Consider the following 136,518-nt stretch of genomic DNA (forward strand, 5'->3'; position numbering starts at 1 on the left):
TTTGTTTTTCCTTGTCACCCCGACAGGGGTGGGGATGGGTGTCCCCCACCTCCAGGAAGTCCTCCCGGTTCTCGGGGGGCACACTGGCTCGTCTCCTCTGTCCTCCAGGAGTCTGGTCTTCGGGGCCGCCCCGGAGGGTCCCAGCTCCAGTCCCAGAGTGAGCCAGGAGAGTCAGGCCCTCGTGACAGGCGTCTGTGCCAGCCCACATTGCCCACATCCCTGCCCCTGCGCCCGTCTCAGGGTCCCGTGGTCTTCACCGCAGATCAGATGGGCACAGCCCCAGCTGCCCAGCTCAGAGCAGGCACTTCCTAACCGTGTGGCCAGGGCCTGATGACAGAGCCGATTAGGGGCCCTGGGAAGGGGCTGGACTTGTCTGCACCCGGCCCCGGCTCCCGGCCCAGCTCCAAATCACAGACCAGGTGGGAGGGTCCCTCTGAGACCCTCTAGGTCAGTGAACCCTTTAGGTGTGGGGAAACTGAGGCATGAGAGGATTTGCCTGATGATCTGGCAGGATGAGGCTTCTCGGGGCACAGACTTGTGTCTCCTGCCAGCTCTTGGTTCAAAAGGCATGTTTGTCATCTGTCCTGATGAATGAGGACAGTGACACCAGCTGTGTGCTGGGGCCTTTGCTGAAGCCATCACGGCCACACGCCAGATGGTGAGCCTCGGGAAGGGGTGACCTGCCCATCAGCCTGGTTGGGGTGGGCGGCAAGGTCAGGCCCAGGAGGCCTGATGTCACCCAGTGCAGGGGCAGGTCTGGAGACACCCAGGTACCACCCCCAGGTCCCCCCAGGCATGACTTTGGGGCCGTCACCTGTGCTGGCTCCACCAGTGGGGACCCCTCTCCCCACCCGGAACCCCTCTCCCCACCCGGAACCCCTCACGTGGCTCCCCGCAGAGCCCTCAGCTTCCCTGGACACCTGGGTCTGTCGAGAGAGAACCTGGACACCAGCCTTGGAGCCCCCTGATGTCTCTGTGACACCGTGCCGCTTCTGCACCCATTTGACCCAAGAGCAAAGTGAGGCGCAGGGAGGGGTGTCCTGGCTCTAGGTGCCTCCCTCCCCTGGCCCTGGGGATACCCTCCCGGCCCGCTGGGGTCTCCTGTCGCCCGGCGGACACAGTGGCCCTCTGGGAAGGGCCCTACCAGCACAGTGGGAGGGCTGGACCCCCCCACAGCTCCCTCTGCCCCTAGTACCCCCACCCCCTGCACCTCTCTGTCCCTCACCCTCTGCCAGCTGCAAGAGTCAGGTGGGGCTGTAGAAGGAACCTGGTGGACCATTCCAGAATCTCACCGCTAAGGACAGAGACTTTAGATTAAATGCATGTGTTTGTGTCTGACAACCGGAAGGAGAGAGGTGAATGTTGATCTAGAAAGCTCCTTCTGGCCCAGAGAGCCCAGAAGACTCCCCGAAGGACGGTGGTGATGTCATTCTCTGTGTGTTCGGGCACATGGCTGTGTCTGAACAGCCAGGAGACCACAGACTTTCGAAGGCAAAGGTTAGCGCTGTCTACCTCATAGAAAGACCCGGAAACGAGTAAACAGTCTGCGACTAGAATTGCTCAGTTGGGAGAGGACAGGAGCAGTCTGCTCGAGTGACTGTGTTCCCGGCGCGGCCGCGGGGCAGGGCCCGCCGGGGGAGGGGGGAGGGGGGGCAGGGGGCAGGGGGGCTGAGGATGACAGGAACGGCCGGGGGCCCAGGGAGCCATCTCCGTGGGGGCGTCTGTGCTGAGCAGCGTCTGAACGGCAAGGCCGCTCCACCTAGAAGCCAGTCTGCGTGCTGGCGTGAGCGGTGACGGGGGGGGGGGGGGGGGCCGCCCAGGTGCCCAGAGGGAAGACGGGACGGGTCGCAACTGGAACACCCAGCAGTGGGGCCCTCGGACCCTGTCCGGTGTTGCAGGTGGACCGCCGTTCCGCCCCCTGTGCCGAGGCCGAGGGCTCCAGTCGCCCAAGGGACCCCTCTCGTCACAACTCACGGAGATGCGAATTAAAACCTTAACGAGGTGCCACCCCCGACTAGCACGGTGGTCTGCGGGGTGGGGTCGGCCAGCCACTCTCCCCGTTGCTGCGGGTGGGAGGTGGCCCACGTGGCCTGTCCAGTTCGGGCGTGCACACAGGAAGGGCCACAGCCGCCCGGCCCTCAGACCCCGGATGGGGACACCCCACGCCCCCCGTAGCAGCCTGAACAGCAAGGGTGAGCGTGGCCGTGAGAGGTGAGGGCGTGCAGGGAAACGCGAGGTTCGGGGGGTGTCTCACGGGGGGAGGAGGGGACGGGGGTGCGGGACGTCCCCTCAACCTCCACCTCAACCCCATCTCAGTGCCTGGAGGTCCCCAGAAATGTCTTTTCAACGGTCCTGGTTGCTTTCTCTGTCCCCAAGTGCGTGATGTCACTCACCAAAGAGACAAGCGAGTGAGCTGAGAAGCGGCCCTGGGTACAAGGGCCTGGGCAGGGCACGGTGGTTGGGGGCTGGCCCGGTCGTGCCCTGTGCCCCCTTCCCTCTCCCTCAGTGACCCCCCCACAACCGGAGCCACGGCAACAACCACATGTATTCTGCAGGCACCGTAAGAGGATTAGCGCCCATGGCCTGCTCCCCGGGCAGGGCGTGGGGACGGAGCAGCGATCGGGGGCAGCAGAGGGCTGGCAGCTCCGGGGACGGCTCAGGGCTCTTCGGGGACATACCGGTGGACTCAGTCCAGGTAGTGGGTGACCCGGGTGTAGATGCCTGGCCAGTCGGCCTGAGCCCAGCCGTCGCCCCAGCTGACCACGCCCGCCTGCAGCTGGGTGCCCCTCACCTTGCAGACCGGGGGGTCCTCCAGAGTCACCCTGCGTGGGGGGGGGGGGGGGGAGGGTCAGCGGTGGCCCGTGAGGCAGGGCGTGTGGGGGCGGCAGGGGGTCACAGGGGGGCAGGGAGGCCACACCTTCTTCTTAACCCGGAAGTTATTTTTATGACCAGTGTAGTACGCGCCCCCTGGAAACTCTTGGCGGATATTGACGTGCTAAGATAAAAAACAGAAAAAACCAAGAAATCTGTCCTCTTTCCTCCTTCCCTCATCCCACCCAGGGGTTGTCACTGTCCGTTGTTGGGGTGATGAGTTCTAGAACTTTCTGAGGCCTGGGTAGGCCTCGGGCCAGATGAGGTGTGGACGGAGGCGCGTCTCGCAAGGAAAGGCTCCAAGGGGCCAGGGTGAGGGTGGAAAGACGGGACTAGGCTCCTTCACGCCCAGAGCTGCAGATCAGAGATGAAGCGCACCTCGGGCGGGGCAGGGGTGGGGGGTTCCCGTGTGCCTGGAAATCAAACCCACACAGCCGAGACCAGGAAAGGTCAGGGCCAAGGGCAGCCAGAGCTGAGTCAGCAGCTAGTGTGGGCGTGGGGGCAAGGAGGAGGGGTCCCCCTGCAGAGGCCACCACGTGGGTCCACGTGACCCATGTCCCCTGGGCAACCAGAGACCCCAGCAGGCTGGGAGGGCATCCCCGGGGCCAGAGAAGGAAGGCACCTAGGGACAGGACCCCCCTCCCTGTGCCTCAGTTTGCTCTCCTGTCAAATAGGGGGCAGAAACGGCACCGTGTCCAGAGACATTGGGGGGGGGGGGCACAGATGGCTCTCAGAGTTTCTGTCTCAAGCCGGGGCCGGGTGCAGACAAGCCCAGCCCCCTCCCAGGGCCCCTAATCGGCTCCGTCATCAGGCCCTGGCCACACGGCGGACGGTTAGGAAGCGCCTGCTCTGAGCTGGGCAGCTGGGGGCTGTGCCCATCTGATCTGCGGTGAAGACCACGGGACCCCGAGCGGGCACGGAGGCAGGGACGTGGGCGGCGTGGGCTGGGACAGACGCCTGTCACGAGGGCCTGACTGTCTCCTGGCTCACTCTGGGCCTCGAGCTGGGACCCTCCGGGAGGGCCCCGAAGACCCGACTCCTGGAGGACAGAGGAGACGAGCCAGTGTGCCCCCCGGGAACCGGAGAGGGCTTCCCGGAGGTGGGGGACACCCATCCCCACCCCTGTCCGGGTGACGAGGAAAAACGAACGTGGGTTTACAGACAGGCCACCCGGAGCCGCCCTGGTCCTGCTGTGGCCTGTGCGGCCCAGAGCCGGCCACTTAGTCCAGGGGGCAGCATCCACGGGGCACAAATGGTGGGGACAGCCATAGCTACAGGTGCCCAGAAGGAGCAGGTGGGGCCTGCCACGGAGCCTGCCCCTCAGCTCCTCCCTCCTCCCGCCTGCACAGCAGGTGAATGGGCCCTCCCTGCCCCACCCTGGCCCGGCACATGGGCTCAGGGCACCCCCTAACCCTGCAGCGCACACACATCATGGCCCTGGCCCCGGGGAGGCTGTGAGCCCCCGAGAGATTGGGGTGAAGCAAGGAGTGGCTGAGCCTGAGGCCCTTCACTGTGTGTCCTCTGCCCACTGGGGTCAGTGTCAGAGAGCTTAGGTTGGACTGTGGCCCCAGACCGGGTGTTGTCCCCCTGGGTCACAGCACATAAGCTCTGTCCTCAGCCAGGAGGAGCCTCCCGCCACACAGACTACCCTGGAGGCGGCCGTGGCCGGGGGGACCACGGTGGGGTCCTGCTTTGCCGTGTGGCAGGAAGGGCCTGGACCTGGCCCCGGGGCTGGTCTGCACTACCCTCAGCCACCAGCGTGGCCACAGCTGTCACCCACAAGACTCTGGAGCCATCCCAAGTCCTATCCTGTCCCGGCCCGTCCATACCCGCTCTCATGCTGGGAAGGAGCCCTGGGAGGCCAGCGGGGCACTGGGGAGGTGAAAGGTCAGGGCCAGAGTCTTCGGGGCAGGAAGAGGACCGAGTGGGCAGGCGGCACAGCCTCAGCAACTTGCCCCCCAGCACCCAGCCCTGCTGGGAGCCCTGGCAAAAACTGGCCAAGTTTCCCCAGAGTGTGAATGCCCACGTGTGAACTTGGTTCCCCTCTCGTGAGCCTGGCTCTTTCTTCCAGAACCAGAGGGGGGCCGGGCCAAGCCTCCGTGGAGACTCCAAGGCTGGCCCGGGAGCATCACCCAGCCCCACTCTCGGTGAGGCAACGGGCCCGCCGCGCTCCTGGCAACGGTGTGGGTCCCGAAGGCGATAACCCAACGCGTTTCTTAAATAAGTTAATGTTTATTCCCCTTTGCTTTGCCCCCCACCCCCTTCCCCCTTCCCCCTTCCATTCAGCAGCCAAATTTCCTGTATCAGATTATTGCGACGTTTAACCTGAATTTGTCAAAGAAACGTCCGCGAACCGCAGGGGCTTTGCTGCAACCTCCCAGCCCGGGCGGGGCCGCCAGCAGAGACGGCGGTTTATTGCACGGACCCCACTGCCTCCATCGCCCCAACACAGATGCTGGGCAGCGGGCCCAGGAGCGGAGGCGGACAGAGGGGGACGAGGAGGGGGGACAAACAGGTGAGGACTCAGACCGTGAGCGACAGTGAAGCGTGGCCGTGGTGGCCTCGGGGACCGAGCTGCCGCCAACCGGAGCACAGGTGGCCCCGAGCACGTGTTCCCTAGAAAAGTAAGTGGGTGTGAGGAGGGGGCTCTGCCGGGCAGCCTCCGACTTCCTCTTTTCGGTCGTTTTCTGGTCTTTGTCCCGGGGATGCAGCGGTCGCGAGGGGACCGCTGACCAGGCCTCAGACCGCCTTGGCGGAGCTGGGAAAACCCAAACCCGAGCGCACCGGCCGGAGGCTCCCAGGCCGATGGCTACCCCCTGTTCTGCTTCGTCCAGACCCGGCGTCTGCCTCCCTCTCCCTGGGCGGACGGCCTCCTGGGCTCCTCTGCCTCGGCAGGGCCCGAGCTGGGGTCCACGCACAGCCCTGCCCGGGGCCACCACCCTGCCGGGTGCACCCCAACCCCAGTGCTAAAACCTGTGTGGCACCGTGCCCTCCGCTACACGGGCTTGTCTACGTGGTCACCCGGGATGGGGGTGGCCGGGGGGGACCCCGCTTTCTTTGGGGGGCTCTGGAGAACTTTGAGGTGCAGCCCCCGTCCCTTCTCTGGGGGGTCGCTGGAGAGCACGGGAGGCTCTGTTTTGTGGGGTTCAGGAGGCACTGTGGCCCCCGAAAGGGAAGCTCTGGGTTCAGGGGCCACGCTGTGGCCGCTGTCCGCAAACAGGTCTCCGCCAGGGCCCCCCACGTCCAGCGGCTCAAAGGCGAAGCTGGGGACGGTCAGGTGCTCTGCGCGGCAGGCCACCTGTGCGCGCCGCTCCCCCTTGGCGGCCGCGTCCGCCCCCGCCCCCTCCACGGGCTCCAGGGAGTCCCTGTGTGGCGTGGCCTCACAGGACGGGGTTCGCCGTCTCAGAGTGCCACTGCCCTCTGCCGCCGGGGGCCGCGCGGTGCCCTCGTCCTCTGCGGGGGGGTCTACGGAGATGCAGGGGGGGCTCATCTTCTTCTTCCTGCGGGCCCCTGAGGGGGGCTCTGCCTCCGGGACCCGGGCCTTCACCTCCCGGACCTCTGAGCGGCCGTCCCCTCCTCCCTGCTCCGCCGAAGGCCGCCTCTGCTCATCCGCCTGGCCTGGCTGCCCCCGGAAGCCCTGGGCGTCGATGCCGCAGAACCCGTGCAGGTCCGGCTCACCGCCCGCTCCCGGGGCATCGGGGGAGGCCGAGGGGCTCTGCGCCGAGCTGGTGATGTGGCTGACCTCCTCGTCAGCAGGGTCCGGGGCCTCGGCCTCCTCCCCTCCTGGGGCCGGCGGCCTACCGGAGACGCAGCGCTGCCCAAAAGTGTGCTTGCGGGCACGGATGCTGGCGGGCCTCGGGGAACGGGGTGGGGACCGTACGGAGGCCCCCAGGGACACCTGCCTCACGGGGGTCTTCCCGCCAGGCTCCGCCCAGCCTGGGCCACCATCCCTGGGGCCGGCCATCTGCCCTTCCAGGGAGCTGGTGCGCACGGCCTCCTGCAAAGATACAGGGTCAAGTGACCGAGGAGGCCGGGCAGGACCCAGGCAGCAGCCAGGGGCGCGGGAACCCCCACCCCACCCGCAGAGTAGGACCGAGACTCCCCAGGGCGAGCGGACACGCCGTCCCCCCGCCCCACCTATGCCGAACGCACTGCTCGTGCTGGGGGCACAGCGAGGACAGAGGACTAAGGACCTGAACTCCCGTAGGCAGAGCCTGCTGTGGCCCGGGAGGCCCCGCTGGGCACAGAGCCCCCACCCTGCACAGCGCCAGCAGGGCCCGGAAGCCCAAGCACAGGGCACGTGGCAGAGAGAGGATCTGAGGTCGCGGCAGGTGGAGAGTGCTCTCAGGGTATGGGCGAGGCTCAGGGGTGCTGCGCTGCACGGGACTGAGACTAGTGCCCGAGGAGACGCGGTTCCTGGGCCCTGTACGTCATCCCAGACTGCAGGGACGTGCCCCCCTCCCCTGGTGTCCCCGCTACTCATCTTTCAAACGGGAGGGAACCATGGTGGGGCCCCCAGGCCTGGGCCGCGGGACTCGGAGGGCTTCTCCTACCTGTCTGCGGAGCAGTCGGCTGAGGCTGGGGGAGCGGGTTGCGCCCCGAGGGGACAGGGCACCGAGGGTGTCACTGTCCCTGGCTGGGGACGGTGCGGCCGAAGAGACCCGGAGGGAGGTGCAGGGCTCTGTGGGCAGGGAGTGTGCAGAGGTGGACAGACCCGGGGCAGGCCCTGGGGCAGGAAGGTGAGAACGCTGCAGCCTCGGCCACCTGGCAGAGGCCCGGCCGCCCCGTCCCACCGGCCGCCTCCAGGGGCCTTACCTGAGCAGGTTTCCGCATCCGCTTCCGGCAGCGGGCGAGGGTGTGGGGCGGAGGCGGGCGCCACGGGCCGGAACATGTAGCTGTCGTTGGGCAGGGACAGCATCCGGGACACAGACACCTTGCGCGCGACCAGGAGGCCGGGGGCGGCCGGGCTCTGTGGGGCCGCGGGCCTGGGGCGGGCGGGGGGGCCTCGCGCCACCTCCAGCTCCAGCTCGGCGTCGAGCTCGGCATCCTCGCGGGCCTCCTTGTTGCTCTCCTCCAAGTGCTTCATGAGCACGGCCACCACCACGTTGACCAGCACGAACTGTGCCACCAGCACGAAGGTGACGAAGTAGACGGGGGAGATGGCTGGCAGGTACGTGAGGCAGTGCTTGTCCTCGCGGGCGCACTCCCGCAGCGTGTCCTGCGGAGGCAGAGCAGGCGACTGCAGGGCGCCCCGCCCCCCGCCCCCTCCCCCCCATCCCCTGGGCGCCTCACCCCCCACAACGGCTCAGGTGCTACCTTCATGATCCCGTTCCAGTTGTCCCCCGTGGACACGCGGAACAGCGTGAGGAAAGCCATGCCGAAGTTGGAGAAGGTGGCATGCCGGCTCAGGCCCTCGCAGGGGTTGTCGTCACTGCACTCTGCCGGGGAGACCCTCGTTCGGTCAGCCCGAGGGCTCTGCAGGGTGGTGTATACCCTGGGCCCCGAGGCCACACAGGGCCACGCCGGACCCAACCGAGAGCCCTGCCCTCCCCCAGGGAGCAGATCGCGCTCTCTTGGGGAAAAGGACCCGCGCAGCTCGGGGGCCCCGGCAGGTGGGTGCTGGCCTCTGTGGGGGCCGTGTCCTTTCAAGGCCGGGGGAGGGGAACAGGGCTGCCTGGAGCCCCACCCTGACATGTGAGACTTTCCAGGTGGACACGGTCCGCGGGTACACAGGCCAAGCCCTCCGTGGCAGCCGGTTCTGGCTGAGCCCCAGCAGAGGGCACCCCTGCTCCCCAGGCTTGCCTCTCAGGTCAGCATGCCCTCGGGGCGCAGGGCCAGGACGGACACGGCGGCCTTGTCGCAGGGCACAGGAAGCACCCCGAATAGGGGGCTGGGGTCTGGGGCACCAGCTGCCGAGTCCCAGGATCCCCTCTGGGCAGACCCTGAGCTGTGACGGCCACCTCCGCCGCCTTATAGACAAGTCCACGCTGGCGGCTGCCGGAAGCCACTAAGCACTCAGTGACATCGGGTGTTTTTGAGGAGATCCCAAGGGACTGGGCTGTCCTGGAAAGTCCCCACCTGCTCCCTGGCCACGCCAGAGCCTCGGGCCTGGGGGGTGGAAAGAATCCCCGGTGACCATTAAAAAGGACACGGGGCAGCGTTTGTATCCCGGGGACCACAAGAAGCGGGGAGGCGGGTGCATGTGCCTGCGAGTGCGTATCTGCACGCGCACACTTCCTCACGCTCACGTATGGCCCCGTCCTCCTGGCTAGGCGTGAACACGTGTGTATCCGTGCACGTCCGTGTGTGCATGCGTGTCAGGGGTCTGGCACCACACTCCTGCGAATGTGCGGATGCCCCTGTGTGAGGCCGATGCACGGGCGGGTCTTGGGCAGCGAGGGCTGATGGGGGCGGCGGCTGGGTGAGGACACAGATGGGGCAGGAGGCGGGTGGCCGGTGTCTGCCGGGCGGGCACCCGGGGACCGCATGCGCGTGGGCGAGGCTGCGCACACTCACCGAGCCTCCCAAACAGCTCCACCCCCAGGGCAGCATAGATAAAAAACAGGAGCATGAAAAGTAGGCCGAGGTTCCCTACCTACACGAAGAGAGAAGCAGAGTGAGGTCAGGGGCAGCCTCAGCCCCCACCCGCTGGGCTCTCGGCGCCCCACCTCGCCGCCCTCACCCACACTCCTGGCCAGGCTCCCGAGGCTGCCTTCGAGCCCTGTTCTCCACCCGTCCCTTCAGGCCCTGGAGCTCTGTGGCCCCCGGGGGCCCCTCTGCCAGCACCCCCACCTTGGTCCCTCCTCGGTTCAGTTCCTCACACCCACCCTGCACCCCAGGCCCCACCGCCCCCTGCTCCTCTGCTCCTCAGAGCCCCAGGCCACCTCCAGCCTCAGGGACCCCACTGGGGACTAGCTATGCAGACCTAGGGCGTCCTGCCCCCTGCCCAGCCCTGGCACATGCCGCATTCGGCAGGGCGCCCTGGCGTCCTGTGACCCGTGCCGCTCCTTCTCTAGCACCCATCCCCCTGACTCCTCCACCCCTTCCCCCCATCACTCCTGCTGGCACGGGCCTCAGGGGCCGCAGAGGGGACAGGAGGGGGCTGGCCGAAGGTGGGAGGGGGGGTGTGGTGTGCAGATGGCTGGAGAGGAGGGGCTGTGGGGGTGAGTGAGCGGCTGGATAGGAACGTGCTGGGCTAGCAGACGGACAGCTGGCTGGGAAAGCTGGACATGGACAGAAGGCCACAGGGGTGCACGGACAAATAGCTGGTGGGAGGGCTGGAGATGGACAGAAGGACACAGGGGTGGACGGACAGCTGGTGGGAGAGCTGATGTATGGAAAGAAGGACACAGGAGTGAACGGACAGATAGCTGGTGGGAGGGCTAGAGATGGACAGAAGGGACACAGGGGTGGACGGACAGGTAGCTGGTGGGAGGCCTGCAAATGGACAGAAGGACACAGGTGGAGAGATGGCGGGTGGGAGAGTTGGATGTATGGACAGAAGGACATGTGTGGATGGACAGACGGACGGCTGGTGGAGAGTTGGATGTATGGAGAGAAAGACACGGATGGACAGACAGATGGATGCCTGGTGGAGAGTTGGACGTACGGACAGAAGGACACAGGGGTGGACGGACGCCCTGGGTGCAGTCCTCTGAACTCAGACAAGTCCTTCTGGTCCACATCCTCTGCCCACTGCATCCAGAATCGGACTGGGGGAGGTGCCCCCTGGTCTCCAGTCTTTCCCAGAGGAACCGAGGCCCAGAGAGACACAGCCCTCCTCTCTGCCAGCACAGCAGAGGCGTTCCCTGCACACGTGGGGCGGTTACCGTGGCTTTTGCAAGACCGATGACCGTGTCAGCGAATGAATCGCATCGAGTGAGGCCCCCCCCCCCCCCCCCCCGCGTCTCGTGGTCTTGGGGGCGGCTGTCATGCCCACCTCGGGGCCGTGAAGCGGACCCGGGCCCCGGGTCGAGGAGCTGCTGACCTACCTGGGGCAGGGCTTGAACCACCGTGTCCAGCAGGGCCCGCATGCCTGTGGCCATCTTGAGCAGTTTCAGCACTAGGGCCAGGAGCCGAGCATCAGTGGGGGGCGTGGGGCCTGGGCCAGTCTGACCCTCCCCTGCTGCCGGAGACCCCGGGCCCACCCCCATCCCTTACGCTCCCCGGCCCCCAGACCGAGCCCAGGGGGACGCCGCAGGGCGAGCCGAGGAAGGACGCTGGGCCCGGGCCGCGGAGGCCACGGGCAGGGGTCCCCGGGAGGGACAGGCGGGCGGCCTACCGCGGGCGATACGGAGCACACGCATGATGCGGATGATGGTGGGGTTGATGGGCAGGGCCGCGTTCATCTCGATCTCCTCCAGCGTGATGCCCATGATGGACAGCAGCACTATGGCCAGGTCCAGCTGGTTCCACCTGGGGCAGGAGGCGGGCGGGCTCAGGGCCTCCTTCCGGCGCCCCGGCTGCATCCCGCACCGCTACGCGGCAGGACCGCGTCGTCGGGCCTCGGGCCGGGACCACGGGGCGCAGGGCTGTGGCTCTCACCCGCCCGTGCCCCAAGGGTCCTCCAGGCTCCGGGGCCCGCCCCACACACCTGTCCTTGAAGAACCTCCGGAACCCAAAAGCCACCAGCTTCAGCACGGCCTCAAAGACAAAGACGATGGTGAACACATAGTTGCAGTACTTCAGGGCCTCATCCAGGGACTGTGAAGAGAGCGTCAGGCTGCAGGGCCCGCCCGAGGTGCCTGTGTGCCAGCCCCACCCCCCTCCGCCCCAGCAGAGCCTCGTCTCTCGGGCCTGGCCAACAAACCCTTGTGTGCAGGGCAGCGCCTGGTCTGGCGGCGTGGACAGCCTCTGGGCCGAGGGCACCGGTCCCTCCCAAGCCCAGACCCCTGGCCCAGCCTCAAGTGGACCCCTACCCACATCCCAGGACGTGGCCATGCCACACCCGGCGTGGCTTCAAGGAAAGCCACGTAGGTTCAGGGTGGGAGGCTCTGTTGTTCTCGTCCCTTCCTCTGCGGGAGAAAGACGGCTGTCCTTTCTTTGATGAAATGGGGACGCACACCAGATCAGGGCGAAATAAAAAGCCGACTGCCTTCCCCCTGCCCGTCCCCTGCCCAGCTGATGCCTGAGCAGCTGGATGTTCCCACAGACAGCACTACTGGGGGGAGGGCCCTCCTCATTTGCAGATGGCACCATGGAGGTAGACGGGGAGGGCCCCCCAGGGCACACGGCCCAGGGAGGTTCAACCAGTTCTAAAAAAAGGAAAACAAGGACGCTTTGCTCAAACCATAGCTTCACGTACCCCACCGACCCCAGCGAGGGCTTGGGAAAGTCTGCAGACGTGGGACCCCCGCCCCTGGCTCTGACCAGGTCCACCCCGCTGAGCGTCAGACCCCACCAACGGCCCTCCCAGGGCTTGCGTCCTCGCCACTGGTCCTGCGGACGGCGGTGGGGGGCGGGGGGAGCGGGAGTCCCCGGGCACTGAGCCCCACCTTGGGCTGGTTGTAGTGTTCCATGGACATGGTGATGACATTGACACCGATGATGAAGGTGATGAAGAGGTCAAGGTAGTGGCTGGTGCACAGCGAGTGGATGGACCGGCGGGTGGGCGAGTAGTCCGCATAGTAGGGCCGGCGCTGGGCCTCTGCAGGGAGAGGGTGCCGTGAGCTGGGGCAGGGGGCTGCCTGCGCCCCGCGGCACCAAGATGGCCCCGTTCGTCTGCTCGGAAGCTGCGGTGTGCAAGCTGCTGGGGAAGGGCCTTGGGCTCAGACACGGGGGTTTGCACGAGCCTTGGGGGAGAGTTTCTCCCCAGAAAGGGGGCACCATTTGGGGCAAGAAGTGGCTCCCTGCGCGTCCGGCTCCTGCTGCCGGCTGGAACCACGGGAGGGGAGGGCTGGGGGACTGGGTCTCAGGAGCATGTCGCCCATCTGATCAGGGGGCCCCAACCCCAGGGCAGGGCCTAGGAGTGGGCCTGGCAGCCGAGACCCCACCTGGGCCCTGCCCTGGGGCCCCGCTCAGTCCCCACCCTGCCGGGGGCTCCCAAGCTGGGCTTCGTCGTCGGCCCTCCTGGGCTGACAAACACCAGTGCAAACGCCCTGACGAGGAAGCCTGAGTAGACAAGGGCCTTCCCGGTCGGCAGGGTCAGTCCATCCCCGACCCCAGCCGCCACAGGGCAGGCTGGCCTACCCCCTGCGCTCTCTCTCTCTCTCTCGTTCCGGGCATGAGCTGGCCCCGGTCGCCAGGCCCAGAGTCCCTCCCTCCTCGTCCTCCAAGGGGCCAGTGGCCACCGCCTGCTGTCTGAGCTCTGCCGGACCTCTGGTCCATCTGAGGTTGATGGCCACGACCTGGGGCGGGGGTCATGCGTCCTCCAACGGTTCTGCCTGCACTAAATGCTGCCTGCAGTCACCCCGTTAGAGCTTACTGGTGTCGGCTGAGCACCAAGTGAAGCACAGCTGCCCCCACCGCACACAGACACACTCCTGGGCCACAGCACCCTGCACAGGCATGGCCAGGGTGGCAAGAGCTATGGCGGCCCGAGCCAGATGGCCCAGGGCCTGGGAGAGCAGGGGCTGCTGGGAGCCGACCCCTCCCCGGGACCCTCATGCTCCCCGGGCTGGCGTGCAGTCACTAGAGAGCTTGGCTCAGCTCACAAAGCCAAAGATGCAAACAGCCGGGCGGGGCAGGCCAGTGCCGGGGACGGGGAGCGGCCACAGATTGGCAGGTGCCCCAGGACGCAGCAGAGCTCCAGCCATGCAGGCAGCCAGGTGGAGGGACGAGCCCGAGCTTGGAGACCGCGACACGGACGCCAGGCAGGTGAGCCAGCGGATCTTCCCTCCCGCCGATGCCTGGAGCCCACCCCCCAGCCATCCTGGGCCCAGCCCGCAATGGACCCCAGCAGGCCCGGCACCAGCCTGCAATGTCCACCCGTTCCCATGGCAGCAACAGAGCAACGGAGCCCAGGCCAGCCCGTAGCCCCGTGCACTGGCTGGCCGAAGCGGGGGGCGCTAAGACATGCAGGGCGGGGGGCAGATACCTGGGCTGGGGAAGGTGCCTGGAAAGACAAGGAGATGGTCTGAGCTGGCCTCGGGGGGTGGGGCATGGACACTCCACACGGGGCGGGGCAGGTGGGGACACTCAGCAGGCCCCCTCCTGCAAGAAGCCCTCCTTGCTCCCCAGCTGGCCGGGACTCCCCTAAGACCCTGTCTGACTGACGGCTTCGCTCGCTCTTCCCTCGGGAAACGGACCTGCCCCTGTGGCGACGGGCGCTGGAAACCGGGGGTCTCGTTCGTGTCCTGTGCCCCTTGGGAGAAGACCCCTGCGCCACCTGTCCCCGGCGCCCTCCCCTGTCCTGGCCCCTCCTTTGGGGGGGGGGGGGCCCGGCCCCCACGCAGGCCCAGGACGAGGCGGGGCACTCCGGTCCCACCGCGGAGAAGCTGCTGGGGCCCGCGTGGAAGGGAGACCCGGCCGGAGCCGTTCTGCAGTCCCACGGGCACGGGGCTCCCGCGGGTGGAAGGGGCCCACCCACTGCCACCCGGAGCGCCTTACTCCTGCGTTTCCTCTGCAGGCGCCGCTGCCGCTTCTCCTCGCGCCGCCGCGCCTCCTCGGCCTCCTGGTGCTGCCGGCACTTGTGGAAGTTCTCCACCACGACGCCCACGAACATGTTGAGCACGAAGAAGCTGACGATGAGCAGAAAGGAGATGAAGTACAGCAGCATCCACGGGTTGTGGTTGGGCACCGGCTGCGGCACACAAGTGACACGTGGGTCCCCGTCCTCCAGAGGGCACCTGCCCCCGGGACGGCCCACGCACGGCAGGATCCGCGACGGGGCTGCCTGGGAGAGCTCTGGCCCCACACGGCCGCGAGCTCCGAGGCCAAAGGCAGCCTCTTGGGGTCATGTTGCCCGAGACGACCCAGAAGACACGGAGAAGTGGGTCCCGGGAGGCCGGGGCTGCCCCCCCGCCCCCCGCACCTGCTGATCTATGCCCACGGCGTCCAGCCCGTCATACATAATGTTCACCCAGCCGTCCTTGGAGGAGAGCACGAACAGGGACATCAGCGCCTGCGGGGCCGGAGCCAAGGGTGGTCACCACAGCCCTGCCTTCACCCCGAGACACCCGAGGGACCACACGACCCCCCGCTGATGGTCTCCGGCGCACAGACAGACCTGACCGTGACTGCCGTCCGGGGTTTCCGTTTTTCCCAGGAGGAGGAGGGCAGCCTGCACCCGCTGCCTGCACCCCATCCCTGCCCTGCCCATCCCCCACCAGAGCCCCGCCCCGCCCACCTGGCCTAGGTTGTCGAAGTTGTACTTTCGCCGGACCCAGCGGTAGCGCGCCGCCCGGCACTCGGCCTTGGTGGAGATGTTCCTGGTATCGGCGCCTTCGCAGTAATAAAACTTCCCCTTGAAGAGCTGACCAGGGCGTCGGGGTCATGCGGAGGGCCCCGCCCTCCTGGCTCCCAAGGCGGCCGGGACTTCCCTGAGACCCTGACTCTGAAGGCTTTGCCTGCTCTTCCCACCGGGTCGGAACTCACGGGGGCGGACCCACGAGTCCACCAGACCCGCCCCGCCCAGCCCTCCCAGGGCTGCCGGGCTGCTGCTGACCACAGACCACTATCCCACAGCCGGGACACCCACGGGCAAGCAGGGTGCGCACCTGCACCCCCAGGATGCCGAAGATGATGAAGAAGGCACAGCAGATGAGGACGATGTTCCCGATGGGCCTGAGTGACGATATCAGAGTCTCCACCACCAGCTTCAGGCCTGGAGCACGGCTGATGACCCTGGACGCAGAGCAGGGGCCCATCCTTGAACCCAGCCCCCAACCCCCATCCCCCATGCCCCCCCTCCTTCCCGCTTCCCTGACTCCAGGACCCGCCCCTCCACAACCCCACCCCCACCCGGCAAAGGCCCCGCCCCTTCCCCCACTCCTCCTCTCCCTGCCTCCTCCTGGACTCCAGGCCCCACCCCTCCCTGGCTCGGCCGAGGCCCCGCCCACCTCAGAGGCCGCAGCGTCCTTAGCAGGCGCAGCACTCGCAGGATGCCCAGGATCTTGGCGCCACCGGCGGAGGCCATGGCTACCACGATGTCGACCAGGGACACCAGGACCAGCAGCCCGTCCAGCACGTTCCAGCTGCTCTGCAGGTAGGCGTGATCGCCGGAGACCAGGCCCAGGGCCACGACCTGGGAGGCGCAGAGGAGGAGCCCAGGTGGGGGGCACATTCAATTGGGGGCTGGGACAAGTACAGAAACTGCACACTGCTGGGCCCGCTGGTACCTTCACCATCATCTCAGCCACAAAAATCGCCGTGAAGATGTAGTTGGAGACGCTGAGGAAGACACGCTCCTGCAAGGACAGGCTGGTGAGAGGGGCCGGCGGCACTCAGCCGTGCCCCCCCCCCCCCCCCCCCCCCGGGCCAGAAGGGCGCCTCACGGTGCTGCTGGGGTCGATGTCAGGCCTTTCCAGGGCGATGGTGATGCAGTTGAGGAAGATGAACACCAGGACGACGTGATCGAACATCTTGTGAGCGATGATCTTCTGGCAGGAGACCCGGAACCTGGGCGGTTGGGCACGTGAGGCAGCGTGACCCGCTCCAGGGACAGCGTGGCTGCTACAGCCCCAGAGAAAACAGCTCCGGGCGCAAGAGACCCCGAGGCCCAGGGACGCTCACTGCGTGGAGGGAGCACAGGAACCCAGGGGGCGGAGTCAGCCCCTCGCCGCGTGCCCCTCACCTGTTCTGCGGGGAGAAGAGGTACAGGGCCCAGGGCTCCCGGCTCCGACACCACGCGGGCTTGTAGGGCTCCAGCACCTTGCGCAGGCGCAGGCAGCAGCTCTGGGGGCAGAGGACGCAGGTCCTCAGGGCCCCTCCCAGCCTGCCCCCGCCCCCCACCGCGGGCCCTCCCACACTCAGGGCCCGCCTCCTCCTCGGGCCCAGCCCCATCCTTCTGTCTCCGGGGTCCCAGCAGTTCCAGCCTGGTCCTCCCCACCCACTGACAGAGACCCCCGCTGGGAGTCCAGGGGACCCCTCCCCCAGCTGGCCCCCATCCTGCAGAACCACCCTGAAAAAGGGCCTCACTGAGAAGGTGGCCCTGCCCTCTGCATCTGAGGAGCTGCCTGCCAGGAGCTGACCTGCTCAGGGCTCGGAACCAGCCCTCAGGTGGGCGCAGGGTCGAGCCCGGGGCCAATCTGCTCCAGGGCTCCGGGCGCATGAGCTGAGGCCGTGTCCCGGGACGGCATCAAGGGCTGCTCAGCCTGTCCTGCTCTCCCCACCCACTTGTCTTGGGGCACCAGGAGACCCCACGAGTGACGTGCCCTGGGTCCCCGCCTCAGACTCTGCTTTGGAGAACAAACCCAAACGGGAGGGAGGTGTGGAGGACGGCCCCGCTCACATTCTCCACGTCGTCGTCATACTCGGCCAAGTCCTCCTTGTGGCTATCGATGCGCAGGAAGAACTCACCGGGCAGGGCGAGCACCTGCCCGTTGCAGTCGTGGAACTTGCTGGGCAGCAGCGCGGCTGGCCGCGGGGGCCGCAGGTCCAGCGTGCTGCGGTGGTCCAGGGACTCGGCACGGCGCAGCGGGACGGTGCGCGTCCCCGGCGAGGCCCCCGCCCCCGGCCTGCCATCCTCCGCCTCCTCGTCCGTGCTCCCCTTGCCCTCCCCGGACAGCAGCGACTCCCGCTCCCCACACTGGCTCCGGCGCTTGAGGCTGGGTGCGCGGCCCAGGCTGTTCCAGCTGGAGCGCCGGCTGCTCCAGGCGCTGTTGGGGCCCCAGTGGGCACAGGGCGAGCTTCGGAGGCTGGACTGTGTGTGTGTGGGGGGGGGGGGGTGAGGAGTGAGCAGGGCCAGCCCCCCGCCGAGACATCCCAGGCCCTGGGCACCTGGCCACAGGGGCTTTTCCTGACCAGCTGCATTACTACTAACGCTGTAGGCGGCATCTGTCTGTGGATCACCTCCTGTAACGCGCACACAACCCTACCAGCGAGCAGACTGCGTTTTCAGTGGTCTGCCTGTGGCACAAAGCCGGTCAACGAAGAGCCTGAGACAGCCAGTGAGTGTTGGGAGTGCTGAGTTGGGCTGGGGCTGGGGCTGGGGCTGGGACTGAGGCTGGGGCTGGGACTGAGTTCGGGCTGAGTTGGGGCTGGAGCTTGGGCCGAGCTGGGCTGAGGCTGGGGCTGGGGCTGAGGCCGGGGCTTGTGCCAGGGCCCGGTTGGGGCTGAGGCTGGGTTGGGGCTGGGATGGGGCTGGGTTGGGGTTGGGGCTGAGGCTGGGGCTGAATTGGGGCTGAGCTGGGGCTGGAGCTTGGGCTGACCCGGGCTGAGGCTGGGGTCGGGCTGGGGCCAGGGCCGGGGCTGGGTTGGGATTGGGACTGGGCAACTTTGACCGTTCTGGCCTGGAGAGCAGGTAGGGGTGCTTATCAACAAGCCTGGCACCAGCACTGGGCCAGACATCCTCAGACACTGGTAGAGCTGCCGGGTGGGCCCCCAAATCAGCTCCTAACTGGCCACCGTTGGACGTGTACAACTGTTGAGCGGCTGTCTCAGAAGAGACAGGGGTTTTGCCTCTGCCTCCTCGCCCTCTCCGCTGTTACTCACTTCTACCTCCCGGGGCCAGCACGACGCTGCCTGTCCCCCTCCCTCGGTCCCCAGCATCCAGGCTGGATGAATCAGGCCGCTATGCTGCTGCTCGGCTGAGTGCTTCTCGGTGATGGCCACACTATGTCCCATCTTCCTGCTCTGCACTTTCCTGCGTGTACACGCCCCGCCCACCCCTGGCTTCCCCTGGCGGCTAGCTTCTCCCACTCTGCCCCCCCTACCCGCCCCTCCCCTGCCTTCTGGAAGCAGGGTGGACTGTGTCTGCTGGGGCGGCGTTTCCTGGGTTTGCATGGGGAGCCCCCGCCCAGCTTCTATCACGTGTCCCCCCTACCCCCCGGCTTCTAGCGTGTGTCCCCTCCTTGCTGTCCCTTTCCTTTGCCCTCCCGAGGTATGTCCCGTGCTCTACCGGCGTTTATCTTTCACTTCGGTCGGGAAGATGAACTGCCGGGGAGGAAGGGATCGCCACGCGCTCCCGCGTGTGCTCCGCTCCCGCTCCGTCTGCAAGAGCTGCCGCTCTGGCTCCACGTACGGGAAAACGGAGCGCCTGTCTCCTCCGCTCGGGGATGGGGACCCACGGGGTGGGACTGTGGCGCGTGCAGGACCCACACGCATACTGGGAAAGGCCCCAAGGACCCACGTAGGTGAAGCCTGGAGCCGGGGCAGGGGAGGGTCCCTACCAGTGACTTCTGGTCGCCCAGCTGGGGGTCCACAGAGCCGCTGCTGCCGCGCCTCGACTCCAGGAGGCCGGGGGCCGGGTCCAGGTGTGGGGAGCTCTTGGGGGTGGGCATGGGCGTGGCCGCTGTGCGCATGATGAGGGGAGGGGGCAGGCTGCCTCGGCCCTCCAGGTGCCCGTTGGGGGTCACTGCCAGTGGGTACATCTTCACCTCTGCAGACAGGAGGCGGGGATTTGCACCCGCAGAGCTTCCAGGAAGCGAACGTGCCCCCTAGAACTTGCCCACGGGAGCCCGTGCTAGGCCAGGATGGGGTGAATGGCACCCCCTCGACCCCCATGGTGCAAACGCTCACCCGTCGCCCGGGCGTCTGGGAACTTGTCAAAGTCCTCCTCCAAGTGGGCGGATGTCTTGTCCTCGTCCGTGTCGGACCTGTTGGCATCACCCTGTGCCCGCAGACAGAAGACACACGTGAGGCTCCCCTGGGACAGGACCCATCTGCGTCAAACACCCCCACGCAGGCCTCCTCCCTGGGCTAGGCTGGCGTGGAGTTGGGCGTAGCCGGGAGGGCTCGGCCCGAGATTACTGCCAAGGGCAGGTATGGTGGCAAAACGACGCTCGCTCTCCATGTCTGTCTGGTGGGATGCCCGCCCCTCACCTCTGCCTGAAAGCCCTCCACCAGGATGGCCACCAGGAGGTTGAAGAGTACATAGTTGCCGAAGGTCATCAGTGCCACAAAGTAGAGGGCCGCCCAGGAGGAGGTGGAGGCCATGCCGTTGTAGAGGACAACGTTCCAGTCCTCCTGGGTGAGGATCTGCCGAGAGGAGCCGGGTGGGGCTGGAGATGCCAGGGAGCCCTGGGGGGCGGCTTCACCGCACTGGCCTCAGACAGACCAAGGCACATGCTGGGGCTGCCCCGAGCAGGGTGGGGGGGGTTCTCCCGGGGACCGCCATTCCCGTCAGGGGATGCCTGCCTCCCCCCGGCTGTACCTGGAACACGGTGACGATGGCCCACAGCAGGGAATCAAAGTTCTTCCTGTCGGGGACCGTGTCTCCGGTGTCTGTTGTCAGGCTGAACTTGCACCCGAAGAGGTGCATGCCCAGGATGCTAAGGGCAGGACAGGATGGCAGGGAGGCGGGCAGCAGGTGAGCAGGTGCAGCGCCACGTGGCCATCCCTGCCCCCAGGGGTTGCCCTTCCACGCCTTCCCCATTGGCCCAGTCCCCAGCTTCCTGCTTTACAGGGGCCTCCCTGCCGGTGCCCATGGCCTAGCCACCTCCATCCTACAGGTGGGAAGACGGAGACCGGGGTGGGAGAAACCGGGGCCTGTCTCGCTCAGCCTGCCTGGGCCGTTCTCTGCCCCAGCCCATCCTCGAGGCTTGACCCCACGCCAGGCTGGCACACAGTGGGTGCTCAGCACACAGCAGGTGAAGGCTGCCCCCACTCCTTCCCTGATTTCCTTGGGGCACAGATCCTCATCCATCCATCTGGGGGTCCTGCCCATCCCCCCACCCGGCTGCGAGCCTGCAGAGCGGAGCCCACGCTGGGGTCCCACAGGTCCTGCCAGCACACGGAAGGCCAGCCAATGAAGTTTGAACAGAGAACCAGTGACGGAGCCTCCGCAAACAGGGGGCAGAGCGGTGGGCGGAGCGGTGGGCGGGCCGTGCCCGGCACAGCGTCCTGCGCTCCAGGTCCCGACCACGCAGCCCCTCGGTGGGGGGAGGACGGCTCCCCGGCAGCCGGCCCACCTGAAGATGAAAATGAAGAGCATGAGCAGCATGCAGAAGGTGGCCACGTTGTCCATGGTCTTCATGAGCACCACCAGCTGGCGCCGCAGCGCGGGCATGAAGCGCACCAGCTTGAGCACCCGCAGCAGCCGGAAGGTCCGCAGCACCGACAGGCCGCCGTCCGCCTGCCCGACGATCTCCCAGACGCTGCGGGCCGGGCCGCGGGTCAGGAGTGGCCCGCGTTGGGACCACGCCCCCGCCACGCCTCCCCAGCGCCACGCCCCCCCCCACCCCCGCCATGCCCCCGGCCCCTACTCTTCCCAAAGCAGGAATGCCAGCCCGGGAGCCTCAGTGGCTGAGGAGAAGTTAAGCTGTGTCAAGGCCACTAGAGCCCCGCGGGAGGGGGGGGGGGGTGCGGGGGGAGGTGCGATTCGCCATCTAAATAGCTGCTGTCGCTGGTGGCTGCCGGCCCCCAGCAGCTGCCAGAACTTGGGCTCTGATCTGGTCAGAAACTTCTCCATCCGGGGCCCTTTCCCCATCCCGTGCCTCTCACAGCGAGCTCTGCCTACCTCCGTCTGCTCCCACTCAACCCTGTCCCCGCCAGGGGGGACCCCCTTGACTCCCGAAGGCCCTGCTTCCTCCTGGGGGAGACAGGTATCCCCAGATCCTCCCAGTCCTTCCCATGTTGACGCCATGCAGCAGAATATCCCAGAGGAAAGCTGGCCTCCCTTGCAGGCACGGAGCCCTGAATGGACTCCAGCCAGGAGGCGGAAGGGCCGCCGAGGGTCTACGCTGTCCCCACAGGCAACGGCTCCACCACATTCTGGAAACATTCTGAAACGTGGTGGACCGCGTGCAGCTGGCAGCGCCAGTAGGAAGGGACCTGGTCCCAGGGAGGGGACCCCGCCCTGCCCACGATGTGTGACTCTGCGGCCTGCCAGAAACACTGCCAGCAAGCCCTCTCCCTCCGACGGGGGCTCTGCTCTCGGGGTGGGGCGGGGCGGGGCGGGGCGGGGGTGCGGTCCCGGGCCCCGTGGCCCAGGCGGGAGACAGGGGACCACCTGATGACCACGATGATGCCGTCGAAGATGTTGTAGGGGTTCCGGATGTAGCCCAGCGGGCCGCAGGCCAGCAGCTTCAGCAGCATCTCCAGGGCGAACACACTGGTGAACACGATGTTGCTGATCTCCAGGGCGTTGGTCAGCTCGTCAGGCTGCGGGCAGTGGGGAGGCCGTCACGCCCCACCCACGGCTCCCACCCCTCCGAGGCAGGAAGGCTCCCTGCCCCCAGGAATCTGAGCGCGGGCTCAACTACACTGATGCAGCGGCTTGGAAGCAACCTCACTGGCTGCCATCCGGAGGAGGAAGCGGATCCCAGCCTGCCTGGCCCTCCCACCCTGACCGTCTCTGGCTCCCCTAGGCCCTGCCAGCATGTCTGAGACCGGAGCAAATGGAGGCTGCGGGAACGTGGGGGCACCAGCTCCAGGGTAGGCGTGGGGGACCTGCCTTGCATCTGCTTCCCTGGCGTCTGGGGGCCTTGCATACCCCTTCTTGCTGGCAGGAGGTTCCAGAGGTCTTCTTACTGGGGACCTGCTGACTTACCTGTGTGTGTGCCTGAGCTAATGTATATGTTCCCACGCATGTGAGCACGCCTGTGCACGCACGACACGTGTCTATACCCGTGTTCCCATCTGCACGGGTAGGTCTTACACATGTCCACGTGCACTCACGTAACCACACACACCGGCGTGTGCACGTGTCCACGTGTGCAGAGGCTCTTCCTTACCAAGGAGTCCCCTGAAGTCTGTTCACGTCCCTGTCCTTGGCTCTCACCCTCCCGAAAAGAGCCTCCCCACACGGGGCCTGCAGAAAGCCACCACTGCTCGGATTTTCCCTAAATCCTCCAGAACGAGAAAAGCCATGTAAACCCCTGGAAAAGCCCGAAGGATGGGACACGAGGAACTCCATTTGGTCACCCCGAGTGAACCAGCCTGGTCCCTAGAGAGGATGCCTTCTCCCTGCCAGACCCGGTTGCTGCCCTTCCTGCAGAGGCCCCGGTCCAGGGCGGGGGGTGAGGAGGTCTTCCACGGCTGCTCGGGGGCCAGACAACCCCACCACGGGCTCCCGAGAGCCATTCTACACTTTGGGCTCCCGTGGCCACGACGAGCATCCCAGCGGGCCTGGCTCACGGAAGGGGGGCCCTGATCTGCAGGAGCTGAGCCCATCCTCAGAAGAGCCACCAGGTGGCCTGGGGAACGCCCTTGGCCTCTACTAGGTCTGTGGTGCTCTCCGCGGACCCCAGATGGGTAGAAGCTCCACACGGGAGGCACGGCGCGTGTCCGTGCTCACTCGATGAGGACCCAGTCCCAGAGAGGGACAGGAGCGTTGTCAAGCGACTGAGCAGCCACCGTCCCTGGCCCCGCCCCCACCCTCAGGTGGGCCCACGGCCACCTGCCTGCTCGTGGTACTCGACGCCCATGCTCAGCGTGTTGGTGAGGATGGCCACCATGATGCCGCGGTTGAAGTACTTGCTGTCCACGATCCGGCGCAGTTTGCCACCGAAGGCGGCCCAGACGCGGCCCGGCCCGCCCTGGTCGCCCGGGGCCGCCAGCCGCCGCGCCCGCTGCCGCGCGCTGCCCTGGCCTGGCGCGTCCGCCGCCGCGGGGGGCCGCATGGGGTCACGGCGGTCCCCGTGCCGCACGTCCTGCGTGAACTCGTAGACCCCGTTGCCTTCCGAGCCCCCGCTCTCGGAGTCGCTGAGCTCGAAGTCAGGGTCCTCCGGCGCGCTGGCACAGTACGGGCAGCTCTTCAGTTCACAGGTCAGCGTGCCCGCCTGGGGGCTGGGCAGGGGGCAGGGCACGCTCAGGCCCGACAGGCGGCTGGGGGCCCGGCCCAGTCCTGCGGGGGGGAAGGACGCGGGCGGGGTCAGGCTGCCGGGCCGCCCCTGCGGCGGAGGCCTCCGCGGGGTGAACGGCGCACGCGCGCACACCCGGGTGCACGCACGCGCACCCCGCGCTCACTCCGCCCACACCCAAGGGTAGGGGCTCGAAGGAGCAGAGCGGCCGATCGGCCCCACAGCCACGCCACCCACGCAAACAGAACGCGAGCCACGGTCTCGGACTTCGCGAGGCGTAATTCATCGCAGCGTCCCGAGTCACTGCTATCTGAAAACCTCCGTCACCCTGACACAGAAGAGTCACAACAGTCGCCGAGGAGCCGTGACACCGCTCTCCTGTGCTGAGTCTCTGGGACCCAGGGCGGGCTTCACCCCGACTTCACCCTGCAGCTTCAACCGCAGCTCACACTCCCGGGAGGCACCCGGCGGCCCTGCCCTGCCTGCTCCGGATGCGCCGTGGCCCGCACCCTGCACGCACCCCCTGGGAAGGCCCTGCAGTCTGCAGGGGACCTGGTGTCCCTCCACCTGCCTATCCGAGGTGGGTGCCGCGGAGCTCCAGTGGGGAGGGACTGTGAGTGTGTCGGGGGACATCCCCGGGCCCTCGGGGGCTCCGTGATCTCTCCCTCCCTCCCCCTGCCCCAGCACCCCCACCTAGAAGGGGACCAGATGCTCTTCCAAAGTGGTCAGCCCTACCTAGACATGGGCAGGTGGTCCTTCCTGGGGCCGGGGGGGGGGGGGGCCGGCAAAAGGACACAGGCTTGAGGTTTGACGGGTTCTGTCAGCCTCAAATTCTCACATCCTCGTGGGCAAATGCTGGTGTGGCACTTGCACTGAGGCTACGTGGGGCTCGCTATAGACCAGGTGCTGTCCCCCTGCCACCGGTCGTGTCACGGCCCAAGGGGCCCGGGGCCTCCCCGGGGAGCACACGGGCAGGGCAGATGTGAGAGTCCCGCCTCCTCTTGGCTCACCGGGCCCAGGTCCCACCTCCTCTCCACAGGCCGGGCCCGGGGTGCTTACCGTGCTCCCCGACCAGATGCTGGATCTTCTCATAGGGATCAGGGCCCCTCAGGCTCAGGGGGCTGTGCTCTCCGGCGCCCGGAGGCCCGCCGGCCCGCTTCCCCTTGGGCCCGAGGCCGGTGCCGCCTCTGTTGCCGCCCACCGAGGAGGGCAGGATGGTGGGGTAGTTCATGGCCCCCAGCCCCGTGGCCAGCTTGAGGCCGGCGGCGGCCGTGGCCGCGGTGTGCGCCACCCGGGCCCTCTCCTGTGGCCCCTCCACGTGGCAGTCCGCGTGGTACACGCTGTGCACTGACTCGGCATCGGGGGGCCCGCGGCCCGGCGAGGGCGGCGACGGCAGCGCTCCGGCCCGCACCAGCCTGGTGTCCTCGGGGCCGGGCCGGCGCGGGCTGCCGTGGCTGAAATGGTAGTGGTGGTGGTGGTGGTGGTGGTGGTGGTAGACCAGGTGGTGGACGGAGGCCGCGTGCCTGCCCGCGCGCCGCGGCCGGCGCCCGGGACCCTGGCCGTGCAGGGCGCCGCCGGGGTCCACCTTCTTGCGCCAACGGCTCTGCCAGCGGGCGTACAGGCGCAGGCCGCGCCTCTTGACCTTGCGGCAGACGTGGCCCACGTACTTGAGCAGCTCCTCGTAGCAGCTGCCGGGCTCTGAGAAGCTGGCCAGCGTGCTGTCGTTGGACAGGTAGCGTGCGCGCTGCTCCCGCATGAGCTGGTTCTCCCGCTGCTTGGTCTCCGAGAACTGCGTGGCGATCACCACCAGGCACAGGTTGATCATGAAGAAGGAGCCCACCTGCAGCAGGCGGGCGGGGGTGAGCCTCCTGTGGCCCGGCCGCTGACCCAGGCTGTGGGGGAGGGGGTCACGGGCTGTCGGGGTCGGGCGGGGCACCCCTACGACAGAGACCGAGCCCCGGGGGGAGACACCGGAGAGCCACCGCACGGTGGCCGAGGACCCAGCTGTGAGTGAGGCTGGTGGGAGCGCCCCAGGATGGGTGGGGTCCTTGCTGATGCGACGCCGAGCCCCAGCACCCACCGCGGGCTGCACGGACCCTTGCCTCCACATCTGCGTGTGGAGGACACGGCGGCTGGCGGGGTGGGAGAGACCCCCCCCCCTTCCCATCACCTGCACGGCTCGCCCCCTTCCCCACTTGCTCTGTTCCCGACGAGACCCTCTCGACCGTGGCCACCGCCCGCCTCTCCAGGGCGGACCTTTCCAAACCCCTCAGCTTCACTCCCTCCGTGGCAGGGTCACCACGTGATGCTCTCCTCTGCTCACACTTGTGGTCAGAAACGAGGCAGGGCGTCTGCCTGTCTCTGTGCACAGCAGGGTCTTCACAGACCCTGCCTCGGACACCACGATGTCTGGAGGCCCATCTCCACCGTAGGGAGCTGTGCCTGGTGGGGCACCTACGCTCCAGAGAGCCGTGCCTTTGGGGCAACCTGTTCTGCGGAGAGCTGTGTCTGTGGGCTCGTGAACATCGTGGAGGGCCGTGACCCCAAGACACGGTCCGGAGTCTTCTGCAGCTTCCAGACGGGACCTGGCCGTGAGAGGGCCTGACGAGGCCCCCCGGAGGTGGGCTTTCTCCTCCGACCACCTCCCACCGGGAGCTCAGCGGAAGCCCCCTGGCCCTAGCACGGGCAGCCCTGGGTCTCTTTTGCTCTGGCCCGCCCTGCGGCTCGCCTAGTGCAGGGTCCCCGAGGGAGTCAGCGGAGGCTCGGATGGCGCAGCCTGGGGACGTGGCGACGTCCACCGAGAGGGGAGTTGAGGGGTCTGCGGTCAGCTGTCACGACGCAAGGGCACCTCCGCCCACTAGCGCTGGCGGCCACGGACATCCCGCCCAGCCCCCGGTACTCGCCCCGTCGCCCGCACTCACGATGATGAGCAAAATGAAGTAGATGAAGTTGTAGAAAGAGTGGGCGTCCATGACGTAGTACATGATGTCCACCCAGCCCTCCAGCGTGATCACCTGGGGGGGCAGGCGGCTGCACACACGGAAGGCCCCGGGAGGGTGGCAGGGGCCTCCTCGCCTGCGTCCCCTCGGGGCCCACCGTGGGGCCGGGAGGGCAAGTGAACCGACCCCCCCGGGGCCCCCCCACGCTCGGTGCACCCCCTCGATGGGGAAACCGAGGCCCAGGCCCTCGGCCGCAGAGCCGGGACCCACCTGGAAGATGGCGATCCAGGCGTAGCCGATGTTGTCGAAGTTGATGGCGCCGTTGTGGGGGTTGGAGCCGCCTGAGCGGCATACGTTGTAGTACTGGTTCCAGTTGATGCAGGCGTTGCGGCCCGCGCCAGCCACGCCCTCGGCCTGCGGCTGCCCGTAGGCCTCCCAGCCCAGCGTGCACTCCACGCGCAGCTCACGGCGGCTGGGGATGTGCGAACACTTCTGCATGCCGTTGTCCCGGCGCGAGGAGCATATAAAGGGATTCTCCTCGCCCTCCTCTGTCTGGTAATACGGCCGCAGGAAGGTGAGGTTGTTGTTCCTGCGGGCGGGCGGGCGGGCGGGAGGCGCAGAGGCAGAGAGGGAGACACAGAGAGATGCGGAGAGATGGAGAGAGAGAAGCCAAGATACGCAGGAACACACGCAGAGACAGACACAGAGACGGAAGGACACAGAAGCAAGAAAACAATGAAAGACAGAATTGGGAAACACGAAGGCAGTGAAAGAAGACAGGCGGACGGAAACAGTGAAACACAAGCGGATTAGCAGGAAAAAACCACACCTAAAAACAAAGAAACCAGAACCCCAACCAGAAACAGTCTAGAAAGGGCAAGTCCCTAGAGCTTAAGGCTGGAGAGAAAGAAGCCTTCTGGGGGTGGAGCGTTGGGTGCTAAACTGGAAGCAGACTGGGGGCGGAGCACTATCCTAGGCTGGGGGAAGGAGCCTGCTGGGGGCGGAGCATCTGGGGCCGGGCTGGAAGGGGAGGAGCCTGCTGGGGGCAGAACATTGTCCTGGGCTGGGGGCAGAACGTCAGGTTCTGGGCTGGAGAGGGAGACGCCACCTGGGGGTGGAGCATCAGGGGGGGCCGGGCCACGGGGGGAGGAGCCTGCTGGGGCGGAGTCTTATCCTGGGCTGGGGGCGGGGCATTGTCCTGGGCTGGGGGAGGAGCCTTCTGGGGATGGAGCATCAGGTGCCAGGCAGGCGGGGGAGGAACCTGCTGGGGGCGGAGCATCTGGGGCTGCGCTGGAAGGGGAGGAGCCTGCTGGGGCAGAGCACTGTCCTGGGCTGGGGAGGGGCCTGCTGGGGGCGGAGCACTTGGGGCTGGGCTGGAAGGGGAGGAGCCTGCTGGGGGTGCACAACCCACAAGAGCCCTTAGGGCCACCCACCTGGCAAAGGTGCTATCCAGAAAGCAGCGGTTGCGAAGCAGACCAGCCCAGAGCTGTACGCCCACGATCCCGAAGATGAAGAAGACAAAGAAACAGAGCAGAAGGACGTTCCCGAGCATGGGCAGTGTGTCCAGCAGCAGCGTGACCAGGATCCGCATGCCTGCAGGTGGCAAAGAAACAAGTCAGCAGGGCGGTGCTCTCCTGGGGGTCCTTTAGGCGCCCACCCCTCCTGTGGGCCCTGCACCCTCCAGCTGTTCATACATGGGTATCAGCGACTCGGGGTGGGGGGAACTTGCACTGTGTCCCTACACATTCAGCGGGCGAGGCACAAGGACCCCCGTGGATCAGACCTACATAAAGGACAGTAGGGCTGTGGGCCTAGGTCTCGAGGCTGATGGGTTCCCCCCACTCCTCCTGAATGACTGCCAGAGCCCCAGGGGCCCCAGCAGCTCAGGCTTTGGGCTGCCTCCAGCCCTCAGGAGCCTGGGGTCTTGCAATGGGGACAGGGCTGGGAGCATTTCTTTCCGTGCTCTGCGGGAACCATGCAGAAATGGGCCCTGCACTGGAGGGAGGTAGGGGGGCCGCACGGACACCCAGGGCACGTGGTGGTTTTTCCAGAGAGAGTTTTGAGGTCCTTGTTGCCTGGGTGCTGTGAGAGGGTAAGTTAATTAATCCAGTCACCCAAGCCCCGTGTGCCCTCTACTCACTTGCACCTGTCCCCTCCCAGACCTGAACAAGGGTAAGACAAGCAAGGGCCAAGGCTCAGGCAGCAAACAGCACCCTCGGCCAGGGGGTGGGGGAGGGGGCAGGTGCCGAGGCCTCGGAGCAGCGCCTGTGAAGTGGCAAATGGCAGAACGGGCACCTGGGGTCACAGGGGGTGAACCATAGCCAGGAATGGCATGGAAGTTTTGGAAGTGGCAGGGAGGAAGATTTTTTTAATTTTTTTTTTTTTTAACATTTATTTACTTTTGAAAGACAGAGAGAGACAGAGCACAAGCAGGGGAGGGGCAGAGAGAGAAGGAGACACAGAACCTGAAGCAGGCTCCACGCTCCGAGCCACCAGCACAGACCCCGACGCGGGGCTCCAACTCGCGGACCGCACGATCATGACCTGAGCCGAAGTCGGCCACTCAACCGACTGAGCCACCCAGGGGCCCCAACAGGGAGGAAGATTTGTGGGACACGCAGCCAGACATGAACTGGCTCAAAGGGCCACAGATGTGATCCAGGGATCAGAGTGGACCCCAGGAAGCCAGTGAGATGCAACTCCGCCTAGGGGAGGTGTGCAGTTTGGGACAGGGAAATGTCCCCAGAGGGAGGCCAGGCTGCTGGGAGCAATTCTGGACACTGCAGACATTTAGCCTGAAAAGTGAGTTCTGCAGAAATGGGCCATGTTGTGGCTTCCCTGCTCTCAAAGGTGGACCCAGGTGAGCAGACTGTGTGGTGGATGCCAGGCACCGAGCTGAGAGCCACCACACCAGCTCCCCTCACGCTCACAGCCACCTGGGGGGGGGGGGGGTGGGTACCACTAGTGTCCTGCTGTTACAGTTGGGAAAACCGAGGCTCAGGGAGGTCAGTACCTTTCCCAGGCTCACACAGCACCTGAGCCCCACCTGAACCCTGAGGACAAAGCCAGCTGGGTAGGCGGGAAAAAGACCCAGGGGTCCCCCAGCACAGCACAACTCCGTGACACCTGCCCTCTGGTGGAGCTGACGGGCCCGTGGCAGGGGGGGTACTGGTCCCTGGGGGGGGGGGGGGGGGCACACCCTTCGGGGGGCTGTGGGACAGGCCTGGGTGCCGAGGCCGCCAGGACTCAGGCCTCCCCGCTGGAGAGGTTGTGTGCACACGGTGTGCGCAGACCCGTGCACACACACGTACACACACGCCTTACGTGGTACCGCGGGCACTGCCCTCCTGCCCAGGAAGAGGAACGGCTGAGTTCAGACGCGACACCGGAAAAGACTCAAACCATTCCCCCGCATGGGCAGGTGACCTGTGTAAGGGCGGGCCGCTTTCCAAACAAGCACCCACGTGACTTCCCGGAAGCTTCTCTACACTGTCCTGAAGCACCAGATGCCTCTGGCAGAGACAGGACCAGAGAGTCAGTGGCATGCGCCAGATGACGAAGCCACCAGGGCCTGCACAGCCCCCAGTGTGACCCAAATGTCGTGCACAGGAGAAGCCCGAGGCCCAGAGCATCCGGTCACCCCGCCGCACTGTGGGGAGCCAGGACCCCACACTGCCTGCCTGTCACACCCCAACATGGTCCAGGATGGCTCTGTTCTCCCCAAAAGGGGCAAATCCTCCAGGGCCCTCCTCCCCCAGGACGAGGGTCTGTGCTGGGGCCAGAGAGTCCAGAAGCAGGCGGTGTGCCCTAAGGGACCCTTGAGAGCTGTCAGTAAGGCCGGTAGGACACCCAGTCCTGTCCCACGGAGGGGTCACTTACTGGGCACACGGTTGATGGCGCGGAGGGGCCGCAACACACGCACCGTCCGGATGGCGGAGAGGCTCACGTTGTGTCCGTCCAGGGAGTACTCCATCATGCTGGTGGAGGGGCAGTGGGACACAGAGGCTCAGGGGGTGCCCACAGCCCCGGGGACAGAGGTGAGCACAGCCCTTCTCCAGGGCACCCGCCAGCTGAGGCCAGGAGGCCCAGGGCAGGTGACCACACGTTGGGGGCCCGGTCCCTGAGCTGTACCCCGAGCCTCCCTGGGTCACCACTGGGGGGCCCTTTACCGCTCACTCCATCTGCCTGTCCTGCCACCCCCACTGCCAGCACAGGGAGCCCCAGGACGGCGTCCCGCTCCCTGGCAGAGGCTCCCCACCCTCAGCCTCCTCCCAGATTAGGCTTTGCCGGGGGCCCTGCAGAGGGCACCGCCCATCCCCCTTCCTGGAGGGCCCCAGGAGCTCCCAGCCAGGCTCGGTCAGGCACTGGCGCCACCGCGGGGCAGCCCTAGCTTTGGGGGCCAGGGGGTCCGTACCCCGCCATGACGATGAAGAAATCCAGCCTGTTCCACGTGTCGCCCAGGTAGCACTTCTGCCCGAACAGCCCCAGGGCGACCATCTTGATGATCATCTCCACCGCAAAGAAGGCGAAGATGAAGTCGTCGAAGGCCTGGCGGGAGGCGGGGCCTGAGACGCGGGGCCTGGGAGGCGGGGCCTGCACGCCCGCACCCAGGGGCTGCCCCCGCACACCCGCACCCGGGGATGCCCACCACGGGCCCACCTCCAGGATGCTGCAGCGCTCCGACTGGCACTCGACGTCCTCGCAGGGCCGGAACATTCCCAGGGTCACGCAGTTGAGCATGATGACCAGCATGCTGACGTGCTCGAACCACGTGCGGCAGGCGGTCGAGTTAAGGGTGGACGCTGGAGGCGGAGACGGCCGCGGGGCAGCAGGGCGGGGGGCGGGGGCACCCCTACGGCCGCCACGGTGCCTACAGGCACGTCACGTGCCGAGCCCTCAACAGCCCCCGCGCCCGCCCCGTCGGCCAGGCCTCAAGGGGCAGAGCCCTGGCGCTGGCCACCGCGCGCAGTGACCGCTGCATCCCCGCGTGGGCCACTGCTGCCACCCCCGCGCTGCGGATGACGGCTGCGGCCCCTCTGCCAGGCTCTCCCCCCCCCCCCAGCTCGGGTGTTCCAGAGTGAGGCCACACACTCGGTGCCCAGCCGGGGCACCAACACATGCTGCGGACGCACACGAACCATGAGGGGAACTCCACGCTAAACCCCACGTGATGCCAGCAGGCGCGGGGTGCCCTGACCACAGCAGCTGGGATGACGGACGCGGGCTTTAGCTCAGCTCAGCGACTGTGCGTGGAGGACCCGCAGCCCTCCTGTGAGCCTGGATGGATGGGGGCCAGGGAGGCCACCCCAAGGGGCCTGCAGCGACCGGCCACCTCCAAGAGTGTCCTGCTGGCAGGAGGGCGTCCAGGTGGCGTGGGGGCCTCGGGAGCTGGGTCAGCAGCCACCCCCAGGTACTCTGCACCTCGGCCACCCAGACCGACGAGAACTCCCGGGCATTCTCAGAGCAGCCACCAGGTGGCGCTGGGGCCCCACGCAGGCTGCACAGTGGCCTGGCCCACCGTAGCCGTCTCTGCGAAGGGGTGCATCCCTACACCCAGCCCAGCTGGATCCCCAGGAACTCAGGGAGCCCTGTGTGAGGCATGGGGAGAGAGCCAGGCAGCACAGGGGACGGGGGCTCCACACAAACCCTGTGGACGCACGCACGCACGCAGTCCTCGTGGCCCGGAGGGCTTGGCGGTACTCTGTGCACCACCCCACCCCATGTCATCCCCACGGCACGAATCCCTGGACCCACCTCTGAGGTGGGCTTTCTGTGGGGCTGCCTGAGCTGGAGAACAAAGGGAGGAGAGCAATGGCCTAGGTGCCCAGAACCTGGGGCATGGTGGGGATAAGGCCTGGGGAGCTGAACGGGGTCAAGAGACACGGGGCATGAAGGAGACTCTTCTGCAGGGGCTGGAAGCAGCCCGTGCCCTTGTCTCCCCCAGCCTCCTGGGCAGGGGCAGAGCCAGCAGGGCACAGTGCAGGGGCAAGAGCGGGTCAGGGCCAGCAGGGCACAGTCCGGCACGGTGCCAGGCCACCAGGGTAATTATGTTCCCGCCGAGAGCGCCATAATTACAGTTAATGGGTTCAGCAGTAACAAGTGTTTCTGCTGTGGTCTGGCTGCAGAAAAACAGAAATCAGCTTCCTGCTAAGGCGGCACCCTGGCCCCCAGGCCCCATGATGGGTTGTCCGGGAAGGACAGGCTGACACCCTGGGGAGTTGGGGGGGGGGGGGGGTTCAGACAGCTGGGCTAACGGCAGCACCAAATAGCCAGGGTGCACCTACTATGCATAAGCCTGGATCCATCTGGGGATCTTGGGGACCCCCTGCACAGGTTGGGTCCCATGCTGTCACAGCGTGCTGAGGCTGCACATGGGTGCTGGTCCTCTCCACCCCTCAGGCACCACTCTGCTGGCCTCCCGACCTCTCTGTCCCTCCACTGCTGCAGTAATAGCTCTGTGGAGAGCTCACGCATGGATAGGACGCACGTGTGTGTGTGTGTCATGGGGACAGGGCTGTGGTCAGTGACACAGAATGGCTCAGCAGACCGGCCTGCAGGGAGACAAAGCCCCACATCCCCAACAGGCACGGCAGGTTGCTCCCGGTAGGTGACAGTGGGATGGTGTGAGGGAGTGCATCCCACCCCACCCCTCCTCCCTGACCCAGGTAGACCCTGGGTCTTGCAGGTGCACGCCCCACCCCCACCTGGCAGGGAGGCAGCATACACGAGCCTGGGGCCCCCAATGTGCGTGTGCAGCCACCCGTGCAGGTGTGGGGACTGTCTGCCTCTTTGGAACCGGGAACCCCCTCTCTCTGTCCCAGCACCCCAAGCTCTCCCAGGCTGGGCTGCCTCCCCAACCTGGGAATCCTGCTTCTCCAGCCTGCTTGCCTGACTTCTCCCAGGCTTGCACCAGTGCTCACTCAAGATCCCCCTGGAGACCCCCCTGTAGGAACATCCAAACCAGGGAAGGTGTCCTCAATGAGGTGATGAATGTGCATGGTGGCCCTGCACCTGTCCCAGAACAAACCCACCGGCTACCCCCAAGCCCCTAATCAGCACTGCCACAGCCACTCCCACCAAGCTGTGGTGTGGCCCCTGTTCTGGACCCTGGGGCACAGGGCCAGGCAGGGAATGAAGGGGTAGGTACAGGCATCTCCTGGCCTGGGGGATTCTTGCAGGGTACCTGATCTAGACCCCGGAGCTGGTGTCAGGCAAAGCGGAGGACATCTACCCTCAACAGTGGGCAGGAGGCAGACTATTCAGTCCAGGAGCTGGGAAGGGCCCTCACTCCCCAGGAGGAGACACAAACCAGGCCCCCAGGAACTTGAAAAGACAGCTCTCCTGGGGGCCCCTGAGCTGGGGTCCTACCTCCCCTGTTCTTCCCAAACTGCTGGCAAGCCATGCCCGCCCACCCACTTCAGGTTCCTCCTGACGGTGCTGCTCCTGTGGGCCTTGGCCCGCCTGCCCCACCCATGAGGCATGTCCTGGGGCTCAAGACCCCTCGGGCAGGAGTCTGGGTACCCATCCTGGAGGGCATGAACACAGGTTCATCCAAGAAGTGGGACACTATCGGTGTGTGTGTGTGTGTGTGTGTGTGCGTGTGCGCGCGCGTGCGTGTGTGGCTGGGATAACCACACCGGTCAGCATGGCTCCAGCACCTGGAAAGTTCTCCATCCATCACTGAGATCGCTCGCCCTTGTGGGGCTACTATGCTAGTGATACAGCCTCTATAGCCTCTGCCTCTCTCCCCCACAACCCCACACACACACATGGGAGGGAAGAGATCCTAGGGTCCTGCACTGGGGCCCCGAGACTTTGCCTCGGTCCGTGTAAAGCAAGGTGCACAGGAGCGTGTATGGTCCTCACAGGCAGCACAGGTCCTGTGGACAGCCAGGAGGCTCCCCCGAGACAGGGGTCACAGGGATGAATCAGCCCCCCGCAACAGCAAGGCCACCTTCCTCCCCCATCACACCTTAGTGGGTAGCTGAGGACAGGCAGTGCCACCCAGCTACCCATCCAGAGCCCAGTGACTTCTGGAGACTTAATTACACAGATGGGTTTTCTGGATTTTAATTAAAAATCCTTTAGGTTTGGAACCAACTTCTGCAAATTAGAGTCAATTTCCACCATGGGTCCAAGGAAGCCAAGCTGATGCGCAAGCAGGAGGAGGCAGCCACTCCTGCATAGGGAGGGGCCCACAGTGCTGCCCAGGGCCTGGCCACAGAGGCTCCGGGGGCTTGAGTCCAAAGCTGAATGAGATGGTCTTGCCCACAGGATCCCAGAGCCAGCAAGGCTCCGTCTGGCCAGCAGTGAGCCCTCTGACCTACACTCTTTGAGCGCCCAGGTCCCAGGGCCTCCCTCAGGGCTGGAGACCCCACCAGCGGCGGGGGCAGAGGTCCCGTCTGTCGGGAGACCCCTCAGGCGCCATGCCCACGCTGTGAGCCCCACACTCCGCACTCAGAGCCCTTCCAGTATATTCTGCCCAGCCTGGCCTGACGCCAGCCTTTCATACCTCCCTGCTCCCCTTCAGGCCTTTGCTGAACCAAGGCTGCACCACCTCCCCACTTCTGGCAGCCACGCCACGGCTGGCCCCCCACCCCTGGCGGGTGTGGAGGAGGGGCCCAGTCCTGTCCTGAGGCTCTCGGTGCCAACTTCCTGACCTCTCCGACCATGGCTCCAATGCACCCCACACAGACACCCCAACGCGAGGCCGCAGTGGCGAGGAGGTGGTGGCCGCTGTCCGTGGTGCTGAAGCGGCCCTGCCGGGGCTTGCTCAGGGCTGGGCCACTTGTTGGACAGCCCGGGGGGATGCTGCTCGCCTGAGGGACTGAGGCTTTGCTGGGAACCGCTCCATCAATCCAGGCTTCCTCATTCTCAGACTCCCAGCTGGTTAAGAAAAGCACACCAAGAGAGTCTTCGAAGATGGCACTGGCCTGTGAGCCCCATCTCCTCCTGTCCCGGGCGTGGGCACTGGGTGGGAATGTCCCAGAAGCGAGGGTGACCCCAGCGGGGGTGACCCCAACAGGGCTGGAAGTCAGAAGGGGCTCATGGCCACTCAGCCCCCCACTTTCACTGCCATCAGGGACCCTGATAGTCCGTGACACTGCCCCTCCCCAGTGACCGTGGTTTCTAGGGTCCCGGAACCAGGTGGAGTTCCCCGCAGACGCCTGCACGGCACGGGGCAGTGTGGTCCAAAGGGTGGTCCTGGACCCCCGAGCCAAAGCCTCATTGTTAACATGCAGCTCCCCATGGCCACCCAGCTGGCTCAAGGCCCCAGACCTAGGGGGTGGGCCGTTTCTCCCCGTGCCCAGCTCTGAGCCAGAGGACGAGAGCCTGACGCCGACAATACCACTGCTTGCCCCTCCTCTTTTCTGAGCCTCGGCTTTCCCCCCACCCCCATACGATGGGAGTGTGGCAGCTATATTTCAGGGGCTGAGGGAAGCACCCAGATTCCTTACCTTCTGCGGGAGCATCCAGCAGGCTCCATGTCCCCCCTACCCTCCCTCATCCTGAGAATGCCACTTCAGCTCCCCTGGCCGGCCCCACACACGAGGAGGGAGGGGATGTGGTGTTTTCACCAGAGGGACAGGGACAGGGGGCTGGACACCCCTCACTGAGAGACACACACCAACGGGGAACCCAGCAGCTGGAGGGGCCCCTCCGCAGGGCATGTGGGGACCAGGCCCTGATCCCACAGGCTGGGCTCCCTGAGGGGCTGTCAGGAGATCACGCGGATAGATCTGCAAAGCTCTGTCTCCGGAAGATGAGAAAGCCCCGTGCAGCCCAGCCCCGCCCACCGCCCTCCAGAGCAATCTGCTCAGCCAGCTAAGCTCCATTAGACCAAATCCACGACAGCTTGGCGTTGAGTGTCCTCGTGTCTGGGGGAAGGGGGGGGGGGGCAGCGGGGCAGGAGCAGCAGGAAACAGGGGGCCCAGGGTCGGGTGGGCCAGAGCCCCCTCCTCACCATGGCCTCAGCCAGGTCAGGTCCCCCGTCTGCCTGTCTGGGACCCACAGCAGCCGCCCCCACAGCCGAGAGGCGGCCTTGGGCCGTTGTGATCCCCCGTACACGGGGAGTGCTCAGCCCAGACCCCCACGCGAGGCCCTCAGACACCAGCCTCAGACCCCGATGGGCCTTCAGTCTTCCTGGGTAGTGTGGACAAGTGGCCTGCACGGGCACATGGTGTGTAGGGGTCAGCTCAGCCAGTCCAGGGGCTCCACAGGTGCACACGCCTGCCCCAGACACACAGCGGCCGATGGAGGTCCCACATGCTGGGCCAAGGGCCCCACTCCGGTTGGACCACTGACGGGGCAAGCCCTTCCCAGCCCTGGGGGAGGTGGTGTGGGGCCTTCCGTGCACACAGGGCCTGCCGCCCCCGCCCCCCAGCCTTCATTCTCCTGAGCATTCAAGCTTGCTCTTCCATTTTGCTCCAGGAGAAAAGCGTATGTTTATTCATGGGGAGAAAGCCCATCCTACAAGGGAAAACAATTCTGGGCCACTGAGAGCAGACGTCTACTGTACCCCACACGGCTGAGTGGGTGGCTGCAGACAGAACAGCTGTGGGGCCGGAAGAAACACCCCACGCAGGCCCGAGCCAGCCGCAGACCAGCCCCTGGGGCCCCGTGGGCAGCACGGGAGACCCCAAGAACCAGCCCACGTCTCAGTCACGGCGTGGCCTTCCCCGAGTCCAGCCCCCCTCCCGGGCGCTCCACCCACACACCCACCGAGAGCCGGGCAGTTCCTGGGAACCAGTGAGGCTGCGGGCCCGGCGAGCCAGGAAGCACCACGCGGGGCCCCTGAACATCAGACCGTGTCCACGGACAGGGTGCGAGGCTGCAGCGGGGCCGCCGGCACTGGCGCAGAAACACATCCTGGGCAGACGGAGAGCCACCATTCATGAAAACAGCCAGCACGTGGAGGCTCGCTCCTCTAGGACGTGGCTTGACACACGTGTACGAGAAGACACGGGAAAGTTCCGGCAGAAACCCTCACGGGGAGGGAGTGAGACAGGGTCCAGGCCGGGGCCGGGCTGATGGGGCTGGCAGGAGTCGAGAGGCCACTTTTGCTGCCCCCTACCCCCTCCCCCGTGCCCTCTCGGTCCCCCAGTTCGGTCTGTGTGATTACGCATCTTGCGTGTTCTTACCGGAGATACACGCGTGACAGGGCTTCCCCGACGCTTCCCCGCAGCCCCCATTCCTCTGCACCACACATGGACACCATATCCAGCCCTCCAGGCGGGGCGGGCAAGACGGACAAGGGCTGAGCTTGGCGTCAGGGCCCTCTGGAGACGGCCAGTTCCACATGGAGCAGTAGATGGCTGCTGGCAGCACCACGGACCCCATGTGGGCGCAGCTCCCACCCAGGCGCACCCCAGTTCCTCAGACCATCAGGTCCCCACACGGCTCGGCACACCCCGGAGAGAGGAGGGCCCTCTGACAGACATGCACGGGCTCACGGCTGCCCACGGGAGGAAACAACCCAAACGTCCACTAACACACACGCGGATAAACAAGGCGTGGCCCATCTGTACAGTGACACATCCCTCTAGGGGAGAAGAGGAGCGGAACCTCCGCACCTGCTACCACGTGGGTGAATGGCACGGGTGGGGCGCTCGGGGACAGAAGCCAACGGAAGAGGACAAGGGTTGCGGGACCTGGTTCCAGGACCTGTGTTGCCTGTGTCCACAACAGGCAAATGTGGACAGACCATGGACTAGCGGCTGCCAGGGGCTGGGGGAGGGGGGCAGAGAGTGAGAGCTAGTGGGGACAGGTTCCCTGTGGGGTGATGGAATGTTCTGGAACTAGGAAGAGCGGGAGGTTGCACCGCACCGTTAACACACTGAACTCCCCAGAACGTGTGCGTTTCACCTCAGTGACTGAAACACACAGGGTACTGGGGATTCTTTTTGACCACTCCATCTTGCTGGAGCCTCCAACCTGTCCTTGCTGTCCCTCAAATCCAAGCGGAGACTCAGGACCGGCACCTGGGCGGGCATGGAGGGAAACCCCCCCACCGGCTCCTCCACCAGATGTCCTCCCTCCCTGCAGGGCGCAGCAACCCCCCAGCTCTGAGCAGATGGGCTCCCCAGCACTCCAGGGTCCCCCTGGTGGCTTCCCATCGTGGGTCCAGCTGCCCGTGGGGATGGCATTGAACGACGCCTCCCAGAGCTCACAGCGGACCAGGGTAGCAGGGCCCCTGAGACCCTTCAAAGGCAGAGCAGGAGCTCCAAGTAGGGTACTAAGGCAAAGCCACTTGCCATCCGCCCTGGGCTGTTGTAGCCCAGGGACACCCTTGACTCTCAAAAACCTGGCCTGGCCACCCCTGGTCCCGGCAGGGTCCAGGGCTCCAGCCCCACACCGCAGGGCCTCAGCAGGTCCACACCTGTGCACCTGCTAATGAAGCCCAAAGCCTGTGGGGACTCAGGCCTGGCGGGAGCCGCAGGCAGGGGTCTGCTCCCTGGTCTCAGGGGTTTTGGCAGGGCCCCTGCCCTTGCGGGACCCTGGTCTCCTGGGACCGACTCCTTCTCTGAAGCCCTGAAGGCCCCCTTGCTCAGCAGGTGTGGAGCAGAGACCTTTGGGGGCCCCGCCTGCACCCTATGGTGTGAACCACCCTGTGGTGGTCATCCATGTTCCTCCCGCCAGCATCCACCTTGTCATCAGTGGGTCCCCCGAAGTCTTATCGCTTCTGCCCCAGCCTGGGGGGTCAGGCACCACCTGAAGGGAGAGCACGCCCCCACCCAAACCCCGGGCAGATGTACCTTCCCTGGTTCCCGGTGACGATTATTCCATAAACACTCCTGCTTAATTAACTAGCGATGAATCAACTGATTAAGGCTTCAGCTGCCGTGACGGGGCCCAGCCCAGGGTGGGATGTTCAACTGCAGATTAGGGGGCCTCGGGGCGGTGGCACTGAACAGGAATGCGGGTGTGCCCGGGCTGGGTTCGCACACGCTGGGCCCCCAGGGAACATCTCGGTCATCTCAGCAGTGCTCGGGCTCAGCCGCTCAGACCTCTGCTGCACAGGCCCAGCACCCCTCACCAGGACTGATGGTGAGTGATGAAGCCGGTGTGGCCGAGACCCGTGGAGGACGGGGGTGGGGGGGGGGGGTGGGGGGGGGTCTGATGCTCTGGACAAAGCAGCTACCCGGCACCTGCCACCATGCCAGGGCGCCTCGTCTAACAGCTGTGGGAACGGACGATGCCCCCGGGGCTCCTGGAGCAGGGCCTCTGTGCCACCAACCCTGATGCCCACAGGGGCACAGACCCCGTGCTCCAGTCTCACATGGGGGCCTCTCTGAGGAGGGAGAAGCAGCCACTCCAGATCTCACCATGAAGGAAGTTTGTCTCCTGCCTGAGGTTGTTGCCATGACAACAGACTGCTGAAAAGGTAAGGAGGGGGCTCTGGGAAGGGCCCCCCCCCCCAGCTCACTCCCTCCAACAGCCCCCGGTCTCCAGCCTCCCCACCCACCCCTTAGGCCACCACCGCAGAATTTTAAGTGAGGGAAGGGGGTGGGGTCCCGAAGATCCTGTCGGCGCCTGGGAAGAAGGGGACCATGAGGGGAGGGCCTGGGGGCTCAGGCCAGGTGCGCCTGCAGGTAGACTATTTCGAAGTCAGAGACACGGTGGCCTTCTCAGCCTGTCCCCACCACACACGTCCACGCTGCACAGGAAGGGCCCTGGTTCCCTGTGGCCAACCCCCATTCACGCAACCCGTGGGGACACAGGACCCCTGCCCCAGCCAGCCACACGGGCCCTGGGGAACCACAGGTCTGCCGGCCCATCAAGAACTCCCTGGACATGGCTCACCCAGCACCTTGGCGACAGGATCTGCCACAGCCACTGTGGGGGGCAGCGGTACCCGCCCCCCGAATCTGACATGGGCCCTGCCAGCCTCTGTGCCCGCCTGTCCCCTGGCCTCTCCCAAATGGTTCCTCTGCTCCGAGCCCCAGCCCCCTGCTGCTTCCCCTCCGGCCAGACTCAGGCTGCAAGGAGCCCTCCTCCCCACTCTGTCCCCGTCCCCATCCGCTCGCCCCGTCCCTAGGCCGGTGTGACTCATGCTCACTGAGCTTCAGCTGGGGTGGGGAGCCAGGAGAGCTGGCCAAACATGGAGCTGTTTGCTCTGGGCCTGCAGCTCAGGGTCACGTGGGGGGAGTTCAGGGGGGCCGGGCCGTTCCCGGGAGATCGCCTCCCCTGGGAAGACAAGAGGCTGTAGGCCCCCTCCCCATCGGAGCTGGCCACCCACCCCGGCCACCCACCCCGTGATAGGAGCTCATCACCCCACCCGTGCACACCTCCGGCCACTGGAACATTCTTTCTCTGTTCTGAGAGCTTCTCCCTGTACCGGCGGCCCTGGACACTTCCGGAGCTGTGCTCTGGGACTCCCCAGGAAGCCAGCTCTGACCCAGCAATGAACCCCCTTCCCTAACCCCTGGGCACGCCTGCCCCCGCGAAGCCCAGGGCATCCAGGGCTGAGGCCCACGTCCTGCCCAGCAAACCCAGTGCCCGGTTCTGTTCTGAGCAGTTCGTGGCACCGACGCCCCTGCTGCCGGCCTAATTTCTGAGCTCATCTGGGCACCGTGTTGTCCTCGCCCTAGCGGCATCCACACCCATCTGCCGCAGAAGCAGCCCCCTGGACCCCGGCCGAGTAGGGCCCAGGGCAGCCAGACCCTGGCAAGAGACCTAGTCTGTGCCCGTGGCGTGCCTGTGCGCTGAGCACTGGAGACCAGCGTCTGGGCATGCGTGTGTGCGCTCAGGTGCGTGTACTACCCATTCCTGTGTGCCGTGCATGCCCCACACACGTGCATCGGAGCAGAAGATGTGCGGGCAGAAGATCGGAGCAGAAGATGTGGTAACACGATCGGACACGTACAGCCGAGCTCACCTTGCCAGGAGGGGGGTTGGAGGTTGGCTTTTCTCCGGAAGAAAGAGCGCCCCCACCCCAGACAAAGCGAAACGCTCATTTACACAAACATCCTGGAGCCCGAGCACATGCCCACAGCTCCCTCTAATTGTGCACAATTTTAAAGACCATGCTAATTAGGAAGCGCGCTAATGTCTCTGCTTAGCTCTTAATAAGGAGCTTGATTTCGGATTTTTTCAAGGCATAATTGAGTGGAAAAGCACCCCATCTCCACTTCCAATTATCATCCTGCAGGAAGCCTGACTGTGCTGGCCACGGACCCTCATGGAGACCCTGCCAGCCACTTGGTGGCGGCATGTGAGAGTGAGTTGGAGGCCCACAGCCCCCCTCCCAGGCCATTTTCCCGTCTGAAAGGGGAGCTAGCCCCCAGCTCTGTTCCTTTCCTGTATCTCAAGCTCTCCTGATGGATCTCCACGTCACAGCTCTGGCTCGGTTCCTGCTGGAGCAGCTGAGGGCTTGAACACTCCTAGGACCCGGCCATCCCTTCGGGCTGGCTTTGTCCTGGATGCAGAAGGCGGGTGGACTGGCCTTGCCACGTGAAGCCTCCTTCCCAGCGAGGCTCCTCTGCGCAGGCTGGGGCCCCCTGCAGGGGGCTGTGCATAACCCCCCCCCCCCCCCCGACCTTGGAAGGGAAAGGCGTGGGTGGGGGGGGCAAAGAGCCAGGAGGGCCCCCGGGGAGGAGGACAGACCGCCCATGGGGACAGGGCTTCGGGGCCTGCTCTGGGCAGGAATTCTCCAGGCCAGAAATAACTGCCTCGGCACCAGTGCGCAGCTGCCCAAGGCCCGAATTAGCGACCCCAGGGGACTGGACGCTCCTTCCCTGGGAACTCGGCCTGGGGAACGCGCCTACCCCACCCCCAGCCGGCAGGCCGCCCCGAGACCACGGCCCCAGGGTGTGTAGGGGCTGAAGGCAGCTCCCTCCAGCAAGAGCCCGGGGCCACACCCCAGCAGTGACCGACCCAGAGGCCAGGAGCCCGCGGGTGGGGCCTGGCTTCCCCAGCTCTGCCCCACGGAGGGCAGGGCCAACCCCTCATGGTCCCACGAACACCCGACACGTGCAGTGACCACCGCATCACATGCAGATATACATCTCTGCACACATGGGAGTCTGGCAAAGGGGCCCCCGCAGCAGGACTGTCCCCACGACCCTGCCCACGCCAGCCGGCCCCTCCCTGAAAGTCCCAGCCTCCCCCCAGGCATTGCCTGGCAACTGGGCATTAAGAAGGAAGGGCAGGGGGCGCCTGGGGGGCTCAGTCTGTTGGGCATCTGACTCGATGTCGGCTGTGGTCACCATCTCATGGTTGGTGGGATTGAGCCCCGTGTCAGACTCTGCGCTGACTGCAAGGAACATGCTCGGGAGTCTCTTGTCTCCCGCTCTCTGTCCCTCTCCCGCTTGTGCGCTCTCCCTCTCTCTCTCTCTCTCTCTCTCTCTCTCAAAATAAACAAACATTAAAAAAAAAAGAAAAAGATGCTCCTCCATGACACCCCCCCCCCCCCACCAACAGCTGGGCAGCCAAGGCCTCCTTCGGGGGGGGGGGGGCTGGAACAGGGGAAGGGCCCCCAGACCTCCCACCCGAGGTCAGGGACCAAGTCCAGCTCCCCCACCCCAGACACGACACACCCTCTCCAAGGGCCCACAGGGCACCTTCCCCAATGTGCTGGTAGCCAAGAGCCCCCAGGCACAGGACAGTTAGGGGGCCTGCAGGGCACGGGGGCTTTTAAGTCCCTGGCAGGTTTAGGAAGTAGCCCGCCAGCAGGAGGGCTGAAGCGGGGACAGCCGCGGGGGCCACCCACTCTCCTGAGCCGGTCGCCCACTCAGTGATTCCTCCACCACCACTACCAGGCGTCCCCGTCAAGCCGGGACCCCTCGCACGGCACCGGTCCCACTGGATGGGGCCTGCCTTCTCGTCAGGGGCCCCGGGGCTGCCCAGAGGAGGATGTTTGGGCAGAGCCCCAGGCTCGGGGGCTGGAGGCCCCAGGACTGGGAGCAGGATCTGGAACCAGGACCGTGGTCCTGAGAAACCCGCCAGGGCGCGGACTCCCATGGTGATCAAACACCCGCCGTGGGAATCGTCCCTGAGCGGGGCAGAGGCTCAGGCTGGCCACTGGCCAGAGCCCACGACAGAGACCCAGGCGGGCCCTCCGCTCTGACTCCTGGAGAGAACCCGGGGTCGGGGCTCCTGGGGTAGGAGTCACGAGCATGTGCTCCCCACACAGACCTCTAGGGGCCCCTGTAGCCCCTGCTAGGGACACACCCGGTGGCAGACTGCCTTCCCAGAGCCTGGCCCGGAGTTCAAATCCTGCCTCTGGAAGCAGCCCGAGCTTGGTTCCTCCCCCAAGGACACCAACAGTCCAGAACCCGCCCGTAGGGCAGCCAGAGGGACCCCTGAAAAGGCTCACCCTGGGCGGAGGGGCAGGAGTCCATGGACTCTGACGCCTTGTTTCACGGTGGACCCCAGAACCCAGGGACAAGAAAGCTCCTGGGCAGACAATAAGGTCAAGGCCCAGTGGGGTCGCCCGTCTTAACCGGGCCACCTCTTCTAGAGCTTGGAGAGCCCCCTGCGCCCAAGCAGACCTCCCAAATGTGCTGCTCAGCCAAGCATAAGACTGCGGGCCCCAAGCCCTCAGGAAGGCCCAGGCAGCACCCCCCTTACTCCTCACAGAGAGTCACTCCCCCAGCCCCTCAGCCCTGCACCAGACCCCAGAGGCCCTCTGGCCACGGAGGCTGGGGTGCTGGGCCTTGGGCCTCAGCCCTGGCCCTCCTCCCACCACATTATTAATAGCAGTGACATTTAAAAAGGATGGCCCAGAACCTCAGAATGCAGATTTCAAAGTGAAACCAGCTGAACTTGAGCTCAGCACCTGGTGCTGCCTCCATGCCTCCAGAGACCCCTGCCGACCCCTGCCCATCGCCTGGCCCTGACATTTCCACACTGCCGTCACCGCCGACGTCCTCACAGAGCCCGCCCCAAGCCCAGGGCCGACGTCCCTTTGAGCTTGGAGGAATGGACAGAGCACAGCACGGTTCTGACCGCGGCTGAGGGTCACGGACATTCATCTCAAGTAAGAAGTCGCGTTCTAGCCTGGGCCAAGGGGAGGGCAGGATGCGCTCATTTGAATTGTCCTGGAGTCAAGGGGCAAAGTGTCCCCGGTGCCAGGCCATAGCCAGCTTCCTTGCTCAGCCACCAGCGATGGGCCATTCACTCCCACGCTAGACCTGCCCAGCCCCGTCCCCCGGCCTTCCTAGGGGCTGAACTGTGTCCCCTCCAAATTCCTATGTTGCAGCCCTAATCCCTAGGGCCTCAGAACGTGCCTGCATTTGGAGGCAGGGCATTGTAAAGAGATGACTTACGTAAAATGGGGCCATGCGGGTGGGTCCTCATCCTACCCGACCGGTGTCTTTACAAGAGCGGCTCAGGACGGACACGAACACAGGGACAGCCACGAGAGGACACGGGGACGGGTCAGCCACTGCGCGCAAGAGAGGTCTCAGGAGGAGCAGGCCTGCCACGCCCAGATCGCAGACAAACGTCTGCTGCTGGAGCCACACCATCAGTGGTCACTGGTAGTCATCACAGAAGTGCTGAGCACACAAACACGAGTCCCCAGGCGCTGTCACTTACCTGGGGGAACTTCCCTGTCCCCTTGGCCAGTCCTGGCTCACCCTGCAGCTGACCCCGATGCCCCGGCCCCACCAAGCTCCAGAAATCGTGGTGAAGAGACTTGGGGAGTGGCACTGGGGATCCTGATGCCCAGACAGACGGGACAGTTGGGACAGTTCAGTTTCTGAGCTCTTTGGTCCCGTCTGTCCCGAGGGGTGGGGGAGGGGCCCCAGCAGCAGCCAGGTTCTGCCACGATGGGTGTGGTACAAAGGGCTCCCGGGGACCAAGGAGGACCACCGGGGACCAAGCTCGTCACCACTTCCCAAAAGAAGACCCAGCAGCCCAGGTCGTGCACGGAGAGGCAGGCTCCCTGAGCTGCCCGAGGGCACAGATGGCTGGCCCGCAGCTCCCTACAGACAGGACCCCCCAGACCCAAGCCCCCCGCCAGGCGGGCTGCACGCAGGGTTGGCCTCCAAAAAGCCACCAGGGTAGGCAGGTGGGGACAGGTGCCCCATCGCCCCGCGGGCCAGGCCTGGGTGATCCTGAAATGTCAGTGGCCATCCTCGGCACGACAAGGGAGGGACACGTTCCCACGGGTGATGCCAGCTCCCAGTCAGGCAGCAATGAGAGTTCCGTGCAGCAGCACACGGGACGCCAACAGCCAGGGCAGCGGCGGCACAAATATTTCAAACAGCACGGCGTTGATGTTTCAAGGGCTGAAATCCTTTAAGTCGAGAGCCCCGCTGTGCCGTTAAGCCGGCCGACCTGCAAGAAGTCAAGGCCACCGCACGCAGAGACTGCTGAACGAGACGCACCCACGTGACTGGAGAGGAGGCTCGGGGGGCCAGGGGCCTGGCCACAGGGGCACCACCCCCTTAGAAGGACACCAGGATGTCCCCGAAGCACGGCAGCCCCGGGCCAGCTGCGGACAAGGACCCGGGGGCAGAGCCCAGGCGGCCAGGGGTGGTGATGGCGGGGGAGCTGGTGGGAGACGGGGGCCCAGATGCTGCTGACACAGGTGCGTGTCAGTGGGGCCCGCCGAGCTGATGTGACCGCCTGGGTCTAGTCCTGATGGGTCCCCCACCTGCAGCGCACCATCGGCTTTCCGCCTTGGGAACGCTCCTATACATCCCTCAAAACCCAAAGCGAGGGCCCATCCTCCAGGAAGGAGAGGCCTCCTCGCTGCCTCACTGAGCACCTACTGTGTGTTAGGGACTGCTCCGGGTCCTGGACGCGGGAGGAGACGAGGGCCAGGAGGAGTAGTAAATGCGGTGGGCACAGGCCCACTGGGGGGGAGGGGTCCTCCGGGGCCTCCTCAGGGCACATGGTGCTCACGCCTCACGGAGGAACAATCTCAGGACACCTCTGCACACACAGTAGGAAATCGCACCCTCAGCAGGCTCTAGTCACGTGTGGCTTGGGCTCACATCTGCACACACGGCAGGCTCTCATTCAGCGGACCCCACCTCAGCCGGGGCTGTGGACGCAAGCTTCTGCACACAGCAGGGCTTGACATTCCAGAAGGCACACGTGTCCCCGGTGCCCCGTGACCCAGCCTGCCCCCCCCCCCCCCCCACCAACGCAGCAGACGGCCCGGCCTGCCCACCTGTCCCAGCCGCAGGCCGGCCCTGGGGAGTCTCGCGGCTGAGCTGCGTGCCACTCGGCCCAGCCTGGCTCCCCTCCAGCCGCCCGAGTCAGAACTGACCCCCTAATAACTCGATCCATTATGTCGGAGCAGAGTTCCTGGAAACCAGCAGGAAGGGCAAGGCTTCTGTGAATCATCTGAGCCGTTTCTTTTAAACCAACAATGGGACGCCTCTCCCCTCCCCGTCGGCTGCTGCTGCCCCTTGCCGGGAGGCGGTGGGCGACCCGCTGGGTGGGGGCCGCAAGCAAGGCTGGACCCCAGCAGCCCGAGAGGAACCGGGTCATCCCTTCCAGAGTGCCAGGCCCCACCCCTCCCCCTCTGAGGCCTGGCCGAGCTCCTCCCATCCCGAGGTCAGCCTGCCTGGGGACTCAGGCCGCCCGCCAGTGGCAGTATCTGCATGATGGCACCTGCCCCCCACCCCCCTCCAGGAGACAGATGGTGGAGAAATCAAGGGTGGGCCCCAGGAGTGGGGGCCTGCCGGTGGCTGCAGGGCCCAGAGCGACCCACCCAGACTCATGGGCCCAACAGCCCGCTGCTGGGATGAACAGACGGGCCTGCCCCTGTTCCGGGCGGTGGTCAGGCCCCTGGGAATGCCGTCCACGTTCTCAAGGACGCCCGGGGACCCAGGCATTACGTCCATCCCAGGAGGCGGCGTCTGGGAAGGGGACCACCACTGTTCCAGGCGGGTGGGGGTCCTGATCACCCCCACCCCCATCCCCCGGGGGAGCAGGGCTCCTGACCTAACCCCACAACAGCAGGAAGGAGCCCGGACTCCTCCCTGGAAGCGGGCAGTCGAGACTCACCAAACGGTGCAACGCTCTCTTCCCGCTAAAGCTCCGTGCTGTCACAAAAGAAACGCTATGAGTCCGACTTCAGCCAGGTCACGATCTCGCGGTCCGTGAGTTCGAGCCCCGCGTCAGGCTCTGGGCCGATGGCTCGGAGCCTGGAGCCTGCTTCCGATTCTGTGTCTCCCTCTCTCTCTGCCCCTCCCCCGTTCATGCTCTGTCTCTCTCTGTCCCAAAAATAAAAAAAAAATTTAAAAAAAAAAAAAAAAAAAGTTGAAAAAAAAAAAAATTAAAAAAAAAAAAAGAAACGCTATGTTAACACGTAACGGGTTTTTACCATTCTACACGGATTCCTACGCGAGGACTTTCAGATCTGTTGCTTCTGAATCCGAGGAAAGCGAATAAGGAGACCACGCGCAGCACATAGGCTCCCGGGCCGGTCCACCCGCAGACCCCGCGGTTTGGGGCCTCCCGCTCCGGAGGGTGGCTCTGCTGTTAGCAGTTACCACGCTCCGCAGTATCTGGGCCTGAGTCACCTCGAGCCGAGGGCTCCCACGCGCCAGAGGACATCTTCCAGCGCCCAGCTGGGGGCTCGGGCCCAGCCCCACTGCCTGCTGGGTCCCACTGGTCGCGCTGCCCCCAGGTCCTGAACCCCTGGTCTCTCAGGGACCCTCCCCCTTGACGGTGGCCGGCCCCTCCACAGTGTGAGTTCCGACTGGCCTCCAGGGGCGACCACGCCACCACATGCCTCCGACGTCCACAGGGACAGAAGCTACACGAATGAACGCGTTGCCACACAAAGGGGTCCCCACGCCTCCAAGGAAGGGTGGCCCCGTCCCGCCAAGACCTGCCCAAGGTTGAGCAGGCACCACAGGCCTGGGCCTGAGGGTTCAGGTGGGAACGGGTCCCACCCTTCCCGTGGCAGGCCCTGGCTGTGCTGGGCCCTGAGGCGACCCTTCCCGGGCAGGAGCCCCCACAGCCCGCCCCCACCCCTGCCTCAAGGGCCGGCTGCCGGCAGAGGGCCGCACTGTGTCTCTGTGGCTGTAGGAAGCCAGCACAGAGGAAGCTGGTGCTTTCATAATAAATCCCGTAATTAGGGAATCCCCGAGCTCTGAGGAGCGCGGGCATGTGGTCGCCTGCTGTGCCCACGTCTCCGGGTTCCCGCCGCCAGGCGCATGGCGTGCTGCCCGGGGGAGATGGGCACAGCCCTGTGGGTGGGAGGGGGGCCCGGAGGGCGGGGACCAGCCGGAACCTGGGGATGCCGAGCTCCGGAGGAAACGCAAGGGCCGTTCTTTGCACTCGGACACGGAAGGCACGTTTGGAGGAGGCTCTGACACCCCCTACCCCACTGGCACATTTCTGGAAGTTTCCACGAGGCTGAGGTTCAGCAGCGTGAGGCTTTGCAGTACGGCCGCAGGCTCCACGTGGAGTGGAGGTACCAGGGAGGCTGGACCGAGGTCAGCAGGAGGGCTGAGGGAAGGGCCGTCGTGGGGTCTGGAAAGCTTCAGGCTGGCCAGGGCCGATCCTGGTTTTGGCCTGGCTTTCGCCCCCCACCCCGGGCGCCCCCCCTAGGAAACCGGTGCCCCCCAAACCTCCAGGGCCTCCACCCACAAGAAATGGGGTGCTGTCCAGGAGGCATCCATGAGGAAGAGGCTGCTGGGTGACACGGGGCCCCAGAACACACCACAGGAGAACGGGTGGGCAGGCACCAGTGTGGGTGGAGAGCTCTGGACCATCTGGGGTGAGACCAGGATGGGGTGGCCAGAGCTGGGCTGAGGCCTCTGCACTGGGTAGGGGTGATGGGGGCTGGGGAGGATTTGGGAAGGGGGTGGGGGCTGAGCTGGACCTGGGGACCCGGCCAGCAGGGCCCCACGAGTTGCCTGCGTGGGGCTGCACCGAGGGACCGAGGCAGCTCCTTCCTTCCCCAATCAGTGCACAGCCTGGTGGCCCCAGGGCTTGGTGGTCAGGAGCTGCAAGAACCAGGGCAACTCCCCCTACCCCCGGTGGCTGTGAGGGACCCCCTCAGCCCAGTGCCCTCCCGCTGTTACCACGGGGACGCCCCAAGGCTAGGACACGGCAGTGGCTGGGCACGCCCACACAGGAAACAGGACAGCAAGGTGTCCACCCGCCCTCCCCGCCGGCTCGCCCCAGCCCCGGAGGCCCCAGGGCCCTCTCGCTGCCGAAGCCCCGCCAAGAACCCTCTGCAGAGCATGTGCTGGCAGGGGACACCAGAAGGGGTGCAAACCCGGTTGGCATGGCAACCAGGAAGCCAGCCGGGGCCTCAAGCAGATTGTTGAGCGCCGGGAGAAAAATGTATTTCCTAATTAAAGTCGGAGAGACAACGATGATCCTGGGGCAGCATTGGTGACTTGGAGAGAACTCTGCTCAGGGGAGCGGTTTAGATGCTTTTAATGACCTGGTCCCCGCCCCCTCCCTCCCCGTGTCTCTCTTTTACGGTAAAACTCCAGACAAGACCAGAGACCACAGCAGAGTCGGCCAGGCTGCCAGATTCCTCAAAGCTCCCAGGTCCCACGGGCCCGCCCCCTGCAGCCCTGCTCCTGGGGGGCCAGGCCGCAGACCCCCAAAGGGCCGGAGGGCGTGGGGAGGTGTCCACCCCTCTTGAGGGAGCAGGTGGTGCCTGGCTGTCCACACAGAGATACGTGGGGGGCGGAGGGCTGGCTGGGGGTGCTCGGTCCAGAGGCGAGGTCCCCCCTCCCCATGCCCACCAGGCAGCTGCAGTGCGTTGGAGGCGGGGGGCGCCCTCGGAGGTGGGGGGGTGGGGGGGCACCGTCTCTTCCCGCCCGCCCTCCAGAGCTCTGCAGATAAACAGTCTAAATTAGGAATTAAAACATCCCTTGTTCCCACCAGCCGGCAGGCCGTATTTCAAACGTGCAGGAAACACCCCGGCCGCTGCCTGGAGCCCCAAACTTCCTAACATAATTCTGCAAGATCTCCAAGGCAGAGGGGAGGGGGCTCGATGGGGCACAGCTCAGTCACCTGGGGCCAGGACTATCTGAGCCATGGGGCACAGGCTGGGGTCCTGGGGACACCCCCCCTCCCCGCGCACACTGGAGTCAAGCCACCCTGCCCCGGCCTCCCTTCGGCCCCCAAGAAGAAGGGCAGGGGAGCGCGTGGCCCCACAGCTGGGCTCATCCAGCTGGCCCCCTGGGAGGTGCCTGGGGCACCGGGTGCCCATTGGTGGAGGGCACGGCGCTGGGAACCACCACCCTCCTGACCGCCCGGCTCTCTGCCCAGGAGGAGGCCTGGGTGGGCACGGGGCAAAGACTCCCATGCTCACGCACGGCCTGGGGCTCCCCTGCACTGAGGCTTCCTGCCCCCCCCTGCTCCCAGTGGGACCTGCGGGGGCCCTGCCTGGAAAGGGGCACAGCTCTGGGACAGAGGGAGCTCCGTGACGGAGAACAATCCTCTGACAGCAGAACTTAGGGCCTCACTCCAGAGTTCCAGACGCCTGGCCCTGAGCTGGGGGCCGCCTGCTCCGGCAGGGGTCCGCGGGTGGGCCTGGAGGCAGGCAGGGGAGGGTACTGCGGCTGGTACGGGGGACGCCACCTTCCCGGGGGTGGTCCTGGGAGAGGACCCGGGGCCAAGGCAGAGATGGGGGGAGGCAGCGCGTCAGGAGCTGAGAGGCGGGGTGTGGGGGTGGGCTTCTCTGAGAGCCTCCTGTCCGGCATCTGAGTCTACCCAGGGCACGAGGACCAGGTGACTTCTGGTGCGTCTGCTCCAATCTCTTCACCAACACCCTACGCGGGGCCCCAGTCCCCCCACACCCATCAGTCCCAGCCACAGTTGGCAGTGTGCACACGCCCACAGCAACCGTGAGAGGGACGCGGTCTGACCCACAGGGGCCAGACGCCAGGGTGCATGCCAGGGACCTGGCCCTGAACGCCACCCAGTCGCCTCGGGCTGGTGTGGGGGGGCCACACAGCCCCCGCGAGACACCCATTCTCAGGCCACTCACCGAATGTCTGCTCTGACCCCCCGGCCACAGAGGAGTCACAGCTGCCCAGGACCTACCACCGCCTTTGACGGAAGGCCCACTTAGCAAGTTGAAGCCGACATTCCTTCCAGAAGCAAAACCTGACGGTGCTCAGAAGCAGGACTGAGATCCCAGTGGTGAGAAAACACAGGCTGTACAGACGCCCATGGGGCCCCCCTGCACGCCTGGATGCAGCTGGACAGCAGGGTACAGCTGGCCCACCGATCCTGGTCTGATGTGGGGCCCCGGTGGCCCCAGGCATGAAGCCACCAGGCTGCCAACTCCAGGGAGCCGGCCAGGAGCACGTGGCCACGAGAGGCCCCTGGGGGACCACCCTCTGACCTAATGGCCGACCCTCGGCCCACGGTGTCAACCCAGGGAGGGGACGCCCTGAGGGTGAGGCGGACCGGTGGCGGGGACAGGGAGCCACTCAGGCCTCGTGCCTCTGCTCCCTGCCTGCACCCATCCATCCAGACCCTTCTCCACCACCCAGGACCTCACAGGCCACCAGGTGGCCGTCATTACTGCGTGTGGGATAAGGCACCAGCCTCCTCTCTTCTCAGGACAGAGGTCCCACGGCCTCCTGGTTGGGGCAACGTGAGAGAGTCCAGGCCTCGTGGGACCTGAACAGACCGATGCAACCACGGGCCAAAGAGTTCCAGCAGCGACGTAGACAGCTGAACATGTGACACCTCCCTCCCTTCTCTGCTCCCCACTCCCCAGTGGCCCCCTGACATCAGGAGATCACTCTGCTATCTGCAATTCTCTAGAACCTTCCCCACATCCTCTCTGCTGTCCTGAGCACCCCTGAGCCATCAGCCTTAGGCCTGGACGGAAGCAGCCTGTCAGCTCACCCCAGATGGGTGGGGGGTAGAGGGGTGGGCTCTCCAGGGCCGGAGGCCTCAGCCTGGGCTCATCTCCACAGGCTGCTTGGTGGGTGGGGGCCCCAGGGGCCCCAGGGCTGCCTCCCCCTTCACCCGAGGTCAGTAGGACCCCGCGAGAGGCATGCTCTACAAATGCAAGCCCTGGGCAGGGTCACCCAGAGGCTGGGGCCAGCACGAGACTGTATATTTAGCTGGCAGGGGCCGTGAGAACAAGTGTTGCCCCAGTGAGCCCTATTTTAGGTCCACAGCTTAGCTGCTCACTGCCAGGATATTTCGGAGCGGGGTGTTGCCAGGGGGCCCCAAGGTGGGTAGCAGAAGGTGGACGGGGGATTTGTGTCTGGAGGAGTCCACGTGGGCCAGGAACTACGTGTCAGGAGGGCGTGAGGGAGGCTTGGCCCCACTGGGAACCCTGCCCTGTGCTTCAGGGGGACCAGAGATGGCAGGACCCAGCCAGGGCTGCTGGGCTCTGGAGAGGTGCCTTCCAGAAGTTCCTACGTTGAGATCCTAGCTCCTACGACCTCAGAACGGGATCATGCTGGAAGATGAACCTTCCAACCAGTGATGCAGGTAAAACGAGGCCGCTGGGCAGGGACTCTTGTAACAAGAGGAGACCAAAAGAGACACAGAGGAATGACTACATGACGACAGAGGAAGCAGACGGGCACCAGCCCACCCAGGAGAAGAGTCTCAGGAGCCCGCCCGCCTCCCCTGGACCACGGACTTCTGGTTTCCAGCATCGAGAGACAGTAGATGTCTGTGGTTTAAGAGTCTGGTCTGGGGTTCCCCCATACAGCAGCCCAAGCTGATTAATACAGGGGTCGAGGCTCCAGGTCGCCCCCAAACAAGGCAGCCCCACACAGGAGTTGGGAGACGGTGTACTCAGGAGTCTAAAGGGCCTGGTGCTCCCCAGGAGAAGGCTGAGTGGGATTCAGAGCTCATCCCCAGGGCATGAGGGAACTCTGGGGGGAATCAGGGCCTATAGAACATACTGGGTATTACCCTGATGGACACCTCCATTCCTACCAGAGCCGCCTCCTCCGGGAAGCCCTCCCTACCTACACCATCGCATCTCCTATGGGACACAACCTGGGCAGAGCCGCCTACCTCCCCACGTAGCACCCATTCAGGCAGCCAAAAGGTGTCCCAGAATGACCCGAGAAAGAGCCAAAACCCCAAGTCAGGAGCCTCCCTGTCTGGCTCAGGGTGGCAACATGGTGCCTCCTGGCATGGCTGAGCCCTGGGCAGATGGCCCGACTACCGGGAGCAGAGTCCACCCGCTTCACATGCCTGTGCTGAGACCGCCCCCCCCCCGGACGCCCACTCGAGGGGAAGAGCCAACGAGGGGATCGGGGACACCCACACGGTCACCCATCACAGGGAGCCCCGGGCCTCAGGCTGGCCGTGGCAGCAGGCTCCTGGGGGTGAGGTGCGACCACGGATGGTCACTGTGGGCATTCCTGCCTACCCACCCTTGCCTCGGAGGAGTGTGGTCCACCTCTCAGGATACAGGTGTCCACGCTCCTTCTAGAACGTTCTCCCACCACCAGGTCTGGGGCAGACAGAGGCGTGGGGGCCTATTTCCCACGGCTGAGGGACCACGCGTGTGGCCCCTGGAGGTGGGGGAGGGGGGATGGCAGGTGGCAGGGATGCTCATGGAGATGGGCGTCCGAGGAGGTGGGCCGGGGGCTGACCAGATTCGCTAAGTTGCTTTATGTAACTCGGGCCAGGCCAGGAAACCGGAGCCCGGCTGGGGATTAGTGACAGGCGTCGCCATGGCAACCTGATTAGTGGGAAACACGTCGTGTTTGGGAGTGCAGCTCAGCTCAGCAGAGGTAAAAGGAGCCCCAGAGATTCATTAGCAACAGGGTCCCATGGCAACCGCACCAAGCTCATTAATAATTTTTTCTTATTCCAAATGTGGGTGTTGAAATTCTCCAGAGAGCTGAACGGGAACGGAAGCCGGACGGACACACACACGCACACACGCTGCCCGGCGCCGCCCCGCCCGGGGCTCCACACCAGCACACTCCTCACCCCACCTGTGCGCCCGTCTGTGTGCCAGGACACGGCGCTCGGCACCCGCGTGGGCCCAGTGGCCCTGCCCTGCCTGGGCGGCCCCTCAAAGGGAGACCCAGCTCAGAAGTGTCGTTCTGACCCCGAGTGGGGGTGGGGGGGCTGCCAAGACCACCTCCCAGGGGATGCTCGTCCTTCCCATCAGCAGGAAGGAAGGCGGGGAGGGTCCTGCTTCACCAGGCGTCAGGTGCTCCCCGGCTGCCTCCTCTGGGAGGACCGCCAAAGTTACGGCAGAGCCTCGGGCTCAGAGAGCCCAAGTTTGGTGGGGCAGAAGGTTAGCACGCACGCCCCTGGGACGTCCCCCGGGACACAGCAATTCTGCTCTCGGTTGTGTACCCCGAAGACTGGAAACGGAAACCCGCATACGACCGTGCGATGCCCACAGGCGGAGGCAGCCCCAGGGCCCCCAGGGCTCGCTGTGGTGCGTCCACACAACAGGACAGGGTACGGCCACCGAAGAGAACGAAACCCTGGCAGACGCCACTGTGTGGACCCGCCCAGAGGACGTGACCTCACGGACAGAACAACATGTAAAGGGCCGCACGGCGAGGGATTCTATTTCTGTGAAACGCCCGGAAGAGGCAAATCTGGGGACAGAACGCTGACTGGTGGGGGCTGGGGGAGGGGATGGGGTCTCCTTTTGGGGTGAGGACAAAGTTCCAAAAATGATGGTGATGGCTGCACGGCTCTGCAGAGACAGTAAAAACCAGTGAATTCCGTGCTTCTGCGTGCGAGGTGCGTGAGGTGTAAATTACACGTCGACACGTCTGTGAAGGAACGAGCGTCTGGGCTCCGAACCCGGGAGACCGTGCAGAGACCTGCCCTGAGCCTCAGCTTCTCCCAGGACACAGAACTCGGGTGACGCCGGCGAGGGCCTCCGCACGGCGAACGGGGCGGTTCCCCACCCCTGTCCTTTTGCCCCAGGGTCAGAGGGGACCGGTGCCTGACCCGCAGGGCACACCCACCTGCCGCAGGTGGGAACACGAATGACAACCCAGCACGGGCCCCCACCTCCGTGCTGGCTGTGCGGGGCGGTCTGCCCCTTGGCCCGTCCTGGCACCGTCCCAGAACACCGGCAAGTGCAGGGAACCCCTGCCACTACGCAGCGCGCTGGGTCCGGACAGGGAGACGGAACGCTTATCCTGGGGGCACGCGTCTGGGAGGCGGCTCTGGGGCAGACACATGGGGAGAGTCCTCACCCGGGGCACACCGGCCTGTTCCACGCTCCGGCCGTGCGCCACCGTCCACGCCACAGTGCAGCCCATGACCCGATCAGCAGCCACACACCCAGGGGCTGCTCTGTCACTCTGTCCCACTGAGCAGGCGGGCAACGGCTCCAGCCCCGAAGGGAGATCGCAAACACGGCAGGGACGGGCGGGAGGCCGGTACGTCGCTGGACTCTGGACACCAGGATACCGTGATGCGTAGTGATGGTGGCCCCTGTGCATGCTGAGGGGTCAGCCTGGGCCCCCCCCAAGCCCCCAGGGCCCAGACACCCCTCCTCTCTGCCCCAGGGCCCCGCCCCACCAGGCCTGACCAAGGCTCGGCGCATGCAGGGCCAGACCCCCTCCCCGAGTCCGCCCAGCCTCTGCCTGAAGACTCCCAGGGTCTGTATCCCCCCTCCTTGTTCAAGTGACCCAGATTTCATGGTAGATTAAAAAAAAAAAAAAAAAAAGGCTCTGGAACGTTGAGGAAGAAGCGTCGGGAATGCCCAGTTCTAAAACGAGACCGTAGTCGGCAGATTTCACTTTGTGAGCCTCTGTGCCGCAGGCCCAGCCAGCCAGCTGCGCCCCCCGTGCCACTTCTGACCTCCGATCACGTTCTTCAGACTGTGGCACGTGCCCCCAGCCCCCAAACTACCACAGCTGAGGGGGCTCCCAGGACACTCCCCACCCTCCAGGTGGACCGTTCCCAGGGGGTGGCCCCGTGTCCCTGCCCCAACCCCCCACCTTTGGCGTCCTCCTCACCATAACTCCTGCCGTCCCCCCCACCAGCACCTCAGGTCCCCGCACGGGTGGGCTGTGTGAGGTGTCCTCTGGGTCCTGGAACGGCCCCTGAACCAAATATTCCTGGCCCACACCTGCAGGGCACCCACGGACTCAGAACCTCAGGCGCCCGGCCTGCCATGCCCGAGGGCACATCAAGGGCTCGCCAGACAGGTCCCCCTCTCAACACCATGGGACGCACGGTGCCTCCCTGTGGCCAAGCCAGCACGGCCGCCCTGCCAGTGGCCCGGACTCCGGGCCGTGTCCTAGTCCCCCTCCACGAGGCGCTAATGCAGGCTGACTCATCGGACTGCGGCCGGCTGGCGACCGACCGCTGCAAAGACAAAGGGCCGCACGGCGGGGCGGACGATGGTGCGTGGCCCCCACCTGGCCCAGGGGACGCCCTCTGTGCTTCCAGACACGGGTTCCCATCTCTGTGGCAGGGCAGGGGCTTCAAGAAGCAGTGGGCAGGGCCAGCTGTTCAGTGGACACCCAGGCCGCATATACGCCAGACGCCCCCATCTAGAGGGAACAGCCGGGGCTCTCTGCCCCCCAACCCTGTGCCAGGTCCCTGACCCCACCCCCTGCTCATGGCCACCCCAGCACCCGGAGGCACCCCTCCCCCAGGGGACTGTCCAGATTGTCCTCGGCCGCAGCAGGGCCCGGGTCTCACCTACCTGCCCCCGCCACACAGCCAAGCACTGCCCTGGCACCCCGAACAAGGCCCTGGGAAGCTAGGGGTCCTGTGCCTGAAAGGCAGGGAGCAGCACTGTCCTCACCCATGAAGCGAGGGCTGGGCTCTTGGGGTCGTGGGAGCCCACCCCAAAACGGAGGCAACCTCTTCTCTGGCCACCCCGTGGGCAGGGCCACTCTGTGGCTTCTCAGATGACAATGTGCCAAGGCCCCCCAGAACCCCCACTGCCCCAGAACGAGTCCCCAGCTGGGAATCCGGCCCCGATACCGTCAGCCCCGGCACCACTGTGGCTGTGGGACCTAACTGTACCCCCGGGGATGCACGAGAGCCCCTGAGAACACGGGGTGGGGGGGGACCCTGGCTGAGTGGGGACCTCAGACTCTCGGAGAGTCTCCCTTGTCCTGCGGGGAGAGGCCCGAGCAGCGGAAAGGATGGTCCAGGGCATGTGCTCGACACCACGGAAGACACTCCCTGGGGGAAGCCCCCCCAGGAGCCCCCGAGGACAGGAACACACAGCCACGGCCACTCCCTGCCCGTCCTCACGGTGGGGCCCACAGCAGAAGGGACACCCCAGGCCGGGAGCCCATGCCTGCCTCGCTGCCTCAGATGTCAGGAACACATATTCCATCCACCCCAAATCGCTCAGAATGACTGATTTCACGGTTGGGTTTCCCTCTCCCTGGGTGGCTCCTTGTTGCACAGCCTGACGTGGCACAGGTGACTGTGATTCATCCTAAAAAGGACTCCTTCCCGCTAAGACGTCCCTCACCTCGAGGATCTCCCCCCAGGGGGACCACAGAAGGCAAGCCCGGTGGTGGGGGGGGGGTGCCAGCTGGGGCAGGTGCCCTGGGGACCACGAGGGAGGAGGGGTCCAGGTGCCCCCAGGTTCTGATGTCTGTGGAAGCCCTGGGCAGCCCTGGGCTGCAGACACATCACCCCAACATCTGCCTGCATCTTCCCAGGACCTCCCTCTTGGTTCTGAGGACACAGCCATTGCCCCGGGGCTCCCCCCTCTCCAGATTCACCTCAACCGCAAAAGCCCAACTTGCACAGATATCCATGTTCCGAGCTTCCCCGGAGACGTGAGTTTGGGGGACGCTATTCAAGCCAGCACGGCGGCTCACACGTGCCAGCTAGTGTGGACGCTGCTCACACGTGCCAGCTAGTGTGGACGCTGCGCCCGCCCTCTGCCCACCGTAAGCACACACCCTGCTTGCCCGACTCGAGCACCTGCCCCGGTGCACAGGAGGGGTGCCTCCTCGCCTCGCCCCAACACCGCCGCCCTCGTGTTTGTTTCCCTTCACCCCCTTCACGGTCTCCCTGGGGCCAGCGAGGACCCGTCCCCAGGCCGGAATCAAGGGCAGAGGCCAAAACGCACACACGGCCTGAGGGATGTGCACGCACCCCTTTTACCAACACAGGAATCGCCGTAACAGAGTGGAAAAGGTCAGCTGAAGGCTGGCCACTTGGGCTGCCCCAGAGGCAGTAGGGGTTCAAAGGTCGCCCCCGGGGCACTGAGTGGGTGGGGTGGGTGGCGGCCTCAGGCCTGGGTCCAGCAACACTCGCCATGTGGTTCCACGTCTCCATTCCACGCCCAGCGTTGGAGAGCCTGGGGCGAGGGGTGGGGGGCTGGGGGGGGGGGGGTGCCTCGCTCCTACAGCCACCGCCTGGAGGGTCAGGGGCTGGAGGGGCTGGTCCCTCCGGGCCGGCTTGTCGGGCATCCTCCCGGGGGACGTGCCGTACTCGGCCAGTGGTCCAGACGATGGTCTCAGGGTGGTGTCCCAAGTGGCCCCCACCTCTGATACAATGGTGGGGCCTGGCATCAGAGAGACGCCCACCCCATGCCCCAGGCTCAGAGGCCACCTCCGCCTGGCTGCCTTGGACTCCAAGGACCCGAATCCCGTCCACCCCACTGGCTCTGCTGCCTACTGGGAAACACCCCCGCCTCTCCCTCCTCCGTTAGCGTGTCCCAGACTGCACACCCCGTGTGCAGACGGGGCACGGGATGGAGAGCAAGTCCAGGGTCTTCGAGGCCCTCTCGTCGGTCAGCCGGAGACTGGACTGGGCCCTTCAGCACCCGATCCGGGGCCCCCAGTGAGCCCCACATTATCAATGACCAACAAAGACGATCAGATGTGACACAAAGGGAAACCAAAGGAAGCATGGGGCCACCACCACCTGCACGAAGGGACCATTAACCCCCTTCCTTGGCGGCCAGGGAGAGCCAAGGAATCCTAGAAGGCCCTGGGGCCTTCCTCCAGTGGGGGGACACTGGCTTCAGGCCTGCCCCCTGCAGAGATGCTGTCCCCCCGCCCTTGCGGCCCCCAGGCCAAAGAGGAGCTGAGACACAGGGCTCCTGCCGAAGACCACTGAGGTCCGGTCCAGAGAACAGATGCTGAGCCCTGTCCACCCCGATGTCCCCACTGTGCCCGTACTCTGACTTCCCCTGGACGTCAGCCTCAGCAGCGGGGGAGGGCAAACAGAGTCCAGAACAGAGAGGACAGCGTGACCACACCGGCTTGCTGCCCCTGGCCCGGCGCGTCTTTGTGCCAAGGCCAGGGTCGGGCCCTACCGTGTTCCAGCAGGACGGGCCGTGCGCCCACCGAGGAGAACCAGCGTGCGTGTGCGTGCCCACACAGGCAGGTGCATCGGGAACGTCCACTCCCTCCCTGGCCTAAGCCGTCCAGACGGACGAAGCTGCGGCCTGGCCTGGGTCCATCCGACACGCGTGAGCAGCCGGGCCTGGAGACCACCGGCCGCACCCAAACCTCAGGAGCCCGGGCAGGGGGTTCTGCGGTCCCCTTTCTGCCCTCGGCTTTGGCGAAGAAAGGCCGTGGTGGAGCCCGGGGACTGGGGAGGTCTGCTCTGGGACACGGACCTGGTCCTCACACGCGTCGCAGGCAAGGAAAGGGGCTCGTCCAGGGCCGAAACCCCCCAAGAGCCAGGAGCGGCCCCCAGCCAGAGACGCAGGCGGCTCACAACACAGAGCTTCCTGCTGCTGGCGAGGACACAGGCGGCCCCCCCCTCCTCCGCCTCCCCTCCCCCCGCACGCTCTGACTTCGCACACTCATCAGCTGCCCCGCTGATCACAACCTCACAACCCGGGGCCCTGCCAGCCCGTTCCCCGCGGCAGACGAGGGCGAGGGCTTGGCGGCCCGACTCAGGGAAGCACACCCCCACCTCCCCCGCAAGGCGTGCGTCTGCTCCGTGCGGCCCCGCCCCGGGCAGAACGAGCTGCTACTCACTCGGGGAAGACAGCGCGGCAGAGTGGCCCCCATCTGTCACCCGCGGCAGGCACGGCGCTCTGGGGATGGTGCCCAGACCCGCTGCCAGCTCTCGAGGGCCAGGCTGTCTTCCCCTGCACCCCATCCTGTCTGGGAATCCAAGGCTCCGGATCACCGCGTGGGGCCTTCGCCTGACTGCACTCCCCAGGTCCACTTGCCGGGGAGTCGACCTGGGCCCGCGCAACTCCTGGGTGTCGCCGCGGTGTCAGAATTAACCACCGAGGGAGGAAGGGGGTATCTGGCTCCTCTGAGGCTCCCCCCCCCACCCCCGCCCACTCAAATACCCACTCGCAAGCAGAAAGAAAAAGGACCTTCCTAACTGGGCCTCCCAGGCTGTGCTGCCCCCTTCCAGGGCGGGCTCTGGACACAAACAGGACACCACATTGGACGCCCCGACCTTCACTGCTTGGGGCCCAGCCTGGCTGCCCTGAATCCACCCCTGGGATGCCAGACAGGCTGGCCCATCCCCCGCACTCCTTCACATCCTCACTCTGCACTCGGGAGTCCTGCCAGCAACCCCGGGAGGCCGCTGTCTGGCCTGCCGCACCACCGGCAGGCGCGGGGAGCAACCCTGGACCACCCCGAGGGCTCCACCATGCCAGGGAGGGCGCCCCAAGCCTCCCTCGGCCAGACCACATTTGGGGGGTCCGAATGCGACACCCACACAGTCCAAGGGCTCGGTCTGGGTGCTGGTGCCGGCTACGCCCTCACCTCAGTCCCGCCTCCAGGCCTCTGCCCCCAGGGCGCTCTGTACCTGCTCTTCTCTCCCTACCTCACCACCGTTTCCCCCAGCCCGGTCTCCACACTGCCCCGACCTTGAGAAATAAGCCCCAAGGCCAGCTGGAGGCAGAGCCGTTCCCTGAGACCCAGGCCAGCCCGCCATCCTGCCTGCCATGCCCACAAGGCTTTCCTAGCCTTGGCCTCCTGCCTCTCCTTACCTGGGCCTCCTCGCAAACCCCCAGCAGCTCCAAGCTTCACGGGTACGTTCCACCTGCCTCAGGACCTCTGCTTGTGCCATTGCTCCCCAGCCAAGGACGTTCCTGTCCACGTCCTCCCACCCAAGTCCCTGTCCACTAAGCTTCTAGCGCGCCCCTGACCCCCAGGCCCCAACAGCCTCCACCTGGCCCGCCCACCCCAACGCCTTCACTGAGATCAGTCCAGCCACACTCAGACGCAGAATGGCTAATGGCCACACCTGGTCTCACCGTGACACACGCACCCAGCACTGACTCTGTGCTTCCTGGCCTCCGCCAACGAATGAGGCCACCAGTGAGCTCAACCCACACCAAATGCTGCCCTAGCTCAAAACCCCGTCAGGGCTGAGGTGCGGGCCCTGGACAAGCCTGAAGTCTAGGCCACTGCAGAGAAAACAAGGTCTCGGCCGAAGCCCTTTCTGGGCAGTCCCAGGGCACCAAAAGCAACGGGGACACGGCCTGGTCCCTCGAAGGCGGACAAAACTCAACTCACACTAATTCTCCTTCCGAGGCCTGCCCCCCCTCCAAGGCTGCTTTCCTGTGGGAACCAGAAACCCATAAAAGCCTTCCTTTTCTTTCTCTACCAGCGGCTTCTACCCATCCACACAGCCCAAGCCCACCTCACTTCCTCCGAGAAGCCCTCCTTAGCAACCCACAGAACCCAGGGAGGTGCCACCTTACGGCCCAACTCTCACTTAGGAGAAAAGGGAGCTCAGGTCAGCGTTCAGAGCCCTCCCCCTCAAACCCTCCAGAAGCAGCCACACTAAGAACATGACACCCCCAGCCCTGCCTCTGACGAGTACTCCGAGATCCGCCTCTCCACCGCTGCCCTCTCAGGTCTCGGGGACAACGCCACCTCCCCGTGAAGCCCCCACCGCGATACCCCTGTCTCAGCTGGGGGAGGGCAGGTGTCTCTGCATCTGATCCCCTCCGCCCAGCCCCAGAGAGATGCTCGGCGTGAACGTATGCCCTCGGGACCTCCTTCTTCACGAGCCGTGAGCTTCAGCCTCAGGGCCGCAGGGACCTGGCCTGCAGGCTGGTGACCGTGGGCCTGGGGCAGATACGCTACACCCCGGCCGGCCCAGAGGGGCGAGGCCCCCACACTGTGCACACCATTTCTGTTTTGTGTCCCCTAATTCTACCCGGGCCAGGATGGCCTTCCCATCTGCCCCCCCCCCAGGCGGGTTTAGTGCCTGCCCGAGAGCCCCTCCCGGCCTCTGGGAAGATGCCCGTTCCCCTGGAAGGGCCGGCCTAGGCACACCAAGTCCAGGGAAACAGACACACTGGTGCCAGACGAGGGCCCGAATCCAGGAACAGCGCGCTGGGATGAGAAGGAGCTCGGAAGAGGCACCCCAGGCCTGAATCCCCAGAGCACACGCAGGAAGCCCCGTGTGTGCGTAAGACAAAGTGCTCAGGGGATCACAGCCACGAGCTCAGGAAGGTGCACCTGTCCTGTTCCCGTCAGGTTGGTGGGGACACAGCGGGCTGCGGGACGGAGGGGGGGGCTGCCCCGCGTCAACGCCCCAAGTGTCCTGGCCAGGACACCCACACCCACCATAAGCCCCAGGCACGGGTGGCGGTTTAACAGCCTGAAGCACGGGGTTCACCAGACACCTTCAAAACGCTGGACTTGTCCGGCCTCACGCCCCTGCCAAATGCTGGGACCTGTGAGTCACACAGGGCTCACCCAGCTCTGCCCTCCAGCAGCCGTGTGACCTTGACGCGTCCCTCTGGCTTCTCCGAGCTCTGTGCCGAGGTGTGTTCGGCCCCCGGCCCCTGGAGGTGCACGCCACCCCTGAGCCCCCAAGTGCCTCCTCGACCACAGCCTAGTCCCTCGACACCTTTGCCGGGCTGCAGCTGGCCTCCCCGGGGGCCCCCTTCCCAACCGGTAAGCGTCCCCGGAGGCCCCGCCCGGCCTGGGTGCTGGGACCGCAGCAGCTGCGTCGCGCGTCGCAGGCGCCTCGGAGTCAGGAACCCTGGGGGAGCCCGGGCAGAACATAACCCAGCCACGCGGGCTACAACACACAGATCCCACCCACCTCCCTCTATAAATAAACCTGTGTAGGAGAGACAGCACTTGCCCCAAAAGTTCCAGCACGGTTATATTTTCGAAAAGCAAAGTAAATCAATGAGGGCACGGGCTGCCCCTGCAGGCTCCCTCGCTCTGCGTCGGAGGCCCCCTTAAGGCAAAAACAGACCAGGAGCGGTCGTTTGTGCCGGGGTCATCCACTTAGTGCTCCCAAAAGGTTCGGGGGGCTTAAGGAAGGCCCCTTCCTGCATTCCACTCGCTGACGGGATCCGGGCTCGGCCCGGGCTCCACGGACGTCAGCTGGGATTCTGCCAGCGTCTGGAAAGCGAGAAGCTGCTGCACGGAGTGTGGGTTCCCAGAGCAAACCCAATTACCCCATTTCCCTTTGACTTTGTCCTCTGCAGCGTGAGAGGCTCCCCAGGATGGGGAGGGAAGCAGCCGGAGGCGGCGGAAGTGCCCCGTGGCTACAGGACGCCCCACTGTCCGGCCAGGGCCAGCCCTGCTGACCCAGGGAATCTCAAGTGCTCTGAGCAGCCGTGCTGAGGCCCCGCAGACCCTTGGAGAGAACCGAGCCCCCCCTGTCCAAGCGCGCCAGCTTATTCTGAGTGCCCCCCAGGGCTGACACACGCCCCCAAAACGCGGCCCTGTATCTGCTGGAGGTCAGCGGCCGTCCCCCTGAGACCAAAGGCCGTGACGTGCCCACCCCGCATGACAGATGCAGAATTTGCACAGAGGTAAAATGATCCCAGGATCTGAGCCCCTGACCCCCCCCCCCGCCCAGAGTTGGAGGAGACAGTGAGCTCCCCCGGCTGACAAACCCTCCCCCTCCAGGGTGGTCACGGGGAGCACACACACAAGGACACTAACCCAGCCCTGCCAGTCCCAGCCCCCACGGCCCTCTGGGCTGCAGCCCACCGCACCTTCCCTGAGCCCAATAACACAAACAACCTTGTCAGACACCCTCAGGGACACAGCCTGCCTTGAAGGCCCGGGACACCCAGCACCCCCGGGGTCAGCCTCCAGAGAACACCGCAGCCAGGCACGGGGGCTGTCAGAAGAGACAAAGTGCAGGCCTCGCAGACTCTTTCCCTAGCTGGTCTCTGCACGAGCTTGGAGAAGCCGGACTCCGGTCCCGTCCCAAACCAGGGCCTCGGGGCACAACCCACCACCACACCCACCACTCCAGGCAAAGTGAGGTGACCCGGCCATCTCCAGGTCAGAGTCCCAGAGAGAAGGCCAGGCCGGCTGCTGTGCGGGAAGACAAGCCTGATGTCTGGGGGGGGGTGCCCCCCAAAGGCCATCACGGGTGCAGGACACAGGCAGGCTCTGAAGCCTGCCGCCATGCCTGAGGCCGGCCCTGGGCCTTGGGACCATGATGACCTTCTTGACAACCAGAAGGTAAACTGGACTCAGCCGATGTTTAGATTTCAGAAAAGAGGAGCATGGGTTTTATTACTTTTCTTCCGTACAGATTCTTCTTTCACGTTTAATATTTACACAGTTAAACACACAAGGTAGAAAAAATATACACACACATTGCTCATTTTCACCTCGGTCTCCATTCTGACAGGGAAAGTTTCCAGGCTGGTCCCCACCTCCGTCAGCCTCCTGGCCTCGGCCCTGTCCCCCACTCCACGGACCCTGTCTGCCCAGTGTCTCCCTGTGGAAGGGCAGGAAGGCAGGGCGCCCACAGCCCGGCCACCTGGAAACCACTTCCCACCAGTAAGAGCCAACGTTCAGGATGGACAGGACCCCACTGAGACAGTCCCCAAAGGTCATCTGCTGGGGGGCCACCAGACCAGCTATCTGCATCCCAGAAGTGCCAACCCAACGCCAGTCTAGAACCTTCTCTGCCACTGTGGCCAAGAACAGAAAAGGGGCCCCTTCCCAGGGAAAGCACTAGAAGAAGGGACTCCACAGTGCAGAGCCAGCTGCGTCCCTGCCCCCCACCCCCAGCTGCGCATGACTTAAATCAGCCCCAGCACCGAGTTCAGCCTGGAGAGGCGAGTTCACAACCAACGTCACGGCATCTCTCCCTGGAAAAGGGCCGGCCGCCGCGCACCGCCTCCGGCCCCACCGGTCGATCTCCCGCGACGCTCGCTCGCTCGGAGGCGCAAAGCACAGGCTGGAAACTTTGCTCCCCTTACTCTACTTCCTTCCGGCCTCCCCCTCCCCTTCCCCGACAAGGGTCCCGCCTCTGATGGACATTCTGTCGGCCCCGGGGGCGGCCTTCCCCTCCTGGCCGCCACCCACGGGAGCCCTGGGAGTTCCGACTTCCCGCCCCGCCGACCCCTCTCCTCTCCAAGTCCGTGATGGCCTCGCCGCTTCTCTCCCACCCTCTCCCATCCCGGACGGACTCTGGACCCGGGACACTCCATTCGGGCACGCGGGGACGCCCCTGGTGCCCCCACTCCCGTGCCCTACGCTGCCCGTGCGCCCAGCCCGCTCCGGCCTCGCAGGGGCCACACAGAGGAGGTCCCGCGCTCCGGACCCCACGCCTTGCAGCCCGGCTGCCCTGGAAGGATATGGGTTACAAACCAGCCGGAGACACCAGCTGCGCGGCCGCGTGGTCTGCCCGAGGCAGAAGAAGACGGTGGCCGCCAGCGCCGGGTACGGGACGGGCTGCTCCTCGTCGGCGCCCAGCTCCGCGCCGCGCTCGGCCGCCGGGCTCTCGGGGGGCGACGCGCCGGCCCCGGACCCCGGCTCCGCCTCCCGCCCCGGCGCCCCGGGGCTCGCCGGGGACGCCCCTGTCGCCACCGCCGAGCCCGCGGCCGGAGCGCCCAGGGGCACTCGGACCTCGTCGGCCGCCTGCGCGCCCTCGGTCATGGTGGCAACGGGCAGCACCTGCGGGGTGACAGGCGGTGACCGCGACCCGGGAACGACACTCCTCGCCCGCCTGGGGAACGGCGGAGCTGCGGGAACAGCCGCGGTCGCCGGCATGTCTTTGTCTTCCCTTATTAGAGACAAATGCGCCCCCCGCCCCCGCCCGCCCCCTCCCTCCGGCGAGGGCTGGGCCGCCCCTCCCCCATCGCCGGGGCGGGGGGCCCCAAGGGCGCCCTCGCCGGCTCCGCTAAGTTGAAGAGGGTCCCGCCGCGCAGTGGGGCGCGCGTCCCCCGCCGTGTCTCACCTCGCTCCGGCGGCCGGCGGCGTCCCCGCGGGCATCGCCCGGGCGGCGCGGTCACCGCGGACCCGGCACGGCGCTCGGCCCCGGCTGGAGCGCGCCGCCCCCGGCCCGCGCCCCCGGCCCCGGCCCGCCGGCTTCGGCTCCCGCTCCGGCTGGCCCGGCGGCGACGGCGGCGACCCCGGGGCGGAAGGGGACCGCTGGGCTGACGAGCCGGGGACGCGGGGCGCGGGGCCGGGGGGCGCGGGGCGGGGGCGCGGGGCGGCGAGCAAGCCCGGAGCGTGTCCGCGCGCGGCGCAGGAAACTTCGGAGTGAGCGGCGGAGGGCGGGGGCGGGGCCGGCGCGGGGGCGGGGCCGCAGGGGCGCCGAGAGGGAGGGGCCGCCCCCGCCCCGAGGCACGCGCGCGACCGACCCTCCCCCATCGCGGGGGGCACCCGCCCGTTCCCAGGGGCAGGGAGGGCGGGGCTGGACCCCTCCGCGCCCCCCACCCCCTCTCTGGGCGGGCGGTGCGCCAGGGGGCGCGCGCGGAGAGGCTCGGCGGGGGGCGGGGAGCGGCGCCAACGTGCTCCCCGCCCCCCGCTGCGGGGGCGGCCCGAGCCGCGGAGGCGGGCTCTCCCCTCCCCCTCCCCCTCCCCGCCGCCGCGCACCGCCCCCTACACCCGGGCGAGGCGGGCCGGGGTCGCCGAGGGGGCGGGGCCGGGCGGGCGTGGGCGGCCGCGGCCGTGACTGCTAGGCTGCGTGCCCCTCCCCCTCCGCGTGTGTGTTTTGGGTGTGACCGTGCCCGTGTGATGTGCCGCTGTGTCCGTGGGTGGGATTCTGGGTGCGCCCGCAGCCGCATCTCCCCCAGCACCCGCGCGCGCGCGCGCGCGCGCGCGCGCATACATGAGGCAGTTTCTGCGAACTTGTCCCGTGCCCACCCCTCCTGGGTGGGGACACGTGAGACCCTGCGGCCGGGCCGGGCCCTCCTGCAGCCCCCAGTCTCTCACACTGAGCACACGCAGAACAGGTCACTGAAGCTCCTGTGTTCCAGGGGTCCTTCCATAGAGGAGTCCTCGTGGGACCGTCGCTACCTCAGCGCCTGGACCAGACCAGGAAGGCAGGCCCCCACCAGGCACACAGGGAGACCTGCCCTCTGGGTGTCAGCGGAGAGAGTGGGGGCCGGGCCAGCTCCTGACTCCTCCCCACCCCAGTGCCCCGCCTAGAGTCAGAACCAGGACCACCGGTCACCACGGGTCACCATGGGACTACTGCTCTGGGAGCACCTTCCCCACCCCCCCCCCAGCCAGCCTCCTCGGAGGGGCGGCTCCCTCGCTCCAGCCAAGCCCTCCCGCCCCCCACCCCCCACCCCAGTTAGCGTGCAGAGCCCCACCACCTCCGGACAAAGAGCAGGCAGCTGGCCGGTCCTCACATGCTGCTCCAGGAGCCTTAGGCCTCACCGGCTGCTAGGGTGGCAGGGAGTGAAGGCCACCTGGGGACTCCCAGACCTGGCACGGCTGCCGCCCTGGGCTTCTCCACCTGCAGGGTGGGAAGGCGCTGTGCGAGGTCTAGGGGAGGCCCTGGGGGCAGCTGCGCCCTGGGAAAGGCACAGCACTCTGTGGGGTGGAGGAAGGTACGGGAAGGCGTGCCCACAGTAGCTGCCGGGCAGGCCCCAGGCGGTGCCCTCTGCGCAGGCTGCTCACCGCTGAGCGGCACCCCCTCTTGTATATATGAACTTTTCAGGAAAAGGAAAAGATTTACTCTATTTTAATGCCGCTACTTAGGGCCGAGGGCCACAACCAGTAATTAAAGTCCTCAGACAGCAATTAGGGCTCTGGCCGCGAGGAAGAAGGCTCTGGAAGAGCCCAGGGGCCTAGACCTCAGCCCTGCAGGGAAGCTTGCAAGGATGGGACAGACACAGAAGCCGAAGCAGGTCCTTGGGCAAGGGTCCCTGGATCCCCTGTTCTCCACACTCCTTACAATTGAGGGGGAAGCTCCAGATGGGTTTCAGCTGGAGGCTCTTCGTGGTTTGCTGGACAAAAATTAGCGAGAGGTCAAATGGGTACCGGGCCCTGGGAGGAACTGGGGACCCAGCGACAGGGACCAGTCCAGGCGCTGTTCTTGTTCCCCGAAGCTTCATTCCAGCAAGGAGGCAGCCAGTAACACATCCTTGGATGCAGGATGAAAACATTTACAAACTGTGTTAAGTGCCATGGAGAGCTGAGAAAGATGGGGAGCAGGAGACATATTGAGAACAAGAAAGCAGCCAGAAGAGGAACAGAGGGTTATTCCCAGCAGGGCGAGCAGCCTGTGCAAAGGCCCTGTGGCACACAGGAGATGGCTGAGGAGTAGAAAAAACCAGAGAGAGCCTGGGGTACCTATGTGCTGGGCCAGCCTTGAGGTGGGGTGCTGGGGAAGGGGAGGGCAGGGCACAGTTTCCACGGGTCCCTTGGCACAGGGAGAAAGCTGCATGTCATTCTGAACGAGACACACTGTCACCCTTTTCTGTCACGCTCTGTCCTCTGGATGTCTGCAGAAAGGGCAGAGCCATGGATTTTTTAAAATAGACATTATTTTTTATTTTTTTTTTTTATTTTTTTTTTTATTTTTTTTTTTTTTTTAAATTTTTTTTCAACGTTTTTTATTTATTTTTGGGACAGAGAGAGACAGAGCATGAATGGGGGAGGGGCAGAGAGAGAGGGAGACACAGAATCGGAAACAGGCTCCAGGCTCCGAGCCATCAGCCCAGAGCCTGACGCGGGGCTCGAACTCACAGACCGCGAGATCGTGACCTGGCTGAAGTCGGATGCTTAGCCGACTGCGCCACCCAGGCGCCCCTAGACATTATTTTTTAAAGACAACATCTGTAACCTGACAAGGCCCATAGCCTTCAGAAACCCCGTGGCCCGTTTACAGACGGGCGGGGCCGTGCCGTCCCTCGAAGGGGCATTTTCTACCTCCTACTATCTTCCACTCCATCTGACCGAGCTGAGGGCCCGCCAGAACCGGCCTCCCAAGGCTCTGCGTCCCCCGGGCTGGTGCTCACCGACTCCCGTGTTCCCGGCGTCCAGCGGGACTGCCCCCAGGAAGCCACGGGCTTGCACTGGGCCTCCATCAGGCTCAAGGTAGCACAGCCGAGGCCGGCCGTCGTCGGCGAGAGGGGATCTGCCCCACGAGGGGGTAGCCTCACCCGGGAGGGAAAATGACGCTGAAAACGCCGAGACGGTAATACGTTCACGTTGCTGGAAAGGAATGTTCAGGAGACACGAGGCATAGGACGAGTTGGAAATTGGCATTAAAATTGTTTAATTAAACTGTACAGAGTGTTCAGATGTATTGTCTTTTAAACCCTCCAGGCCTCTGGAAAATTTGGTTCTGCTTTTTGCTATTTACTCTGTTTTTTTAAGGGCAAAGCTTTTCCTGGACAAAGATCTGGCGTGTGCGTGGGGTGTGGGGGAAATGGCCCCTTAGCTCAGTGGGAGGAAAGTAGAAACAGGCTCCGCCCCCCTGGGAGAAGGCCTCAGCCCCTTCAGGTGTGTGGCTGTGGAACATTCCGCCTGCCTTGGGGGGCCCTCCGCTTTGACACTCCGGGCTGCGGGGCAGGGGGCAGCGTGGCCACCTCTGTCAGGACCCGGGGGCAGCCTCCGGAGCTCGGGGGCCTGTCCGAAGCTGCCTCTGCAGTGCTCACCTTGCCGTCTGCTGGCCCTGTTTGCTTTCTGGGCCAGACCGTGGCTTCCCGTGGGTTTGGCCCGTGCCTGTCCCAGGTGGGTGGACAGGAAGGGCTTAGCCCACGCGAGATTGGTAAGAGCCATGGCCAGAAGCCGAGGCTTGGGGAGGTGACACCTGGGTCACCCGGCAGGTGAGTGTGCCGGGCCGGGGTCCTCGCAGCGCGGCCGCTTGGTGGCTGTCGGGCACGAGTGGAGGTGAGCCCCACTGAGCCCTCTGGGGTGCTGAAGGGAGCTCAGGCCTCCAAGCAGGGGCCTGGGCCGGCAGGCAGCCGACCCAACTTGACCTCCCCCAGCCCCTTCGAGCCCCACGCCGAAAGCCAGGCCCACAGGTGCTCCCCTTGCTGTGCGTGCGGCTGGGCCAGGCTCCACAGAGGGTGGCCTTCGGGACGGGCAGCCCGAGCCCCTGCCCAGCCAGGCGGCCTCCAGTGACAGCTTCCCATGTTAAAATACAGGTCGTCGGGGTGCCTGGCGGGGGGCTCAGTCCACTAAGCATCTGACTCTTCATTTCGGCTCTGGTCACGATCCCAGGGTCACTCAGCATGGAGCCTGCTTGGATTCTCTCTCTGGCTCTCTCTGCCCCTTCCCCACTCATGCGCTCTCCTCCCTAAGAAAAAAACAAAAGAACAAGTTGCCCAGTTAACTTGGAATGGCAAAGAATGAATACTTTTTAGTACAAATATATCCCATGTAACGTATGGGACATACTTGTACTAGAAACAGTGTTTATGTCTGAAATTCAAATGTAACTGGGTGTTCTATATTTTCTCTGGTGACCTTCCTGCCGGCAGCAGGAGGTGAGGTGTGACAGAGCTGGGAGGCAGACCGGGAGGACTGAGTCAGGCGCCTTCCGTGGGGCCCCAGGGTGCTCACCCCAGGAGTCCGTGCACTCTGAAATAGGCACCGGGGAAGGGGGTGCTGTGCTGGGGCGGGCGGGGGGCACCTGACTGGCACCAGCGAGCTGGCCCTCGCCTACCTGCTCACACGCTACAGGCTCAGACGGTTCGGTTCCAGCCCCAGGCCTGCCAGCTCAGGTCACCTGGGGTCGCTGTGGAGGAGGGCTGGAGGCCGTGGGGTGTGGCTTCGGCCTCCCAGTCTCCACAAGCAGGTCACTCCGAAGTGTGGAACCTTCCAGACCTTCATTCTGCAGGTGCACAGCTGCAGAGGGGGCTTAGAGCCCAAGCAGGTGGGGCGGCTGCGAGGTGCCTGGCGCACAGCGTGCACGGAGGGGCGGGCGCCCACTGGAGGCCGAAGGTGCCCGCGCTCCATTTGGGACACCCACCCGCCAAGCTGTGCATGTGCACCACGGGGCCGGGGGCCCGGGGACTGGCTGGCAGTTGGCGGGGGGGGGGGGGGGGGGGGGTCCAGGGCCTCTCAGCATTTCGGATGTGGCCTCGAGTCTCAACTGGGAGCGGTAAGGTTTCCATATTAGATGATGGAGTCTTAAATGGAGCTGAGCACAGAATCTGTCCGTTTTGTTACAGGTGGGTTGAAAGGTGGTGGAGGGTCTACACACCCTCACCATCACCGCGTGTGGGGCTTACCCTTTCCCGTCCCTCTCCTCCTCCTGTCACTGTTGTTCGAATACAGGGAGCTCCAGGAGGGTGGAGAGAAGGTGGGGGGCACGGCTGCTCCAGGCCCGAGTCTCACTCCCGTCTGCGGGAGCCCTGCCCTGCCCAGGACGTGCTGTGGGCACAACCCACCGAGGGGTTTGGAACGTCTCCCGAGCCCCAAGGTCCCTGGGCCTGATAGAGGGGACGGAGACCATGCACACGATGCAGCATCCCTCAGCCGCGAACAGGAGTGTGGCTCTGGCCGGCGACCTCGTGGGTGGACGTGAGAGAAGCATCTGCCTTGCAGTTCTGTCTACACCAAGCGTCCGGAACAGGCGCAGCCGCAGCGAGGTCGCCACGGGCTGGAGGGAGGGGGACGGGGACGAGCGTCCTTGCGGTGATGGAAATGTTCTAGAATTGTTCTAGAATCGGACATCCTTGTGAATGTGCTGGAAACCGCCCGCACGCTCTACACTCCAGGGGTGCAGCGCGGGGGGAGTGAGTCGGATCTCCGGAAGCCGCGGGGCTAGAGGGAGGCCCACGGTGATGGGCCGTCCTCAGCAACCTGACGCCCTCGGGGGTGGCCTCCCGGCGCTTGCCCATCCCTTGGGATCATTGGCAGCCTAGGGCCTGGGGAGACCGCCCTGCGGCAGCATCTGACAGGGGTGGACTGGCGGGAAGGAGTCGGGGCGTCTCTTGGGTGGTTTGGGTGGGATCTCCTTGGAGGGCGCGTCCCAGCCTTGAATCCAGGGGTGCAGCCCCCTGGGTGTGCAGGGGAGCCAGGGGGAGTGCCCCCCAACAAGGTCGCACCCGAGGGGGAGGGGCCTTGGCCGACGTGGGGTGAGGAAATGGGAGGGGGGGAGGTCACTGGCCAGGGTGCTTCCCCAGAGGACTTTGATGGGGCCGTGGGAAAGCGGGACACCCGAGGCAGATGTCAGGCTTCTCTCCCACCCCCCGCCCCCATTTCCTCCTCCGGCCCCCCTGCGTGGCCGGCCCCCCTGCCTGCAAGGAGCCTGGGCCCAGCAGACTCACTCACAGGGTCCCCGCCAAAGTTCAGGCCTTGGAGTGAGACCCTCAGAGGTCAACACTGCCAGCCCCTCCTCCGCCTGGCAGGCAGCGACTCCCCTATGGACGCCCCTCGAGAACCCAGGAGAGGCGACTCATACCCGCTGGGGACTGAGAACCCTGAAATGTGGTCTGCATGCTGACCTCTTTCCCGGATTCACCCTCCCACCCCCGCGGGCCGAGTGCTTGGGGTTCATGGCCCAGCCAGCAGGAGCCCCTCAGACCAGCGTGACTCAGCCCCTCCGGGAGCTGCCACCAGCTGCCTGGGGACATGTGAAGGGGTGAGCCCGCCTCGGGCAGGCCGGTGATGCACGAGCATCCTGCGGCCGAGGTGGGCCGGCGGCTTCATTCAGCCGTCGGGTCGGAGGGTGGGGATGCCGGGCTGCAGGGACTGTGGGGACCCTGCCAGGAGGCCAGGCCGCCTCTGATTCCTGTCTCCTTTCATGCATTCACCCCAGGGCACATTTTTTTTTTTTTTTTTAAATCTGTACAGTTAAATGGAGATTTGAGCAGCCCTTCCTGACAGGGATAGGGAATCCCGCTGTAGCTGCAGCGACAGGGACTGAGACAGCAGGTGAGGTGCCCACACACCAGGCCACCATGGGGGCCTGGCAGAGGCCGGGGCTCCGAAGGCATTCACATCATTTACGGTAAAGCGTTCCTGCTTTGTTTAATGTTCCGTTGATTCCCCTTAACACTGGCTTCCCCAGCACCCGCCCGCCGGGACGTGGCAGGCAGGGCTCGGTTCTAGATGGGGAGGGAGGCTGACGCACCACAGCCGCCAGCCCGCCCGGCCCCGGGGGGACGCCTGCCTCCCCCGGAGAGAATTTCAGATGGCCCCAGACCCCGCCTGGGAGAGCTGAGCTGTGGCGAGCGGCAGTCTGGCCCTGAGGGCCTCGAGGGAGATGAGGCGGGACACAGCCAACCTGTCCCTGAAGAAAACCGTGTCCTTGAAGCCAGACTGTGGGCAGGCCAGCAGCCAGAGGACTCCAGCTTCAAGTGGAGACTTCCAGAACCCTCCTGCTTCCTCGCCGGGACAGCACCAACTCCTGGCTAAGGCCTGGGTTGTGTCCAGGCTCCTCTTCTTGCCACATGCCTGGGGACACCCTGGTGGGACTAGCCGGGGGTGGGGGTGGGGGGCGGCATGGAGACAGCAGGTGGAGGTGTAGGCCCAGCCAGGAGACGCCTCCAGCAGGTGCGGCGGGAAATAAGGGAGTGTTGGACTAGCGCCCTAGGGTTCCCGGTGCCCGCATGGACCCTGCATTCTCTGAGGCCACGGTGACACGGCACACACCACCCCAGCCCCCACTGTGGCCCTCAAACGCTAATGTCACCGCCATGTGGTGGAAAGGGGCAGCCTTGCTTCTCAAGCCTCAGAAAGCGCCAGGCCGCGCCAGCCTTCCATGGGAGCCCACGGGAGTCACAGCAAGGGCTGAGGTGCAGGACGCAGAGGTCCTGTGGCAAAGGCAGGCAGCCCAGAGACACAGCCCCAGAAAGCGCCCAACCTCCCGTCCCTGCCTGGGCACCTGCTTCGCAGCCAGTGGGAGAGATTGGTGCCCAGGGAGCAGGGAGGGGGCATTCCCACACCACCCGTCCCTGCTGTTGCCCCGTTGTCCCTCCAGACGTGAGCCTGTATCACCGAGCCACCTCTCAGATCTGTCAGCAGCTGTCTGGGCACTTAGAATAACCAGGCAGAACCCCCCGTCCCCCACCCGGAACCTGCTCTCGGCCTGGTCTCCACCGGGACCTGCCCCCAGCCCCGGGGAGGACCCGCCTCGGCTCAGGGGCAGGGCCTGCTGCGGGGCACACACTGGGGTCTGCTGGGGCCAGGCTGGATCGGGCCTGCGGGGACCCCCACCCCCCGGGGGAAAGGAGGGCACGAGGCGGCAGAGTGGGCCGGGCCACACGCAGCGTCCAGCTGGAGTCAGGAACCAGGCGCTCCAGGGAGGAGGTCCGGGGAGACCTCCCGACGTAAAGAGGGGCTTCCCTGGCACCCGGAGCTGCCCCCAGGCTGGGGCTCGGGGGGGGGGGGGGGACAAGCATATGAGCACCTGACCTGGAGCCAGAGGTAGCTGGGGCCAAGCCCAGGCTGAGGTTGGGGCTGGTGCCAGGAGCACAGCCCCTCGGAGGGGCCTCCCCTTCCGTCGGAGAGGCCCCGAGGCAAGGCCGCGCCCCGTACCGGCAAGACCCTCGGGACGGGGCCCCTGGACAGTCCAGGAGGGCCAGTGTGGGGGCAGGGGGGGGGCACATCCTCTTGGACGCCGATTCTGGCTCCTGACGCCTCCCTTGGCCGGAGGGAGGCACGGGTTTCTGTTCAGCAGATGCCGACGCTTTAATTTTCCTGGATTTATGGCCTCTTCTGTGGCTTCATTACTGAGATAAGGACGGAGCCCATCACCGTCAGGCTCCGCTGGGGACGTGCGGCCGGCCCCGCGGACGGACACCGGTGCCGTTCGTTCCGTGCGGCACAGCAGGGCCGGGGCGGGCGGCCTCCCACCGGGGCCACGTGGCCCACCCGGGACCCGATCAAGGCGTCAGTCATCACCCTCGATGGCGAAGGACCGACGCTTCTCCCGGAAGACCAGGAACGACACGAGGATGGTCACTTCCACTCGACCTCGTCCGGGAGGCTCCGCCAGGCCCGTCAGGCGACAAGAGAGAACAGGCTGAAAGTTTAGGGGCGCCTGGGGGCGCTCCGTCGGTTGGGCGTCCGACGGCGGCTCAGGTCATGATCTCACGGTCCGTGAGTTCGAGCCCCGAGTCGGGCTCGGTGCTGACAGCTCAGAGCCTGGAGCTGCTTTGGATTCGGTGTCTCCCTCTCTCTCCGTCCCTCTCCCACTCGGGCTTGCTCTCTTTCTCTCTCTCAAAAATAAATAGATACATAAAAATGCTGAGAGTTTGGGAAGGAACAAGAAAAACTGTCTTTACACGCAGGCATCATGATGGTATGGGGAATCTTGCGGACTCAACCGCACACCAGCGAGCCCCGGTACGGATGTTAGCGGGGGCTGGGCAGCACACAGCGTGTGTCTCTTCTCTCCTAAGGACGCCGTCGTTGGATTTAGGCCCCACCTAGATAACACAGGATGACCTCATCTCAAGATCACTCACTTATGTCTGGGACCCTGCTTCCAAATGAGGTCCCATCCACAGGTTGCAGGGGTCAGGACGTGGCCACATTCCTGGGGGGACTACCACCTGGCCCATGTCACGGTCCCAGGGTCCCGAGGCCCCTGCCCAACGGGCGGTCCATCGCCTGACCGGCCTCCTGTGCCCACTCATCCCTGCAGACCTGGCCGTCCGCCTCCCTTGCAGAGCCCGGTCTGTGGCCCCGGGAAGGTGTCCCCGGGGAAAGCCTTCCTCTCACCAGCCGTCTTCTTCATTGCAACTTCCCTGCGGCTTTATTGAGCGGCTGCCGCGGCCGCCTGGCCGGGGACCTCCTCGCGCTGCCGGGACTGGCACCTCCCTCTCTCTTACTTTCGCAGCGGCTGGAACACAGATTACGTTTCGGGTCCCGTCGGGTTGAAAATGCTTGTTCTGGGTCCCCGGAGCCCGCATGGGCTGCTGATGTGTGGAGCCGCGGCTTCCCCATCCCCGCGGTCTTCGGGGGGCGTCGAGAGCCGGCTGAGGGCCCCGGACCAGGGCGGCGGGAACCCTCGGGGAGCACGCTGGAGGCCCCAGGGCAGCAGCAGTGGGGAGAAGAGGTTCACCTGAAAATCTCCACCAACAGCGCCTGGAGATGCCGGTGAAGAGAATAGGGGGAGAGAGGATCCGGGGGCGGGGGCGGGGGTGGGGGTGAGGGTCCAAACGTCACACACACGGGCCGGGAGACCGTCCGCGCTGGGAGCAGGGTCTCCCTGGCAGACGGTGAGACCGAGAGGCGAGTAGGTGCCACAGAGACCCTCTGCCCACCCCCACCCCCCAGCCTAGAACATTCGGATTCCTGCTCTCCAAGGACATTCGGAAGGAGAGCACATGGTTGGAAACAGGGCAGGCAGTAGCCGAGCCGTGGGTGAAGGGTGTGGAGGCTCAGAGTCGGAAACGTGGCAAATCCCCAACACATTCAAGCGCACGCCGCCTAGGGACGCCACGCGAAGAGGGGTCATGGGGACAGGTAGAGAGAGTCCCCCGGTTTGAGGTCTGGCAGGAGAGAGATCGCAGAGCCGGCATCAGCTGGGAGAGGCCGCGACGGGCGCCCGGCAGACAGGAAGCTGCTCAGACGAGCCCAGGCCGGGAGGGGGCCCGCGTCAGAACAGGGCAAAACCCTTATTCAAAGAAGATACAAAAGAAGATCTAAGTAAACCAGGCGCTCTGATCCGTGTGGACGGGAAGCCTCCACGTGGCAGACGCGGAGATGCTGCCGAAACTGCTCTATAAATTCACGTCCGCCTCCATGGAGCCTAACGGATGTCCGGTGAGTCGGACCAGCTGAGCCCACAACGTCTGGGATGGATGAGGGCTGGGGGTGGCCAAGCCCGTTCCCGGAAAGGATACAGGGCGGTCCCCTCGCCCGGACGCCAGGATTTCCCGTCGCGCCGAAGTCGTCAGAGCACCTGCGCAGCCAAGCCCGAGAAGGAGGCTGGATGGGCCGCCAGCAGGAGGCCTCCAAGGGTGAGCGCTCGGGCCAGCAGGTGTCTGGCCGGAGCCGCCCGCGGCTGGCCCGCGTGGGCCGGGGTCACGTGTCCCAGAATTTGGTGAGCTGGTGGTGGAAGCGGCCGGCACAACGAGCGGAGCCGTGCACGGACCGAGCGCTCCACGCTCAGCCCAACGAGCATCACCCGTGCAGGGTGACAAACGGTTGGACGGAGGGCCGCGTGCCAGATTTAATGACCACACACCTGGGGGCGCGGGGCTGGGTCCGGGTGGGCTCTGGGCACGGGCACGGGACGAGTGCGGGGGCGGGGGGGCGTCCCGGGAACGGCTGGCCGCGGGGGACCACGAGGAAGACTGCCACGCGTTTTATTGCATTTGCAAACTGTGTGCTCCGCGTTGTCTCGGCAGCGTTGGGAAGCCGTCGCGGCGGGTCCCTAGACACAGACCTTTGTGAGTTGCCCGGTGACCCTCACACGTGGAGCGCAAAAGGCCGCTCGCGGAGCGTGCACGCAGTGCGCCCGTGTCCGTGCGCATGCGGCGTGCTGCGGGAGAGTTTCGTCTCCGAGGAAGGTCTGGGGCGAACTCGGATATTCTCCGCGTTGTTGGTCCCGTTTGAAATAGCTCATCATTTGAAACTGGCTTCAAACAGAGGTGTCCTCCCTCAGTGGGGCGCTCCCACCCCCCGCCTGGCGGGAATGCTTCCACCCACGCCTGGCCTTGGCAAGGTCGCGTGGGCTCACGTGATGCCACGTGCCGGAGTTCAGGATAGAAGCTTGCTCCAAGTAGAGAGAATCGTTCTCCGCGTGCCCAGCCGTCCAGCCTCCCTGGGAGCTCGGGGAGCCCCAGGGAGGGCACCGGCCCGGCTGCCTCCCACCCAGCCTCCAACAGGGGCTCTGAAGGCACCGTGGCCAGCTCAGCACCCCAGGGGTGAGGCCCTCCCCCGCCCCCAGGCTCCTCTGATGTTGGGGAGGCAGAGTGCCAGCCCAGATACAGCACAGAATCGATCCAGTTGTAATTGGGACTTGGAAGACGTTTAATATTTAACTGGATTAAATATTTAAACAGGACAAGATGACAGGGAGCACGGCAGCCCCGGGAGACGGCAGCAGACGGGGTCTGCAGATGGGGGGCAGGCCCCACCCTCCCGGGGAGGGAGGGCCTCAGACACCCAGGCCCCCCTTCCAGTTATGGCGGCTGACAGGGGGTTTCCTGCTCTCCGATGGATGTGCACCCAGGATGTCTCCAGCTGGCCCTTCTGAGCGCCAACTGTATGCCAAGCAGGGCTGGGGGATAGGACTGCCCTGCAGGCACCCTCAGGAGGTTATGAGTGGCTGCATCCTTCAGGAAGTCTTCCTGGACTGAGGCAGCTCTGCATCACACACACTGTGACCCTCCTACACCCTTGTCACTCGTCAGGATGTACGTGAGGCTGAGTTTGGCTCCAGTGCACCGGATGGTCTGGGGACCGATGCATGGCTGTCCTTATGGGGCCAGTGCCCCGCGTGCAGTCAGTGCTCAGCACCTGTCCCTGACCAAGGGGCTCCTTGCCTCAGCTGGGGCTCCCAGCAGACAGCACAGGTGACCTGGCTGGGGGACGAGAGGCTGCCGGGAAAGCCCTGTCCCCGACGCCTCCCTGCCCCCCGGCTGTCTTCGGGCAGGGACAGAGTTGGGGCGCTGGGCTTGAAGCCCGTGACCCACTCGTGTCCGAGACGCTGCACAGGTTGGAGGGACACGGTGGGGCCAGACTTGGCTCCGACCATGTTGTCCCTGCTGGGGAGGCTGGCTGGGGGCGGGTGCTCAAGGGACAGCCACAGGGAGCAGTGTGAGGACCCAGGTGTGGGCTTCCTGGGGGGGCCACCTTGAAGTCCGAAGGCCGGAGAGCTGTGGTGATGGCGTCCCAGGGCCGTGATCCCTCTGGAGGATCCAGGGCAGGATTCTTCCTGCCTCTCCAGCCTCCGGCATGGCCCTTCCGTGGCTTGTGGCCTCAGCACCCGACCTGTACCTCCACGGTCACGCGGCTGCCTCCCTGTGGGCGTGTGTCTAAGTCCCCTCTTCTTAGAAGGGCGCCAGCTGCTGGCTTAGAGCCCACCCAGATGACCTCATCTTAACTCAATCGTCTGCAAAGACCCTCGATCGTCTCCAGATAAGGTCCCATTTGCAGGCACTGGGGGTTAAGATGTGGACTTACGTTTTGGGGACACAATTTGCCCCATACCCTGGGGTCACCCCCACCAATGGCGGGCTAAGGGGTGGGCCCGGGGAGGTGGGGAGCAGGTGTCCCCAGCCCCTCCAGAGCCCGTGACAACCCCTCCATGCGGCTGGGCAGGTGGGGCTTGGCCTGTGGTCACCGGCTCTTGACCCCAAGTCCACGGAGTCGAGAGTGGGGAGCAGAGACCTCCTCGGGTGGTCAAAGACGTCGGCCTGGGGCCCCCCACCTGCCCCCCTCCCACCAGAAAGCACTAGCAAAGTGGGAGAGGCTGCTCTAGAATTCCCGGGTGGCACCAACCCTACCCCACCCCCAGCTCCCTGCAAGGGTGTCCTGAGTTGGGATCTGGGAGGGATAGGACAGCCAGGCTGGGGGGAGGGCATGTGTGTGTGTGTGGTCCCCTGACCGTTGTGGCTGGCAGGAGGTGGCTGTCCATTTGCAGGGCCCGGGGTCCCCCCCAGGACTCTCGGCAAAGTGTCTTGCCTCACCAGGACCGCATCAACTCCTCGGTTGGCAAGGCCCTGCAGCCCAGGACGCTGGGATCTTAGGGCCTCTTCTGTGGCTGGAGGACTCTGGGCAGCGGGACGGCCGCCCCCTGCCAGGCGGGGGAAGCTGGGGCCCCGCGTCCCTCTCCCCCGACTGCCTGCCGGGCGGCGGGGCCCCCGGGGCCGGCTGGCGGTTTCCTCCCACACGCGGCACCGCACGTGGACCGGCCGAGCCGGGTCTGCAGAATGTCAACTCGGTGCAGGAGAAAGCACGGGGCGGCCGGGCCCCGGTGATGACTTGCAGACCCCAGGGGCCCAGACAGACAGAGCCCACACCCCAGCCCGGGACCACGGCGGTATTCCAGGCCGACCCCGGCTTCCTGAGTCAGTCCAGGTCTGGGGCTGGACCTGAGGGCACGGCCAGGCTGTAGGAGAAACCAGACCGGGCAGGGAGGGGCCGACACAGAGCCTGAATCCTCATGGGGGGGGGGGGGGGGGGGGGTTGGATCCAGAGCAGGGACACCTCACCCATCTGAGCCTCGATCTCCTCCTCTGCAAGACCAGCCCAGTCGCTGTTCATGCTGCAGAGGTGGTCGTGGGCCCATAAAACAGGATCAAAGTTCTGGGGCCGGTGCTCCCGTCAGCTCTTCGGGCCTCCTGCTGGAGGGGTAGACAAACAGACGGAGAAGGGCAGGCCAGGGGCAGGAGGAGGGGAGCAGGGGGAGAGGAGGCCTGGCTGTTGGGGGTCTTCCACAGCCTCCCCCCACCCCCGCCTTGGATGTGGGGAGGCTGCAAAGCCCGGGAAAGCCGTGACCCAGATTCCTGGACGCTGCCGGCCTCCGCGCAGGAGACTGCTCACGGTCCCGCCGCCCTGGCTCCTCTGTGCCCTGAGGTCCGTGCATTTTACGGAGTGTCTGTCTTCTGCCCTGCAGGCCCCCAGCCCTGGTGTCTCGCCCGGGACTCCTCGGAGGCTTGGGGGGGATGTGCGGCAGGCAGGGGGAGGCCAGCGTCAGTTGGGTCACTCTGTCCCCCCAGGCTGGGCACTTGGGAGGAGGGAGGCCAGGACAAGCCTGCCCCACTGGTGGCCTGGCGGGCTGGGCCCCCTCCACTGCTGAGGCCTGCGCAGTGAGCACCATGGGCTGCAGGCTGGCCCAGCCTGGGGACAGGACTCCCAGCTGTCTCTCTCAGGGGGTTGACCCAGCGAGTCCCCCGTTCTGAGCACCCACACCGCACACCCCTTTCCCACCCGGCTTCAACCCCGGGAGGGACAGGGCACTTATGTCTTGGTGTTTTTCCCAAGCACGGGCTACAGTAGGGAGTGGGTCTCTGCACACAGCAGCCGTGCAGAGGCCCATGGAGCTGGGGAGGAGGAGCAGAGGGGGAAACCAAGGCACAGGGAGGTCGAGGTCGGTGTCAGGCTGGTTTTCGGAAGCAGATTCCGACAAGAGGGTTCTCGGGAAGGCTTCCCAGGGAAGTCGGCCGGGTGGATGTGCTGGGTGGGCGAGTGGGGGCGCAGCAGGAAGTGAGGGAGGCTGGGCCAGGCCAGGCACTAAGGCCACGGAAGGGAACCAGGACCACTGCAGTGCCCCATTCACGGACAGTCCTCCGGTTGCTGGTCAAAGGCGGCTCCCATCGTGTGCAGGGTGTGCATCCTCCTGCCCCGCCGTGGGGTCGGTGCTGGGAGGGGACGGGCCGGCTAGGTCCTCGCCCACCTCCTCCCCCAGGTGGGTTCTGGGTGTCGGCTTGTGGCGCACGTGGCCTGATCCCAAAATAAAATATTTGGCTTCCAGGGCTGAGAGCCTTGAAATGCAAATACTGCTTCCCTGTTTCCAAAAAGCAGTCACATCTGGGCCTCCCGGAGCCCCGTGTCCTGAGACAGCCGGCGTCTGCGGCCCTTGAGGGGAGCCAGGCAGGGGAGGCTCCTTCCGCCTCTGGGACAATCCGGGAAGCAGGTGCACGACCACCCCCAGCCCCGCCGTTGTACGGGTGGGTGGTATCCTGATGTCCATCCCAGGACCCCGGGATGCAGCCTGAACAGACCCTTGATCGCTGTGTGCAGGGCATCAGGAAAGGTCAGCCTCCTGCCCTGAAGTCTGAGGACACTCGGGGGCATGCGTCCCCGACACGGTGGGGTCAGGGGGTCTCAGGGCAGAGGAGCAGCCAGGCCCTCCTCCCCCGCCACCGTCCTACAGAAGGGCCAGTGAGGTCCCCGGAGGAGAGGGCGGCCAGGTGGGCCTTGCTCAGGGGACGCAGGCCTGCATCGGGCTGGGACGCTGGACCGCCCCCTCCACCCGCCTTGGGACAGAGGGGAAACGGACGTCTGTGGCCAGTCTGCTTCCAAACGGGACCTCAGGAAAGAGCCCCCAGCCCCCAGGCAGGAGGGGGGCCGCAGGGAAGGCAGGCCTAGGCCCCGGGGTGGAGGGCGCCGGAGGGGGCCGGGCCTGGGTTGGGGGGACAACAGCAGGGGTGAAACATGGCAAAGTCAGCGCCCCCCGTGGCCGGGGCGAGCTCCGTCCGGGTGGGGAGGGGGCTCTTCTGTGTCCCGGCTCAGCACCCGCGCTGGCCTCAGCGGCCTCCGTCTCCAGGTTCCACACTGGAGCGGCCCTGCCCCGGCTCTGACGAGACATCTAACTGGGAGCATCACACCCGCCCGGGTGAGCCTCAGATCACACGTCCCGCGTCGGGGGCACACTGCCCGCGGGCCTAAAATCACATTTCCGCTTCCCAAAAAAGCTGTCTCAGCCTCCGATCGGGAGCTCGTGACCTTGGCACGGCGCAGCCACCCCGCGCGGTGTCCTGGTCTGAGGATGGCCCAGAGGCTGGAGCGCCAGAGAGCACTTGAGGCTAAGGCGGGCCAGCGAGCCCCTGGCGGGGTGGGGCCCTGTTTCCCCTCCTCTTTCTGGGGTCTGGCATCGTCTGCCATCTGACGGCCCCCCCCCCCCAGCCCAGGAGACCTCCCCTCCAGAGCTCGCAGCCCCCGGCCCAGCCCAGGGGTGCTGGTGGGGCAGGGGAGAGGTGTCCTCTACTCCCTGTCTCTCCCACAGATGGACGGGCTGGAGGTGCTGAACGGAGGCAGGACCTGACTGCGTGGGCGCGGGGGCTCGGGCCCTGGCCGTGGGGTTGCCAGGCAACCACCAGTGCTCACGGCTGCATCTGGGCTCCTCCTCCTCTGCGAGGAGCCCCAGGTTCGAATATTCGCACTGTGCTGCTTGCTAAGGCGCTGTGGCTCTGGAAGGGAGCAGGAGACAGTGTCCTTGGGGCACGTCAGGAGCGCCCCGCCCGGGTGGCCCAGTCCCTGGAGGGAGAGAATGCTTGCTCAGTGTCCCCAGCACCTGGCCAGGTGAACCCAGTGGCCCAGCCTGGCTCACTCGGGACCCTGTGGGGGGGCCGGGTTTTCCAGCACCTTCTGTGGTTCTCTTTCCTCCCCGACCCCGGGCCTCCTGCCAATCCAGAGCGGTGGCAGCCGGGTAGTGACAGGGGTTCACTGGCTGTGACCTGATCCTTAAATGGGGACCACTGAGGGGCCAGCCCCCACCCCCACCACGCAGGCACTGTTGAGCCTCGGCCTCCCCAGGCTCTGGGGGGCCTGTGCCGGTTGCACACCTGGGCCCCCCCTCCACCTCCTCATGCAGACCCCCACTGGGGCCACCTCCGCTAAGGACCAAGTCAGGCGGATGGGGTCCTTGCATACAGCAAGGGGCAGGGCGACTGCACAAGCCCCAGCTCCCCTCCTTTCGAGAGCTTTGAGGAGAGGCACCCGGAGGGAAGCCCAGAGGCTGAAGACGTCTTCCTGGGACAAGCTTGTCTCAGGGGAGCAGGGACAGGATGACCCCCTAGGCCCGAGTCCTCTAGGTCAGGGCCCCGGGGGTCGGTCGGAGATCTCCACGCCCTCCATGCCAGGCAGGTCTGCAGGCTGTTGGGGGTGGGGGGGAGTTCTCCGCATCTTGGGTGGCCCCCCGGCAGGGGTCAGGGTGCCAGCTCCCGGAAGCACAGGGCCTCCCCCCCACTGGCTTAGGGCAGCTGGGAACCAGGGCGCACAGACACCCAGGCCTTGGTCCCCCCTCGGCTGAGGCCCCCTTGGCAGACCCCCCGCTGCCCGACACTGCGGAGCCAGTGAAGTCACAGCCCAAACAAGCAGATGGACGTGGCCTCGGTAGCAGTCAGGAGGTGGAACCATTGGCGTGTGCAGATTTCCACACGCGAGTTACATTCGGGAGTTTCCCTTTATTGAGCATAAAAGGCCTGCGTAAGTTTCCAAGTAGGACACGTTCGTTCTGTCTGGTCCCAGGTGCCGGCCACTAATGGATACCCTTCGGAACTGGGGGGTGTCCACGCAGAGAAGGTGCCAGCCAGCCCCCACCCCACCCGGGGCCCAGACACCCACCGTGCAGCCAGGACCCCCCACACGCACGGCACGCCGCCGCCCTCCAGACCCCCAGCCCCTGCAGGCCCGCGTCCAGGACGGGGTCGGCTCGGCTGCACGTGGACTGACGGGGAGCCCTCCCTCCTGCCTGAGACTGACGAGGCTCACGGCCCCCGGCCTCTGTGTAAACCTCAGGCTCAGTCACAGGACAGACATGTGGGGAGCACGTGCGGGGACTGTCTAGGGCCCCAGGGAATGTCCCGGGTGCCAGAGACTGTGCACTGTGGGGCCCAGGAAGAGCCGGTAAGGGGACCCAGGAGCTGAGGCCCAGAGAGCCCAGGCTCCTTGAGGGGCCTTCAGAGGGAGACAGGGCCACCCTGCCGTATCCCCGCCCCCGGCTAGTAGCATCCGGGTCTGTCTCCAAAGGGTGACCACAGGCCCTGCAAACCCTTGTCCCCGGCCTTGGGGCCTCTGCTCACATGGGCCTGTCTCAGAAGCTCCCGAAGGAACCCCTCCGACTGCACCCGAGAGCTGGGCCGGGGGCCTTTGCCACCGGGGGCAGAGGATCTAGGATTTTCCCTTTGGGCCGCTGACCGGCCCTGCCCGCCCTGGAGACTGTGGGCAGATGGCCGCCCCGGGGAGAAGCCTGACCTGGATGGGGAAGCGGAGGGACGTCTCACCCCTGCCCTTGGGATGAACCAGTCCCGGTGTTGGGGCCACTGCCGCTCACCGCCGCCCGGCAAAAGCCGCCCTGTGGGAGCCCAGGGGCCCCGTTAGAGACGTGGTGCTTGTACGTCACCCCCTGAAGCTGTTCTTTAACGTTTCGTAGACCCGGCAGTGAAGAATCTCGAACCGGGGGCCATGGGACCCCTCTTCTCCTCGGCTCCCACACAGGCTCCCCCCTGGCCACGGGCGCCTTGTGGGGAAGGCAGCCTTTCTGTGGGGGCTCTGAGGCCCTCGATGCCTCCAGGAGAATCCAAGCAGGCGTGGGGCCCATGGCATCCAGCTCCCCAGCCCTTTGGGACCCCGAGGTACACCCGAGCTCCCCCTGCTCCGACCCCCCACCTCTGTCCTTCCAGAAATGACTTCCTGGGTCACCGAGTCTCCAGAAACTTCCAGAGTGTTCAGGTTGAGCTGGGGGCACAGACGGCAGGGGCCGAGGTGGGGGCCGGCCTGGCGGTGGCCCCGCTAAACCCTGACTCTCCCTATTGATCTGGGGACAATTACCCGACGGCAAACCCCATTAGGTCTCTCGCGCACCATTACCATTACACCGTCCGGAAATCGCACTTTATCCCTGATGCCACCAGTGGGACAAAGTTCGGGGCAGGATGCAGGGTGCCCGGCTGTGTGGAGGCGCCTGCCACCTCCGATGTGGGGCAGGGGTGTTGTAAACCTGGCCCCTCCCAGAGCTGTGCCCTGGCCCATGTAACCCCGCTGCAGGGCCCCTGGTGTCCAGCACCCCCAGAATGCAGGGGCACCTCCAGGGGTGAGCCCCCGCCTGCTGCTCCGAGATGAGGGACCCTGTTGGCCTCCCCCCACCCAACCCCCAGACCCCAGGCCTGGTGAGCCAAGATCGGGAGGTCCGTCGTCATAGAAACAGACCACATTCCCAGAGTAAACCCTGGCCATCTGTGTCCCTCTGTGGCCGGGGCCGGGAGTGGGGAGGAGGGACAGGCGGCCTCTCCTCCCCGGATCTGCTCAGCGGAGAAATGGGGGCAGGTCCCCGCTCACACCCCTGCCTGTGCCAGCTTCCCATCAGGCAGGAATCCCATCCCACAGATCCCTGGTCCCCTCTAACACAGCACATGGGCCCCTAGACCCAGCTGGCCAGCGGACACACCCAGTCAGAGCCCATCCGGCTTAAGGAACAGTATTAGCCACTAGCCAAGGGACACTGGGAGCCACCAGAAGCTGAAAGAGGCAGGAAGGATCCTCCCCTCGAGGCTCCAGAGGGACCACGGCCCCGTGACATCTTGATTTAGAGCTTGTGGCCTCCAGACTGGGAAGAAATAAATTTCTGTGTGAAGCCACGCTGTTTGTGGTCCTCTGTTGGGACAGCCCTCACCAGCCGACACATTTCCTTAAACAGCGGTTATCGTGGTAATCCCGAGCACGGACAGTTAATACCTTAGGTACAATGTGAATAAAGGCATCTTTCAGTCTTTTGCTGCTTTTATTAATTTGTAAAATACAAAGGGAACACACACACTGAGGACGGCCCCTCCGTCTGCACCTTTTCCAACTGGTCAGGCTCCCCTCGCTGTCCCCCAAGCGACCCCGGACCACAGCGCCAGCCCTCGGGGCAGTGGGAGGTGCTCAAGTGCCTGTGGCCTCACTGTGACCTTGACCCGGGTAGTCAGCCGGCCAGGGGCTGGCCGGGGCTCGGCCAGCCCTGAAGGGCCAGATGCCCGCTAGACTCCCCTGGCTGCTCTCTGTCGGCCGGTGGCCGCCCCTCGGGGGCTCTGGCAACGGTCACGGTGTGGAAGGGGCATGCTGTCTCAGCACGGTGGGGACTCGTATGTGTCTCTGTCCGACCAGGCCCTCGTACTCATGGGGCCACTGGCAGTGGGAGGCAGAGCCGTGAGGCCCTGCTGGAGGGCCCGGGAGGAGCTGAGGATGGCCCAGAGAGCTTTCTGGAGGAGGGGGTCCAAGGCCCGAGTCCTGCAGACAGAAATAGGAGGAGGGGGCGGCCCCGGGGGGAGAGCCTGGGTGGAGGGCTGCAGGTGGTGCCCCGGGCCCTTCGGCCCCACGAGGTCAGCCTGAGAGGAGCAACCTGGGGCTGGGGCAGGTAGGAGCAGGTACCGGGCACGGGGGGGAGGGGGGGGGGGGAGGGGGGGTGAACGCTGGCGGAGCCCACAGGGAAGGAGCTTCTGTTACACACAGAGCAAACGGCGTCAGGACGAGGCGCCTGCTCCTTTCCAGGGGCGGGAGCCCCAGAGCGCCTCTCTGTCTCCTCCAGGAAAGTAGGGCGCGAAGTAATGCAGAGCGCATTAGCTGGGCTGCAGGGCTGAGCCCACCCCACGGCCAGCCGGGCTCGCTGATGGCCCTGAGAGCCACCGCGGGCATTGAGGGAGGCTGGGAGGGGTGGAGCTGCCCCCTCCCCTGCAGCCCAGCGCCCCAGGCCCTGCCTGGACGGTGGCGAGACCCTTCCTCCCTGGCGAGACCACACCTGCGTGTCGCCCCTACCCACAAAGACCCCAACTCCTGGGAACCTGCCCTTCAGGGGTCCCGGAGGGTGGACCTCAGTTGGGTCCGCCTGTGGGGTTGGGGCTGGTCCGCATGCCACCACCGTTAACTCTTGGGCCCTGCAGGAGACGCCCACCTTCTGTCCTCACTCCCGCCAAGGTGCCTGCGGACTGGGTGGAGGACGGACCCTCCCCACTGCCCAGCGATGTCCACCCTCCCTGCCCCTCCTTCCAGCGACCCTCAGCTCCCAGGCCTCCGATGGGCTCAGGGCCTGGCACCCTCAGGACCCCTGTCCCATGGCCCTCGGGGATGGCCTTGCAGAGCTTCTGGAGTTCAGAGGACAGCGACTGAGCCCGGCCTCTTGGTCCCTCTAGGGACCACGCTTGTGGCTGCACTGACTTCTGGACCTCCACCCGCCCCCCACCTGTCCGGGCCAGGCAGAGGCGGGGCGCGTCCACAGACTCTGAGACCCAGCGACCCAGGGGTCCCAGCCGTGCCTTGGCCTGCCTGCTTGCGGGGGCATCAATCCCCAGGAGCCAAGCTCACATCTGAGGACACTTCAAACATCAACTTGCAATCAGAGGATTTGAGAAACTTGAATGGGGTGATGCACATGACCCGGGGCTCCTGGGTCACCTCTGACCTCTGTGCTCAGAATACCCCGCAGGGGTGCGGCAGGCCGCGCACGATGCACCTGGACCAGGCCTGGCTTTGCAGGAAGGCCCGGGGCAGGGTGCCCCTCACGGTGGCCCCGCCCTTGTCCTAGCACTTGGCCGGCTGCTGCTTCTCCTGGTGGAGACGCGGCGGCTGCGAGCAGCCTGGGTTCCATCTGCCAAGTGGCTCCATGCCGCGTCCACCGCTCCCACGAGGACTGTCTGGGCTCAGTGCTCCTGTCCAGCCGACGTCGTCTGCATCTATTTTCAGGGCCTCTTTGGGCTAAGTGCTGGGCAGAGCCCGGCCCTCCTGCCAGGGCCCCGAGAGGGTCTTGAGCTCGGGTCAGTTTTCGTCCTCTCTGGGGCCACGGGCACGAGGCCTGGGCTTCTGGTGCCGCCACAGCCCGGCCACCCCTTCGGATGCACTGGGGATGCCCTTGGGCTGGCGATTCTAGGGAACACGGTCTCCTCTTTCCTGCTCGCAAAGTGTTATCGTGGAGAGAACGTCTGTCAACAGAACACCTTTCTCTCAGGACCTCCAGCAGGAAAGAACCGGCTTGTCCTTTCCAGGGCAGGGTCTCCCCCCACAACACTGCTAACACTGGCCAGACAATCCCTAGTTGTGGGCCTGCCCTGGGCGCCCTGCAGCTCTGGGCCGTCCTCCGTTTCCTCTGCTGTGACAACCAAAATGCTTCCAGATGTTGCTAAACATCCCTTGGCGGCAAAGTCACCTCCAGCGGCAAGAGAATGTCAGGCTCCCGACCCCACCTCTGCCGGGAAGAGGCCCCACCCCTGGGGTCCCCACAGGCCCCGACCCTCGCAGGTTATGGGAGGAACGTGGGACTTCTCTACGGGCCTCCCGGATGGGCCCCTGGAACTGAGGGGGGAGTGGAGGGAGGACAGGAGCCGTCAGGCTGACCACAGCCCCGCGGCCTACCAGGCTGAGGGCCAGACACCCATCGCGGACACCCCAGCCAGGGAAGGGGCCGCGGCTCCCGGTTTGCAGATAAGGCACAGAGAGGCTGAGCTGGAGGGAAGTCACACAGCTCACAGCCAGGATGTGGGGCCCGCCGGGTGGCCTGACCCCAGGGCAGCTCCATGCCCTTGACCAGCGCTCCACGGGGGCTCAGGACGAGAGGGAGGGGCAGACGGGAGGCAGGGAGTGGGTGGAGAGAACACATTCTCCGCTGTCCTCCGTATCTGCCCTCCAAATGACCCTCCGGGCTCTGATCTGGTGCCCACACACCCCTAATCGGCTCGCTTACCCACAGAAGCGTTTGCAGATGATGTTTCTGGAGGCTCTTAGTGTCCGAAGCAGCTCAGAGCAGCGCTATTCCCTCCTGACAGCTCCGTGGGACAGCCCAAGGTCGCTGAGGGCACAGCTCACCTGGGGGTGTTGGAGAGCTGGGGGTGGGGTGCAGGGCGCCCCACAGGGATGCCTGAGGGCACGCGGTCAACGCCAGCTGATGGAGGCCCCGGGGACGCCCCGAAGCCCCGGGGGTCCAGGGTTTCCACCAGGGCCACTGTGAATTGCACTCACTTTGGGGACCTCCCCGGCCGCCCTGTCTTGTCCCTAGGGCTGGGTCCCTCGGGTCAGGGCCGCGTTTGAGGCCACGCCCCAGTCCCCATTGCCTGCCTGGGGTCTGAGGGCCAGGAAATGCCGGCCTCGCCGGGCCTCGGTTTCCTCATCTGGGAAGCGGTCGGCTGCTTGGGTGTGGGCGGGTGAAATCCTGCCCTGCCCGTGACAGGGTCACTTGTGTGCCCACCCCAGCCAGGGCACGGGGACCCAGGTGACGGGGATGGGGCCCGTACGGGGTGGGGGACAAGGGGAACACGGGCACGTGGCTCTGTCCACCGGTCATCCTTGCTCAGGCTGAGGAACTGCCGGGCCAGAGACGGTGTAGCCGGGCCAGGTGGGGGCTGGACGGCCCCTCCCCACTGCCCACCCGCCCCCCCGGCATCATCAGCCTCGCCACGTCAGCCTGTTCCTGGCCCTGCTCGGGCAGACGCGAAATCTCTCCTAAATCCCGTATTTAATTTTGTTCTCTGGGAAATCGTAGGAGGTTTTGGAGATAAAGCTGAGCTGATAAATTGGGGATTTGGCGGTTCCTGCAGAAACTCCTGAACCAGAGGTGGGAGGCAGGCCCAGGATGCCCGGGTCAGCTGGACCCCGCTTAGGGGGGCCCCCAACAGCATGCTGGGTCAGCGGGCTCCCCAGGGTGACCGGTGTGAGGGACACCAGGGTGATCATGACACGCACGGGGGCCAGACCGCAAGGGACACCCCTTAGGTGCTGTTAAAGGTGAGTCCACGCATCACAAGAGCTGGGGGGCCGAATCACGTGGCCGATGTCAGCCACCCCTGGATGCTCTTCTCAAAGTCGCGCCTCTGCAGACCCTTCCCCAAGGGTGTGCTGTCAGTCCCTGCCCTTGCTGGCCGTTCTGCCTTGGGCATGCCCCACTTAGCCAACACCCACCTTCTGGAACATTCTCCTCCAATCTCCTAAGCACGTTCTGGCCACGTGGAGGGGAATAGGGTTATCGCGTCCCTCATCTGGGACGCTGTAACTCCTCTAATGTGACCCAGATGGCATTTGGTTTGTTAGCCTTGAAACCCATTGGCTGATGTCCCCCCCCCCCCCCCCCGGGGGCGTCTCAGAAACCTCCGTGGGTAGGGAAGTTTTTGTCTGGTTTCCTCACCACCGTTGAGTTTGTCTTTTCACACCGAGGCGGCGTTTGGTCAGACGTCCCCGCCTGGAACACAGGCAAGTGATGCCTGGGGCCTCAGAGCACACCCCGTCTAGGGCACCTGACCTGCGCGGGCTTCCAGGGTCCCTGGCCCTTCCGCATTGCCTTCACGCTCCTCAAGCTCGTTTCTTTCATTTCCTCAGCTGGGCTGCGTACCTTTTACTCACAGCAAAGGCCTATCAATGCCAGGACGTGCCTGTGCGCCTGGGCCACCGAAGGCAGACAGAGGAGGAGCCAGTTCAGATACTATGAGAGGCAATCAGGGCAGCCTTCCTGGAGGAGAGGTGAACTCACAGGAGGTGGGGCCGATGGCACTCCAGGACTGTGGGAGGTGGGTGTGGCGACGCCTGGATGGCCTGGGGCCCGGCTGGGCCTGAGTCAGTCAGGATGGGCCAGGTTTCCTTGCGGTAGCAGAGGTCGGGTCACCTCGATGGCTTCCCACAGCAAAGGTTTATTTCTTGTCTTGCCCCAGGTCCCTCGTAGATTGTCCTGGGCCCTGCCCCATGACATCCGCACTCAGGGACAGGGAGTGTCACCGGTCACCTGGCAGGGGCAGGGCAGATGGAGAGGCAGCACTGGCTCTTGAACGCTCTGCCCGTGAGTGAGTTGGGTCACTTCCCTGTTTCATCAACCAGAGCGGGGGCACGGCCTCACCTCTCTTTAGAGGGCCATTGGGGGCCTCCCCTGTGCCTGCTGAGGGCACAGGGCCAGTGGGCCGTTTGTCCAGCTCCCCAAGTGCCAGGCTGGCTCCTTGGCCCAAGGGGAAAGGGCAGGGGGCCCCCATCAAGTGCATGGAGCCTTGGGTCCCCCTGGGACCTCAGGACCTGGAGGTTCCCCTACTGGGAGGTGGGGTGTGCTCGAGGGGGACAGAGATCTGGATTGAGCTCTGGCCTCGGGCCCCTGGGGTCAATGGGTATAAAAAGCCTCACGGCCGCATGAGGCTCACTTTCTAGAAAGAAACATCATTTACAAACCTGCCTTGAAATTCCGGATGTGAAAACTGCCTTTGGGGACAGAAGTGAAATGCCATGCTGTAGCCGAAGTGGACAGCCCACGGCCGGCCCACTGCTCCTGGGGAGGGTCCGGCCCAAGCCTCTCCCCTCAGCTCCTGCGCACCCCTGAACCCCCAGAAGGCCGGGGAGTTTAAAGCAGGGCAGGCACTGCCCCTACAGCCGTGCCCAGAGCGGCCCCGGCCTCAACCCTGGGAGAAGGTTCTGGAGTCTTCTGGTCCCTGCCGTGTGACCTTGGGGTGACCTCACAGCTCTGTGTGTTTCTTCATCATAGTTGGGGACCCACAGCACCCCCAGGGTGAGCGTCCAGCAGGTGCTGATGGGGGCCAACGGAGGCTTGGAGTGGGGCTCTTTGGGTGTGGGCATGCACACGGGCTCCTTGAGGGGTTCTGCCAGACACCTGCTGGGGGTCGTTCGCTGGAGCCCCAGGACGGGAGCCCTGGCTCTCAGGCTCCACGTGCCCAGAGGGGGACCAGGCCAGGAGGGACCAGGGCGTGGGCAGGCTGCAGGGCATGGGTGCCCAGCCTCACAGAGCCAAGCGGGCCCAGAGCAGCCCCTTTCTGGAGCGTCCGCACCAAGGTCTCTTTAAGCAGAGCGAGGTGGGCCTGCTGCACCTGAGGCGCCTTCTCCTAGCAGCTGCTTGGACCCCTGCAGAAGCCGGCGGGGACGTGCTCCACGGGAGCAAGGAACACGTGTGCACAGGACCGGCTGCCAGGGCCCCAAGCCCCGCGGTCGGCGGCCAGGAGACATCTGGCAGGGACGACGGCCACTCTGTGACTGACCCACCCTCCCTGATCCCTCTGCCATTCCCCGGGGTGGGCAGACGGGGTCCAGCTCTCAGGGACTCATCTCTGATGGGGACTGGAGGCGGCCCTCCCTCCCCGAGGTATCCTTGGGTGTGGGGCTCAAGTTCGCTCAGGCATCACGGACAGCCCGTCCGGTTCCAGCACTCTCCACTACATCCTGACGCATGGCTGCTTGAACTCCTCCGAGGACGAGGAGCTCACTCCCTGAGGACAGCAGAGCCTTGTACTCACCACGCGGTAATCAGAGCACCAGGCAGGCGGCTCTGTGCTGCGTGTCTTAGCGAGCTGTTTCGTGGACACGTCTCAGCGCCGTCCCAGACCCCAGATGCCCTGAGTCCACGGAGCTGAACCTTCCCAGGGGTTCATCCTGCTCACTGTTGGTCGTCTGGCCCCTTTCCTCCTTGTTCTGATTACAAATCTCACTGCTGAGTTGCTTGGTATGGTGACATTTTCCTCTCCTTTGAAAAATGCCCCCTATTTGCCACTGCATTCTAGGGCTGGATTTAAAGCACCAGAATTGCGGGCTGGACGCAGGAACAGCTTATGTCCTTCAGTGCCACCCAACAAACTGCTTCTAGAAAGCTCCCCCGATGGGCCAGGGCACACAGCCCGCCCACGCCGGGCGCCCAACTTCCGTGCCTTGGTCGATGGGGGCGTGGTGGTGGCGGGCCGTCGTTAAGAGCCCCTCACTAAAGTCGTGGGCTCTCGGGGTTCTCCGTGGTGTCCAGGAGATGAAAATGTTAACTCACCCAAAGAATGGAAGATAAGCGTTCAAACAAAAAATTGTATGCCCACGTTCACCACAGACACAAGGCTGTCCTTCGGCGGGCACACGGATACGCAGAACGCGGTCTACCCCGGCCGTGGGGTGCTGCTCAGCCACGAAAAGGAAGGGAGCCCCTGCTGCCACACGGATGGGCCCCGGAGACAGCAGAGGTGACGGGGGCTGATGTCGCGGGACCGCGTTTCTATGGAATGGGCAGAACAGGCAAACCCAGACATTTGCAGAGTGGAGGTGGCCGGGGGCTGGGGCTGGGAGGGGCGGGCGGGGGAGGGGTGACCGGTGATGGGGACGGGATTCCGTTGCCGGATGAGAAAGTTCTGGAACCAGATAGAGGCGGCGGTCGTGCAAACTTGTGAATGTACTGAGCGTTGCCAGACCGAACGCTACCCGGGCAGGTTTTCTGCTGCGTGTGCTGGGCTGGGATAAAAAAGCAGCAATGACGGTGACAGTCCTCACGGCCTGCGGCTGCCAACTTCCAGACGCGGATGGCAGGAGGGGCAGGCGGCTCTCCCGGTCACTCCCCTGCTGGCGGCGGGCTGGCGCCCGTCTGGGCCTCCCTCCCTGTCTGTCGTTGTGTGGCCGTGCCCACGGCCGTGTCCTGGCCGAGGTGTCCTGTGGCTGGGGCTCTCCTGGACAGTCCTCTGGCCATGCAGACGGGGTCCACGAGCTCACTTCACCCTGCAGTGTCACAGCTTCTTCTAAAACGCCTTCAATGCGGATGTATCCGGAGACACTTCTGGAGGATGCAGGTTCCCAGGGGTGACGAAGGTCAAGGGCACGTTGTCCGGCTCGCAGCCCCCCCGAGGCGCTTTTCTGGGTGGGCTGGGGGCCCTCCCAGCCTTCTCTCCCCGCAGACAGACCACAGACTGTGCCCGGGAAGGACCTCTTGGGAAGTGATGCAGACAGAGAGCCTCCTGGGGGGAATGAGGTCGGGGTCAGGGCGCCCAGGCACGGGGCCGGCCACACCGGGAGCTGCCCACACACCATGTCACTTCATTCTCAAATACCCATGAGGGCGGGGTTGCCCTTATCCCCAGCTCACAGGTGGGGAAACTGAGGCACAGTCCCTGCAGCCTCCAGTGCCGTGGCCTAGATCTGCCGCCCACCCCTATGACCTCCAAAGCCTCAAATGGCAAAGTGGGGCCGTGCTGGTGGGACGCCTGGGTGAGTGGGCCATAAGGCTGCCAGGGGTTGGGTGAGCCCTGGAAGGGGACACAGCTGCTCAGAGTGGGCGCAGGGCGCACAGGGAAGCTTCCACGATCTTGAGTCCCCACCTTCTGCTCAGGGCCCAGGAGCCGAGGGAGGGTGAGCCCCCAGCCTGCCGGCCGCCCTCCCACCAAGTGCAGGGAGGTGGCCCGGACCCGTTGGACGGGCAGCCGGGCCTCTGGCACGCCCGTCCACACTCACATCGTCCTCCTCCTCCTGCTCGTCCCCTCCTGCTGCAGCACAGGCCTGACACCTCCCCAGGAAGGGCACTTCCACAGCTGCCCAAGGCCCCCTCTCATGGCCTGGGAGGTGCCCCAGCCTGGTCTGGACTCTGCCCTTCAAGCCCCGGCCAAGGGGACTCTCCCTCCCTTTCTGAGCCTCCCTCCTCTGGTCCACCTCTTGGGCCCCGTCCAGACTCTGTGCTGCTGGCCCAGGAGGGGGCAGAGTGCCCTTCCGCTCCTGCCTGTGGGGTGCCCCCCCACGCCCACCGGCCCGGCAGCATCTGCTGCGACTGTGACCAGCTAGGCTCGGGGCTGTCTGAGACGCTCCAAATCCTCCCGTTAATAAAAGTCCCGCCCGCCCCAGGAGACGGGCAGGGGAGCTCGGGAAGAAAAGTTCCTTGAGTTGTCACTGCGAGTGGGAGGGTGGAGGGCGTGGCTGGGCTGGACCCTGCCGGGGGAGGGGGTGGGGGGCCCTTCTCGCCAGGCTCACCCTTGGTGGTGCCCGTGGCGGGCCCTGGGAGTCAGGGGCACAGATCACTTGTGCCAGAGCGACTCCGCTGTGCGCAAGCCCTGTATGGGGACCGGACCCCAGGCCCCAGACCTACGGGCCAGGCTGGGGTCACAGGCCCCGCCCCCGCGAAGGCAGATGGACAACTTGGTGCACCTCACCTGGGCCGCCCGCACGCTGGGCACCCTTCTGCGTAGCTGGGGTCAGGAGCTCTACACCCGAGACCTGGCGGGGAGGGGTCAGGGCTGCCTCCCCCTCCCTCTGGGTCCCACCCAGGCCCCTCACCTGCGAGGGGCTTCATCCTTTCTGCTGGGGTCTCGGTGCTGAGGCTCCCGCCACGCTGCCTGTGACTCAGTGTCCCTCCGCGGAAAGGGAGACTAGCTGCCTGGGGTCACGTGAGAGCCAGATCCAAGCCCCGGGTGAGCTCTGGGAAGGGCATCGTTACTCAGCCATCCCCACCCCCTCTTCTCCATTCACTCTAGGGATCAGGGCCAAGGGCTGGAGGCCCAGGCCAGGCCCCCCACAGGCCTGGTAAGGGTTTGCAACGGGACCAACGCCAGAGGCAGGGGCGCGTGAGGGGGGTGTTCTCCAGCGCTGCCTGGGAGGAAGGGAGCACCCCGTCCCTGGGGGCGTGCAAGCAGAGTCTGGAGCGGGGCGCTGGGGGCCCCAGGGTCTCCCTGACCCTATCGCAGATTCCCAGCCGCTGTCTGAACACTGCCAAGGAGGGGGCACCCGGCACGTACTTGCCCTGGGAACCTCAGTGTGTCCCAAGACTCAATTTTCTCGTCCCAAATGCAATTTAGACACAAATCCAATAAGCCTGCACATCACTCAGCCGCTGCTTCGAGCCCCCACGCTGGTGATCGTCCTGACTGAGGATTCAAGCCCAGAGACCCTGCAAGGCTGGGAGGCTGTGTAGGGCGGGAAGGGGTGGGGAGCTGCGGCCACTCCCAGCACTGGGCACCGGGCCAGCCATTTCCTGGCCTCCGCTCAGGCGGTGCCCACGGCAGCCCCGTGCGGTGGACGGCGTAACCCCACTCTGCGGAGGGAGAAGCAGGCACGGGGCCACCTGCTTGGCCACAGAGGGGTCAGGGGCAGAGCCGGACTCCAAGCCAGCAGGCTTCCTGGGGCATGTTCCCCTCTGCCTCTGGCCTGGGGATCTCTGAACCGGTTGCTCCCTCCCCGGCAATATACTGTCTGGGGTAGGGGGCCCGGCCCCACTGAGGGCCACTCAATCGAGTCCTGCTGGACCAGCCTTGCTGCAGGGTCAGGTCACCCCAGAGCACCTGCATTGGGGAACACACCCCATCAGGATGGCCCTGCACCCCAGGGTCACCTGAGCTTGGCTCTGGCCGTGTTCAGTGAGATCCCTGGGTCGGTAGGTTCTTAGGGGACGCACCCCAGACACCTGTGCCATACTCTGACTCAGGAGAAAGCTATGGTGTGTGAAAGGCAGGATCTAAACGAAAGGCAGAGACAAAGCCCACCCATCCTGGGTGCCCTCTGGGGAAACGGCACCGAGAGGCCCTCCTCACCTCCTGCCCTCAAGGACAGGCTCAGGTTCGGTCTCTGTTGGGGGAGGTCTGGGGCAGCTGTCCCCAAGGTCCACATTTATGAGGCACCTACTGTGTGCCAGGTGGTGTAGATGCTGAACCCCGTGGCCCCTGCCATCAGGGCACAAAGGGAGGCCGGTGCCCCAGGTCAGGGTCGCTGGAGAAGTACACAGCTGAACCAAGGCTGGTGTATCTGAGGAGGTCCGGGGCTGGTGTGGCCCAAGTTAGGACGGGACAGTGGTGTAAGCGGAGAGACAAGGGCCATGGGGTGTGCTGGGGGGCGGTGTTCACGTCCCGCTAGGTGGGCTGTTGGAGACGACCCGCGGGACTGGCAGGGACGAGGAGAGGGCTATCTGGGCCAGGGCGTCAGACCTCCAAGGGCCGAGACCCTCTCCCTACCCACCCGAGCCCCAGCCCCAGCCGCTGCCCGCCCCCTCTCCGACTCCCGGAAACATTTAGCGGCCAACGGCGCCCTCTGCTGGCCACGTTGGACATCGCCCCGGCGCATGATGGGCGGGGGGGGGGGGGGGGGGGCGGAGGGATTGATGTGCTCTGAGGACCAGGTGTACCTCCTGCTCCCGCGACCTCAGTCATGAGCTTGGCCCTGGGTGGCCTTGGGGACACTGTCGGGATTCACTTCCACCCGTGTGGAAATTTGGGCTCCAAGATATCCACTGGAGACTGAAATCAACTCCTCATCAAAGACAAGTCCACCCTCTGCGGATCCAGGGGAGAGCCCCACTGGGACAAGTAAGACAAGGAGGGCACGATGGGGGTCTGGCCTCGGGCCACAGTCCCAGGTGCAAGTCTGGGCAGATGCCAGACATGGACCAGACTGAGTAGGATTGGGGCCTGCCTGGCCCTTTAAGAGGGGCTCCAGGAGAGGGGGCCTGTTGCCCAGCAACAGGAGGGCGAGTGTGTACTCGTCGCTGGGAGACCAGAAGCGTCCTGCTGCTGGGACAGAGCGGCCTCAAGCGGCCCTGCTGACCGTGCCAGCGGCCCTCTTCCCTCCCTGGCACAGGGGCTGGCTGGCACCATGGCGCAGACGGACGTGCTCCTGACCAAGCAGCCCACCCCACAGACGGTGCCGGCGTGCGAGCCGCCCCGAAAGCTGTACGACGTGGCCCGGAACACGGGCGCCTACACGTCCTCGGGCCTCGCCACCGCCGGCTTCCGCTCGGCCAAGTACCTGGTGGACGAGTGGTTCCAGAACTGCTATGCCCGCTACCACCAAGCCTTCGCCGACCGCGACCAGTCGGAGCGGCAGCGCCACGAGAGCCAGCAGCTGGCCGCCGAGACCGAGGCGCTGGCACGGCGCACGCAGGAGGACGCCACCAGGAAGGTGGGCGCGCGCCTGCAGGACATGCACTGCTGGAAGTCCGAGCTGCAGCACGAGGTGGGCGAGCTGGACGCCGAGACCGACCTGCTGCTGGCCCAGAAGCAGCGGCTGGAGCGCGCTCTGGACGCCACCGCCGTGCCCTTCTCCATCGCCACCGACAACCTGCAGTGCCGCGAGCGCCGCCAGCACCCGGACCTCGTCCGCGACCACGTGGAGATCGAGCTGCTGAAGGTGCGCTGCCTCTTCCACCCCCGCCCCCGACACAACCCCTGGCCCCGCCCCTTCCGCTCCGGCAGATTTCCCCCCGCCCTGAACTGCAGGCCCCGCCCCTCCCACCCAGCCACCCACCCCCTCCCAACTCAGGCCACGCCCCGGAACCGCAGAGCCCGCCCCTTCCAGGCCCGGCAACAGCAGAATCTGCCGCTTCCACCGCCCGGAGCAGCAGACCCCGCCCCGGAACTTCCCCCTCAACCCCGAACCCCAGACCCTGCCCCTTCCACCGTCCCGGAACCGCAGGCCACGCCTCAGAACCGTAGACCCCGCCCCTTCCACCACCACCCCGGAACCACAGGCCCTGCCGCCGTCACCCTTCTCCTGAGAGCGTGACCCACACAAGGCAGAGGGTGGGGGGGGGGGGGGTTCACACGTATGCCCGCGACGCGGGCTGACAGAGGCCTTGGCGCCTGTGTACCAGGTGGGCATGCACAAGCTCAGGGCACACATGTCCCTCTGCGCACACAGGAAAACCTAGGGCACCTAACGCTTTGCACGCGCAGACACGTGTGGAGCACACGCTCAGGTCCACCCCCCAGAACCAACAAGGGCTAGGTCAGGGCTCCAGCCTTCTAGGACAGAGGTACCATCCCTGACCCCAGGAGGGTGCCCGGTCTGACTTTCCCACAGCCTGGTCCTCACAGTGGACACTGAGTGAGGCTGGGCTCCTTGCAAGGTGAGCCCCAGCTTGGACATGCTGCCTGGGGGCAGGTCCCAGCGTAGGGGTTTGAGCATGTATGGGGGCTGGAGCTGGACCTCAGTGCTCATCTGCTCACCACAACCCACGTCCGGGGCCCCTGCACTGCCCCCCCCCCAACCTATTACAGCTCATCCTGGGGTGAGGTGGGGCCCAGGCTGTGACAGAATTCACATCTGGACGTCTGTTGGGGCATTTGCCTGAGGATGGGACACTCAGAGGCCACTGAGGCAGGAGAGGGTCTGGCCAGGTCCATGCACAAGCCCTGATGACCCCCCACACACCGAAAGATGGGGAGGTGCCTGAGATGAACCCCGTGGGCAGCAGCCTGAGGTCTGGGATGCATGCAGGGCCAGGAAGTCAGGTCCTGATGATGCCTGCACCCGCTGGGCGGCCCCTTGGTCACCCTTGGGTCCTGGCACCCGCCGGGTGGCTTCTCGGCCACCCTAGATCATGCAAATTAAGCTTGATCCTGAACGCCTAAAGACCCAGCCCACCGCATCTCCCCCTACCCTGGTGCCCGTGGTGGACATCCAGGCACAGCCCAGGATGCAGGGTAGATGGGTGAAGGATGGAGCCACCTTCATCCCACAAGGAGCCTTTCCTGCTCCAAACTGAGCAGGATCTGTCCTTGGGGCAGCCCCATGGCAGCAGGGAATCACCCAGGCCAGTCCCGTGATCCAGGCAGGGCAGAGCTTATGCACCTCTCAGAGCCTGGGGGCCTGGCTTGTGAATAGGCTGTAGGCTGTGGGCAGGCAAACAGCCAGTCCAAGGGCTCAGGGCTTCCCTCTGCTCTCCCAGCTCAGGCCAGAACCTTGGGTCCCTCCCCTCCCCCCACGGCCCTCTCCCAGGCCCCAAGCCCTCTTGGTCCCCCACCACCTCAGCCCCACACTCAGCTGCTCAACAACCCCCCTGCCCCGAGCCAAGAAACATCCCCCCTCCCGCCCCCCCACCCCCATGTCCCAGGCCTTGCCCCCCCCCACCCCCCAATGTGAAGAACCAACAATGATCCAGAGACAGGGAGACAGAACCAGGGACAGACCCTGACATATGTGGGTTTAGTGCCAGAGGGAGGCAAAAATCCAAATTGGTGGGGAGGGGGGGGGGTGCTGTTTGTGCACTGAAAAGAAAGCCATTGCAGTAGCAGAAAGAAACACAGGGCTTCCCCCTGTATTCTCAGTGGAAGAGAGGGCATCTCTGAGCCCAAGGCCCTGATGGGCAGCCAGGGAAGGGACCTGCTTCCCAGGGGCCGGGGTCCCAGGAGGGCTGCTGGCCACCAGTGCCCTGGGAAGGCTGCAGGGATGGCCCCTAGAGCCCAGAGGGTGCTGGTGCCAGGCAGGTGGGAGCTGCCCCTAGGTGACAGTTCCACCAGCCCATAGAAGCACTCACCACCCCCCCCCCCCAAGAAAAAAACACCACTGTGCTACACCAAATAGAATTTTCAAAAGCCCAGAATAAACCCAATGAGAAAGGGCTGGGCTCAGCCTTCATTTTCCAGGAAAGAGACTGGGGTCTGGCCCAAAGTTACCCAAGCAAGGATCAGGTGTTGATCTGGGCATTTAAGGGGCTCACTGTGGGCCCATACCAGCCTGGCCATCCTCAGATCCTCACCAGGGGTGGGGGTTTTCTCCCCCAGGAGGCCGAGCTTATCCGGAACATTCAGGAGCTCCTAAAAAGGACCATAATGCAGGCCGTGAACCAGATCCGGTGGGTCTTGGTGGTCTCCAGGTCTGCCCTCGGGATGACCCCTGTCTCCTCACCCCTTGGGATGTCTCTGGGAAGAAAGGGGGGGTGACTAGGCCCTGAGTCTCAGACAGGTGGGGGCCTGTCCCAGGTCAAAGCCAGGAGTACAGGGCCAGGAAGGGGCAACGAGTGTGTGTGGGGGAGGGGGCAGATTCCTGCCTGCCCTGGGGGCTGGGCATCCAGAGTCCAGGCCAGCTTTCCAGGGCCCGGACACTGTTGGTCAGGTAAGAGCCTGGGTAGCCTGAGGACCCCCATCCTGGGCAGATGAGGTGTCCTGGTTCTCAGCTGAGAACTGGAGGTGTGCTTGCCCCTCGGGGTGGCACCCAGCGCCCCACCCCCACCCCAACAAACGCAGACCTTGCCCACCCCAGGCTGAACCGGGAGCACAAGGAGACGTGTGAGATGGACTGGTCTGACAAGGTGGAGGCCTACAACATCGACCAGACCTGCGCCCACTACCACAACCAGAGCACCGAGGTGCAGTTCTACCCACACTCGGCCAAGTTCGAGGAGAGGTGGGCCGCCTCAGCCCCAGCGCCTCCCCGGGGCCCTCGTCATAAACCCCTTCTCCACGCACCCGCAACTGCTAAGATGGGGCTCCAGCTCCTGGTCCCTCTGCTGGGGATCCTTCAGAGACCCACCGGCCCCTGAGGCCCTCACACGGAGGATCTGCTCCCAGGACGGGCAGGTGTGCAGGGTCCCTGCCCGAGGGCGCAGCACCACACAGTTCACCAGAGGGCTGCGGACACCGAGGGAGGCAGGAGCTGGGCTGGACGGCGGCTGGCAGGGGGGCGCGCGCCGCGGGCCACGTCCGGAGGAGTGCAGGGCGTAAGGCAGCGGGAGGCCGGGGGACGCAGATTGCGAGGACGCAGGGTCCAAAGTATGCGGGGGCCACGGGGCGGCGAGGGGGCTAGGGGTGGTGATTTGTGCTGGGGCGCAGGAGACGCGGGAGGGCTGGGTGGGCCGGGGCCGTTGGCAGGTGCCCCACTGACCATGGACCGCTCCCCTCCCGCAGTGCCTCCACGCCGGAGACGTGGGCCCGGTTCACCCAAGAAAACCTATACCGCGCAGAGCGCGAGCGCCTGGCTTCCGTCAACCTGCGGGTGCTCATCGATAGCATCCTGCGGGACACGGCCGAGGACCTGCGGCTGCAGTGCGACGCTGTGAACCTGGCCTTCGAGCGCCGCTGTGAGGAGGTGGAGGACGCGCGCCACAAGCTGACGGACCACCTGCACAAGGTGAAGCCTCGCCAGCCGCGCCTAGGCCACGCCCGCCCACGTACAAGCCGCGCCCCAGAGCAGGCCACGCCCACACCACCGGGCCACGCCCCAGAACAGACCACGCCTGCACCACCAGGTCACGCCCACCCATGCACAAGCCACGCCCCAGGACGGGTCACGCCCACCCGCGTACAAGCCTGGCCCCAGAACAGGCCTATACTTTCAGACCACGCCCACACAGGCCATCCGCCCCAGCTCAGGCCACGCCCCAGAACCGACCACGCCCACACTCAAGGCCACGCCCACCCACACCAGGCCACGCCCCGACCACGCCCTGAGAGCTGGGAATCTGTAACTGAGGGAGGAAGCTCCTTCTGGCCCAGCCCCGCTCCTGGCTACTAAGCCCTGGTCACAACCTGGCCTGGTCCCTGCCCCTCCTCCGTTCCATCCATCCTGAGGGACCCCAGAGGCAAGGCACCCACTCCTCCCTGGGCACCCTCTAAGCCAGTGAGAAACCAGGTGACATTGGGGGTGGCTGCCAGGCAGGAACAGGAGGGAAGGTACCTTGGCAGGAGGTGGCCAGGCCTGGTAGGGCTCTGACCCCAGGCTCTCAGGATGGCCTTTGCTGCTGTCAGGTCTTTCCGATTCTTGACCAGGGTTGGGGGCCTAGTGACCCGCAGGACTGGGGGTGCTCAGGCCACAGCTGTTGGGCAACCTCTGGGTACCCTTGGTGGGGGCCGAGGTGGCCACACGCATCTTCCGACCTCCGTTTCCGCCCCCCCCCCCCCCCGCTGCCGAGTCAGTGGACAAGGCTGCCCAGTGGCCCCAGCCCCAGGGCTGGGAAGGAGGCCGGGCGGGGCGGGGGTTCCGCTGGCCCTCCCAGGGACCTTCCTTTGTGCAGACGCTGCGGGAGATCACAGACCAGGAGCACAACGTCGCAGCGCTGAAGCAGGCCATCAAGGACAAGGAGGCGCCTCTGAAGGTGGCTCAGACCCGCTTATACCAGCGCTCACACCGGCCCAACGTGGAGCTGTGCCGAGACACCGCCCAGTTCAGGTGCCTGCCGTGGGACAGGTCACCACCCACCATCCACGCCCGTCCCCCGCAGCCTGCAGGCTTGCAGTGGAAACACAGCGGGGCTCAACACGCGGGCGTCCCCACGTCCTACCCCCACCCAGCACGACTAGACACGACGTGCCTTGCGGGGCTCTGTCAGGGCTGCGAGTCCCAGGGACAGCGTGGCACTTCCTTCACTCTGTGCCGCACAATCTCCCTGGCCAGGAATCGCGAGGCCACAGGCTCCTCCCGGGCCCACCCTGCCTCGGGGCGCCGTCCATACCTCCGGGAACGCGTGGCCCCTGGCCGGAAGTCTCGCGGGGATCGTGTCTCTGGTGTTTCAAACTTATCGAGTACCAGTCGCCCTCTCGAGCACTAGCACGGCCGTCCTCCCTGGCGTTCCTCCTCCCCAGGCCTCAGCACGTCCCGCGAACTGGGGCCTCGTGCAGCTCCAGGACCCCGGGCGGGCGCCAGGATTAAAGGGAACCGCGAGCCTCCGCGCACCCCTGCCATTGCTTGTAACCGCCGCACGGTGTCGCTCAACACAGCCGCGCACGGTCCTGCCCACGCAGCCTTTCCCCTCCGGTCAGGGGGGGTGGGGGCTGGGGCAGCCGATGGACCGCCGGCCCAGCCCACTGCCACGCTGCCGGCAGGTGTCCCTTTCGGACTTTTGGGTCCTTTTATGGCCCAGCATCTTGGCCTGGACCCCTCACCAGGGCTCCTGGGTCTTGACGGTCCCGGCCCACAGGCCCCAGCTCACGCCTCCGTCCCCCAATCCCACAGGCTGGCGAGCGAGGTGGAGGAGCTGAACACGTCCCTTGCGGCACTGAAGGAGAAGCTTCTAGAAGCGGAGCAGTCCCTGAGAAATCTGGAGGACACGCGCATGAGCCTGGAGAAGGACATCGCGGTCAAAACCAACAGCCTCTTCATCGACCGTCACAAGTGCATGGCCCACCGTGCCCACTACCCCACCACCCTCCAGCTGGCCGGCTACCAGTGAGCAGGGCACCACAGCACGTGCCTCTGTGGCCTGGCTGGACTTGGGGAAGGGGCCGTCCCCCCCGCCCCTCAAATAAAGAGCACGTTAGCTTTTTACTTGTCATGTGTGGCTCGCGGTGGAGTCGGGATACTGCTACCTGGCAGGTGCGCCCTACCTGTGGACCCCACGTCTGAGCCCCCTGAGGCTCAGATGGGGGCCCTCTGCCCACCCGAGATGCCACCACGGATGCCACAACACTCATTCCCAGCAATGACCAAGGCCCCGCACTTTTTCCTCTGTGTTTCCTGGCACTTGTCACCGTGAGGCTGGGCAGCTCTGTCCCACGGGGCTGGGTCCCGGGTTGCAAGCATCCACGCAGGGTGCCAGGCAGGGGCTGGAACAATGACCACACAGAACACCCATGGACCTCTCCCTGCCACCTCCACCTGGCATGGGGTGGGCACCGGGGGGGGGGGCAGATCCGAGGGACCCTCCACTCCCAGCCCCTGTGGTCACCTTGGGTGGCCACCTTCCCGGTCCGGCCTCTGCTCAACCAGTGAGTGAGTTAGGCTGGGGTGTGGCAGGTCCAGGAATACAGGGCTCCCACCGCCCCCCTGGCCACGCACCATCCCTCGCCCTGTATCGGAGGCTCTGGGCACAACTGCAGCGCCCCTCATTCACCCCGAGCACCTTGTCACGGCTCCTTGCAAGGAGGACCTCCCGCTGTACCCACCCCACCCACCGCAGGCAGCTCCCCCGCCCCCTGGGTAGCTCATCAGCAGAACTCTCCGGAAAGCGTCCATCGGGGCCCTGGGAGATAATGACCCCCGCATCGGGGCCCTGGGAGATAATGCACACACCCGCCACTCAGCCCGTTACCGCCCGTGGCTGAGGCAGTGTCCCTGGGAGCTCAGGGCCTTCTCATCCCAGCCCCCACCCCAGGGGCCACTGTCGGGAAGCTAAGTGCCAGGGGGGTGCGGTGCATGGCTCATTATCTCTAAAGTGGGCTGCTGGCTCCAGGCTGGGAGGGCACGGTCCCCTGGGGGCTGCCTGCTGGGGGCTCATCTGTGGTTGTCTCTAGGCGGGAGATCGTGTCCCTTTGTAGAGACACACGACCAGGCCCCCCGGCGCTGAACGACGGCTTTCCAGCTTTCTGGAGTCCAGGCCCCCCACTGGCTGGCCAGGCTCATGGCTGAGGTGAGGCCACCATGCAGCCTGGGCCTCTCCAGCAGGCCCCAGAGACCTTGACCCTGCGGGGCTCCAGGGCGGAGCCGGGACACTGGGGTCCTGGGAGGAGGGGCAGGATTGGTTCAGGCCGCCACAGCAGCGGGAGGGTTGCTGTCCATCCCGCCCTCGGGCCCCTCTGCCCACACGGGGTCCCCGCACTTGAGTCTGCCTCTGGGGGGGGGGGAACCTGTTGGGGGTAGGGGTAGGAGCATGTTCCAGAGGCTACAGGGCCGCCCCCTCCCCACTCCCCCTGCAGGCCCCCTGCTGCCCCAGAGCTGCCCTGGCACGGCTGGCTTACCCTTGGCTTCCTTCCAAACACCTTAGGTTTCCTGTCTGTGGAGCCTTGCGGCCAGTCCACACGGTCACTCTCATGGTGAGTGAGGGACCCCAGTGTGTCTGGCCCCAGAGCCCACGTCCGTTCCTCCCAGGACCACCTGCGTGGCCCCTTCTAGTGAAGTCTGTGGTAACGGGCGCTCGGTCTACTCCGCATACCCCCCACGCGAGGGCCAAGTGCTGAGTTGGGGACCACGGGGGCCATCCGGTCCCGCTGCCCAGGCTCGAGTCACAGGACAGTGTGGCCTTCCTGGGCTGCGGCGTGCGGGAGGCAGTGAGGGAGCCCGGCCCCCCTGCGGGTGACGCCGTGGCCGCCTGTGGGCTGTTGACCCCGCGGGGCCGTGACGCTCAGCCACGCTCCCGTCGTCACGGAGATGTCCCGCCGCGTGTCCAGGGGAGGCTATTTCTGTCCAGGTCCTCCTGCCACCTGCTGAGTCACCCTCAGCCCTTGCTGACCACCTCCTCTCAGAGCCCAGGCAAGGCCCACGGGCACCCAAGCAAACGCTTCGCAGCTGGCGTCCCGGGGACCTGAGCTCAGCCCCACCCCACCCAGACCAGAGGAACCCCAGGACTCCTTCCGGGCCCTTCACCCCCCGTTGAGGAGGTGCCCCCCCGCCCCCACCAGTGCAGGGAAATTTTAACTCACTGTCCCCTCCCCCAAGGGAAGGTACAGTGTGACCAGCCATCTCCTCGGGGGGGTCAGGCATCCCAGCTTGCAGGTGTCAGGGGAGGCACAGGGGAGGGACGCTGGGGCCCTGCAGTGTGGCCGGAGCCTGCCAAGCCCCCCAGTGGCTGTGCTCTACCTGGTTCCATCCCCCACAGGGGACTCCGGCCCCTTCTGAGCCCATTGGTGTCCATTTTAAAGGTGGGGAAACTGAGGCCCGGACGCAGGAAGCAGCAAAGCTTGGGCGTCTGCTCCTCTCTCGGTGTCCCAGAGGCAACAGCGGTGCTGCCAGAGGGGGTGTCCTGACCTTCCCGGGGCCCGCGGGCTCCCCCCCAAGGATGTGGGGCCGGGAAGCGGGAGCCCGAGTGACAAGCCACTCGAGTGGCTCCGGGGGAGCCGCCTGGTCTCAGAGCCAAGCCCGCCAGCTCCCAGCACGTGCTGACAAGGTGTGGGGGCCCACACGGCCTTCGCCTCCCACCACCCCCCCATCCATCTGTGCCACCTGAAGGCGGGGATGAGGACAGCTGTCCCCAAAGGGAGTGGCTGCCCCCCCCTGCGGTGTGAGCTGTCAGCTCCGGAACCGGCTCCAGCTGGTGCAGCCCCACCCACAGCCTCACACCCAACATCCCCTCGCCCCGCAGAACTCCCCCCCACACCCCTGCCGTGGGCCCACCTCTGTCTGCTCTCTCCCCCGTCCTTGCCCCTTCCCCAGCCATCAGTCCTCCAGGCCAGTCTGGTGCCTCCCCGACAGGCAGCCAGCTTGGGTGGCGGGACGCTTCTGAGGGAATCACACGTCCCCACACCCAGAGGCCAGGGCGCCCGGCCCTGTCCCTGGGCCCTGTGTCCAGCTGTCCAGACCCAGAGCGGGGACGAGGCCAGGCCTCCAGCTCACGGTGCGTGCAGCCCCTTCCTGCATTGCCTGGGGGGCCCTGTGAGTCATTCCCACTGGGGGGCACCACTGTGTACGTCCTTTATGTTCTGAGAGGCTGGGCTGAGGCCGACGGCCCCACCGGGGTCACAGCCTGTCTCCTGCTCTGCTGGGCACCATGACCCTGGGACAGCACCTCGGGAGGTGGGGACAGATGCTGTTCTCCCCTGCCAGAGACAGAAGGCAGTCCCCGTCACCAGGTGGGCCCGGCACAGGCATGGTGGCCCTGGTCTGTGTCCCCCCCCCTCTGGCCTCCAGGCGCTCACCAGACTCCACCGAGCCCCAGCTCTGGCCCGCCTGACTCCCTGCCAAGTCACTGCACCCCACATAGAGGCGATGGCCAGCCCACGACCCATCAGTCCCAGCCAACCCAGACGCCCCAGACCCCCGAGCCACGTCACAGGGGCAGGCAGGAGGACCCTGGAAGGGCTGCACTGCCCCTGCGGTCGACAGTGAGCAGGGGGCAGGCCGGGTGGTGGGCAACGGGCCCAGGAGCTCTGAAGCTGGCCCAACGCTTGTTGGTCTTGGATGGTCCGAGGGAAGCCGTGGTGCCTGGGGCAGCATGAAAGGGTTCTTTCACGGGCCTCTGGGGCAGTGACGCCGGAGACAGACAGGCAGGCAGCAGTGTCCGACCGTGAAATGGTAACCGGGAGCTTGGGGGTGGGTGGGGGGGTCTTCACAGGCACTCTGGGTAGGCTGTCTGCTGGGTGGGCCTGGGGGGGGGCACGATGCTCAAGACCCCAGGCATTGAGGGATGAATGGGGGCCGAAGGGGCACCGGTCTGTCTATGGAGCAGGATCCCCCAGGGCACCCATTAGGTTCCCATCAGGTCCCTCTACAGGGGGGATTTGCAGGGTCCAACACAGCTAGGAGGGGGGTGGGTCAGGGTCTGCTGGGCTCTGGGGTGGGGGGGTGGTAAACTGAAGGGGCCCTACCTCCTGGAAAGTTCTTCCTGCGAGTGGGTTGCAGACACACTGTGCAAGAGGAAGAAACTTGTTCTGGGGTGCAGTCCCCAAGAGCTTCCCGAAGGAAGATCCCAGGTCTTTTCTCAGCAGCGTTGCACCACAGGGAAGAGTGAGGGCCCTGACCGCACACGCCTGCCCTTACAAAACATCTGCCCTGGGGTGCAGCCGTGGGGAGACCGGCCAGGGAGGGTCTACTCGCCAGGGGAAGCATGGGTGGGCCAGGTGTCCGGCAGGGTCTCCTGTGGGAGGGGAGGCAGAGGCGGGACACCCAGGCCTGCTGGGGATGGGATTCAAGACGGTTTTTCCACCCTGGGGAGCTTCCCAAGTTGCCCTTCTCCCCTGGCAGCTCAGGATGTGGGTACCGCCCTCTGCCCAGCTGGGCAGCCTGCCCTGGGGAAACTGCCTCGGGTGGGGCCCCACCCAACCTGGGCCGAGGTCCCCGCCTCCCAGCAGAGGGACACGGCCCTTCCCTGCCCTTCCCCAAGCAGCCCGGCTGCCCTTCCCGCTGGTGGGTGGCAACCCCGGAGAGCTGAACCAGAGCATCCCTTCCCCTTGACGGCTCCCCTGAATCTGCCAGGTGTGGGGTCCCCAGCCATGGGGGCTTTGGGGGCCAGGACTCTGACTGCAGGCAGTTAGGGCACCTACTACGGGCCAGGGCCAGGGCCCCAGGGATGGGCGAGGGTGTCTCAGAGAAGGAGCCAGAATGCCCGTTGGGACGGGGTGGGGTGCTTCGACCAGACGCCTGCGGTGATGTTGAGGATTCTGCGGCCACATCCAGGCCCGGGTGTGCGCCAGGCACCCTGTCTGGTGCCCACCGAGGCCCCTGGAGGCCCCGATCGGCACCCCCACAGGGCCGGTCCCGGCCTCACGTCTCATCTCTCCCAGACAAGGGGGCACAGCCTGGGCAGCTGTGGAGTCTGGGGCTCAGGAGAGGCACCTCTTCTCAAACACCACACCCCCCCCATCCCCCCCCCCCCAGGCTCTGGCACGGATGGCGGCCCCTGGCCTCCTGCTCCTCCTGGTGTTGCCTGGGGGGGCCTGGCCCAGCCTGGGGCCGCCCCGACGGCCGTGTGTGCAGTGCTGCCCGCCCGCCTGGCCCCCCGCTGCCCCCGGCCCCTATGCCCGCAGGAGCGATGGGGAGCGGTGGGTGCAGCCGCCTCGCATGCGGCCTACCATCGACGTGTCGATTCTCAAAGGTGAGTGTGAGCAGAGCCCCCCACGCCCCCGCCCCTGTGCCCACACCCCTGAGCCCACAGGACTCCGCACACTGGGGGCTGGAGAGCCCCAGTCGGCTCCGGGAAGGCACCTGGGGGGGCCTGCCCTGGACTCCCAGCAGCTGCATAAAGACGGGGAGCAGGGTGGCCCGAGGCCCCTCAGGCGGCTCACCCACCCCGCAGCGGCGCCCCAGGCCCAGCCCCCGGGGTGGGGGGGGGGGTCCCCGAGCTGCGACCCCTCTGGAAAGAGGTCAGCTCCAGCAGTACTCACCCTGGGGCCCTGGGCAGCAGGTTGGTTGGACTGGGTTTCCAGCTGCCCAGCCCCTCGCCCGTCGAAGCCCGGGTCAGACCCTTCCCACGTGGCCATCTGCACAGGCCCCAGAACGGCCACGCCTTGGGGTGTGCCTTCTCTCTGCCCCGAGTGCCTCTGGACCCTGAGCCTTGACCCGCGGCTTCCGCTGTGCCCCTGCAGGTGAGAAGGGCGAGACGGGGGTCAGAGGTCCCTCCGGCAGGAGCGGGAAGGAGGGCCCGCCGGGCTCCCGGGGCCTCCGGGGCCGCAAGGGCCAGAAGGGGCAGGCGGGGCTGCCCGGCGCCGCATGTCGGCGCGCCTATGCGGCCTTCTCGGTGGGCCGGCGCGAGGGCCTGCACAGCACCGACGGCCTCCGGGCCGTGCCCTTCGACACGGAGCTGGTGAACCTGGACGGGGCCTTCGACCTGGCCTCGGGCCGCTTCCTGTGTGCCGTGCCCGGCGTCTATTTCCTGAGCCTCAACGTGCACACCTGGAACTACAAGGAGACTTACCTGCACATCATGTGCAACCGGGAGGCCACGGCCGTGCTGTACGCGCAGCCCAGCGAGCGCAGCGTCATGCAGACCCAGAGCCTGCTGCTGCCCCTGGCCGCCGGAGACGCCGTCTGGGTGCGCCTGTTCCACCGAGACCGCGACAATGCCATCTACGGCGAGCCCGGCGACCTCTACATCACCTTCAGCGGCCACCTGGTCAAGCCGGCCGCAGAGCTCTAGCGGCCCAGGGAGGTCCCCCCAAGGCCCAGCCCTCGGCAGCACCCTTCCCCCAGACACCACCCGGCTCCACCCCACCTTCGGAGCTGAGAGGCCTCGCCGGCAGTCTTTGAGGCCCGACTGTCTGCAGTGTTTGAGCATCAGCTGCATGCAGGCACTGAGCAGAGCACCAGAGATGTGCCTGCAGCCAGACAGACTCGGGGCCTAGCCTGGAGGGGAGGGACACGACCGAGCGTTCACATCAACGAGTTCGGGATGAGACCTGCGGTCCGGGTGGCGTGGGGTGGGCCTGGTGGGCCGTGGCGGGGCGGGCGGGGTCTGCCCTTGAGATGGAGCTATCTTTTCTGCCTATAAAGGGCCAAGAGAGGCACCACTGCTGTGGGGACATGTACAAAGCGTCCGCTGGCTGGACACCGGGGAGGCGGAGAGGGGGGTCAAATATAGATCCCGCCCCCTCAGAGCTGACTCCCGCGAGAGGCAGGCCGTATCCCAGGGTGTGAGAGGGGGGCCAAGGCCAGAGACCGGATGGCATCGAGCAGGGTGGGGTGTGGGTTTGGACCAGGGGTGAGAGTCCTCCTGGGGGTGACACGGGCCCAGCTCTGGTGGGCGGATGTTCGGGGACTCCCGGCACCCCCTCGTCCGTTTGGATGGAGGAGGGAGGTCATACCTGGCTGTGTGCCAGAGGCCCGGGGGGGGGGGGCCCAGACCCCCATCATCACATCGAAGTACGAGGCCCTACAGGCAGGGGTGGAGGTGGAGGATGGCCGTGCTCACGCCAGAGGAGGGCTCCGTGCACCCCAGGGTTGGAGCCTCCAGGCTGCCCGCCCCCCACAGGCCATTCAGAGTCTGTTGCTTTCCCGGTGCGTGTCCCCTGGCCTGGGCCTTCGGCTGGCCCCTCCTCTAGCCTCACGGCCCGCAGCGCCTCCCCGAATGTCTTCCCGCAGCTGCCCCGCCCAGGCGGGGATCCTGGGGCGATGAGACCACAGAGGCCCTGGGTAGAGCAGCGTCTGGTCCCCCCAGAGCCGGACAGGCTGACTCAGGTCCCGGCTGTGCTGAGGTGGCTGGAGCTCGGGCGGGCTGTACTCACAGGACATGTCAGAGCCTTGTAGAAGGAAGGTCCGTAGGCCCCTGGCCAGGACGCAGGACGCGGCAGAGGAGGCTGCTGGAAGGTCCAGACCCCTCTCTCCTGTGGGAGCACCAGGAGCAGGCGGGGCTCCCTCAGTCCACGTTCACCCTGGGCCCCAAAGAGCACCGATATGGAGCCCCCAGACCCACCTTCCCTGGCAGACCTCCAGGAAGGTTGGGGAGGAGAAGGGGTCAGCAGGGATCACCGTTCCAGACACACAGGAACGGGCTCTTGTCCCAGGACAGACGGCCACACCTTTAACAAGTAGAGAAACTGAGGCCCAACAGGGGCATGTATGGTGCAGGGAGCCGGCTCTCCACCTGCTGGGCCACCCCCACAAGTATGGCCCCACAGGGAGAGGCCTCACTGGGAAAGGTGCTGGGGACCCCTTTGCTGCCCACAGAGGGCCCGTCTGTGGGGGAGGGTGCTGCCCATGCAGGGCCTGTCTGCAGGGGGAGGCCCTCTCTGCTGGCATCCCACCCTGTGGCCGGGTCCTGAAGCCTCGTGGGTCCTGCCCAGTGGGCGTCCCGGCGCCCCAGGTATGAGACCCCCACACCCCCCGTGCGGGCCCTGCAGCCGGTCCTGGCCAGTGGGGAGCCCCAGAAGGAAGCTGAGCCTCATGAGTGTGGGTTCCTGGGCCTCCAATGTGCCAGTCCAGGCCCCTCACACCCGGCCCTGCCAGAGACGGGAGGGACAGAGAGGCTGCGGAAAGCCAGATGCCCCGGGCCCCCTGACCCAGGATGCAACCTGGGGACTCCCCTCCTGCCCTGACCAGGACGGGACCCCCAGACCCCGGTGTGCAGCAGGCCGGCCGGGCCAGAAGGAAGCCTGTGTCTCCTCAGCTGGCTGCGTGACCTCAGCTCCCACTTCCGGCAGTGGGCGAGGAGGGACTCGGTCAGGCCCCCAGGGCAGCCGCGGCCAAGAGAGCCTGTTGCCCGGGATGCCCGGGTCTGGGGAAGCCTGCTGACCCGGCGGCTCCTCCTTCTAACCTCAGGGCGTGAATCCGGCTGTTCACGGAGCCTGGACCAGGGAGGCACTGGGACAGCTCGGTGGAGCCTGGGGGATAGGCCCTGCTCCCAGCTGCTGGCCCAGGAGGGCGTCTGATAACCTTGGGAGTCAAGGCCACTACATACCCTGGGGACCAGGAGTGGGGTGTGTGGGGCGCTTCAGGGCCCTCGGGGGGGGGGGTCCGGGACAAAATGGTAGTGCCAATATCCGCCCCCCCCCCCACCATGTTCACTTATTTGGAGACATGAACAAGCGGGACCCAGGGTCCAGTCACCATTTCCAAGCGACAAAGCTGGGACACAGACCTGGGTGCCGGTGGAGTCCGGTGGAGACCCCAACGGGAACAGCAAGCCTGTGGACTCGGGGTGACGAGGCGTGTGCATGTGCCACGAGAAGGCTGGAGAAGGCACAGCCCTGCCACGTGCCCCTGAGACGGGACTCCCGCCGCTTTATCCACGTTAGTCTGTCCGTTCCGCGGATTCCCACAAATGCCCATTTAAAACATTCAGGTGAAATTCATAGAACATGAAACTTACCATTTTGAAGCAAACAATTCGGCAGCATTTAGCGCATTCACAGGGCAGCTCCACCAGCATCTCCATCTAGTTCCGGAACTTTCTCCTCACCCCAAAAGGAGACCCCGTCCCCTCTCCCAGCCCCTGGCCACCACCGATCTGCGTTCTGTCCCCGGATTTGCCTCTTCTGGGGGTTTCAGAGAAACGGAATCACTGACCGTATGGCCCTTTGCGTGTTGTTCTGTGAGGTCACATCCCCTGGGTGGGTCCATGCTGTGGCACCTGTCATGGCTTCATTCCCTCGGGCGGCTGAACCCCATCCTGTCATGTGGACGGACCACGGTGCGTCCATGTGAGCACTGGGGGCCCTGGAGCTTTCTCCACCTGTGGCTGTCATGGATAGCGTTATCATGAACGTTTGTGCAAAATCCACTCTCTCAGTGTTGTGGACCAACCCTGGACACAACCTAGAAGAGCGGGTAGACGGGAATCTAGAACATTCTGAGACCCAGCTCTGCTCTGTGTGGAAAACGGGCCTGACCTGGGAGATACGGCAAGTGCCATGGCCACCAGGCAGAGGCCAAGGGAACCGGGAGGACCCAGGTGACCGATGTGCCAGCGAGGGAGGAGGCCGAGATGGGGACACCGCCACGTCGGGCACACCCCCAGTGAAGCACGCCTCAGGTGAGGAAAAGAGCCACCAGCAACACAGCCATTAAAAACATATGGGACACCCCCCCCCCTACAGTGGCATTATTCCCCTCTAAAAGGGAGGGCCACTCAAGCCATCCGCGGATGACGAAAGGATGACCAAACCGTGCTCCGTCCACACGATGCAATATTATTCGAGACATTCCGACACGCGCTGGGACGCGGATGGACCTCGAGGACGCCGTGGTCAGTGACATAACGTGTGTCATGGGAAGACAGTGCGGGTGCCCCTGGGGACAGAAGGAGACGGTGGTCCCCAGGGGCAGGGGAGGGGTGGGCACAGAGCTTCCGTTTGGGGCCGTGGGAGAGCTGTGCGGATGGGCGGCGGTCGTGGTCCCAAACAGCAGGGATGTGCCTCCTGCCACTGAACTGTGCTCCTAGAAACGCCTAAGGCGGGAAACTTCGACTACGTACGCTTTACCACAGTAAAACTACGTGAAAATATTCAGCTAATCTCTGGAAGGGACACAACGCTCAATTTCAAAACCAAAGTGATGGTGCGCCTGGGTGGCTCAGTCGGTTAGGCGGCCGACTTTGGCCTGGATCATGATCTCGCGGTCCGTGGGTTCGAGCCCCGCGTCGGGCTCTGTGCTGACGGCTCAGAGCCTGGAGCCTGCTTCAGATTCTGTGTCTCCCTCTCTCTGACCCTCCCCCGTTCATGCTCTGTCTCTCTCTGTCTCAAAAATAAATAAACGTTAAAAAAAAAATTAACAAAAAAAAACCCAAAGTAGAAGCATTTGCCAAACAGCTGAGTGATAGGCTGGCTTTATAAAAATAGCAAACATGGCTCCACATCAGCCCTGAAGCCCAAACACAACACAGGAAGACACGTGAAACCAGAGGGCTGGACGATTCCTCCACGTGGGAAGGAGTGAGGGTCGCCCTGGGCCGGGGGATGCCGCTCGGGGGGGGGACGGCCCGAGTGCCGGCGTCCAGACATTCTCCTTCGAAGGGCGCCCGGTCACACCTTCACACGTGCCCCTGGAGGGACCCAGGTGGACAGGCCCTGGCAGAGTGGCCCAGGGGCACATGGAGAGACACACCGTTCAGACGGGCGGTGAGGCCACAGTCAGGTGTCAGAAGCAGGAGGCCCCAGGCAACGGCAGCCTCTCTCCTGTGACCTCTGTCCCCTCCCCCACTGCATCACCGGCCACGGGGTGGACCCCTGCGTGGCTCCAGTGACCCCTGGGCATGCCCGCTGGGGGCTGAGTCAGGAGGGAGGGAGAAGACCCTGCAGGAAAGGCTGGGCACCGTGTGGGCAGGGATTGGGGGCGGCTCCCCATGTCACCTGCACCCCAGGCCTGATGGCCACTGGAACGTGGATGTGGGGGGGGGGCATTGGGCATCTCCCGTCCCCCCCATGTCCATTCCCCAGCTTTACCCTGACCCCTGTGGACCAAATCACCACCTCCCAGCATGTCTGGCAACGGGGAACCCAGCAGGGTATGGGAAGCAGGGAGGAGAGAGGGGCGGGCACTCAGTCCCAGCTCTCCTGGCAGGCTGGCCACCAGGCCCCAGCTGCCCTGTGCTGAAAGAGGGCCCCTCTTTGTTCTCATAAGCCCATCCTCGCACCTGTCACCACCTGCCACACCAGAATGTCCCTGTATGAAGCCTTCTCAAACAACTCGGCGGGGCGGGCTGCCTTTCCCACCGACAGGCCGGGCCCGGGAAATGTGGGGGAAGAGTGGGAGTCACGGCAGGGTGTTGAGCGGGAGAGAACATGGTTGGTCCCCGCTGCTCGGCGATCGGTGTCCTCTAGCAGGAGAACCAGCCCATGTGGCCTGGAGGACCTGCCCGTCTCCCTCCGGGGACATGCCTGATCCTCCCCCACATCACGGGGCTACGGTCTGGGAGAGAGACTCCAGTGCAGGTGCAAACGTCGGGGAAGGGATGGGCTGGCAAGAACCACATGTCTGTGCGGGCAGAGCCCCTGCCCCTCACCCCCCACCCTGTGTTGGGACCTGCCCAGGTGCCCGATGGTGCCCCTGGACCAAATGCAGAGCGGTCAGCACTGTCTGCAGAGAAGCATCCTGAAGGAGGGGACAGGGCAGGCCTGGAGGGAGTGGGAGGGAGCCCCAGGGTGGGGGGGGCCGGGGTCCCGGGCAGCCACAGGACCTTTGGGTAAGGCCTCCAACCTGGCCAGAGCCCCCTTTGTTCAACGTCCTTTTATTCATTCAACAACCCCCCCTTAGGAGCGCCAGTGGTGCCGGCTGGCCCGGGCAGGTCAGGTCAGAGTGCTTGGCTGCAAGGAAGGGACATGGTGGTGTCTGGGACAGAGACCCCCGGTGGCCAGGGAGGAGGGGCTGCAGACCCAACTGTCTTTCCGGGTCCCTGTCCCCACCCTTCCCTGGAGATCCAAGCTGTGCAGGGGCCCTGACCAGTGACCAGTGAAGACTCTACTGTCTCCGGAGCACGTCACAGCTCTCTGTGCCCCACGTTCCCGTCAGAAGTCCTTCCTGGTGTCTCCCCGTGGTCTGTCCGCCCTCCTGCGCCAGCACATCCGAGAGGGGGGCCCTTTATGACCCCACCCAGGGCACCCACCCCACCCAGGGCACCCCAACATCGCTCCTGCTGGCAGGGATTGGCTGGGGAGCGGCCGCCGCCGACCGGGCCTGTGAGCACAGCCCCAGGGCCATCCGGCCTCGGTTTTCCTCCCTGTGGGGATACCTGTCCCACCCCATGCCCCGCCCGGCCAGGCAAACAGACCCCTCCTGTCTCTGCACCCCATCCCGGAGGCAGCCTCATCCTGGCCCCGCAGGCCGGATTTCCTGAGTAAGGTCACTCTGGGAGCCACTGGAGCCCAGCAGCCAATAAAAGGCACCGATGCGTGGAGAGAGCTCATAAAGCAGGTCAGCCACTATAGCCTGTTTGCTCTGTGTCCCCCCCCCCCAAGCCCTACTCAGGGCCTGGGGACGCGGGGCCCGCCAGCAGCGTGGTGGCCCCGTGCCCCCACCCCGGTGTCCCCAGGCCCTCCTCATCTACCTGCTGCTCCCGTTCCCAGATAGGCTTGCGGGGGTGTCCGGGTCCTCGCAGCTCCTGCTCCGGGCCCCACCCGCACCCACGGCTTCAGACACTGTCCACACTGGCCAAGCCTAGTTCCCAGAAACCACCCAGACCTAGGGGCCAGGGGCTGCCTGGAATCTGCGGGGACGTCCCATCAGGCCCGGGGCCCCACACACGCACATGCGCGCACGTGCACGCACACACACACACACACACACACACACACACACACACGAGGGCGCTCTGGGCTGGCGTGGCCCTGGGCGGGAGCTCATGATGTCAAATCAATCGGGAGGAATCGATTCGGGCAGAGATTTCCGAGCCATCTGCTCGCTCCCCAAAGTCATTCTGAGCAGATTCACTTTGCAGCCAAAGCCCGGGGGAGGTCCGACTGGGGTGTGGGTGGCGGGTCGAACAAGCCTCAGTTTCTCCCGGGGCACCCTCTCTCCCTGGCTGCTGGCCGCGGGGGGCGGGGGTTGGTCACCAGCGAGGCTCTGCGGCCCCGACCCGTGGAGGAGCTGCCCCGGCCCCCAGGAACCGAGCCCCCACACGCCCGGGGACAGGGGCCCCAGACGAGCCCACCCACTCCCCACAGGCACAGGGCCGCCCCAGGCTGGCTCTCCCTTGGGCCCCGCTGTTTTGCATTTTTCCCCGTTTTCACCTGTGTGTCCCGGCTCCCGCCTCCCGGGGTGCCTGTCTGCCTCCTCCCAGCCTCGGCTGACCCGCGAACCCAGATCGGCACCAACTTCGATCGGCTCCGGGGACAATATTTGCTTTGGGAAACAGTCAAACATTTATTCTCCAATTTATTCAGGAGATCGGTTGTCAAACACAAGCGGCCTCGCCACGCTCTTGCGTTTCCAGGCCTTGGCCTCTGTCCAGGGTCAGTGCGGGGCCGCCGGCGGCACTGACCAGGCCTCCCCCTGCCCTCCTGCGGGTCAGAGGTCCTGCTCTGTGCAGACCCAGGGAGCGTGAGCCGGGGTGACACCAGGGAGGGCTGCCCAGGTGGGGGGGGGGGCACACAGGCCAAGTGAGCCCCCACATTCTGGTCCTCCTTCCAGCCTCGGAGAGAGGCCCAAGGCACACGGTGGCCCAGCAGGTCTCGGGCTGGCATCTTCTCCAGGACCGCACCGCCGGCTCGGGGCGGCGGCAGGAGGGGGTGGCGTTGCTGGGGGTGGAAGGACCACTCTAGCCTGGGGATGCTCCCCAGGGGTCTGGCATTTGCTGGCATTTGCACGCACCCACACAAGTGCTGCCTTCCAAGTGGCTGCTATTTGTGCTGGGAGCTGCTCCCCCCACTGCTATCTGGAAATTTCTCCTCTGCTGCTCTCGTCCCCCATCCTCTCCAGGCCAGAGCTCCTGCCAAAAGCAGAAGAGATGACTGTGGGTTCCTGCCCCCTCCCTAGGATGGCCTCTACCGATGCCCTAGGGACCCTTTGCACAGGACCCCTCTGGACACCTGTGTCCCCCGGACCCGGGGGCCCGACCCTCCACCCCCAATCCAGCCACTTTGCTTGCTGCTCCCCCATCCCGGTCCCGCCACGGAAGCCTCAGCCCCCAGCCCACCCCTCACTGCCCCCCAAAGCATGACTGTGGCCAACCAGGAAGGGAGATGCCATGGCGGGAGAGGGCAGCCGGCAACTGGGGGTCTCCAGGACGACAGAGCTCCGTAGTCCCAGCCGTCCCCTGTGGGGCCCCGGCCCACCCTCCCCGCCCCGCAGGCCCCGCACAGCCGCGTTCCCTCTGCATCTGCGACCTCCAGAGTCAGCACGGTCACGGGCCCCGGGCAGTGCCAGGGGGCAGGGGCCCGAGCCCAGCACCCTCAGGCGTCTTTGTTTTCACAGACCGACACTTGACCAGGTGATGCGGGGCTGGTGTGAAGAGGTACATGGGACCGCAGGGCAGAGGCAGGGAGAGCAGTCACCAGCTCACGCCAGTGGTCACTGCCCGGCCCGGCAGGCTGGCACGAGCTGGGGGCAGGATAAGGTCGAGGCGCCCTGAGCACTGCCAGTGACACCGGCCTCTCCCACCCGCTCCCTAGCGTCCCGGGAGCCCAGCCTCTATGGCAGGAACGGGCTGGGGGTGGGGGGGTGGTGACAGTTCGTCCCTGCAGGGCCACCCATGGCCTCGCCCCACACAGCTGGTCCCCGCACCACACAGAGCGTCCGGGCCACAGGGAGTGTGGGGCACTCAGCAGGCCCCCCCCCCCACGAATCTTGGGGTGGGGCTCTGCCCAGCAGGAAATGCAGGCCTGGCGGGGGGGGGGGGCAGGGGCCACCCGGGGCCACGCTGGCCCTCGGCGCTCACAGCCGGCTGGTCTGCATGAGCCCGTTGGCCTCGGAGCCGCGCGTGGGCATCGTGGCCTCCCGAAGCCGGCCGCTCTTGTCGGCCTGGGGCTCCGCGGCCTCCGCCTCCTCGGCGCCGTAGCCCTTGCGGAGGCACAGAACCTTCCGGAAGCTCTGGCGGAAGTTGTCAGAGAGGAAGCCGTAGAGCACGGGGTTGGCGCAGCTGTTGGCGTAGGACAGGACGACGACAAAGAAGTAGGCGCCCGCGGAGGCGGGCTCCGCGGGCAGGACGAAGGCCAGGTTGACGATGTTGACGATGAAGAAAGGCAGCCAGCAGCCCGCAAACACCACGACCACCACCACCACCATGCGGGTCGCCTTGCGCTCTGAGCGCCGCCGCGTGGCGCCCACGCGCACGCCCGACGCCTTCACCTTGACCACGATGAGCAGGTAGCACAGGCAGATGACCAACAGCGGCCCGAAGAAGCCCAGCACGGAAGTGTAGATGACGAACGCGGCGCCCCACAGGCCCACGGGCTCCGGCCAGCTGACGTTGCAGGTGTCCCAGCCCTCCTGGATGTCCGCAAAGACCACCAGGGGCAGCGACATGAGCAGCGAGAAGGTCCAGACGCCCGCGCTCGCCAGCTTGGCCACCCGGGGGCGGCGCCAGCGGGCGGAGCGGATGGGGTGGACGACGGCCAGGTAGCGGTCCACGCTCATGACGGTCAGGCAGAAGACGCTGGTGAACTGGTTGATGCCGTCCAAGGTCATGACCAGGCGGCACAGGACGGGGCCGAAGGGCCAGTAGGAGACGGCGTTCTGCGTGGCCAGGAAGGGCAGCCCCAGCATGAGCAGCACGTCAGCCACGGCCAGGTTGAGGATGTAGATGTTGGTGACCGTCTTCATCTTGGCGTGGCGCAGCACCACGTAGATGACCAGAGCGTTACCCCCCAGCCCCACCACGCACACCAGCAGGTACAGCACGGGCACCACCACGGCGCGGGCCCCCGGCGAGGCCGCCGGCCCCGCCAGCGTCCCGTTGTGGCCGCCCGCGCCGGGGGCCGCCGCGGAGGCGTTCCAGCCGGCCAGCGTGGGGACCGGGAACAGGGGCTCCATCGCGGCCGCTGCGAGCCAGGGCCAGGCGGGGCGAGCGCGGGCAGGGCGCGTCCTCTCTGCAAAGACAAGGGAGGACGCGGGGCGATTACCGGCCGAGGTGTTTCCTCCCCGGGCCCCGCCCGCCCGGGAGGCGCAGGATCGCCCCCTCGGCGGGTAAACACGATTACTCACGTCCAGCTCGGCTGCTGCGGCCACGAGTCACATTAAGCAAATTGTTTGGAAAACAAGCCCAGAGAGGAAGGAGCAGGGGGCTGGCAGCTCGATGGCTTCCAGAGCCCTGACTACCCTATGCCCCCCCCACCCCCCCACCCCCACTGCCTGGGGGCAGCTCCCCCGATGGGCCTCTGCCCTCCTCCAGTCGGCTAGGGCCTCCTGGGGCCTGGGGGTGGTGTCACGGTCCCCATGGCGCCAGCAAGGAGGGGACGGCGCAGGGCGGGTGCAGAAGGACGGGGCAGTGATAGGGAGGTCGGGACGGCGGCCGGGCAGGCCAAGCCCCTCACACCCGGCTGAGGCCGGGCATGACACCTGCCGAGCCCTGCTCTCCTGGGTGACCCCACGGCCAGACTCCAGGTGACCTCCTGGAGCCATCAGGACGGGGGGCCAGGCCTTGCGTGTGGCCGAGGAGCCAGACCTCAGTCTGCAGAGCCCCCACCAGCATCCACCGCAGGCTCTGAGGACCACCGTCCCCTCAGGAGCGCCCTCAGAGCCCGCAGGCTGGCCAGAGGACTTGGTGCCCTGGTCCTCAGAGCTGCCGCTGGGCAGGGTGTCTCTGGGCCGAGGGGACGACACAGGAGACCGCTCCGAGGTGCAATCATCACAGCTGTGAGGGACACGCTCTGGGGCTGCGCTCTGGGGCCGGCCTGCCACCTCCACGGCCACGGCCCAGGGCGGGGAGCGGAGCAGGTAGGTGAGGTCCTTATGTGCCCTAGACCAGGGAACACACGGAGCCCAGGCCAGAAGGACACGCATGCGTGTGAGCGGGGGCCGGCCCCTGGGAGAGGGGGTGTGCAGGGGCAAGGCTTTGGGTCTCGTGGAGGAAGAGGCACAGGCAGAGAAGGGAAAATGTTAACATCCCCAGTTCAAGGTCATGGACACACATGTGTCCTTATGTAGTTTTGGTGCTTTTCCGTAGGTTTGAGAAAGTTCATAAAAGCAATGGTGCTCCGGAGAAAATAACTGTCTCCACTGATGACAGGAAGAGAAAGGGGGCACAGCGCACAGGGGGAGGGTGCCTAAGTGCCCCAGGGGACCCAACCAGGGCCACTCAGGCCCAGAGGTCCCCCTGCCCTGCCCGGCTGGCCCGCCGTGCCCCGAGTTTCCTCAGAGCAGAGGACACCCCCAGTGGTGGCCAGCCCTGGACTCTGGCAGACAAGTGCGGGGGGAGGGGGTGTCCGGGGGTGTGTGTCTGGAACAAAGAACAAAGGCAGGTGTTAGAAAGAAACCTGAAGGTCCCGATAGGCCGACTCTCCAAGTTCGTTACGAAATGTGGCCCTAGAAAACCGGCAACGGGGAGGTGGGCCAGCCGGTCCATTTCATATGAAATTAAAAATAATAGGAATCGACAAGCATGTCCAAGATCTGTTTAAATAAATACGTTAGGGTTCCTCAATAAGGCACGGGTAAAAATATTATGAAACAAATTTGGCTCCTGTCTAAGAAGTAAAATGAGCAAGTGTGTATTTTTGAAAATTCACAACTCTCGGGTGTGAAAAATCATTTGGACTTAAAAAAAAAATCCATAAAAGTCAGAATCAAGTTGGGTCTGGACACAGCTGAAGAGAGACTCGGAGAAGGGGAGACGGGTCGAGGGCCCTGCGAGCGGGGTGGGCGGACGAGAGGGCACCGGCAGCACGGACGGCCACGGACAGGAGCCCTGCACCCCAGGGGAGGACGGATAAGACCCGGATGAGGAGAAAATCCCCCAGAATGGCAGCTGGGAGACAGCGGGCCCCAGACGGAGAACTTGCATCGGGACGAGCGCAGCCAGTGGAGAGCACTGTCCCCCTGGGTCCCCTCCAGGTGGAGGTTCGTGGGAGGGAGAGAGACACTCGGGGTTGGGCTGGATCTGCTGCTCCTGGTTCGGAGGGCCCCTGGCAGCTATATGGGGACCTGATGTGAGCCAAGTGACTGGGACTAAGACAAGGCAAGGCACGGCCTCTGGAGACAACCGCATCTCCAGACAAAGCTGGGGATCCCTCGGCTGGAAGCGGCATTCCCAAGTTGGGGGGTCCACACCTCCCCGGGGGACCCAGCTGGGAGGAGGGCTTTCCGGGGACACTTGGACTGAGATCGGCCCGCTGGTCTCTGTGCCCAAGGCCCCCGCTCACATTTGGGGAAAAAATACTCAAGAAGGGGCTTCTGGCTCCTTTTCCTGCATGGGACCCCGAGTGCTGGGAGGGGAAGAAGCCACCGTCCCCTGAGATGTTCGGCTCACCCATGGAGGGAGGGGCGACTGTCAGCTCAGATGCGCCCTGGCTGGGGCCTGGGGCCCCCGGCGTGGCATGGCCAAATGTGAGCTCAGGCCTGACTCAGATAGCCCGTGCCTTCCAGAAGCTTCTCAGGGCTCCCCTGAGATGGCTCCGGAGCCCCGCCACCCCACGGACACCCCAATTCCTCAGGCCGCGGAGCCGCGAAGAACGAAACTAGGCCATTACGGTGGCGGCTGCCTCTGGGAACACGGTTCTACAGGAGCCATTATTTAGAAGTGGCAATCGTCTTAGTCACAGAAATTACACTCGTGGCAAATTGTCCCTGGGGCCCTTCCTCCTGCGGTGGGGGATTTAGTGGGGGGGGGGGTTTGGAATCAGCCACAGGCCCGCGCTGGGGCTCTCTGACCCAGAGCCCCCCACCAGGGAAGGACTGCCTGCCCACTGATGTGGCCCAGGGAACAGACCCCCTGCCCTCCCTCCCGTCCCGCCAGGGATCTTGGGGGGTGGCGGGTCACGTCACCTCCCTGAGCCCCTGGCAAATGGAAAGTCTCTGAACACATGAAATAAATTCAGATATGCAAGATGCCGTGTGCAGTGCCTGGCACACAGTGGGTGCTAAATAATTGCTCCCTCTCGCCTGCCCCAAACAGCCCAGCATCTTCTCCCAGTGTCGGAAAAGGTTCCTGCCCTGGGCTTCAAGGAGAAGGGGCTGGAGGCTTCCCGGGGACGCGGGGAGGGGACAGGCCCTCAGTGCCCAGAGCTCCGCAGCTCCCCCCGGGCTGGCCCCACGTGAGGTCGGCAGGAGAGGGCAGGTGTCCTCCACCCAGGGCCTCCCCCACACATGCTCCTTCCGTCCTCAAGGCAGCTCTGGGCAGACTGGTGTCCCTGCCCCCCCCCCCCACCAGGGGAGACGAAGGTGGGTGTGGGCTGGCCTGGGGCGGTGAACGGGAGGCTGGCCAGCGGAGACCCTTCCTCAGGGTCCCAGCGCCACGTTTGTTTCCAAGGCCACGTTCCGCCCCCAGCACACTTTCTGGGAAATCTGGGTCATTTTACCCGGAACCAATGGAGGGTCATTGTCATCGATGCTGTCAACAGCCTTCCGCTTGAGGCTCCCAGTCCTCCCCCAAGGGGCAGCTGGGCCCAGGAAACCTGCTCTCTTGGGCAGATGGGGGGGGGGGGGGGGAGGCGGGCAGCCAGAACTGCCTCCAACCGTGGCCACTGGGACTCCTGGCCCTTGCCCTTACTCAGGACCCCAGGTCAGCCTGCGGGCCAGGGTCGGTGGGCCGGGCAGTGGGGCAGGTGAGCGGCTGGCGTGGACTCTGGGTGGGGAGACAGCACACAGGTGAACCTGCAGGGCGGGCCTCCCTGCTGGGGAAGCATCAGGAGGGCCCGGAGCGCTGTTGGCCAAGACTGGGGATGCCGGGGCTCCCTTCTTCCCGGGACCCCTAGACGTTGGGCCGGCTCTTTCTGCCGCCTTCCCACAGCTCACTCTGCCTGGCCACCGCCTCCCCTGGTCGGCCCTCGCCCCCTGGGACCTGCTGCCCCGCTCGCCCAGCGGCTCCCGCTCCCTCCGCTTCGGCTTCCCACCCTCACCTTCCCGCCAGTCTCCAGCCGATCCCTCCCCGGCCGCGCCGCCCACCCTTCGCCAGCCTCGGGGCGAGCTGGGCTGCCGCGTCCACCGCCGGGGGTCGGGCCGAGTCTCCGCTGCGCCCCGACCCCGGCACACTGGGTCCAGAGGCCGGAGGGTGGCAAGGGTCGGGGAACCGGGGAGCGGGAGGGGGTGGAGCGGCGGACACCGGGTGGGTGGGGGGTCGGACGACGGGCAGGGGAGGCCCCCAGGGCGGCGGCCGGTGAGCCCCGGGGGAAGGAACACAGGTGAGGCAGGAGCGCAGAGGGCGGCGCAGGCGGGGGCGCGCGGCAGGACCCCCGACCAGGGCCGCGCGGGGCTTAGCGCAGGGTAGTGAGACCCCCCCCAAAGGACAACAGGGATCCGCGCGGGGCCCCGGCGAGGCGCGGGGGGCAGGGGCGCGCGGCACTCACCGGTCGGCGGGGAGCCGAGTGCCCGCGCTGCGCTCTCTCCGGGCTCGGCGCTCTGGGCTCGGCTCCCGGCGGGGGGCGGGGCGAGCGCGGGGGGCGGGGCGGGGCGGGCCCGGTCCCCGCGGTCCGCCCCCTCCCCTCCAGGCAGTCTGCGGCACCCGCGCGGTCGGGCCCCAGAACGGCGACGACGCCCCCGCCTCAGTCTCTAACGTTCCGCTCTGGCAGGAAAGCCCAACCCGGGGGTCCCCCCCCCCCCGCCCCCCGCCGCAGCGCGCTCCTCAAAGTCGACGGATCGGAAGCCGTCCTCACTCGGAGAAGCTGGACGCCTGGGTCTGGCGGCGGAGGCCACTAACCCCGGGCGCGGGGCCCAGCTGGCCGAGCGGTTTGGGGATCCCCGTTCACTCTGGAGGCTGTCCCCTTGGCCGGGATCACAGCCACCTGATCCAAACACAGGTGCAGGGTCTCACACCTGCGCTCTGGGACTCGGCAGGGCTGCGGGCCTGGGAAGCTGCATTCTGACAAGGTTCCAGGCACGGCGGCTGCGGGGCGGGGTGGGGGGGGGGCGGTCGGGGCCCCCGTTTGAGCCGATTGTAACCGGTAGTGTTGGGCGCCGTGCTCTGCTGGGCACGGGGCGCTGGGTGGGTGTCCATTCCCCACACCAAGGAGCAGCCTCCAGAGTCCTTACCCTGGACTTATGTGGGGGGTGGCTAGCCAGTGACTGGAAGGACTGAGGTGCCTCCAGATGGCGGAACCCCTAAGACGCCCGGATCCTCGCCCTTGACATACCGCATGCTGATAGGTGGGGACGGCAGCAAGTTACCCTGTATTTTCTTTCCTCCTCCTCCTCCTCCTCCCCCTCTTCCTCCCTCTACCCTCCTCCTCCTCCCCCCACCCTCCTCCCCCACCCTCCTCCCCCTCCTTCTTCCCCTCCCCCTCCCTCTACCCCCTCCTCTCCCACCCTTCTCCTCCTCTCCTCCCCTCTCTCCTCCCCCTCCTCCCCCTCCTCCTCCCCTCTCTCCTCCCCCTCCTCCCCCTCCTCCTCCCCCTCCTCCTCCCCCTGCCCTCTTCCCCCTCCTTCTCCCCCTCCCCCTCCCTCTACCCCTCTCCACCTCCTCCCCTTCCCTCCTCCCCCTACCCTTCTCCTCCTCCCCTCCTCTCCCTCCTCCTCCCTCCCTTCCTCCCCCTTCTCCTCCTCCTCCCCCTCTTCTGTTCCCTCTGCCCCTTCCCCCTCCTCCTTCTCTTTCTCCTCCTTCTTTGAGAGAGAGAGAGAAGGACGGTAGAGGGAGAGAGAGAGAGAGAGAGAGAGAGAGAGAGAGAGAGTCCTAAGCAGGCTCCACACCCCGTGCAGAGCCCAGCATGGGGCTGGATCTCAGGACCGTGAGACTGTGACCGGGCCAAGATCAACAGTTGGATGTTGAGCCGACTGAGCCGCCCAGGCGCCCCAAGGTACTTTCTTCTTTATGCTTTTCTGAGATGTTTCATTTTGTACAAGAAGTGTGGGTTATGTTTTTAATCGAGAAAAGGCACTTACGGACCAGGGGGTCCAGCTTGGGGCACGTGCCTGTCTCCATGCAGGCTCCATGTGGGGGGTGCTGGGCTGCTCCCTGGGGCACATAGCAGCCCCTCCCCAGCCAGACCCAGATCCCTTGTTCAAGAGGTGGCCCAGCCCCCGTCCCCCACCCCAGGCCAGGTCCTTGGAGTCCTTCAGCTCCACAAGGGGGCCGCATAGACCTCACCCCTGTGGTGGTAAAGCTGGACACCCCCTGCCAAGGAAACATGGAGCCCCGGAGAGGAAACTGTTCCCTCCCCCACAGTCCCCACCGGCCCCCAAGGAGGCTGCTATCTTTCTGATGTCCCGCAGGGAGCCGTAGCCGCAGGAGGTCAAGGGGTCCTGGCCCCTCGGGAGGGCCCGATGGCTGCACCGAGCCTGCGGTTCGGATGTCCCCCTGGACCGTGGGCGGGCTGAGCTAGGGCCAGGCTGTGTGTCCTCCTTAGCTTGCCAGCCGGGAAGGCTGAACACACGAGCACCTGTGTGTGGCCTGTCGCAAGCTCAGCAGGGGCGCGCAAACCCTCTGGAATCGATTGGGTGGAAAACACATAGTTCTCGGCGCTCCCCGGCCCGGCCTGCGCTGGACGATGCAGATTCGCTCTGGACAAAACAGGAGGGGCCTATTCCGTGAGCTCCAGAGTGGCACGGAGAGGTATTTAACGGGCGTGCTTTTAAATCATTGTAAGTACTGTGTGGAAAGAAGCAGGTGCCGAGGAAGAGACAGTCGTGGGGACAGAAAGGCTGGGACAGGCTCTATAAGGAGACAGCTGACTCCAGTGAGGCCAGGAACAGACTAGACAGAGGGAACAGCAGATGCAAAGGCTCTGCAGCAGGAGTGAACTTGGCATGTTCTTGTGACTGGACGGGTGACAATGGGACCAGTGGTGGGAAAGGGACCAAAATAGTAGGGCCGGGCCACCGCAAGGGGCGTGATCTGACAGTGAGAGTGACCAGAAGGGGGGTGCTGGGGGTCTGAGCACGGTGGGGACCTCTGGGTCTGTGTCTTGAGGACATAGTCAGGGGCCACTACAGCCTGAATGGTCAGCTCTGTCCTCCACAGGCACAGAGCTCGGGTGTCTCTGGATCACAGCCCGTGGAGGAGGTGACAGTGCCCTGGGGTAAGATTATGGCCCATGTCCTGTGAGCTCTGGCTGTTAGGGCTCATGCCTTCTTGCCCCACACAGGGCCTATTGTCTGCACAATCCCTGGGCTTTGTTCTGGGACCTGCCACACCTCAGGCCGGGGCCGGGCTCTGGGTGGACAGTGGCATCGGAGGCCGGGTCCCGGGCCCCCCCGACCCGAATCTGCCCCGTGTGAACCCTGGCCTTTCCACCCTCTCTGGAGATCCCTGGCCATGCCTTGCCCAGTCCACAGCTGTGGCTTCTCTATGCGGATCCCCCGAGAACCTCTCCAAGCCCCCCAGACTCCTTCCCCACCACCCCCGTCTGCCTCGCCCCTTCCTTCAGCCTGTTTTGACACCCTTGTGGTTCACACCTCAGCCATGGGCTGTATCCAGCTCCTGCTGGCCAGAGGTCCCCAAAGTTCCAGGGTTCCCCAAGCAGCTTCCTCGATCTCAGTGTCCCGAGGGCTCAGTGTCCCGTGGGGGAGTCAGCGTCTGGCACACAAGGGGGACACAGCCTTGTGGGTGGGTGGGTGCTTGGTTAACGCCCAGCATCAGGCTGGGACCCCTGTGACACCCTCCCACCTGGGTGGCCTCACCTGGCTGCTGCCGGGGGCTCCGATGGGAAAGGAGGTGTCCAGAGAGGTGGCCTGTCCGCCTTCCCCCTCCCCGTTGCCCCATGCTCCTGGCATGAGTCCCCAGGAGCAGCAAGTGCGGGGACATCTGGGTACACTCTGCAGAGGTCAGGCCAGCACCAAAGAGAAGGCTGAGGATTAGTGGCGGCTGGGAGCCATGGCAACAGGACAACGGCCCAGTGGTCTCCCCAGGGACGGCCCCCAGACCCCTTGAGTAGGGACCCCCATCCTAGCGGCGAGCTCTACCGTGGCCTGTGCCCCTCCCCTTTCCAGAGGCTGAGGCCTGCCCCCCCTCCCCGGGACACGAGCGCACCTCCCTGACCGTCCCAGCCACTCCGGCCCCCACCCATGCTGAGGCTCCTAGTGATTATTCAAAAGCCACGGAGGCTGACTCCGGTTCACCTGGAAACACCCCGGAGGCCCCCGTCTGTGTCCCCAGGAAAGTTCCCAAGCCAGGGCAGGCCCTGGGGAGGTGGGTGTGAGGCATTCACTGTCCTCGGGCCAAGCTGGCCCCCCTCTACTCGGTGAGGCCACGCTGTGTCCACCCCCCAATCTTTTTCCTAGCTGTATCCCTGCCCAGCACAGCCCGTCTCCTTTTCTCCAGGCAATTAGCCTGTCTGTTCCAGTGCCCCTTCCTCCAGGAAGCCCTCCTGGCTGCTGCACACTGGTTCTTCGCCACTCTGCCACCTGGTGGTCCCAGACCGCATCCCCTCGGTGATGTTTGTCCTGGTTACAGAGGTTGTGAGTGTTGGTGAGGGATTGTCTCTGCCTCCCACCCGGCGGACGCAGCTGTGGGCTCACGGGAGGCCCTGGGCTTTCTGCAGGGGCCTGAGGTTGGGCCCTTCCTGGCCGTGGCCTCGGGCTTCAGTGGGCACTCTGTGGCGATGCACCCTCAATGCAGCTTCCCGGGCCACCCCAGCCCTCAGAATGGCAGGCTTCGCCCCGTGGGCGCTAATTGGGCACGACGCTGTCGTGGGTGTAGATCGGGGAGCAGAGACCCGGCCCCGGGTGAAGGGCCACCAGCCCGGTCAGCGCAGGGGAAGAGAAAGATGAGGCACTGGGTGACTTGGCACCCTGCGCTGCAGAGAAGCCCCCTGCACCCCCAGGGCATTTCCGGGACCCCCCCCGGCCCCCCTCCCCACCAAGACAGCTCTTCCCTCAGGAGATGGCTGCGTTTACGGGTGAGGCCCCAGGCCCGCCCCAGGCACCCCGGAGGCAAGATGGTCGGAGCCCCTTGGCCAGACTCCCCAGACGCAGGGCACATGCCAGGGCCTGTGAATGAAGAGAGAGGGACCAGACACCAGGTGGGGATCTGTCTGCACCCGGCGTGGCCCAGCTGGGACCCTCCTCGCCTTAGATGATGGGTCCCCAGATGATGAGCTCCAGGGAGGAGCCTCTCAGGGTGACCCAGCGGCCCCACTCCTGCCAAAGACTCCCCAGAAGGCCGGACTGGTCCCCGCCCCACCTCCCCCCACCAAGCTGTGCAGGGTGGCCGGGCCAAGGCTTCCCTGGGATGTGGGCTCAGCCCGGGCAGGGTGGGGCGGGCGGCTAAGGCCCATCTTGCGGATGATGTGGCCGTTCCGGGGCAACCTGTGTGCATGACACAAGGTCCTGGGGCAGGGCCAGGCCTGGCGCCGGGCCGTGTGGCATTAGGTACAGCCGTGGGCGCTGACTCGGTGGCGGGGAGGGAAGGCGGCCACGAGAGGGAGGAGTAAGGCGGTGAGCCTCCAAAATTAGCCACGACACGAAGCGGGGATTATCATGGCCCCGCTCACTGATGGGTCTTTGGGGACAAGCGGCCAAACACGGCTGTCCTGGGCACAGACAATGAACAGAGACGTTCCCCCTTTTCCTGAGGGCACCTGGGGACCGGGCAGAGCTAGTGCCCAGCCCTGCCCGGTGGCAAAGGCCACAGCCTTCCCTGCAGACGGGCCAAGGGGGTGCAGGGAGCTGGAGTGCGGGTGACCAGGCAACGAGGAGAGGGACGGACAGCACACCCCATCTGGGGAAGAGGCCAAGGGGTGCCATGGCTCCAGAACATCGCCCGCGGCAGGGCGGGCGGTGGCTCTTCCCCCCAACACAGGGCAGCCTACCCTAGGGTCAGGGTGGGTCTTAAGGCCCCCGGAGTGGGTTGGTGGGTTTGGGCTGGTGTCCCCCGCCACCACCCTGAGCCCCCAGGCTCCGGGAACAGGAAATGCCCCGAGGAGACGGCTGGAGGGCAAGGTCACGCAGCCGGTCGCCAGGGTACGGGCTGGGGGGCGGCCGGCTGGGGACTGAGTTCAGCCACACACGATAAGAGAGCTCTGACGAAACAACCAGCCCAGACCGCAGCCTCCTGCACGCTGGGGTTCCTCCCCCGACAGCCAACAGGAACAGGTGCAGGCCAGCCACGTGGTAACGACAGAGCCACGGGTGTCTGCCGCCCACGGAGGACACGGGGGCCGGCCAGGTGATACCACTCACCAGTGAGTGCTCGAAATTAGGGTCGTTAACTCCTCCTTGTTCAGCAACATTAAGTAACCAAGTAAAGACCCCATGACCGGACGGCGGCTTTGACCGGACCCCGGCGAGACGTCAGCCCCGTGTCTGGGACAGGCAGGATGGCCGGCCGGCGTCTGGAGCGGGGACGACCTGCCCCTTCTCTGCAAGGGGCTGCGGTTGGTCTCCGTCCCCACTCAGAGCCCCTTGGGGGAGAAGTGGGAGCGGTGCCTCCCCCTGCAGTGGCCTCGGTCCCTACCCTGTCCTTGAGGACACCCGTGGAGCCTCCCGGAGGCAGCGGTGACATAATCAGCCCGGGAGACAGCCAGAGTGACCTGGTGGCACTTGGAGGGGCAGCGATGAGCTGTAAGTTCTGGAGCTCAGGCAGGGATGACAATCAGCTGGCCTTGGCCCTTGGGAGGGGCCTCGGGGAGGGCAAGGCCTGGAGGGGACCGGATGCCCGGATGGAACCCTGCGGGCGGGACCCCTACAGCCACACCTCCCGGGCCAGCCCGAGCCGGGAACCAGCCCCTTGTCATTTTTTTTTTTTTAAATGCTGTATGTTAATATGGACTTTATGTTTTAGGGCAGTTTTAGGGTTACAGAAATGGAGCACTGTTCCCCTATACCTCTGTCCCCCCACACACAGAATTTCTTCTATATGAAGTCTGGCATCATTGTGATAGATTTGTTACGATCGATGTTACAATGATAATATTGACCCATTATTTTTTACGTTTTGGACACTGTGGGTTTGGATGAATGGACGATGGCCAGTTTCCACCATTGCAGCATCACACAGAGCAGTGTCACTGTCCTGCCTATTCAGCCTCTCCTCTCCCCCAGCCCCAGATAACTGCGTTTTGTTTTTTTGTAACACGCTTCTGCCTTTTCCAGAATGTCCTGTAGTTGGACCCCTACAGTGTAGGCTTTTCTCGCCGGCGTCTTTCACTTGGTAATACGCATTTGAGCTTCCGGTGTGGCTTCCCGTGGCTTGATGGAGCATTTCTTTTTAGCTGAACACTATTTCATTGTGAGGATTGACCACAGTTAATTTACCCGTCACCTGCTGAAGGACGTCATGGTTGCTCCCAGACCTCTGCCTTTCTGCGGGCGGGCAGTACTCGAACAGTGCCCTCCCTGCCCCCTTGGCCCATGCCTGCCAGGGGGCCACCCCTCGGAACTACAACGTCTCCAGGCTCTCCTGGGCCCCTGTCACCCTTACCCTCGCCTGGCACCGGGCAGGTCTACTTCAAGGTCTCAGCTAGTGTCAAATGGCCACAAGGGTCTTGCCCAAAGATGGCAGACCAGGCACCCAGAGGGCAAATATGTCAACACTCTGGCTGATAGACCCCGGCCACCTCCTCCAGGAAGCCCTGCTCCTCAGAGTTCTGTTGTTAAAGTTTCCCCCCAAATTCATGTCCACTCAGAACCTCACAATGTGACCTTATTTGTAAATCGGGTCTCTGTATATGTAATTAGTGACAGATTTGGAGACGAGACCATCCTGCATTATTATAGGTGCCCTGGATTCAATGACAAGTGTCCTTAGAAGAAGAGGAGAGACACAGACACAGAGGAGAAGCCACATGAAAACGGAGGCAGAGACTGGAGCCCCCAGAAGCTGGAAGAGGCAGGAGGGAGCCCCTGGAGCCCTTCGGGGTGAGGGGCTTGGCCCTGCCCCCTGGATCTCTGACTTTGGGTCTCCAGACTGTGAGCGGCTGGATTTCTGTTCCCTGAGCCACCAGTTTGTGATAAGGTGGTAAGATGGCCCCAGGGCAGGAAACCAGGCTTGACCCTCCCTCCCTCCTTCTCTGCCCGTTGGCCTGGCACTCCTCATGTGGGCTAATCCCCTGTGCCTTCCCTGGGCTCTGGTCTCCCGTCCTGACTGCCTGCCTTGTGCCCCGTGGCCCCAGCTCCCGGGAAGAAGGAAGGGTTGCCTGCTGAGGGGCACTGCCTCATCCTGTCCCCATGCCCCTGGCATACACCCTGTGGCCACAGGACATTTTCAGTTTCCACAATCCTTGGGTTTTGATGTTGACACACTCGAGGCCCATTCAAGTCACTTGATTTCCCACTCAGAGACGAATCAAAAGGAACATATCTTCTCTGATTTGTTCACACCAGTCAACTTTTCCATCAATAAAAAAGTCCATTTTGCTCATCCGATGCCAACGGAATGTGATCTTTTCTAAGATGTCAGAATTCAGTGACTCATTCACTTATTTCATCCCATTTACATCTGAGAGTCAAACGGCATCTGGAGACAGAATTCCTCATTAGAGAACAAGTCATTAAGAAGTCAGCATGGAAACACAGACCCGAGCACTGTCTCACCTCGGTGGCAAAGCTTGGGGCCTGGCTCTCCTCCACGTCCAGGCAGCAGAGGCCTGGAGCTGGGCCGTCTGCACCCCGCTAAGTGGAGGTCCCTGAGCTCCAGCCCATGGCTGCCCTTTGAGAACACAGGCCCAGCAAAAAACTTCTGATTTTTCTCAAGACAAAAGCTTTTTACATGCATTGCCCGGCTCACACACGTCGGCAGGAAATGACAGATATCCAGGGCATGGGCCAAGTACGGCCACCGGGAGCCCCCCAGTGCCCTGGGGCCTCGAACTGCCCTGGAAGCTGCTCTGACCCCAGGGTGCCGGCCACCCCTCCGGGCCAGCTGGCCCCCCAAACATGCTGTTCCCCCTGGACGTGCTGCCCGCCCCCCCCGCCGGACATGCTATCCTCCCCGGATGTGCTGGTCCCTCCAGGATGTGCTTGTACCCTCCAGACATGCTGGTCCCTCCAGGACATGCTGTTCCCTGCCAGACATGCTGCCCCCCCCCCCCCCCCACTCCGGACGTGCTGGCCCCTCTGGACATGCTGGTCTGATGGTCTGGGCCAGTGGGTGTATCTCTGTGGGCAATACATCACTGCCCAGCAACCTGGTCTCGGGAAGGCCCATGGATGGGTGCAGCTGGGGGGCCCCGGCTTAGCCCTGACTGGGACAGCAGCCACCTCCAAGCCCCAGCTTCCATCTGTAAAGGGGAAAAAATAAACATAATGAGAATTAACAATAACGATACAAGCTGTGGTGGTTAGTTTTCTGCGTCCACTCGGCTAGGCTCCATTTCTTGGTTACTCAGTCACACGCTGGCACAGACGTCGCTGGGAAGGTGTTTGTGATTGTGGCTAATGTCTACTGGCAGGTGGCTTTAAGTACAGGAGACGAGCCTCGTGCTGTGGGCGCATCAGGTGGTTTTAAGTAAAGGAGATGAGCCTCGTGTTGTGGGTGGGTCCCATCTAAGTGGTTGGGGGCTTTAAGAGCCTCAGGTTTCTGGGCAAAGGAGGAATTTTCACCTCAAGAAAGCTCTGCGTCGGATTATGTCCCACGGGCATGCTGCCGCGAGACTCAGGCTCACGTGGCAGAGACCCGGGACCCTCCCCCCCCCCCCCCAGGGCACATGACCGCGTTCCCTCAGCCCCCATCTCCAGGCCCGGCGATGGGTGACCTAGGCCCAGAGCCCAGAAGGGACCGGCGGTGGGAGAACACCAGGCCGACAGGAGCAGACGCCTGCAGCCAGTGATTTGGGGTGGCTCGGGAACCGGCTGTGGGCCCCGCCAGGCCCGAGTCACCCACCAGCGCCGCGCACCGAGGCTGCAGCCTCTCCAGGGGTGACCAATGTTTGGCCAGATTCACCAGGAGCCCAAGCAGTGACCAGAGGCCCCAGCTACCTGGTATGCCCCTAGTGGCTGGAGTGGGGGGTGGGGAGCATCGGCTGGGTGGCCCCCCCGAGCTTCACCAGGAGACACGGTAGGACTAGGCTCATGCCTGCTCTCCCTGTAGGGACCCCCTCTCCGTGTGTCTGTGTCCAGGGCTCCATCTTCCTATGGGAGCACTAGTCACGGGTTCAGGACCCCTCTGATCCAAGGTGACCCTGATTCACCTTGAAAGCATCTCCAAAGAGCTTATGTGCCCTCAGTTACAGGGGAGAGGACTTAGACGGATCTTCTGGGGACACAGTTTAATGTCCCCCACCAGTCTCTGAGGACCAGAGTGCAGTCGCTGGCTGCAGCGACCCCCTGGGCTGGGCTGCTCCTCAGCAAGCTTCTCCTTGGGGCTTAGGGCTGCTCCCTGTGGGGCAGCGCCTGGGGTTGGGGAAACTAGCCTGCCTCCCAGTAGAGATAAAGCCCTGGGGAGGGGCTGTGCCCACCCTCCCCCACCAGCCAGGCTGGACTCCGTGGGGAATGGCTTGAAGGGTGCCACCAGGAGGAGGGGATACCTAAGATGTCCTCACTCTGAGTGCCAGGCCAGCTCTGTTATCGACTCGGGAAGAGCCAAGCCCTGGGCTGGTGCTGGAGTGACTGGGTGTCGTCTCCTGGCCTCGGTACTGGAAGGGCTCCTCTGATCCTGAGGATCCTGCGGATCCTGATCCGCAGTCAGTTCTCCCAGAATTCCCTGGGCATCCTGATGGATGGGGGGGCAGCGGTGGTCAGGGTTTCTGCCACGAGGAGTAGCCAGCAGCCGGAGTGGGGCTCCCAGGCAGGCCTGTGAACCACCCTCCAGGCTCTGGCTGGACAGGGCAGGACAAAGGGGGCCTCCAGAGTCAGCAGCCAGCTCTCCCTGGGGCTCGGCCTTGACCCCTTACTGCTTCACAGCAGGCATTGGAGGGGTGGGGGTGGGCCAAGATGCAGGAGCCAAGGTTGGGGGTGGCCTCCGTGTCCACAGGAAGCATTCAAAGCTATGCAGACCTCCCCTCCCTGTGCGGTCAGAATATTAAGCTAAGGTGGTGACAATTGGCTGAAAAGCATATTAAGGCCTCAAGGATAAATTCGAGGCTCTCACCATTGCTGCAGGGGGAAGGCGGGGTGATGGCACTGTGAAGGGGGGCAGAGGCACAGACAAAAGGGTCAAACCCCCCACCTGACGCAGTTCCCTCCGTCTGTCCTGGACCCCCTGCTGTGGGTGATGCCCCACCTCTCCCCTTCCTCCCCGCACCTCGATCCTGCCCACCCCCACCAGGCCTGCGAAGGGACAGCTTGGAAGGCGAAGCGGAAGGCACAGCCACAGGAAACTCCGGACCCGCTTCCCCTCCCCTGGGGTTTCTGGGAGGGCGCAGACCCCAGTCTACCCTCCCCCAGGGGAACTGCCGCCCCTGCTGGCAGTCTGGGGGTGTCAGAGCCAGGGTCTGATGTCCGCACCGCCGGATGTCCGGGCAGGGGCTGCCCAGTAGCTGTGCCCACTCCTCTCCTTAGGCCGCGTCCCATTTCTCCCCTGCTAGGCCCAGACTCGGAGGGACACTGGAAGCCCTGCACACTCGGCCCCCAGCCAGCTGGTCTCCGAGTCAGAGGAGGCCTCGACATCGGCCGGCCTCTGGCACCATCTGCTGGTCACAGCGGGAGGCAGGCCGCCCCCAGCCATAGGGCCCCCCTAACCGCGGGCGAGGGTGGGAAGGACGAGAGCTCCGGGCTGGAGTCCCTAGGCCCCGCCCATGGCCCCGCCCCCGCCCCCCCGCGCACAACCCTGGGCATCACGACCCTGCCTGCAGCCTCCGGCCCCGCCCGCGGCCCCGCCCCGAGCAC

At 65.4% G+C, this 136,518-nt stretch overlaps 4 protein-coding genes and 1 long non-coding RNA gene across 11 annotated transcripts; 3 read left to right on the forward strand and 2 right to left on the reverse strand.

Moving 5' to 3' along the window:
- Positions 1–5,307: 5,307 nt before the first annotated feature.
- CACNA1H (calcium voltage-gated channel subunit alpha1 H) lies at positions 5,308–66,958 on the reverse strand. 3 transcript variants are annotated; one of them, XM_058711547.1, is made up of 35 exons: positions 66,644–66,958; positions 66,044–66,360; positions 31,310–31,421; positions 31,065–31,198; positions 30,530–30,627; positions 28,084–28,243; positions 26,921–27,239; positions 26,633–26,725; positions 24,771–25,551; positions 23,313–23,755; positions 21,920–22,071; positions 20,880–21,065; positions 20,123–20,240; positions 19,792–19,947; positions 19,489–19,579; positions 19,140–19,348; positions 17,261–17,671; positions 16,604–16,704; positions 16,305–16,428; positions 16,149–16,217; positions 15,870–16,054; positions 15,528–15,654; positions 15,158–15,283; positions 14,843–14,932; positions 14,419–14,611; positions 13,907–13,924; positions 12,366–12,517; positions 11,465–11,574; positions 11,153–11,286; positions 10,859–10,933; positions 9,388–9,462; positions 8,188–8,309; positions 7,687–8,089; positions 7,425–7,597; positions 5,308–6,868 (listed from the first exon to the last, which is right to left on the reverse strand). In XM_058711547.1, exons 2-35 carry the CDS (start codon positions 66,340–66,342, stop codon positions 5,867–5,869), a joined length of 7,041 nt encoding a protein of 2,346 aa, XP_058567530.1. In that variant the 5' UTR covers positions 66,343–66,360; positions 66,644–66,958; the 3' UTR covers positions 5,308–5,866. The 3 variants fall into 3 exon arrangements, with proteins under 3 accessions (XP_058567530.1, XP_058567528.1, XP_058567529.1); XM_058711545.1 differs by lacking the exon at positions 66,644–66,958 and having other exon boundaries at positions 66,044–66,496; XM_058711546.1 differs by lacking the exons at positions 13,907–13,924; positions 66,644–66,958 and having other exon boundaries at positions 66,044–66,495.
- Positions 66,959–98,218: 31,260 nt separating this feature from the next.
- On the forward strand, positions 98,219–104,703 carry TEKT4 (tektin 4). Its single transcript, XM_058711548.1, has 6 exons — positions 98,219–98,850; positions 101,226–101,296; positions 101,704–101,847; positions 102,348–102,570; positions 103,454–103,608; positions 104,392–104,703. The coding sequence occupies exons 1-6, from the start codon at positions 98,317–98,319 to the stop codon at positions 104,606–104,608; spliced, it is 1,344 nt and encodes a 447-aa protein (XP_058567531.1). The 5' UTR covers positions 98,219–98,316; the 3' UTR covers positions 104,609–104,703.
- Positions 104,704–108,202: 3,499 nt separating this feature from the next.
- Positions 108,203–111,230, forward strand: C1QTNF8 (C1q and TNF related 8). Its single transcript, XM_058711028.1, has 3 exons — positions 108,203–108,381; positions 109,684–109,900; positions 110,391–111,230. The coding sequence occupies exons 1-3, from the start codon at positions 108,268–108,270 to the stop codon at positions 110,939–110,941; spliced, it is 882 nt and encodes a 293-aa protein (XP_058567011.1). The 5' UTR covers positions 108,203–108,267; the 3' UTR covers positions 110,942–111,230.
- A 6,994-nt stretch (positions 111,231–118,224) lies between these two features.
- SSTR5 (somatostatin receptor 5) lies at positions 118,225–125,262 on the reverse strand. Its single transcript, XM_058710835.1, has 2 exons — positions 125,172–125,262; positions 118,225–120,758 (listed from the first exon to the last, which is right to left on the reverse strand). Exon 2 carries the CDS (start codon positions 120,700–120,702, stop codon positions 119,605–119,607), a length of 1,098 nt encoding a protein of 365 aa, XP_058566818.1. The 5' UTR covers positions 120,703–120,758; positions 125,172–125,262; the 3' UTR covers positions 118,225–119,604.
- Positions 125,263–126,620: 1,358 nt separating this feature from the next.
- Positions 126,621–133,119, forward strand: LOC131501008 (uncharacterized). 5 transcript variants are annotated; one of them, XR_009256563.1, is made up of 3 exons: positions 126,621–129,213; positions 129,635–131,316; positions 132,472–133,119. It is a non-coding gene; the product is annotated as an uncharacterized LOC131501008 (long non-coding RNA). The 5 variants fall into 5 exon arrangements; XR_009256564.1 differs by having other exon boundaries at positions 126,621–127,835; positions 129,077–131,316; XR_009256566.1 differs by having other exon boundaries at positions 126,621–127,369; positions 127,778–131,316.
- The last annotated feature ends 3,399 nt before the right edge of the window (positions 133,120–136,518 follow it).

The sequence above is a fragment of the Neofelis nebulosa genome, chromosome 18 (genome assembly GCF_028018385.1).
Source record: "Neofelis nebulosa isolate mNeoNeb1 chromosome 18, mNeoNeb1.pri, whole genome shotgun sequence".
NCBI lineage: Eukaryota > Metazoa > Chordata > Mammalia > Carnivora > Felidae > Neofelis > Neofelis nebulosa.

What these genes read in the sequence shown, in the direction of transcription:
- C1QTNF8 (XM_058711028.1), top strand. Translation starts at nt 108,268, where the DNA reads ATGGTCCGAGGGAAGCCGTGGTGCCTGGGGCAGCATGAAAGGGTTCTT. An exon ending in CAGTGTCCGACCGTGAAATG is followed by an intron (nt 108,382 to 109,683) that starts GTAACCGGGAGC and finishes CCCCCCCCCCAG; the next exon opens with GCTCTGGCACGGATGGCGGC. An exon ending in CGACGTGTCGATTCTCAAAG is followed by an intron (nt 109,901 to 110,390) that starts GTGAGTGTGAGC and finishes GTGCCCCTGCAG; the next exon opens with GTGAGAAGGGCGAGACGGGG.
- CACNA1H (XM_058711545.1), bottom strand. Translation starts at nt 66,456, where the DNA reads ATGCCGGCGACCGCGGCTGTTCCCGCAGCTCCGCCGTTCCCCAGGCGG. An exon ending in TGGCTGAGATGATGGTGAAG is followed by an intron (nt 16,055 to 16,148) that starts GTACCAGCGGGC and finishes TGCGCCTCCCAG; the next exon opens with GTCGTGGCCCTGGGCCTGGT. An exon ending in ACTGGAACGGGATCATGAAG is followed by an intron (nt 8,090 to 8,187) that starts GTAGCACCTGAG and finishes CTGCCTCCGCAG; the next exon opens with GACACGCTGCGGGAGTGCGC.
- SSTR5 (XM_058710835.1), bottom strand. Translation starts at nt 120,702, where the DNA reads ATGGAGCCCCTGTTCCCGGTCCCCACGCTGGCCGGCTGGAACGCCTCC.
- TEKT4 (XM_058711548.1), top strand. Translation starts at nt 98,317, where the DNA reads ATGGCGCAGACGGACGTGCTCCTGACCAAGCAGCCCACCCCACAGACG. An exon ending in TGGAGATCGAGCTGCTGAAG is followed by an intron (nt 98,851 to 101,225) that starts GTGCGCTGCCTC and finishes TTTCTCCCCCAG; the next exon opens with GAGGCCGAGCTTATCCGGAA. An exon ending in TGACGGACCACCTGCACAAG is followed by an intron (nt 102,571 to 103,453) that starts GTGAAGCCTCGC and finishes TCCTTTGTGCAG; the next exon opens with ACGCTGCGGGAGATCACAGA.